Raw genomic sequence first — 144179 nt, forward strand, 5'->3', positions numbered from 1 at the left:
ACACTTAAACTCTCTTTGTGAGTCCCCAGAGGGTCCCTAAAAAATCTACAAGGAACTATATTTTACCTTATGAAGAGGAATGTTTAAAAATGTGTTTGGTAGGCTCCATATTTCGCTATTAGCTTAACACTGTTGTGAGAAGTGTGTGGGAAGAATTGTCAAATCAAAAGACATGCTTAATTTTTCCTGGTTAAGTTTGAAAATGTAAATTATCATTAATACTAATATTTCAGGAGCTACATATTTTATAGGAAAGCCCTTGAGACCAGTTAGTGCTCTCGTTAATTTCACCAGCAAAGAAAACACTGATCACACATTTTAAAACAGTCATGTGGTGTACCCCAACAGTAGATACTGTTTCTTTTATTCTGATACCCTTGGCCACTGTAGTGAATTTACTATACTCATTGTTTCATTATTAAACAACATTTAGCTTACCTTTAATGCTTGTCTGAAGGTTCTTTTATATGTCATAGACAGGGCATATTTTCTTTTTTAAATTTTAAAAAATTTTTCATATTTGTTCCTCTCTCCAACATTATATCCCGACTGAAGTGTCCCCTCTCTCTACTCTTCCCATTTCCCCCTCCATTTCCATCTCCCCAGTATTCACTCCTCTGTTTCTCTTCAGAAAAGAGCACACCTCCTGGGGGATATCAACCAAACATGGCATAACAAGTTGCAATAAGACCAGGCACATACCCTCATATCAAGGTTGGATGAGGCAATCCACTAGGAGGAAAACAGTCCTAAGAGCAGGGAACAGAGTCAGTAATTTCTCTCCACTCCCACTGTTTGAAGTCCCACAAGAAAGAACACCAAGCTACACAACCATAACACATATGCAGAGGACCTAGCTCAGACCCATGCAGGCTCTGTGATTATCGCTTCCGCCCCTGTGAGCCCCTATGAGCCCTGTGTAGTTGATTCTGTGGGGTGTGTTTCTTGTGGTATCTCGGACCCTCTCGCTCCTGTCATCATTCCTCTCCCTCTTCTGTGGGATTCCCTGAGCTCCACCTAATGTTTAGCTGTTGGGTCTATACATCTGCTCTCATCAGTTACTCAAGGATGCCTCTCTGATGACAACTGAGCTAGGCACTGATCCATCTGTGAGTATAGCAGAATATCATTAGCACTCATTTGATTGACTTTTTTTCCCTTGCCAGTCGTGTTTGGTTCAACTCTAGATCTCTGGGCTATCAAGCCTCTGGTTCCTGGCTGTTCAGGCAGTGTCAGGCATGGGCTTCAAGTGGTTCCAGTCTTTGGTTGGCCACTCCCACAAGTTCTGCACCATCATTTCCCCAGCAAGCAGAACACACTTGTAGGCTGAAGAATTTGTGGCTGGGTTGATATTCTGTCCCACCACTTGCACAGGCCAAAGTTACAGAAGATGGCCAGTTCAGTCCCCCATAACTCCAAGTCTTTGTAGAACATATTTTAAACAAAGGCTAGCTCCAGAGCCTCATGGGGTGTATATTTTAAACTATTGATATGCCAAAATATAGACACTTGAAGTCAGGGGAGATGGCTCAGTGAATAAAGTGTTTACTGTGCAAGTATGAGGACCTGAGTTTGGATTCATATTATCCACTTGAAAATTCAGGTATGACACATACCTCTGTGCCCTCACACTAGGGAGATTAAGAACAGTAGAATGCCTGGTGCTTGCTGGTAGGTCAGTCTCACTCAATTAGTGAGTTCTAGGTTCCGTGAGAAACCTTGTCTCAAACAAAAATCCATCAATCAATCAATCAAACAAACAAACAAACAAACAAACAAGATGGAGAGTGATTAAGGAAGACATTGACATCTGGCCTCTACATACAAGTATATCTACACACACATGTATGTGTGTACACACATGTCATGTACATATACTCAGACACATGTACACTATTATCCCCATACACAAACCAAAAAGAAACAGAAACTTGAATACACTTGAATATGCATTTCTGACTTCTCCGTTTTAATTTTATCAGTGGGCAGAGCTGGAAATTCTAGGGTTCCTTTCATCCTTGTCTTACTTAGGGTCACTGTTGCTATGTTGAATAATACCATGACTACAATCAAGTTGGGGAGGAAAGGGTTTATTTGGCTTACATGTCAATATCAGTGTTCATCATTGAAGAAAGTCAGGACTGGAACTCAGGCAGGGCTTGAACCTAGAGGCAGAAGCTAATGCTGAGGTCAGGGAAGGGTGCTGCTTACTGGTTTGTTCAGTGTGCTTTTTATAGATCCCAGGACTACCAGCCCAGGGATGGTGCCACCTATAATGGATTGGGCCCTCCCTGATCATTCACTAATTAAGAAAATGCTTTACAGCCAGATCTTATGGAAACATTTTCTCAATTGAGGTTCCCTCATTTCAGAGGACTCTAGCTTGTGTCAAGTTTACATGGGGCTAGTCAGCCCAATCCTGGAAACAGGTACACTTGGTGAAGACAGAAAACAGATGCTATAGCTCAAGATGTAATGGGATAGGAATGAATGATAGCTATGTGCCACTTAATAATGGGGGTACATTCTGAGAGATACATTGTTAGGCAATTTCATCACTGAGTGAGTACCAGAATGTACTTATACAAACTAAGATCATCATGAAGCCAGTAGGCAATCAAATCTTATGGGATCACTACCTTGCATGCAGTCTATCATTGACCAAAATATTATGTGGAGGATTATTATACACAACACTGAATGAACTGATAGAAGATATTAAATAATAGCTATTAATTTGAAATATAGTTGATATTAGTTTTAGCATTCCATTTCAGTGGTTGTATCAGGAAGTGTAATCTATCACTAGCACTGAATTTAAAAGACTTAGAAAAACTTGTTGAGGATATTTTAATGGTATCTGATTCTCATTGACACTTTGGAATTCAGAAATAATTCTATAGAGTGTTCTTCCTTATACAGCAGTGAAACATCTGCATACATTCAATAAAAACCTGTACTTTTCACTAGAATGCAATTGGACAACTTGCTTGTGCAGCTGAATCTATACCTGGAGTGTCATATGTGAGAATATAACTCATTTAGTCAAGCTATGACAAGCCCACTGCAGAAATCAAGGTTTGTCCTGTGATGAGGTTTTTGTTATTTGCTATTTTTTCCTTCTCTGAAAATCACTTCCTAAAAGACTAATCAAACAAACAAACAAACAAACAAACAAAAAGGAACCACATGAGAAACTGAAATAATATGTAAAGTAAGAAAACAAAGCAAAACAAAAATCAGTTAGATGTAGCATTTAAAATGTTTATAAATTTAGACTTTCTGGACAGTGAGACATGTCTGCTCCTGACAGCACCAATTTACTTCAGAAAGGAGGATAGGCATCAAAGACACTCTATATGGAGTTCATCTTTTTCTTGGCAAAAATAGCCATTTGGGAAAGAAACTGTTCTTGCCTGGATTCCTTTATCAACTGGACATGCAGGACCCATAGGAAGGTGACCACTGAACTTTGCTTGGCAAAATGGTCCTTCAGGTTTCTGCTTCACAGAGGAAACTGCCAGACATTCTACAGGATACAGAGAGAAGTGGCTGAGAGACTCTAGGCCTGTGGGCTGCAGAAAGATGCCTCAGCTTTACAGAGGAACTTTGGATGACTATCCAGGCTGCTAGCTGTCTCCGTCTACTCTTGCAAGACTCCCAAAAGTTGCTTGCATCCTTCTCCTGTTTCTCAGGTAATAGTATATCCTTCTGAAGTCTTTGATGTAGTTTAAGACTAGATAGTTATAATTTCCTTAGTTATGATAAAAGATAAGCTAGATATAAAACCTAAGACTCACAAATATAGGATAGATAGGATATCTTCTTTAATTTTGCCAAATACAAACAGACTAGATATTATAACTATAATTCTTGCTTGATAATTGTTTTGTTATATGTAATTTCACTATGTTAAAGTTAAAACTTCCCTTTTTGAAAAAAAAAAAAAAACAAGGGGAAGTGCTGGGGATGTCTTTCAATATGTTGTGAATATGTTGCTCTGATTGATTGATAAATAAAATGCTGATTGGCTAGTAGCCAGGCAGGAAGTATAGTATAGGCATGATAAGCAGAGAGGAAAATGCTGGGAAGTGGAAGGCTGAGTCAGGAGATGCTGCCAGCCACCAGTGCCATGAGAAGCAAGATGTAAAGTACCTGTAAGCTACAAGTCATGTGGCAAATTATAGATGAATAGAAATGGGTTAATTTAAGATATAAGAAATAGATAGCAAGAAGCCTACCATGGCCATACAGTTTATAAGCTATATAAGTCTCTGTGTGTTTACTTGGGTCTGAATGGCTGCGGGACCCTGCAGGACTGGAGAAATCTCCAGCTACACTAGTCCAATTTAAACACAACTGTAATTAATCAAGGCAACCCAAGACCATTCTACTCTGCTTACCTTAGCACCAACATGGTAAAGTATTTGTGGAAATTAGCTTCCCTGTGTGCACACAAAAGTCTCATTATCCCCTTCATGTGAAGATGTAAGTAGGCATTCGACATAGGGCTTGTCCAGACTCACATTAAATTCTTGAAGTGAACATGTTTCTCTAATCCTGATGGCACATTCACTGACACCCAGATTGACACTGATACTGCAGTATCACAGCACTGTCTTAGTAACATTTCCTTCTCTTAATGTGGGTGACTAAGATTTAAATATATTGTATACATGTATGAAATTTTTAAACAATAAATAAAATGAAAACTTGTTGAGACTGGATTCTTTCCAAATCTCCTGAATGATGTGCCTTTGCTGTCCCCTATCTGAGACACTGCTACCTCTTTCAAAGCCATTACTCCCCTTACTGTCGTGAGCAAAACACTCAGCTTTGCCTTTTTGAGAGGCTGTTTTGGTAGCATTTTGATGGAGTCAGCATGTGGCACTGGAGACAAATGAGATATGGATTCTGTGACTAGACCAAAAGTTTCTTAAATGAAGAAGTTTACTTTCTGAAAGAAACCTTAGGCTGCTTAATCCCGTGAAGCTGAAATGCTGCAGTCTACTTGTGGGGACTCACACTGGCTTACAGCCAACTGCTAAATTATTAGGTATTTTGCAAGCTAGCTGTCATACCACTGGTAGCTTGAAATTAACCACAGTAGGAGCACTTATAGCATAGACATGGGGAAATGTTTCAAATGAGGGATTTTCATTTGGAGAGCTGGTATTCAGCATTCCACTAGGGTTGTACTGGATTAATTCCATGGGAGATCTTCAAGGGATTCTTAGTTCACATTGGGAAATATGATTGAAAAATATCACTTCTATTAAAATAAGTGAGGTGGACATATTCCATTAATATTCTGGATGAATTCATATCTTTCTAGTACAAATAAAAATTGTCCTGAGTGGCCTGGAAGTCTAGTTCAGTGGTAGCATATGTTACCAGTATGCACGAGGCTCTAAATTCCATCCTCAGTATCTCATTGAAAAAAATAGGTGTGGAAACCAGCAGTTATCAGCATGAGAACTTACTAAATAGTGTATCTTCCTCTGATGACATTTCCACAATTTCTTTATCACTAATGCTAGTACTAATGATAGAATTTTAAATGTCATGTCCTGAATTCTACACTTAAGGGCTTCAAATTACTTAATATGCTTCTGAAAGTTAACTTCAAAGGAGCAAATATATAAGTCAATTTCCAAATGGGAAGTAGGTATTCATATTGCCCAGTCCCACCACAGCAGGCATCTTCCTTCATCAGCCAAGATCCACAGGTCATTTGTGTAGTTTCCTGACATGTTTCCTGGGTATCTGACTTCTAGGATACATTGCTCTTCTCAGTTCTTATTGGCAGGGAGAAGATGAGGGAGAAGGGAGATCTAAAGTATATAATATAAAAAGCAAACGTATAGTGAATAAAGAAAATGGAGGCTTGGTTACTCAGTGCATATAATTCCTAATATGAAAACAAAAGCCTACCATTCCTCCTCTTCCTCTTACATCCTCTTTTTCTGGAAGTGCAGGAGGGCTGGAATGGGAGTGGGTAGATTATTCTTCCTTGATGAATGCTGGCTGGTAAGTACATGGATGGATATTCCTGAACTATTTTTGCCCTTTCTCTGGGGCATGCACATTGAAGGTGCCACCAATGGCCGAGCAACATGTAACTTGGTCTGCTTGTCTTATTTTCCCTTTGCTGTAAGATAGTGAATTATTACTATGAGATCAACATTCAACCCTAGGGAGATTTGATTAATAAAGGCCTTAAAATCCAAACATAGTTATTGTGCCCATAAGTCTTCTTGAATTTGGCAGCGGAATAAAGCAGCTTTTCTCTCACAGTGTAAGTCTAAATAGGAATACCTCCGAGATCCCAGAGGAGACGTGTATCTGTTGCCCGACCCTCCTGGCATGGCATTTAGCATTCTAATTGAGAAGGAAGAAGAAATATAACAAAACAAGAAACATTAATAGAATTTTATAATCTTGAAAAAAATGTGAAAAGATCTTGAATATTTACCCTGGGATGAATAACACCAGAATCTTAGGCAGGGGATGGGGGTTGAGACAGGGTTTCTCTGTGTAACCTTGGCTGTCCTTGAACTCACTTTGTAGACCAAACTGGCCTTGAACTCAGAGGTCCACTGGCCTTTGCCTCTGGAGTGCAGGTATCAAAGGTGTGCTCCACTGTGCCTGGCTAGCACCTTGAACTTCAGAGGTGACAGAGGATTCAAGTCACATCCTCAACATCCTGGTGTTAGTAGCAGAATTAGAACCGCTAAGAAGGAGTTTCACATTAGAAGTTGCAGACTGGAAATTCCTTGGAGTTTTAGTAATAGTGACTGATGTGAAGTCGTGATTATGAAATGTTTCAATATTTTGTTCTTTTCTTCTTCCTGTCTTGTGTTGCTATCATTTTCTCATTTTCATGTTCATTCTGTTCTTTTTAAAGTTCATGCAAGCATCCCACACAAAAAGTGAGCTTAAAAAAATGAACAAAATGACTTCATTTCCCCTGGAATTGTTCAGAGATAGTTTGTAAGGAGTTTAACAACCTGTGTTAGACTCAGATATGAATTTCCATGCATAGAATTGCCATCTGTAGAAACCTATCCTGTGTCGTAAATAAAAGTAATGGCAGAGTAAAAGTTCTTTACAACAGTTTCAGCACTGGCTTCCAATAGGTCACACCCACTGTGCATCGATTGCTCAGTCTGGGAAGACAAGGTCCACTGACTTGAGTTACTGTTCCCTATCCTGCAGTCCTCCAAAACACTAAACTATATTTTTCCCATGAGTAAGCCCAGCCTGGAAATTGCTTTTGGAATTAAGCACATTACCTCTTTCTGGTCACCGAGTGTCATTCAGTACACTCCCTCTTAAGTGTTCCTTAGCAGCCGGAAAGAATGAAGCTGGACACCAGTGATTTATTACAAAGAAGACAATTCCACATTGCAAACATTTTGAGAGGGCCTTTCTAATTTTAGGTTTGTTCATTTATTCTTCAAGCATCTGCTGAACATTTATTACAGGAAAGGCATTTTATTTTGGGGTACTAGTAGGTGTCTGTGGGTTGTGGTGGTCACAGCAATGGTGTTTAGGATGTGCTGAGTGGGTAGAGGTGCAGTCTTAGTGGTGGTGTGGAGTATGTTGGGCACAGTGATGACAGTTAGGAATGAGACCATAGAAGCTTCCTGCAGACCCTGATGACTGAGAATCCACCAAAGAGAAAAGAGTGTGCTCTTTCATTCTTTCTCTCAACATCCAAGCATACACACGCTGTCTTCAGTTTACAATTCCAGGTTAGATAATGTGAGAACAGTTCAACAAGGTCCTTCCAGTTCTTAAGTTTGCCTGGCTTGGCTTTCTTTATGTTTAGTGTCCATTTCATACATGCAGGGCCACATCTGCCTGCACATCTGTAACCCATAGCACAGAAGAATGATTTTTGGCCTCCTGTCAGTGTTTGATTCAAAGTAACACTTTCCCTACCGCCTTTGCTCTAGCAAGAAGCATGCCATGCATCATCAGACCGCCTGGTAACATTGACACTTTTATATATCCCTGAGAAATAATTTCTGTAGCTGAAAGGCCCGAAAGTTTGTACAGCAGGATTTTGGAGAAATAAGCAAAATAAAGACAACCTGTTAAAAATTCTCCAGTGTTGATGCTCGTAACAAAAAAATAGCATTCTGGGGACTAAGGTCACCGGGGTGAGAAAAATGATGCACGAGGCTGTCACATAAATCTCATCTGTGCCCTATAACTTTTAATCTGCTTCAGATCTGCAGGGATTTAAAATGCCTGGCCAACAGGAATGGACATTCAGGATAATCCTCAAGAGAGTTTCACAAGAAATGTAAACCTTTTTATATCTTTATTGCCATGGAAACCAAGAAACTATGAAATCATTCTTTTTAAAAATATCTTAATTTAAATTTATTATTTAATTTTTCAAATACTTAGCTGATTCACTAAAACCTAAAAATCATAGGTACGAATGGGGTGCCATGAACTGTTCTGACACATGTATGTGATGTATGATGTTTAAACTTTTAAAATAATTATATATATTTTTATAAATATGTTTTTATAAATAAAAACATTTTCACTGTGTGTTTTGTGTATCTGTACATGTGCATATATCATCATAGTATGTATGTGTATAGGTCAGAGGACATCTTGTAGACATCAGTTCTCTCCACCATTTGGGTACTGAGGATAGAATTAAAGTCATTAAACTTGGTGTCAAGACATTAGACTCTGAGCCATCTCAATGACCGCTGTATGATGCTTAAGTCACATTAAACATAGTTATCTTCTCAAACACCCATATTTTCTTTTGAGGTTACAAACTTTTAAAATCCTTCTAACTTTTAGAAATGTACAATATGATACTATCTATGGTACATGAGATCATTCTTGTTTTTGAATAATACTTTAATTTATTCTTTAAAAATTCCATGTACATGCAACATATTCTGATTACACTCAGTCCCAACTCCCCCTCCAATTTACACAATATCTTCCCTTCACATCCACCTGCCAGATTCATATCCTTTTGTTTTTAGGAACAGACCACCAAGTTCAATTCGTGCTGCCTATATGCCCAGGGGTGTGGACATCCAGTAGAGCATGGGTAACCTACTAGTGGCCACACCCCTAAAGAAAAATAATTATTTAATAACTCTTCAGCTAGGGGTGGAGCCTTGTTAGCCTCCTCCCTTCACCCATGTTGATACCTAAGCATGCTAGATTCTGCTTAACCCCCTAGCCCCGTCCACTATGGTCTCCTGAGTAGTTGTTTCCTTCTTACTTCTCTCTAGTGTTTCAATATAATATGAATCGTCCACAAAGCTGATAGTGGAAGACACAGCCAGTTGTAGTACTACCCTTGATTGATGTGACGTTGGTATAGTTGCTATGGGAAATAGTAAAACCGTTTATAATCTTCATAACTTTTACAGGGCTCTAATAGACTTGCCACTTTAAACTTCCTTTGGAAGTTTGCCTTTACCATCTAGAATGAAGAATGAACAAAGATGATCTGATGCAGTGTGGCATTTTGGAGATGGTGGGTGGAAGTGATGGGAGCACTGTTCTTGCAGCTGTGAACCCATCAGTGTAACAGAGAGCAGCAGCATCAGTGCTCAGCTTAGCATGTGGCACCAGTTCTGGGCCAGCTACGTTATTTGTGGGTCAATGCAGAATGAAAATATGAAGCCCTTTGTTCAAACAGAAGGAACCTAAATATGAAGCTATTTTTCTTCTTTCTTTTTCTTCTCCATTTTGACTTGACATAGTATTTTTTGTTTACTGCTTAATGCCTCATTACACTTATATCCATTAAAAATTACATAAGGATGAATATTATGGGTTTCAAAATAGTGGCAGCAGCCTTAGGGGGATGCCCATATGAGCCTGGGTCCTGCACACAGGTTGCAATGATACACGATGCTGGCCTTGTTTGTGGAACACTAAAGTCACAGATGTCAAGAACATCAAGATGAGTATGTATGTTCTCTTCGGGAAAGGGAGAAAGTAAAGAGACTAGAGACATCACTTGTCCTATAAAAGAAGATTGTCAAAAGCAGCAGACTCCCAAACTATGGAAGTGGGAAATTCAACAGATGGATTTGTGTGTGCCATCAAAGCTTACATATGCCTTCTGGAGTCACAGAGGCACAGAATCAAATGCTTGGTCAGTCCCATTGATCCTGCTTACTGGTTGCCAGTTTGTGGACTGATGTCAACCCAGAAACAAGTTTACAGGATCAGTGAAGAACATATAATTCGATTGTCTTTTCTGTTTGGCTAGTGTTTTGCTCAATGACTTGGGATAAAAAGGAATTGTGAAGGAGAAGAACCTATTAACATAAATCAGTAAAGATCAGCCTTTCCAGTCTAAGAGGCACAGCTTAATGTGGAACAAGTCACAGAAATAAGGAGCAGGAACAGCATGTTGAACATGTATGTAACTTCATCATAGCACACTTTAAAAAGATCTAGCTGCCTCATTGTTATCACAGAAAATACTGTGTGAGTCAGCAGCATGAAGGAGTGGGGATAACGTCGCAGATCTGCTACTGATCTATACAAATGAAGGCATCATATCTGGGACAAAAATAGAGATAATGAGATTCAACTAAGAACTCCTTTAGACCACACCTGTAGTCTTGTTTTTGGTTCTTTTACAAATGATACAAACAAATGAGCCTTTGGTTATGGGAACTGAGTAGAAAGAGGCTGAGGATTCATAACAACGTAATTCAGACAACAGTGGAAAAACAAGATTATTTTGTTTACAGAAAGGAAACTTGGTGAATAGGAAAAGAGGGAGAAATAAAGGAGCCTGAATATTTGAAGAGCCCTTATACAGAAGAGAACTAGATTAACTAATTTAACCAAAGCATGAAACTGGAGCAGCAGTGATTACCAGAGAGGGCAGATTTCAGCTCAATATAAGAGGAGCTCTGAGTGTATTTGCTGTGAAAAGACTGAAATGAGATGCATTAGAAAGTCACAAAAGCCCCTGTTGCATGGATTGAGTCTGGTCAAATTACTGACTGGACAAGAAATTTGTTTTACATTGAAGTCAAGACATGTATCTTCAGAACTTTAAAAGGAGGAAATTGCTAAACACAGCTCTCTCTACACTTTTTCCTTCACTTCTAAATTCACAGGATTCACCCAACATTGTAAGTCACAAGAATCTGCCTAGATAAATATTCTTCTAACTTGTCTAGGGAGTTACCTTTTTTTTTTTTATATGGAGGCATCATATACAAATTTGAATTTTGACAGCTAACCTACAAACAACTGAAATGTAACTGGATTATGCCAATCTGAAGGACTCTATCTGAAACTCATCTTGTCTCCTCATATCCAGTTCTCTGAAGATTCTTTTAAGAATCAGTGTATTTTCCTGGTGAGATTGGGTCTCTAGTAATATCAGAAGCTATGAACAAGAAGTCTCATCAACACAACCGCCCAAATGTGAGCTGAACAAGGAGGACATCAACGAACATGCCAGAATAGCCGGAGAAAAGCCCATGAAGCTTCAACCCTACACAAAGAACTAAAAGCAACTGAGGAAAACTGGGAGTGGGAGGTGCTCCTCCCCAAGGAAGAGCACACCAATTGGTTGTCCAATGCAAATGGTTATCCCTGAAAACATACATACAAATACCATTATGTGGACTCAATGTGTTTTATTTTGGAGTGTATTTGTATATACAAATAGTATATGCATGCAATGGTAATAAAAAGACACCATGAATTTGAAGGAGACTGGCTGGGGAGTTGATAGGAGGGTTTCAAGGGAAGAAAGGGAAAGAAGTATTGTAATTAAATTACAATTAATTAAATAAGTTTAAAAATATCAGTGTATTTTCCGGACTGTAGTCAACGAATCATTAAAGGTTATAGAGGTTAACATTCACACCTGTTCAAATAAGGTAAGATAAACTCCATTTTATACCAATGGTTAAAGGTAGTAAACACTGTCTGTGTGGTAAGTGCAATGTCAGGTGGCTTACCCTGTTCCACAAAGTTTCTTCAATAGCCTACTGAACTCCTCAGTCACAGGGGAGACAATGAGCTCTGTGAGGACTGAGACTGTGCCTGTTCTGTTTACTACACTTACCTGCCAGGCCTAACACAATGCCTGATATATTAAGTACAAATGAAGTATTTGTTGAATTAATGGATAGAAGAATGAACAAATGAAAACGTGGGTTCTCAAAAGGACCAAGTTCCCTCATGAGGCCCTCAGAGTGGATGTAGACCCTGCCTCATTCCTGGGGTGGCCCTACCTCCATGAACTGCAGAGCCGACCCACTCTCCAGGCACTCTGTATCTTGATAAAAATGTTATGCAGGTGAACTGCATTTTTATATTGAAAAGATATTGGACAGCTTGTGCTGAGAAAATCCAAGATAAAATGTTTTATAGACTTTTATTGTCTCTGAATATCTTGATTAATTTTATTTGTTGTTATTTAACAGTTGCTTCTACTGTTCTTACTATATCTCACATGCTAACGTTAGTATGGCTTCTTCTCTGATTATAAAATTAATACATGGGAAAGATAATGTAATGATGCAGACTTGGGTCTGACTTCTGACTAGTAGATGTCAAATAAGCAATCAAATAAATCAACTAATGGAGATAACACCTTCCATATAAATTATTTTTTCTTTTCAGAATTAATTGATACTTTGTACTGTTTCACTTCCCATTGTATTGTGTTCACCCTAAGTATACAGCACTTAGTAAGCTGGTAATGAGGCATTACTGCTCATTGTAGAAAACTTAAAAACACAAAAGTAGGTAAAATAGTAGTGCATTTACAATTCTGAAAAATTACTACCTTTGTAATTTTAGTGTATGTAGATGAATTGCTAAATGGTGTTATTAAATAAAAAAAAAACATAGAGCTAGGTATAGGAATGAAAAGCTGAGAGATTAGGGAACTAGGGAAAGCCACAGCTAATCTTACCTCACCAACTCTGCAGCTCCCAAATGCAAGATACTTCCTGTCTATCCACACCTAGATGCCTTGTTGTTCTGCCATCTGATTTGCTCTCTCTGTCCAGCGACACCACTTCCTCTTCCTGCCCAGCTCTGTCACTTCCTGTCTGTCTGTACAGATCTCCAGACCCCCATGGTTAACTAGTGTTGGAATTTAAGGCATGTGCCACCACTCCTGGCTCTGTTTCCAGTGTGGCCTTGAATTCACAGATATTTAGATCCCTGCCTGCCAAGTGATAGGATTAAGGGCATGTGCTACTGTTGCCTGACTTCTTTGTTTATTTAACGTGGCTTGCTTTTTCCTCTGATCTCCAGGCAAGCTTTATTTATTAAAGCACAAATAAAATATCACCACAAGTGTGCATCCTTTCCTTCCTTGTGTATATTTTTAAGGGGGTTGAGACAATTCTGCATATGTAATCTTGTGTATTCTCTTTTGTTTTGATCTCAGCAAGCACTCCCTAATTTGGTTAAGACATAAAAGCTGAAAAATGTCAGGAGTACTGTGTCCTCAGAGCATTTTGGTGCTGTTCTTAGACCCAAAGTGGGCCCTGCTTTGTCTTTTAAATCAGGCTTATGTTTGAGGATCACTGAAGTTAAAATGTTTCTCCTTATACATCTGGGAGGCAGCAGTCCTCTGCTCTCTAATTGAGGAATAAATGCCCTGTCTCACTCTGTGCTTCTGCCAGGCCTGTGCTAATCAGGATGCTGAATCTTTGAGTTCTCAGATAATTAGTGATGGGCATTTTGCTCTCCTCTTAGTTCAATAGCCTTTCCTTCTCCTTCCCCCTGCCTCCTGATCAGTAAACAAAGAGACAATGCAACCAAGAAGCTGGAAATGTGCTCAAGGACAATGTTATACTTGGGAATAACTCAAGAACTTGGGATATTTTCTTTTAAAAATGTGTATGGTTGAAGCTCCAGACCTGGGGAGTACCTTTCTTGGATGCCATGTGTGCTTGTAGACATGAGACAGGGATTCCATTTAGCAGTGGCACTCTGAGATTCAATAGAGTGAAAATGCCAGGTAGTTATTTTCTTCCTGGATGGCTATATTTCTTAGTGATAAAAGAGTAAGATTCTTCTACTGGCATGGACTGTGTGTCTAGATGCAATGCTGCTTTGTGCAGCTGGAAGTTTTCCTTTGTCCCACCTGGTCCACAGCCACTCAGACCCAAATAAAACATACACAGGCTTATATTAATTAAAACTGCTCAGCCATTAGCTCAGACTTATTACTGACTAGCTCTTACACTTAAATTAATGCATAATTCTTATCGATGTTTAGCCACATGGCTTGGTACCTTTTCTCAGTTCTGCCTTGTCATCTTGCTTCCTCTGTGTCTGGCTGGAGACTCCTGACTCTGCCTTCCTCTTCCCAGAATTCTCCTTGTCTGCTTATCCCACCTATACTTCCTGCCTGGCTACTGGCTAATCAGCATTTTATTTATCAACCAATCAGAGCAACACACATTCACAACATACAGAAGGACATTCCACAGCCCTTCTTCTTTTCTATCTAATCAAAAAGGAAAGTTTTAACTTTAACACAGTAAAATTACACATAATAGAACAGTTACCAATCAAGAATTACAGTTACAATATCTAGTCTATTTGTATTTGGCAAAATTAAAGAAAATATTCTATCTGTTCTGTATTTGTGAGTCTAAAGTTTCATATCAAATTCTAAGAAAACTTTTTCCCAAAGGTTTCATGTTTCTGAGGGTTATAGATAATGGATATAGGGTTGGGGGTGGAAGAAAACATTGGACTTGGTATTCCCCTTAACAAAAGAAAAAAGGGGGAATGGATAGGTATAGGATATTAAAGTAGATTATTGTATATACCAGTAAAGTAATTTAGTAAAATATCAGCCTTAGATAAATTGCACTGTTATGGATTCTTGTATATTGATACAAATGTAAACTATTTTTATATTCTTATTCCAGATAATTTGTATATTGATACAAATTTAGATTCAGCTACAGCTTTGGGCCCTCATTGTGTCTAAAGAAGGCTTTTTTCTATCACTCCTGCTGCTTCCAGAAAAGAGAACAATAGGGTTCCAAGGCAGTCACTCAATGTATTCTCCACAGGAATCTATTTAAAAATTCTCATCATCACTCTCAGGATCTCTGTGGTAGTTATTGTCCTAGTTGTTGTCTTCCTTGTAGTTGGGGTTCATGAATGAGCAGGGAGAGAGAGCTACTGTCTTGTTTTGTCTGTAAGGTCAGTTTGTGTAGCAAGATACAGGTTGAGTTGTGTCCCCCACAAATGCTCAGCTCCTCTTTCCTGGACCCTATGAATGTGATTTTATTTGGAAATAGTCTTGATTACATTGAAGACATAATGAAGTTAAGATGAGGTCATACTTGATAGCGGGGTGTCTCTGAATCTGGTAATAGTGTCCTGATAAGAGATCATGGAAAGACACAGAGATGAAAAAAGAGTATGTGAAGATGCAGGACCCATAAGCCAAGGAATGCCAAGGATTGCAGACAAACTTCTAAAGATAAGAAGAGGCAAGGAAATTCCATTCCTTAGAGCCTTTAGAGGAAATACTCTGATAGCATCCAGATTCCAATTACTTAGCTTCTAGAATTGTGGGGAAATAGAGTTCTGTTCATTTGTAAAAAAAAGGTTGTGGCTGCTTTCCATTGCCCTAAGAAAATAATGCTTAATGCACATGGGGTTTACCTCCCTCTTCCCCAAGTGTCCCCGTCTGGAAGTCTAGAGTTCATTCAGCCCTTAGACAGAGTTTGAAACTGCTTTGCATTACTAATTGCTTCCCATCAAGGAAAACTTGGAAATTGGTATTCTTATGCTTCTGAGAAACTCATGAGCATTCAAGATATTGGTCTTAGGTTGGGTTCCTGAAGAAATAAACACTGGGATAAGGACTTGTCTGTGTGGCTCCTTGGGGATGTTCCCACAAAGCCCTGACAACAGAGGAGGGATCTGAGATATGAAAGCAAACACAGGGCCAAATATTGATGAGTTCAGCAGTGCAGTCAACTGTTGCTCGATTCCACTGCAAGACATTGTGTTACCCACCCCCAGGAAGCTCTTCAGAGACAGGAACAGAGCTTGTCTTTTTGCCGTAGATGCTCCTTTCCATATCTCAAAATTCTTTGTTTATACGAAAGAGCAGGTGAGTGGTTTGCATTCTGAGAGAGAGAGGGGGGGGCAGAGGGACAGAGAGACACAGAGAGAGAGACAGAGAGAGAGAGACAGAGAGAGAGAGAGAGAGAGAGAGAGAGAGAGAGAGAGAGAGAGAGAGAGAGAGAGAGACAGAGAGAGAGGGAGGGAGGGAGGGAGGGAGGGAGGGAGGGAGGGAGAGAGAGAGTTCTCTGCAGATCTATGACTTAATCTTCACATTTGAATTCTAGAATCATAGAATGAAACTGAGTTGTGACATGCACCTTCTTAGGTCCTCATCTTGTCATGCTGGTTCCTTTGCTCTCTTTCACTGTCAAGGCATCATTCTGGAGGATACCTGCCTTCTGGATTTGCTTTTTTGGGCTACATATTTCTTAGATTAGAACCCTTAGTTCACCTCTTTCCCATTTTGTGTGCCATCCAGGCTACCTGAAGAAGGTCAAGAAAAAAGAACCTTTAAGACCAAATTTCTACATATCCAAACATGTGTAAAGCAAAGCAGCATAACTGCTTTGAGGAACTGACTTTGCCAATAGCTTTCCAGGCTGGAAATCATGTTTCATTGTGTCTTTATGGCAAGATTTCATGGAGCCCAGGCTGGTCGCAAACTCACTATATAGTCCAGGTTAGTCTTGAATTTCCAATATTCCTATCTCTACCTTCCACATGCTGGGACTAGAGTCATCCATGGACCCAGCATCAGTCTGCCTGGCTTTAATTGATTTTTTTTTTTCATTTGCAAACAAAATTTTCTAGTCTTATTCTAAGTTAATGAGTTAAAATGTCTACTTTGGAAATATATCTTTAAGGTGTGAATTTGATCTAGCAAAGAACATAAATGAAAAAGTTATCATAAATTGTTCAATAATTTCTGTGATACAAGGAATATGTATGCATGTATGTGTGTGCATATGTATGTATGTATGTATGTATGTATGTATGTATGTATGTATAAACCTACCCTATAAGAACATGCTGTCTTCCAGTCATTGAGTCTTTGGAGAACTGCAAATTTGGTTAAAAAAAGAAAAAAAAATGTAAGCAGATAAGAGAGAAAAGTTTTATATCACCTCAGACAATGGCAAATAGCACTTGAACAGCTGTCCAATGCACCTGGTTTTCATTCCAGCAACAACAACACTGAAACTTCCAAGGTGTGATGAATTATTACCCACCATCTGCTTTACAAAGTGCTAGTTCTTCTTGAACCAAAAATTACCATCTAGCAAATGGACTTTTAGCAAAAAGCAATACGCCGTCGCTCACACAAGACCATAGAGAAATCCTGAGCCGGAAATTATTAGCACAAATGATTTGCCAGAAACAGAATGGAATCTTACTAAAGACCAGGAAAAAAAAATGGTGAATTTGGATAATGAGAAGCAAAACAAGCAGTCAGCTATAGGAAGAAGGAAGAGTGTGACTCCAGGTCATAGACCAGGGTGTGTTTCCCTCACTGCTGCATCCTTTTGAACAATGGCCACCTATCTCTATAAAGCTTTTCGTGTAGTATTTGCCTAGGATTGCCTGGTTCCTGGAGTTCTAAAAGAGACTTGTCCTGGCCAATTCCCTCTGGTTGCAGCTAGAGCTCTGCATAGAAGGCTTGCACTTGTCCTTTTCAAAACCTTCCTGAACTCTGATATTACTGTTCTATTATTAATATACAACAAATACAAGAAGAAATGAAATAGAAAGTTGCATGGGGGCTGCACTATAATAATTCTCCCCTGGAAACCAGACTAGGTTTCTACAAACCTTTTGGTTTGGAAAAGGTTCAGTGGAATAAATGAATACTATATACAGGCAAACAATGGTCCTCAGGTAAGACTCCCAAAGCCCTGACAAACAGACCTCTACCCCTGAGCCTGTGCCTGCCTCTGTGTCTATTCCAAGTGTGTGACTATAAATCATGCAGATCACCAAATGACCTTTAAGTTGTATTTTACACATTTAAAATAAAAAGCTGTGGGTTCAGTGTATCTTAATTTCTTTAATTTTTGTGACAATTCTCAGATGATGTCTGCTGCTGTTGACAAACCGAGGAATAAGTTTCATGGGACAATGACGCTTCCAATTCTTTTTTTACTTTTTATTGATCCTTTGTGGATTTCACATAATGCATCCTAATCCCACTCATCTGCCTGTCCCCTGCTTCCACACTCTGCCCTTGTAACCTCCCCACAAAACAAAATTTAAAAGTAAAAAAAGGAAAACCAAAAATCCAAACAAAAGCTATCTCACCTACCCCAGGTGGCAAGCAGGGAGGGGAGGGAAGACATTTTTTCCCTCACCCATGCTACCCCATGGCAGACTTGGTGGTGGTGGTGTGTAGGGGTAGGGTCAGTCTTCCTGCTCTATGCCTCCCTGATCAGCTCATCTGCACCCCAGCCAACAGGGTCATCTCTATTTTGCTGCCTAGGTGAGGTACAGAGCCTGCTCTCCTGAGTGCGGCTCCCAGTGCAGGAAATACCAATTCTCCCACTCTCAGGACCTCAGGGCCAGCTCTCCCACCCACCACAGGTGGCAAGTGGCAGGGAAGGGTGTAGGTCATTTCTCTCTCCCACTCCACACAGATCTGGGCAATCCGAAATGTCAACTATGGCCACAATGACCATGTTGTCAAGGACAGTTTTTGGGTCTGGTCCTACCATAGCTTGAGTCTGTTGTGGAATATTTGTACACTGTGTGAAGACATATTGCTGATTGGTGTAATAAAAAGCTGGATGGCCAATAGCTAGGTAGGAGAGGTAGGTGGGACTTCTGGGCAGAGAGAAAGGACAATGAAGAGGAATCTAGGAGCACAAGAGATGCCTGGAGTCAAGGAAACAGGAGGTACAAGATGGAAGAGAGGTAAAACCACATGATAAAACATCGATTAAAAATATGGGTTAATTAAATTATAAGACCTACTTGGGGAAAAGCCCAAGGTAAGGCCAAGATTTCATAATTAATAGTAAGTCTCTGTGTCATTATTTGTGAGTTGATAGCCCAAAGAAAAGTCTGACCAAGTATGGCATCCAATGTGGTTCAAATATCAAAACATATGCCAGAGAAAGCTAAGAAAAGTTCTGAACAAGCAGCCAGATGTGGATTCCTAGTCCTGCAGTCTCTCAGGGCTGGAGCCAGCTGCCAGCGCCATGTTCGAGGGTTGAGCCTCTGTGGGGGCCACACAGATCTGAATAGCCTGTGCTGCCATCTGGTGTCGTGGCATTGTCTGGGCCTGGGCTGCTGCCAGGAGCAGTGTGTGGGTCTGTGATCCTGGCCCAGTCATGGTCTGTGTTGATGTCCATGGCTCCTTGTTACCACCGAAAGCATTGAGAATAAGGCTGCACAGAGTCAACCTGGCTACAGAACTAGGGCGACCTGGTTCTGCCCCTCACCCAATTGCGACATTAAGGGAGAGTGGGCCCTGCCCTTCTTCAGGGCAGCAGAGTGGAGCTGGCCCTGCTGGCCAGGGTATGGTGAGCCAGCCCTGAAGACTTGAGAGTGGGAGAGCTAGGCTATCACGCAGTGGTGTGGGCGAGGGAGAGATAACCCCTTGCCCATTGTTCCTTGCCTCTAGCCACCTATTGCATGCAGGAAAAGCTGGTGCTGGGGTCACAAGAATAAGGGAGCTGATCTTGCTGCTCACTAGCTGTAGCACCGGGGAGGTGGGCCCTGCACCTAGTCAGGGCAGCATAGTAGGTCTGACCCTTTTGATTGGGGTGCAGGTGATTCCGGCTATGAAAGTATGTGGGAGATCTGACCCCACCCTTCCTCTGCTTCCAATTCTTGAATCCTTAGGTGCCTTTTCCCCCTCACTCTAGTCTGAACTTAGAGTTGTGAGATTGTGTCTTGAGGCTTGGCAATACATGATTACATTGGAATGGTACATCTCACTGGCCTGTGTTTAGCATGGGCCAGGCATGTTGACTCATGCCCTTAATCTCAGCTCCTTGGAGGCAGAGACAGATGGATCTCTGTGAATTTGAGGACAGCCTGATCTACACTCTGAATTCTAGGGCAGCAAAGGCTACATAGTGAGACCTTGTCTCAAAAATAAAAGCAAAACCAAAATCTCTAAAAAGAAAAAAAGCACAAAAACAAAAATCAAAACCAAACCAACCCCCCCCCCCAAAAAAAAAAAAAAACAAACAAGAAAACATTTAAATGGTACTACCTTGAAGTCTAGAATTTACATATATATAAATTTAAGAAGAGGGTGTTGTTTTAGATAGGTATGAGCCACCATACCTATGTGCTGGAAATTGGACCCTGGACCTCTGGAAAAACAGCTAGTGCTCTTAATCACTGAGCTATCTCTCCAGCCGCTAACACACAATTTAAAATTTCATGGTGAAGGCAGGGTTTGGGGCTGCCTGGTTTCTCTTACATTTCAGTGAGGAGCATCTCGTTTAAAACTTTATCATGGTCATTTCTCAAAGTGATTGAATATATTCTTTTGACATATTTTCAATATGTCTATGGCATTGCTTTGTGTATGGTCTGCTTTTTCATTATGTGCCTGCAACTATAGAAATTCTTGTATTTTTCTAACTCTAATCTTCATCTTTCAGTGGTGTGGATTTGCCTTGGATCAGTGTTACCCAACAAGAAGAAAATATGTAATGAACATTGAGCAATTTGTTACTGGCATTTCCTAGTAAAACTGTGTCAGTTCATTCAAACTTCATCGAAAGAGTAAAGACTGCATTAATTTACACAGTTCAGGCACTGGTTTCCTTAGGTCTCTATTCCTATGATATAAAATCAGGTGGATCATCACACTCAGTCCGTGATGCTATTAACACAAATAAGCACACATTAGTGTTGGGCACTCACTAGGTATTTAATAAATGTCAGCAACAAAATCATTTTATTATTGCCTCATTGGATCCATTAAACCCTTGAGGTATAATCTGCAAGATATTAATTATAAATTCATGCTTCTTGTATTAACAGTGATCTTATATTTAATTTTTATTTATTTTAATGTATTTTGAAAAATACTAGGTGTCTATGATATTGAGCTCCTCTGCTTTGTAAGTGTACAGTGTTGGTGTTCCTTTATAGGGACCCCCCCCCCTTACTCTCTCTTAGTCCTACCTGATTTTTATTTTTCCTAGTCGAAGGAAGGCAGACTTTTAAGTCCTCACCACCAAGCTTCACAGGGAACAGATTCCATACTGTGGTGTCATAAAGTTTCCCGTGTAGACTGCTGAACTTGAGTGTGGAAGTCCTCCTGAACTTTTTACTCAATATCTTTTGGCCTTCTTCAGCACTGCATAACAAGTGTGAGAGCCTGTCTCTTTCTGCACAGTTGGCAGGAGGCAGAAAACCTGGAAGTCAGTGATCCAGACTTCAATCCACTTCATGAACTACTCACAAAATAAAGCAACGGTCACTCAGAGAGACTGCTGGCACACAGCTGTGGGAAATACATGGTGACAGTTGCGTATGCCTTTCTGAGGAGCTTGGACTTGTGGAAGAAATTCTGCAGGGCCTCTTCTTCTAGAGGGAATCCCTTCATGTCCAGGGTAGTGTCTGATATGCCCTATGTGCCTATTTGACTATAAGTGTAAACAGTTTTTTCCTTCTTACCCTACAGCCTGGAGATGGTAAAGGCTCATCTCATTGAGCAAGTATCTTAACAGGTCTTATTAATAAAATCAAACCTGAAGCCAGGTATTGAGGTGAGTGCTGGAAGATCAGAGAAACAGAACGAGCCACAGCTTCCTCACCTCGCCAATTCCTTAGCTGATTCTGTTCCTCAGACAGTAAGCTTCTGAGTCCTCATCCAGAATGAATCTCAGCTGAACTGCTGCTAAAAGCCTAAAAGCTTAACTGACTCTAGTTCCTGTTCCACACACCTTATCTACCTTTCTGCTTCCTGCCATCACTTCCTGGGATTAAAGTCTCTTGTTACCAGGCCTGGCAGTTTCTAGTGTGGCTTTGAACTCACAGAGATCCAGATGGATCTCTGCCTCTGGAATGCTAGGATTAAAGGCACAAGTGCCACTGCCTAACCTCTATGTTTAATATTATGGCTGTTCTGTTCTCTGACCCCCAGATAAGTTTATTGAGGTGCACAATATATCAACCACAAGTATCTGAGGACCGAATTCTTGACAGAGAATGTGCCTGAGATCATAGATTCTTCCATCAAACTAAAGGGGTAAACAGTGGTGAATTATATAAAATCCAGAGGGAGAAAAGTTCTACATGTTTAAGAAGAATATTTGAAAGAGAAACGAGACTTAGGTCTGTTTGATGCCCAAGTTTGGAAGCCATAAGTTAGGGAATCAGGGTGAAGGATCCAGATCCAGAAGAGCAGAGCTGTAGGCCTGACACTGTTGGCCATTGGCTGTGTGACCTTGGCTCAGCTGCTTTATCTTCTTGCCTTCCCTAAGATATAAATAAACATGATGGTACTTTGGCTCATAAGGCAGTTTCTAGCTGAAATGAGTTTTTGATATTGCCTTGCATGAATTGTTTAATAAAGTATCAGCTGAGAGGCTGGAGAGATGGCTCAGTGATTAAGATTACTGTTTGCTCTTGCACAGGTTCTGGGTTGAATGACCAGCACCCACATAAGTGACTCATAACTGTGTATAATTTAAGTCCCAGAGGATCCAATGTCCTCTTCTGGCCTCTGACAGCACAGAGCACACATATATGTGGTTCACAGACACATATGCAGGGAACTCCCCCAACATATTATATAGATAAATATAAAATTAGTGGAAATAATATTAGTAATGTTTGCCAGCCTTTCTTTAGGTGGCAGATCTACAGTGTAGCATTAGAGCCCTGGGCCCAGCAAATGGAAGGACTGAAGACAGAATCTGCAGGTATGTGGGAAGAGTGGCTGTCCAGCATCCTTGATGCTTCTTGGTAACCTTCTGTTATGTTTGGATCTCACTGGGTTCAGTGGGGGGCATTATCTAAGAAGAGACAGAATGTACTGAAATTCTGCTTGGGCAATAGTCACTCTAAACAGTGTGTCTGTCCATAGGAAGTCATAAAAATTCATGGAAAATTTCATCTTAAGAGAATAACTGATTCAGTGAAGGAAAAAATCACAGCAGTAAAATACATTTGCCAACTTTTAGGAGATTCCTATTTCACAAGACAAATATATAATGCTGAATATATTAATCCATCATGATTTCCATTTTATAGTATGCTTAATAAATTATGTATTTTTGCATAGTGAAGATCATGAAATGTAACATGCCTAAATTAGTATTTTCCCTTAAATGATGGTTGGATAAATGTTAAATGAGAATTAATTTTTTCTTTTTACCAAAAGGATATTCTCTTAAGAATTTTTTTAATTGGTTCTATGTGGGATTCATATTGTTTAAAATGTTACCATTAGTTCCTAATGTGACAAAGTCCCTGTAACAATAGCCAACGTTTTTCCCCAATAAAGAACTTGACCTTATTAAATAACAAATTATGATTGCTTGGGAGATAGCTTGGCAGTTAAAAGCACTTGTTACTCTTGCAGAGGACCTGAGTTCAGTTCACAACACCTACATGATGGCTCACAAATATTTGTAAGTCCAGTTTCAGGGGATTGGTCACTCTCTTCTGACCTCCACGGGCACCAGGCAAGCAAGTGGCACACAGACATACATACAGGCCCCAAACCCCCAAAAAACAAAAAGCAAAACCACGTACATAAAACAAAAAAAGACAAACCCCACAAAATACACAGTAAATTGTGTTATCTTGACCCCTTGCAGAACCATTCTGAAAACCTACCTCTGGAAGATGCCCAAGTCCATTTTGTGGAAGTCAGGAGCTGGGAAAACAAGCCAGCTGGAGGGGTGGACTGTCTTCAGTAAGGTAGATCTATAGCTTGTCTATACTTTTTGCCTGAACAAATGAATTGTGGAGAAAATGATAGTTTAATGCTCAGGGCAAATGAAAAACATGTGTTATCATCATTTGGTTTTGGTGTTTCTTGCTGTATCTGTTGTAGATATTTTATTTCTTGCATTAGAAAAATATTTTAGGATATTTGTAGATAATTTCTACTTCCCAAAGAATGAAATATAATCTTTATAATCAGAAAAAGAATGTTGAGAAACACCATAGCCAGTTATTACTTATTTAAAATGCGTTTATGAAATTCCTTAGGGTCTGAGAATTAATATATTGTGAATGACCTTGTACTCAGCAAACTTCCCACTGTTGATAGTGACCTTGATCATCTCACTCCCTTTTTCCTCATGTACTATTTAGAAGGAAAGCACTATGTCCAATCACGTTTGAGGAGTGGAGAATTAGGATCCCTTCCCTCGGGAGCAGAACATTTCCAAAATTCTTGTGAAGAGGGTATTTGTAGATTTGTCTTAACTTACTTATTCAATATCATTACGTTGTTGAATCTGCAAAGTCATGAGCATAAAATATTACTCCATTTGCTTAGATTTTCATACTGTTTTAGTTCCTGCATATAGGTACTATAGTTATTTGGTTAGAATTGTAACTACATACTTAATTTTTGGGGGAGCTATTGTAAATAGTATTGAACTTCAAATTATAATTACTCATCGAGTTTGTGGTACTGCCACATTAGTTACATAAGTTATTTTGTCAAATCTTTGAAATTTCCTATACAGAAACCATGCCAACCTATGAACAGAGATAGTTGTTTTTCTAATTTGTATATTTTAAAATGTCTTGTTTTTGTGTTTTAGCTAACACTCTGGCACACCTTTGAAATAGAATGATAAGAAAGTAAAGCTCAGATTATTTTCAGGCATGGGGGGAGGTGATAAATGATTAACTTTGAAATATGTTAAGGTAGGGTTTTTAAAAATAAGTGCTCTTCAATAAGCTAAGGAAGAAATAACTTTAAAATTTTTGTCTGTGGGTTCCTCCTCTTTTTCTTTCCTGTTTTCTTTGGCTTCCACCTTCTTGTATTTGCACATCTAGAGCTCTGGACAGCATTTGTTGAAAGGATTGCTCTTTCTCCATTTTTTTCTATATTATGGATCTGCCAGAAGTTTCTAGTTTAATTTATTTTTTAGTATGAACAAGAGTTGGGATTTTGTTAAATGGTTTTTCAAAGTCAGCTGGCATCATCACATAATTCTCCTTTGCAGTTTATTGATGTGGTGCATTGAAATGATTGATTGTCAAAGTGTTAATCTAGCCTTGCCTACTTGGAATAAACCCCAGTTGGTCATAGTGTATAATTCCTTTCATGAACTGCCAGATTTGATAACACTTTGTTAAAGATTTTCACATCTATATTCATGAGAGATATTGGCATGAAGTCTGCATTCTTGAGATATCTTTATCTGCCTTTGATATTAGGGTCATGCTTGATTCACAGAATGAGTTTTTATATTTTGTTTTCATTTTCCTGAGGCCATGAATGTCATGGATGAGTCTTGTTCTGATGTTCTGTCCCTCGTGACTTGTTTTCCCTCTTAGATGAGCATCATAGTTCCTCTGAAAACTGTTCATAATGCATTGGATAGCAGGGCCTAGCGTAAAAGGTTTCTATAGTGTATATCTTGACGTGACATCAAGTTGGACTGTTTGCTCTAGACATGTGTACTAGGTCCTTCTACCTCCTCTGGGTCTTTACTATTATCTTCTCTTTGGTGCTTTCCCAGGCTCTACTCCTGAGAGGCCTCTGTGTCTTGAAGCTCTTCTTATCTATAATTATTTTTCTTTCACTGAAAATAGAATTTTTTCATATGATGTATTCTGATGACAATCCACCCCTTCTATCTCTCATTAGAGAACAAACATGCATCTAAAAGATAATAATAAAATAAGTACATTATTTAAATAATTCATTTAAATACAATGTTTAAGACAAAACAAAAGTAAACACATAAGAATAGGACAAAACAAACAGAAGGAAAAAAGCCCAAGAAAAGATCCAAGAGACATGTACAGATGAGACCCATTCATTCTGACACTCAGAAATCTCATTAAAACAAATAAACAAACAAATCCCACAAGCCATAATATACATGCAAAGGATCTGTAGAGTATAAGGAAAGAAAAAATAAAATTGAAAAAGGAAAATGAAAAAGAAAGAAAAAGTCCTGACATGACATTATGAGGAAAGGAACCTCCAAAGATGCCATTAGGTTAGTTTCCTTTTGGCTACCTACTGCTGGGCATGCAGCCTGCTCATTAGAGTAAACTTATTTCCCCAGTAAGGCTCCCTTGGAGAAAATATATTTTCATTTCCCAATGGTTATCAATTGAAGATAACTTTTGGGCTAAGGATGGGACATGTGTCCACTTTCCTTTCAGCTCCAGGACCCCATCTGCTGCAGGCCCATGCAGGCCTGTGCATGCTGCCTCAGTCTATGTGAGTTCACATGAGCATCATCAAAGTCAGATCAGATGTTGCTTGTTGACTCCCACAAGCTTTATGTCACCATCGCACTAGCATATCTTGCAGGCAGTATACCCTTATGGATCTAAGGGCTTGTAGTGGGGCTGGTGCTAATGTTTCTAATTTGGCAGCATGCAGTACCTTCTAGTACCTCTAGCTCGTAGAGGTGAAGAAGACTCTGTGCAGGCACCAGCTGCACTTCTCTGTGTTCGATGAGTTATGTGGGTGTTGTCTTTGGCAATGGGGCCTTTGTTGCCAGTTTGTAGAGAGCAACTTATAGTCTTGGCAACAGTCTGTGTTGTTTGAAGGTTCCTCTCAGATCCCTTTGGCCAACAACATAATTAGATGTGACTCATTCCCAGTACTGGAAGCTTCATTTGGTGACAAGAGATGTCAGTTAGAGATTTGTCTCCCCCATTATTTGGCAATTTCCTTTAGATTGTCTTCAGATATCTCTATATAGGAAGTCTTTATTGTATGAGGTTTCCATATCACCACTCATATGACCCTTAATTTTAGTTATTTTTTTCCAGTGTTCTCCTCTTTTCCTTCCTCTCCTTTCTACCTCTTGCTTGATCTTCCCATTTCAACCCCCATCCGCATCCATCCATAGCTATCTATTTTATTTCCCCTTCCTAGGGAGAACTATCTGTCCTCCTTAGTCTTGTAGAATACATCTAACCTCTGTGGTTTTATGGCCTGTAGATTTGTATCAGTGGCTTAATAGCTAATATTCACATATAAGTGAGTATATAGAGTAAATACCATTTTTTTTCTGAGTATTGGTTACTTCATTCAGAATGTTTTTTTTTTTTTTTTCCCTAGTTCCATCCACTTACTGCTGGGGGATGTCTTTCTGTATGCTGTGAATATATGTTGTTCCCATTAGTTAATAAATAAGCTGCTTTGGCTTATTGCAAGGCAGCTTAGAGGCAGGTGGGAAATCCAAGTAGAGAGACAGAGAGAAGGGCAGAGTGAGAAGATGCCAGTGGCTGCCCAAGGTGAAGTAAGATGCCAGCAGACTAGTAATGCCAGAGCCACATGGTTAATAGATTAATTTAAGATGAAAGGGCTAGCTAACAAGAAGCCTGCCATAGGCTATACAGCTTGTAAATAATATTAAGTCTCTGAATGATTATTCTATAAGTGGCTGTGGGACTGTGGAGCTGGGCTGGACCAGAGAAAACTTATGGCTACAACTCACTTGCAATTTTCATTTTTTAATGGCTGAATAATATTCCACTGCATAAATGAACCACATTCTCTTTTTAATCCATTCATCCATTGAGGGACATAGAGGTTGTTCCCAAATTCTGGCTATTATGAATAGAGCACCAATGAATATGGCTGAGAAAATGTCTCTATGGTGGGATGAAGCATCCTTTAGATATATGCCCAATGATGGGATCTTGAGGTAGATTGATTCCCATCTTTCTGAAGAAGCACTACACTGATTTCCATTGTAGCTATGCAATTTCCAGTCCCACCAGCAATGAATGAGTTATTTCCTTACTCTATATCCTTGCCAATATCATCTATCATTTGTTTTGTTCTGAAGGTTATATCATAAAACCTCAAAGTAGTTTCGATTTCTATTTCCCCAATGGCTAGGGAGATTGAATACTTCTTTAAGTGTTTCTCAGCCGTTTGGGTTTCTAATTTGGAGAATTCTGTTCATATCTATACCCCATTTTTAAAGTGCCTTCTTTAATTTTAAAATTAGCCCTCTATTGAATGCATAGCTGATAAAAAATCTTTTCCCATTCTGTAGATTGTCACTTCATTCAAATAACGGTGTCCATTGCCATAGAGAAGCTTCTCACTTTCATGAGGTCACATTTATTGAATTTTTATTTTGGTGCCTGTGCTAAAAAAGTCTTCTTCTGTGCCAATGAATTCAAGGCTGTTCCCCACTTTCTCTTTTATCAGGTTCAGTGTGTCTCATTTTATGGTTTGGTCTTTGATCCATTTGGGGCTGAGTTTTGTGCAGGGTGATAACTATGGATCTATTTGGTTTTTTTTTTTTTTTTTTTTTTCGTGCAGCCATCCAGTTTGACCAGTAGCATTTGTGGAAGATGCTGTAGCTTTTCCAGTTTTCATTTCCTGACTTCATTATAAAAAATTAGGTGTCCACAAGTATCTGGATTTATGACTGGGTCTTCAGTGGAATTTCACTGATCAACATGTCTATTTTTCTGCCAGTACCTTGTTGTTTTTATTTCTATAGCTCTTTAGAACAAAATGAGGTTAGGACAGTGATAACTCCAACAGCTCTTTGATATTTAGGGATTGGTTTAGCAATCATATTGTGGTGTGTGTGTGTGTGTGTGTGTGTGTGTGTGTTTGTGTGTGTTTCCATATGAAGCTGACAATTATCCTTTCCTTATCTGTGAAAAATTATGTTGTGATTTTGATGGGGATTGCATTGAATCTACAGATTGCTTTTGGAAGTATGACCATTTTTGCTGTGTAACTAATCCTTCTGATCCATTATCGTGGGAGATCTTCCCATCTTTTGATATCTTCTTCATTTTCTTTCTTCAATGTCTTCCTGTTTTTGTCATACAAGTCTTTCACTGGCTTGGTTAGTGTTATCCCAGGATGCTTTATATATTTCATATATTTTGAGGCTATTGTGAAAGCTGTTGCTTCCCTAATTTTTTCTCAGTAAGTGGATATACACAATGGATTTTTGTATAGAAAGACTACTGATTTTTGAGAATTATTTTTGTATCCTAACAACTATACACCAAATACAAGGCCACCTAAGTTCATAATAGAAACACTACTACAGCTTAAATCTCATACTGATTCTTACAAATTGAAGGTCTGAATACAAAATTTTATCATGAAAGTCCCAAGATATATATATATATATATATATATATATATATATATATTTTTTTTTTTTTTTTTTTTTTGAGGATACTGTGAAAGATATTGTTTCCCAGATTTCTTTTTCAGTCAATGGATATATATAATATACAGTGGGTCATTTGTATATAGGAAGCATATTGATTTTTATGAATTAGTTTTATATTCAGCTACTTCTGAAAGTGTTTATCAGCTGTGGGAGTTTCCTGGTGGATTTTTTAGGGTCACTTTGATATACTATCATATTATTTATAAATAAAGATACTCTGACTTTTCCCATTCCAATATGTGTCCCTTTGGTCTCCTTCAGTTGTCTTATTGCTCTAGCTAAAACTTCAAGTACTGTATTTAGTAGGTATGGAGAGTAGATAATCTTGTCTTGTCCTGATTTTAGTAGAATTATCTTTGTGTTTCTTTCCAATGAAGTTTATATTGTCTAAGAGCTTGCTGTAAACTGCCATTATTATGTTGAGGTATGACCTTTGCATCTCTAATCTCTCAGGACTTTTATCATGAAGTGGTATTGGGTTTTGTCAGAGGATTTTTCTGCATCTAAGGAGATAATTATTTAATTTTTGTCTTAGATACAGTTTATAGGTGGTTTACATTAATTGATTTTCATATATTGGATCATCCATGCATCTCTGAGATGAAGCCTACTTGATCACAGTGGATCATCTTTTTAATGTGTTCTTGTACTTGGTTTGCAAGTATTTTAATGAGACTTTTAGTCTATAATTGTCATTTGTTGTTGAGCCTTTATATTGTTTGGGTATCAGGGTAACTGTGGCCTTGTAAAATGAATTGGGTAATGACCCTTCTTTTTCTATCTTGTGGAATAATTTGAGGAGTGTAGGTACTAACACTTCTTTGAAACACTGACAGAATTTTGTGCTAAAACCGTCTGGGAGACTTTTAAAAAAACTTTTATTCTTTAAATCCCTACCACAGTTTCCCCTCCCTCCACTCCTTCTAGTCTCCCCCTACCTTCCTTCTCCCCCAGATCAACAGATCCACTCCTCTGTTTCCCTTAAAGAAAATCACCATGGCTGATATGTGAAATTAAGTTAATTATAAAATAAAAACATTTAAAAAAGGCCTTTCATGAATTAATTACTGCTTCTGTTCCATTAGGTGTTAGAGTTCTGTTGAAACTGCTTATCTGATCTTGACTTAACTTTGGTAAGTGGCATGTATTGAGAAAATTATCCATTTATTTTAGATGTTCTAATTTGGTGGCATACAGGTTTTTTAAGTATGTCCTTTTGGGTATCTGGATTTCATTGGAGTCTGTTATGTTCTCCTTTTTCTTTTCTAATATTGTTACTTTGGATCTTTTCTAATCACATTTTAGTTAATTTTGATATGGCTTTCTCAATCTTGTTGAATTTCTCAAAGCACCAAATCTTTGTTTCATTGATTCTTTGTATTTTGTTGCTGTTTTTCTTTTATTGGTTTCAGCCCTGAGTTTGATCATTGCTGTCTACTCCTTCTGAGGTATGTCTTCTTTTCTTTTTTTCCCTTTTAGAGCTTTTAGGTGTGCTGTTAAGTTACTCATGTGAGATCACTCCAACTTTTTTTGTGTAGGCACTTGGAGGTATAGACTTTGCTCTTCCTTGTGCCCTATAGGTTTGTGTATGTTATGTTTTTGTTTTCATTCAGTTCTATAAAGGTTTTAATTTATTTCTGATTTCTATCTTGACTCATTTTTCATTCAGTAGTGACTTGTTCAGCTTCCATGAGTTTGTGAGCTTTCTCTTATTTCTATTGTTGATATCCAGCTTTAATCTGTGGTGGTCAGATAAGATGCAGGGAGTTATTTCAGTTCTTTTTATCTATTGAGACTTGCTTTGCATCCAATTAAGTCATTAATTTTGGAGAAAATTCCAGGAGCTGCTGAGAAGGAGGTATTTTTGGGGGTTTGGGTGAAATGTTCTGTAAATATCTGTTATGTCCATGGTTTATGATGTAAGTTAGCTCTAGCATTTCTCTATTTTTTTTCTGGGTGATCTGTCTACTGGTGAAACCGTGGTATTGAAGTATTCCAAGATCAGGGTATATCATAATCCCTGGTCTCAATTTCTACTACAGAGCTATATAATACAATTAGCATGGTCCTGGCCTAAAACCAGACACTTTGATCAATGGAATGGAATTGAAGACCCAGACATAGGTTGACATATATATGGATACCTGGTTTTTGATAAAGAAGCCATAAATACAGTCTGGAGAGAAGACAGCATCTGCAACAAATGGTGCTGGTCAAACTGAATGGATGCAGGAAGAAGAAGGCAAATAGGTCCATACTTACCCCCTGAACAAAACTTAACTCCACATGGATCAGGGACATCAGTGTAAGGCCCAATATACTTAGTCTGGTAGAAGAGAAAGTGGGGAATAGTCTTGAACCTACTGGCATAGGAAAAGACTTTGGAATAGAATGTCATTAGCATAGGTACTATGATCAACCATTAATAAATGGGACTTCATGAAACTGAAAAGTTTCTGTATGGCAAAGGACACCATCATTACACAAAACAGCAGCCTACAGAATAGAAAAAGACTTCCCAACACATCTGATAGAGGATTAATATCCAAAAATATATAAAAGTCCCATTAAAAAAACCGAGGTTTCTGCTTTTAGCTTCTTTTCCTGATACTCTGACAAAAGCAACTGAGGAAGGGCTTCTTTTGGCTTCCAGTTTCAAAAACACACTGTCCTCCACAGCAGAGAAGATAGCTGTAGGCAGGGAAGGTGTAGTGTCAAAGTAGAAGACTGGTCACCCTGCACCCACAGTCAGAAAACAGGAAACAGAAAATGAAACAGCCTATAAACGACTCAAGACATGTCCCCAGTCACTCATCTGTAACAGTGAGTCCCCATTCCTAAAGGTTTTACAATCTTCACAGACAGAGGGCCACCAGCTGAGGGCCTAATGTTCAAACAGTTGGGCTTATGGGGGATTTTACATTCAAACTTGACCACTCATTTGTGACAATTCAGATCAAAAGGCAGAGCGTTAAGCTAACCCAGGTACAGAAAAGCACACAAAGACAAGTGTTGCATGATTGTGCTGACATATGGAATCTAAGACGTTTGATCTTACAGAAATCGTGAGGGTTTGCCAGAGTGGAGAGAGTTGTGAGATTGGAAACCTTAGTCAATGGGTATTAAGCTGCAGTTAAACAGAAGAATGCCTGGTGTGATACAGCATAGTAGTGTGACGGTGGGTGTTAATTGCATATTAACTCAGAAAGTCAGAAGAAATTATTTTGAATATTTTCAATAGATATCGTGAAAAAATATTCTTTAGTGATAAATGTTAGAGGAGGCAAATTTGTTTATTTTACAACACATGTATGGGTTAAAGCATCACACGCTACTCCGTTGCTGTGTACAATTTTATATATTATTTTAAATAAATTTAATATAGGAATAAAGATGTTTTAATCAGAAGAAAAAGAGCAGAGGAGAAATGGAAGTGATTTGTAGACTATACACAGTATTCCTGCTGCACAATCTCAGGACGTCTTGAGTGGGGCAATGGCTCCTTCCCTGGGTCCTAGATGGAATTCTAACTGTGACCAGGTGTCAGGAATAGGGAGAGATGGCACCAGGCTGGCTTTCCTGTGTGAAATAAGCATAAAGGGCCATTGATGAATATGACAAGGCGAATGCACATCCGAGGCAACTCTGAGAGCCTCATCAGTGAATCCTGCTGGAATGTGGCTGGGTTGCAGAGGGTTGGCACTAGATAGGATGCAGAAGACAGCTGCTGATCGGAACAGGGCCAGAAAGAGTACAGTCACAGTAGTAAATATGTCATAGACACCTGTATTCTTGGGTTCTGAGCAGGGGCCAGGACAGTCATGGTTTAACAGGCTCTGACAAATTTGAGCAGTCTGGAGTCTGAAAGGCCCCGGCTCATGGCCAGATGGACAAGTGTTGTCTCCGGTTTGGTATTAGTTCCTGCATCCAAACTACGGTAGAACATTCCAGTAAGTCCTCCATGCGTCTTTATTTTAGAGAAGATTGTTTCTAACTTTTCCATTAGAAAAATGAGTATTATGATGGATTACTCTTTCCCATTGAAGTTAATTGGCCATGGGCAATAATAATAAGCACTATATCTAGTAGAAAGAAAAGCAGAGAGATATTCACAAATTGCCGTGGGCGGGCAGAGCCTATGGCTCATTTGAGGGCGGGAGCCTTCTGATTAGCTATGCTGCTTGAGGCCGTGTTGAGGACAGCACTATTCCCAGACTCAGTCTGCATATTGGCTTTTCCATTCATCACTCCACTCTCTTCTTCTGGAAGCACTTTTTAAGTGTATGTGATATTTCACATACACCATGTGGACAGGACTGTAAATTTAAAGATAACCAGTCCCATTTTCCAGTCAATGTGGATAATGTATCACTTTCTTTCTCCCAAACCCAAAGATAATTTTAATCATTAGCTTCTATGGAAACTGCGAGAAAGGAGCAAACTGTCTCCCTAGGACCATGCACTTGATCTTACATAAAGTTTCATGAGGAAATTTAGCCATGTGGGGAGTGTTTGTGGAGCCCCTCAAGTTGAGACTGTACCAGGAGAGCATCATCCCGAGAGAGACTCATAGCTGTGGAAGTAAGTTCCATGTACTCATGATAGTGACCACCAAAACTCTAGCCAAGACTTCCTGGATATCTTCCTCAGTTTACAATATTGTTTTTCTTCTCATTTGAACTCTTGTGGAGAGCTGAGGAAATCCTCAGCTAATATGTATTATATTACCATGTCAAAGACACCAGTGCCTCTGAAACTTGAGAAGAGGCAAAACCTTCCTCCTGGTAAGGCTCAGAGACAATGGCAAAACCTTCCTTTGGTTAACATACCAGTATTTATCAACTATTTGACCAGTGTGTGCAAAAACTAGTAACTATAGTTGCTCCTGGGTGTTTAGAGCATGAGACTGCTCATCTTTGGACATCTCCTACTGAGACAGGTTAGTACTTCCCCTGTGCTCTACATCATCACGGTGCTGAGGGTCTAGGCTTCCCTGGTTGGTACCACTTTCTCAGAATTTTCATGGCTCATCCGATCCCAGCTTCTCTGTCCACATGTATGTTCTTTCCTCACTCCCTTGCTGCCCTAGTCAGGTTACCAGGACTAAACTGTGCAGGATGTGGTAAACCCTCAAATTGTTTCATCTTTAGAAGATTACAAATAGTACTGAAGAGTGGGGAGGAATCGAGAATGGAGAGAAGCTTATGGAAAGTTATTTTTGTTGTTACTGTGTGTTTCCACAGCAGCATTCTATCTCCAGAGAGCCGGGAGACATGTTGGTTGAACTGGCCCACCGTCTTGCCTAGTATCACAAGATCAATTAACAGAAAACATCAGAGCACAGAGTTCCTCTTCTGAGCAACTGCCTCTCCTGCTGGCCTAGCCCCCATTTCAGACTTTGCCTCTTGATTTAGACTGAAAACGCTATGTGGGCCCAGTTGAAGTTTTATTTTTTATTTATTTTTTAAGATAATTAAAGTTTGATTTGACCAAGTTATAAAGGCAAACAGAGGATTATTGATTTTTTTAAAAAAATTAAAATGAATATATTGAATATGCACTTTTATCGCACATACAATTTTAAAAAGCAAAAAAATTGAAAAGAAACATTTTTTTATCATACTAAATATACTCAATAGGCATTTTTTGGTGACTCTCAGATGTTAGAACTGTTTTTAAAAGAATCTCTATATAGGCAAAGCTTTGCTTTCCCATGATGTCTGACAATAGCGTTGCCCAGATAGAATTAAAAGCCATGGAGGTTAGGTAATGAAATGGTGACAGACTCATAACTTTAGGGGCCAAATGGCACCACAGTGAATTCTCACATTTTTGGCTTCCAAAAACCCTGGAGACTGCTTTTATTGCATATTTTATGGAGCCATCTGTCTTTTTACCAGATCTAGTATACATTCAAAACTTTAAATAAAAATTTCTATGTGCCAAAGAACCAATGCTTTGCTTACAGTAGTGGCCAGTGGAAACTCACAGGATTCACAGCAGGAAGAAGGGTCTGGTGTGGTGCTGAGGGCCAAGACAACTGTGGTACAATTGTACTAGGTAGGCATCCATGTTATATGTGTTTTCTTATTGTAGCCAAGAACAGCTAAAACTGTAAATCATCTTGATTTTTTAGAGATCTTCTTCTGGGTTTGCTAAGATAATCTTACTTAAAGTTCTTTTATTTAGAATGAGACTCTAAATAAAGCAAAATGCTCGCTGCTAATCCATATTTGCTGCCTGGAAATGAATGAAATGTAAGGTAGTGCTTTGGGGGAAGCACTACAGTAAGTATACGAAAGAACAAGTTTAAGTTGTAAGGGACCTGAGTATAATTGCCAATCCAGAAGTTTACAGTACAGGTGCAAGGATATTTTAATATGAATTATACAGGATTTCATCAAAGAAAAACACTCAATATAGTCCATCATTATTGACCAGTCTGCCTCCTCTTCTTTAAATCTGATTTACAAAAATAATCAGTTGTAACTCAGATGTATTTGGAGGGAAATGACTCTGAAGTCACTTTCATACTCTTGTGGAAGATGCAATGACCTCCAGAAGAATATAGATAGGTCACCCTGGTACAAAAGTACAAGAGTAGAGGAACGTGAAGCTTTAAAAACTCTCAACAATAACTTTCCAGGTTTTGGAAACTCAAGTTTTTGAGAAGGGGGCTAATGTTGAGGGCTAAGTGTGAGTGTGTGTTTCTCAGGAAGTGTTTAGGAGAGATAGCAGTGTTGACATTTCTGGTGAGAAAAACAGAAGCTGGCAGCAGAGACAACATCTGGGCATAAGGGACAAGATCCTCTCAGAAGTTTAGCCTGGTGCTTCTGAAGTCTGTGTATTTGAGAATCAGCGGTACATTGGTATTAAGGATGCCGGGCCTCTGAGATCTTGGCTGAGAATGAGGACCATGGGAACTGAGAGCCTACACCATTGAGGATGGCCCCATCTGCTGCTAGTCAGTGGTTCTACATCCCATCCTGTGAATTAAAGTCTGGACTCCCCAGCCAGACATGCTAGTTCATCTTGATCCATTCTACATAATAATAGCTTAGAAAACACACTCACTTTTTGTCCTTGTTTAATAATGGTATTCTTTTCAAATCACACTATACAAACACATTTAGCTGTTATTTTTTTAAGTTACTTTCTATTTTTATTTTATGTGTATTTTGTTTGCATGTATTTTTTAAACACCACAATTGCATCTGGTGCCCTTGGAGATCAGAAGAGAGGTCGGATCCCCTGGAGCTGGAATTGCGGATGATGATATGTGCTGGGAACCAAACCTGGGTCATCTGCACGGGCAACAAGTGATTTTAAGCACTGAGCCATCTCTCTGGCCCCACATTTGGTTTAATAGTAAGAGCCAGAGGATCCGGAACTTTGCTGTGTCACCTCATAACATCAGAAGCTACACACATAAAGGCTCACCAACATGACTACCCAAACGTGAGCTGAACAGGGATGACACCATAGACCTGTCAAACTGAGTGTGGAAAAGCTCACAAGAATTCAACCCTACACAAGAACTCCAGGCAGCTGAGTGGAGCTGGGAACAGGAGAGGTGTCGTCCCCAGGGAAGAGCACACCAATCAGTTAGTTGCTCAGTGCCCAAGGGTCATCCCTGAAAGCATAGATCAAAGAAACATCATGTGGACTCAACAGGTTATATTTAGGAATGTAGATGTATATACAAATACATACATGCATGTAATAAAAATTGATTAAAAAAGAGACTGTGAATTTGAAGGAGAATGGAGAAGGGTATATTGAAGGGTTTGGAGAGAGGAAATGGAAGGGAGAAATGTTGTAATAAAAATACAATCTCAAAAACAAACAAATAAAAGGAAGCAGAGCAATAGGTGGATTACTTTAAATTTTTTTGAATAGAATTTGTATTATATTAAGAATTTTATTTTACAGCTAATACAGACAATAAATTTTCACTAAAATTTAATATTTTATGGATATCTTTCCTTTCATAAAAATCATCAATTCTCCAAACAGCTCATTAGTTTTCAAATACTCTTGTTCCTTGGGCTATTTATGAGCTACAATCAAAGGCCAACTTTGGACCACTAAATTCTCAGATACCTTAGTTTGTATTACAAGTCACCCTTACAATTAACATATTTTCAATAAAACATAGCGCATGCTTTTGATCAATAAAGGACTGACAGAGAGCTAAATGCAGCTTGTACATGGAAGTTGTAAACTTTATCGACACAAAAGGTACTAGATTGATGCAGCATTGCTCTCCTGCTACCACAGTTCCAAAGATGGCTGATGCACCTCTTTCCCCACTGAGGCAGATGCCCAGTCCATTGCTCATGCCTCTCTCCCCAGAGAATCTGGTCCTCAACAAAGAAGGAACTGCTGAGCTACAGGCAGCAAGGCAATCAAAAAGATTACCCTCCTCCACCTCACCTAGCCTCTCCCTTTTTCCCTCCCTCTATCAAAGCTTCAGAAACGATGGTCTGTAGGACCTTATAACTCAGACCAAAGTAATGTCTTGGTAAATTAAGAATCTATCATAAATGAAATCAAATAAGGATACAGGTCTCTGCTTTCAAAATGAAGAATAAGACTGTGTTTCTTATACTCCTGACAGGAACACATTTGTTCATAATCATTCAACAGATAGTTTATAAGTGTTCATTGTTAAAACCACACTGATTTAAACTCATATATTTAAATTAATAAAAATACTGGAGAAACAGGAGTTTTCATTTCTCTTTGATATAAATGAACAAATACAACACAGTAGATTATTTTATGAAAACATTGTGTCCCAATCCTGTCACATTTGATGCTCAGCCAAACCGTGTGTTGTCTTCTATTCTATAATTTTATTTTATTTTTCAGGTTGTGATGTTTAATAAAATATCTCATTTTAGGAAATTTCTAATGCCTAGAAACATAAACAAGTTAAAATCAGGTATAAAAATCTACTCCAAAGCAAACACCTTTAAAATCCTTTGATATAGTTTTGTTTATTCAATGGATTTATGTATCTTCATGAGGATATAGGTTTTTTTCTTTTATTTTGCCATAATATAGAGTTCGTTTTGGACATTCAGTCTCTATTTTGACTTTTTAAAATACTTGCAATATTTCACAAGCGTTTAATTTCAAATTAGAAAGTGGAATTAAATTATGCTTTCAGACTGTATTCCTATTTGTCTTAGTCTGGGTCGTCTGAGGAGCAGAAGGCAAGGAAGGATTAAACCTGCAGGCTTTTATTAGAAGTACCTATGGAAGAGGAATCGGAAGGAAGCCAGACCTGGCTTCCACGGCAGCCAGTGCCATTGTAGTACAGCCGAGACTGTATCAGGCTTAGAATCTCATCTTTGGAGTCCTTTGCTGGGAGCAGGTCTCGAGAGCTGTTGTTTCCAGTGGAGATGAAATAAAGCATTTTAGAACACAGAAACCAGCAAGACTTGGGTGTTTTCTCCATAATTCTCTGCTGTCGGGCTGAACGATAGCTCACCTGACAGAGAGTGTTTTCAGCAACTATTGTGCAGTCATGATTATTTTCTTAAGTGTCAGGGGTTAAAATGTTTGGATCATGGATGAAATATATTTCTGGAAACATTATGTAATATCTAATGCTTCCAAACAGTTATGCCAAAAGTTAGACTAACACCTATGATTTACTTACTTTAATATGTCCAGTTATAAGAAGGATATCAATCACACCTGTGGCCAACTTTAGGTGTTTCAAAATTTACATTCAGTTTTTATTTGACAACAGTCTATAGAATAATTATGTAATGCATTCTTTAACTTTCATCCTCTCCATTTACTTTGTATTCAGAAGTATTATATCGTGTTTGAAGGTAAGATTATTATTAAGTTAATATTAAAAATTCCTTCTTTCAAATATGTATTTTCATGTTAGTAGCTAGTATAAATTTAGAAACAATAAAGAGTGTTCCCATCATAAATAAAATAACCTCAAGAGCAAGTCTCTTTTTGCAAAAGAATCAATAAAATTCTGTTTTTCATGGTACGGATCCTTTAGGATCTCTTTTGGTCTTTGAAATTAAGTTGTCATAGATTTGAACAAAGCTAACGTGGAAGTGGCCATGTTTGACCTACCTTTCAGCAACATAATGAAACAGTTTAGTATGACAGATAAAACTTGCACAAATACACACTTTAACTTTACTTAGTTGAGAATTGAGACTTTTTAAAATATAAAAATACACAACTCCTGAGTTGGAGCCGGGTTGTCTATGGTAAAGATCACAATGTGGCTATAGGCTTTGGACAATCTGTTTCATCTGTTTGAACTTTCTCACCCCCCCCCCCCCCTTTAAAAAATAAAACAAAACAAAACTCAGGGACTGTTTTATTAGACTTTAAAAGAAAAACTTCCAGGACAGGCAAGTTGTAAATCTCAGCAGCTTTCTTGAGGAGACTGGAGGAGAGAGAGAAGGAAAATAAGGTATACTGTTTAAGCTGGCATGCAGATCAGACATGTGGTGGACAAATCCCCACATGGTGAGAGGGAGCTGTAGCATGAGGGAGCCCCACGTCTTAAAAAAGCATGCTTACATTCTTGCCAGTGTCTGGAAGAAAGAAAGAGAAAAGAGATAGTGACTTCCATGCTGTTGTGACTCAGGCCTCTGGAAGGCAGACAGACAGATGCATTGACTCTCTTGACAGCTCACTGGAACTGCACTTTCCTGAGAACCCTAGGAAAGAAAACATACTTTGTCTGTTGCTTTAGCGGGGCTCAGGATGAGCCGGCTGTCCTTCGGCCAGTTGACAGACCCACCCAACTGCAATGTGAAGTCTCCACCCAGGCTGGAGATTCTGTTCTCTTGACCAGGAGGACTTTTTAAAATCTTAATGGGACTTTTTCCTACTCTATGATTCCCCACTCTGAAGAAGTAATCCTAAAACAATTTAAGAACCTGGTCAGGCATCAGAGCCTCTCAAACATTCCTGGCATTTTTGGCCTCTGTCAAGGATGAGGCTGTGAAGAGCCCCAAGAACACTCCTGGCTTTTAGCTAAGAAAGATACTGGTTACTTTGGGGTTGCGTAGAGTCGGTTTTTTTTTTTTGTTTGTTTTTTGTTTTTGTTTTTTTTCATCCTAAACTGCCTAGACAATTTCTCCTTGTGTTACCATTCCTTTCTCTGAAGAGCTAAGCCTCACTGACATAGAACTGAGATGATGACTAATCTGTCCTTTTAAAATTGAATGGGTGTGTCAGGCATGTTTTTAGGGTACCTCTCTGTAGTGGGTAGCCATTCCAGCTTTGACCTGGAAGTTCCAAACCCCATTGAGGCTTCAGTAATGGCCATGCCTACAAGGCACGGCTGAGAGAGGACGCTGAAGACCCTGGATCCAGATGCGGGGGCTTGCTGGACTGTGACACACCTTTTCCGGGCCCTGCAACCTACCTATCCCTTAATTTGTTAGTTACGCCACTAAATAAACCTCCCTTTTGACTACATGGAGTGGCCTTAATAATTTCACCAATACCTTCTCCAGTGGGCTTATCTAAAAGACCCCCAAAAGGCACCAATGCTTTTATTTGTATAACCACTAAACAGAGAAAAGAAAGTCTGTGACTGGTACGTGGAAAGGCATTTGAGGAAGAAGTAAAGGCAAGAATCATTAACATCATTTGTCCTAGGGCACCAGGAGAAGTCAACAACAAAGAATAATATTTAAATGTCCAAATCAAAGTCCATCAGGTAATTTTTTATGGGACCACAAGAGTACCATCCATTGAGTTCTTGCTAGGTCTTCTTTTGGCTTCCGAGTTTGCACTTGAGAGGAACTAACAAAGTCTCTCCTTTCAGGTACATTGATAGCTGTTGAAGTGGCTAGAATCACAGAATGAGAGCCCTCTCAGCCTGCTTCTTGAGAGGGAGAGAGAATTAATTTAACCACAGTTTGATTTTTGGGTTGTAACTATACTGGTACCATCTCTGTGGCAGTGGGAAAGAGCTGTAACGTTGAAGTGAGGCAAGGCCATGATGTCCTATGTGTAGGTTACATTTTTGTTATCAAGAAGAAACCACAAAGAAGTAGTTATCTAAATAACATCTTAAGTCTAATATCTGGGAATGTGATCCCTTGAACTGCTAAGGAACACCAATCATTTTAATGTTGGCTATACTTTCCCATTCAGTGTCTGAGACAAAAATTATTTTCCCCCCACCATTGAGGCAAGTTAAGGATATGTTCCTCAGAAGTCACTTGAGTCCAGCAGGGACTTGTAGTCTTCTCCTCTTCTTTTAACAATTGTTTCATGTGTATTAGGACAAATCAAAGTCTTTGCTTGGAAGTGTGGAGGAAATCTTTCCTGTGTGGTGATCTTCTTCTTTGTAGACTGGAGAAGGATTAGAGTCCACCCAATGCTCTCTTCAAGGCCTGCCTGAACAAGAGAACAGGTAACTCCCATTGTCACAGGACATTTGAAGAGATTCCTGTAGTTCTCTGGGACCAAGTTAAACTTGGAGGGCAAGGACAACATATTGTCTCACTTAACCTCTTTAGTTCACATTAGTATAGGAATACCTAGGTCAGTTGCTGTAGTCTGCTACTTTTAGCTGCAATGTAAGAGTATCAGGCTCTGCTGACTCCCCATGGGAGACCTTGCCTTGGAGGAGGTGGGAATGGGGAGTGGGTTGGGGGAAAGGTTGGTGGCTGGGAGGAGGGAGGGCAGGGGACTCTGTGGTTGATATATAAAATGAATAGAAATCTCTTAATAAAAAATAAAAAATAAATATAATTTAAAAAAGTTAGATAAAGCTTGGGCAAAAACCAAACACATTTAAACAAACTTTGATTAGTCATATGTTTTGTTCTTTAAGCTGGTCCTTGTAATTATGAAGAGCACATTAATAGTTTCCTTGACTTAAGTAGACATTTGATTTAATTTTGACCATAGACATTTTAAGGCTATGTATGTCATTTCTGAGTCATATATATATATTTACATATCAGAACTTTATAACTTACATAAGATTTTCATCTTCTTTTCTCATCTGGAAATATTTAGTCACCTTATTTTTCATACTCAAATTCTTCTTTACTGAAAGATTTTTCAATTTTACATTGTCACATTTTCTTCTTACTGTTTTTTCTATTATTAATACCATGAGAAATAGTTACATTAACAAATAAATTGACCATCTGTTGTGAGAATTTTCTCTTGGTGTGGGGAGAGAGACAAAAGCAATCTGTACTCTGTACTTCCTTTTCCTAATCTATATGAAGGGACAAACACTTTTCTAGTGAGACATGGAGTTTCTATGATAATCAAAACCATGCAATGTGAGTATCATCATATAACATGCCAAGATATAGAGAACAGTCTCCTTGCACACTCCTAATTTGAAAGAGAGACACCAGAAAAGGTAGCTGAGTATGCCTTTTAGTGTTTGATTTTACATTAGCAGCAGCATCATAAGGGAAAAGAGCCATCTTCACTGAAATAGAATTTTCTCAAAAATTGATTTTAAGCCAAGGAAATATGGAGTGGATTTAGTTATGCTGCAGTGTTTGTGAGTTGCCCACCAAGACCTCTGTCTCCCACCCATCAATGACACTCCCTATTGGATGGGAAAGTGGCTTTTCCAGTTTCAATTGCTGGTTGACACCATCATTCAAATGAGGGGCAATTTCTGGGTCTCCCACCTTTATGCAGCATATTTCACAGCCATATATATGCTTTCTATTATACTGCAATTCTTTGTCCCATGTTGATGATAAAATATTGACTCTAGGTTGAAAATACCTTTTTATATCCATCTATCTGTCTTCTACAGATAGAAAGTTTTACCTCACAATGTGAAGATGTTAACAGTGAATAGATGTCAAATATACATAATTTCATATACTCTGGGAAATGAATTCTTTCATAAAGAATATTTTTAAAATTTATCCATCAGTGAGCTTTATGTGTTTGAGGGAAACAGCTATTACTCTGTGTACCTACATCCAAAGCACTAGCCTATAACACAGTAAAGAAGGGTAAGGCTGGGGAGTAGGTGGGTGTGTGCAGATGGTTAGAATCCTATGAAAGGATCATGGGATTTTTCCATCAAATATTAACCACCTACAATACCATTTAGGATGATAAAGGCCAACTCTGTGAATATTTAACTTTCACTCTATTTACTTTCCTGATAGTGGATCATTTTCATATATGAAGTACAGCCTATCGCTTATTATTAGTTAGACCACAGTTGATCTTTAACATTTAATAGTTTTCAACAATGACACATGTAATTTACATGGTAATGTACATTCAAAATGTGAGAACACTAGGATTAAAGCACAGGCTTAGAAAGAATCTTGTTAGGTCATCTAGCTTAGCTGTTCAATTATCTATTGCAGATCTTTTTCACGCTAGGTGCTGGTGGGCTTTCAGTGAAATGTATGAGGCCTTTTTTCCTCTTCTGTACCCAGGCTCCACTTTGGGGGGAAGATGAAATGACACCATAAGAGAAGAAGGCAGAGCCAGTTGACAGACCCTGGACCTCTTTCAAGTTCACAGCAGAGGGAGAGCAGTGTGTTCAGTGACCAAGCAGAGGAAACACGGCTGGAATGGCTAGGGAAGAAGTGCAGGAGTAGACAGAGAGGCTGAATAACCCAGGAAACCAGACAACACCTGCCGGTAAGAACAAGGACTCAGTCAGTAGGTTTGTAGACCAGCCTGCTTCCAGCTGCCTCCGGTGCCATTCCTGACTGAGGCAAAGTTAGATTACCTTTTCACAAATGCTGATGGCTGAGGCAGGTGGCTATCTCTTGGGGGAGATATATGGCATCTTTGAACTAGTGCCTTGTAAAAGGCCTGTGTGATAAAAACACAGACTTATCTTCTGTGACTCTCCTTGAAGCTCCCAGTGTTTTAATCAAACATACTGCTCTCTGTTCCTACTTGCTCATGAGCAAGGTGGAGAAAGGTAAACCAGAAAGGGGATCTGGAGCTAATATATGACATGCTATCTTAGCACACTTCAAAGTTAAGACTTTATTCATGAAATTGTTAGGCAAACACAGACAGACTTGGCCTATGAATCAAGGAAATGACATTATTGGAGCTATATGAACACGAGTGCAATGGAGATATAGTGAAATATGCTTTTTAATCATGAAGATTCTGGAGTCAGACTGTGTCTGCATGGATTCCTTCCCTAAAATTCTTAGCTCTGACCTTCTTAACTTTGAACTTCAGTAGTCTCATCTAAATAGTGAGGATAAAAACTATAACCTAGTTGGTAAATTTGTTGGGAGCAATGCATGAGATGATGCCTGTCATGTGCTTGACCAAGTGCATGACACAGAAAGATGCTGTTTAGTACACTTGTGTGTTATTTTCTCATGAGTTGACCTACAGCTTAAAATATGGAGGCCAAAACTCCAGAAAGGAGTCCGTGTATGCAATATTTTTAAGAGGAATATTAATGATAAATAAGGCCTATGGTCAAAGAATTATGAAGTACAACCAAAGTTAATACCCTGGTGGGCATAAAACTAACAGGATTTGCTGTGAATGTAGGGGGTGAAGATGGAGACATGATTTTCACACACACCCATGGCAATTGCTTGCTCTGTTGGCAAGCAGATCTTACTGGTGTCTCATTCATAGAGTGTGTGACACCTCCCACCTGAACCACACTTCATACGTGAAGTCTTCCTTCCATGATGGGGCACAAGGGCAATAGCCCTTATCCATCATCTGATAAGAGGATGTGCATCCACACCCCTGCACCTTTGTGCCATAGATTGGATCACTGAGGCTTCTCCGCTACTTCCAGAGTTCCCAGTGGTTTGGCTGGAGTTTTTCATGGTGGTAAGCTATTGGGTAGTTAAGCCTTCAGACTGCTTTCCCTTCCTGATCTCACTGTTCCAATATCCTTTATACTTTCTTCTGGACCAATACCTAAAAATGGCTATTTCCATTGGGATGCTCATCTTATATCTTGGCCTTGAAAGAAATGAAAGTAAGAGTAGAGAAGGAGAAAGGTACAGGAGGATTCAGAAGATAATTTGCTTTAGATATTTTAAGGGACTGTTGCCTTTGAAACGTTCCTGCTTAGATGACCTGGAACAGAAATAAAATGGCATTAAACAGGAATTTAATAAATAACTGTGCTCTAGTGGTCCAGATTGGCCAGTAAATTATACAAATGAGATGCCTGAAATCTCAGAAAAAGATGTTCCCTCAAAGATAGCTCATAATGTAAGATGTTTGGAAACACTAATGAAATGCATTTAAAAGGCACATTTAGAAAATTGTGACCAGAAAAAGAGGGTGATGTCAGTGGAAGCTGGAAGACAAGATTTTTGCTTTGAAAGAAGGCCTGTTTTTTCTTACTAACATGTAAATCCTTTCAGGAAGAATGAGTTTCACATAATAATAAGAAATAAGTGTTTAATGAATTACTATCACTTCTTACCTTCTACTGTGAGGATATAGAACAAGAGGTTTTGAAATTAAGAGATGAAGAGTAACATAGCAATTACTCCACGACATAAAGTCTTCTATGTTCCCTGATTCATTCCATGTCTATGTTTGCTATAAAGCAGACTCATATTGCAAAGGTATCGGTCATGCTATGTTCCTCTCTTGAAATGTGCATACAACTAACACTGGTTAATTTGTGCATGTGGCAAAAAGAAAATGAGTGAGATGGAGGGGGAGAGACAAAAAAAACCCCACATACATAGCACATATGTTGTCTGTTTCTCTTTGCCAACATTGAGTCACTAAAATTCTCCTTTTCTACCTCATCAGTGCCTCGGTTGGAGAAGCTATCACTTTAGCCATCATGAATTATCATGAATAATTGCTTTTAGTGTCACTTCAGTTTTCCTTCTCTGTAGTCTGAGATAGCACAGAGAAGCTAGACTTCTAGTTCATCCACATTGTGACAGTCTCAGCCTACAGGCAGTCAATTCTTTATACGGTCCTTTGGAATTGTAATGGGATGTAACATGCAGGACCAAATGATGTTCAGGTTAAGATTCCGCAGAGAGATAGGCCAAACCCTTGCTTTCAGTTTGGAGTCTTTTCCTTTAACACACTGCATCTAGTCCTGCAAGACAGTTCAGACAAACTTGCTCTACACTCTTCTAGAATTAAGAAAAAGTGGCTTTGTTGTTAGAAATAGGAGAGACGGATTTCCTTATTTCCAACAATGTCAGCCCATTAAAAAAGTCAGGAAGATTGTTGTTTGGGATATATTTATCATTTAAAGAATACTTCCCAATCAAGACCATACATTTTCTTCTAATATTCGGTGCCCGTTGGATGGTACTCAATGCCCTGCTGCATCCAGCAGCATCCAGCAGCATCTTTTATTATTTTATTTTATTTATTTATTTTTACATTCTCTGCTGTTGTATTAAGTCAATTACCAAGTTGTCTTTTCTCATTTATACAAAGCCATTAAACCAGTGTCCTGCCCTGTGCAGAGACAATAAGCAATCTCTGACAGTTTTCTACTTAATTACATGCTTCGTTGGATGCTTCTTGATTGAAAATATTTTCTCATAATCTCTTTTGTTTTATGCTCATGATTTTACCCATGTAACACAGGGATGATAAAGAAAGATGTGATTGAACATGATGGCTTTAGTGGGGAGTATCTCTACCTGCCACTTCGTGGAAACACAAGAGTACACTTGCCCTTTACTGTCAGGCCAGGATGTTGGATCCAGGTAGGCCCTCATAGGTCACTGAATGTTTAATGTTCCAGGAGACATTGCTTAGTGCTTGGGTTAGGTTTTCTCTGGAAACCGTTCTAAAGAGGCCAAACACCTGTTTTCACTGGCCTTTTCTGATGCTTGGGGAATGCAAAGTGACTGTGACATTTCTGTTTAGGATTTTTTTTTCAATTTCCTGACCTCTTGGTCTTTGCATCACTAATTAGCGAGTTCTTACTGTGTGCTGGCATGCCAGGAAGCTCTTAAACAGCCTTTGAAAAGGAACAACAGAAAATCTCTGCCTAACCATTAAGTCTGTTTATTGGATCCAGAAAAATATCAAGCTATAGTTGAACCAAGAGATGCTTAAGATGGAATGTCTTTTTGAACTTTTGTTCTTATATGCCTGAACTCTTGACTTTTTATTTATTTATTTGTTTGTTTGTTTATTTATTTATTTATTTATTTATTTATAACCTGGTAGCCATTTTACAACCGTGGAGTGATAAACTCGCAGGTAGGAGGTTGATCTCATGAAGAAGATTCTATCTGCTGGGTTCCACCTTTCCTCCTTTTCCTATAAATAAGAACTTCTAAGTGTATTTCAAACCATTATTTTGCTTAACATGTTAATTCTGCTAAAACAAAATCCCTCAAAGAAGCAATAACAATCGAGCACTTATTTATTGCCTATCAATTTATCAGGCTCTACATACACAGTGCTGCCTTTGCGAAAGCCTCAGGACAGGGAAGAACTGCAGAGCACTATTCATTCAAACATCTTATTTCACAGATGTGAAAAATGAGGTACAGCAGTGAAATGACTTCCCTCAATGACTCTTCTTGTTAGAACTGGCATTAGAACACAGCCTTAGTTCAGAGTTCCTAGTACCCTGCGCTTGGGTCCTTTCAGGTAATTTTTGAAAGAAAGAAAAGGTTGGTCCAAGGAGACAAAGGCTGTAGACAATGCTGAGATTAATACTACAATAAGTATTCTGGGAATTGGGTTGGCAGAACATAGTGTTCTTGATTCCATTTGTACCTTCTAGGTACCTGATACTGTTTCAAGTACTTTGAGCTCAAAATTATGTGGTTGTCTTTTTAATACTGAACTATTTATTTTCCTTTACTTTTTAATTTCTCCACTCACTGGGATATACAAAGTTTACTAAAAGTACTTATGCAACAAAAAAGATAAGAACAGGTGCTCCGCTTCTGTACCTGTACACATACATGGCTGTACTATGCTTAACTGATCTGGGCAATATGAAGAAGTGATGGATGAAACCAGAGGAGGAAGAATTAGGCTTAACAACACTAGTCAGTGGATGAAGAAGAACCTGAGATTATCCTTAACACCCAAGAAGGATCTGAGTTTGCTAATAAGAGCTTTCAGGACAAGGGTAGTAATTGAAGGTAAATGTTTGGGAGCATGTAAAGATTTGGAGGATAGGGGAAGCTAGAATTTTTGAGACAGAATGGACCTTGCTGGGAGATGTCTGAAGGAGCACCATCGTGAATAGTACTGATTCTACAGAAGGTTCCCAAGTATAGAAATGATTTGGGGGGAGGGAATGAAAAGAAAGAGTTCTGGGAGAGATGACTGGAATTTGAGGGGCATTTTGGGATGATGTGGAAACCTACAGTAATGGAAATTCCCTGGCATCTACAAGGGTGACCCTAGCTAGGACTCCTAGTAATGGGGGATATGGAGTATGAACCGGCCATCTTTCGCAACCAGATAAGGCTTCCAGTGGAGGGATTGGACACAACCCAGACACAAAACCTTCTACCTATAATTTGTCCTGCCTGCAAGATATGTTGGGGTAATGGTAGCACAGAATTTGTGGGAGTGATCAATCAATGACTGGTCTAACTTGAGGCCTAGGCTACCATAGGGCGCTCATACCCAGCACTGCCTAGATGGCCAGGATCAAGAAGCTGGGTGGCTTAGAGACCTAGGGTAGAACCAAACAATACTGACAAAAGAAAAAAAGAAAGGAAGGAAGGAAGGAAGAAAGGAATTCAATGAAATGCTTCCTAATGATACTATATTATATTCATGGTTAGGTGCCTAGCTCAATAGGCACCAGAGAGGCTTTATACAGCAGCTGATGAGAACGGATAAAGAGGCCCATAGCCAAACATTAGGCCAGAGCTCAGGCAACTCTGAGGAAGATGGGAAGAAAGGATTGTAGGAGTCAGAGGTTTCAAGGACACCAGGAGAACACAGCCCACAGAGTCAACTAAGCAGGAATCATAGGGGCTCACAAGGACTGAACTGAAAATCACAGAGCTTTCATGGTTTTGTGCTATGTCTCTGAATGTTCATTATGGTTATGTCAATTGGTAATCTTGTGGGACTCAACAGTGGGAGTGGGGGTGTCTCTGACTCTTTCCTGACTCTTTCACCTGCTCTTGGGAGCCTTTTCCTCCCAGTGGGTTGTCTCATCCAGCCTTGATATGAGGGTCTGTGCCTAGTCTGATTGCATCTTGTTATACCATGTTTGGTTGATATCCCTGGCAGGCCTGCTGTTTTCTGAAGGGAAAAGAAGAAGGAGTGGATCTGGGGGAGAAGGGAGGTATGTATTGGGGAGAGCTGGGAGGAATTGAGGGAGGAGAAACTGAGGTCAGGATACATTGTATGAAGGAAGAATATTTTTTTTAATGAGAAAGAAAAAATGGCCATGAGAGTGGAAAACTCTAGGAAATTCATTCTGATGTCTTAGATGAACAGGAACAAGTGGAAACTACAAGAAGAGATTCTAGAATACCTGAGATAGGAAATAATATCCTGGTATCCCTTTGAAGAGGAGAATAAATCTGTGAAAGACAAAAGAAAGACACAGGGATTATAATCTGAGACTGAATTCTTGAAGGACAGGGGAAACACAGCTTTAAGAACTTCAGAACTCAAGCTAAGGAGAAGACTAGCATAAGTGATGAGACTTATAGACACAAGATTAGAATACAGTGGTACTTAGTGAAATGTTGACTATCAAGGATGAAAGGCAGAGGAAAGTAATTTGTAGTCACAGACTTCAGATTACCCTCAGCTTCTTTGTCATTATTCCTGGCTGAATTGGAAATGGATTTGGAGTGAAGATGGTTTTATTCCCACTTTTCTGTCGATAGAATTTATGCAAATATCAGGTGCTTCATAAGGTAACCCAAAGAATGTTACTATAGGGAAAGTTCATGGAGTGGTTACTTGGAAGAAAAATTAAGACTTAGAAATGCTGTGTTTAAAGAAATGACAGGACTCTCACATGGAAGTATCTTAATTTTTGATGGAAATAGTCGATCTTGAATCATGTTAGGCTCAGTTAGAAAAAAATTATGACCAGATGGAAGTGGGAATTGAGGTTGGGTGAAGTCTATGTGAATGGAGAATTATGGAAGGAAGGGTGGCTTATTTGACTCTACACTGTCAGCACTCACAACAGTGTTCTTTAAAATAAGATCAAATACATGTAAGTGCATGGCTCACTATGGAGTTTAGGAACTTGTATTAGCCCAGAACTTCAAGTAACTTCCTAATTTATATGACATGTTTTCTTTCTCTTGTCATAAAACAGCAATAGTATCTCCATGAAGTAAAGAGGAGAAAAAAAAAATGGCAAGATGTAGAAGTCCCTTGCTGTCCCCCACTAGACACATTGACCTTGAAGCATTAGTACTCAGGGGAGGATTCTGACTAATGGGAAAAAAATGTAAATCCCAAGAAAGTTAGACAAAGTTACATCAAAACAAAACAAAACAAAAAACTCTAAGCTGAAGCAAATGTGGATTTGAGTATAAGAGACAGAATTTTTATTACTGTTTTTTATTAATAATATATGAGAGCAAGGCCAACAGAGAATATAAGAGAGTAGATTATGAGAAAATGTGATTGGAATGTCTGGGAGATCAAATTATCTTTTCATTACTGCATTTAAAAAAGATGGACATTTCGGAGGCTAAAATATGTTCTGTTTTTCTGGGGACTCATATTGTTAAAAGCCCATTATAGCTTCTTTCTTGATATTAATGTACTTGCTAGGGCTGGTGAATCATGGCTGAGGACTTTGCAGAACAAATCAGAGAGTATTTAATGAAGATTAGAGCTGAATTGTGCATGAGGGCAAAAGAGCAAGGGCCTTGTGCTCTAATAGCATCTTTCAAAACCATGAGCACTTTATTGACCTGGAGCCCAGCCCCAGACCCTGTGGCTGCAGGGTGAGTTGATCATAAGTAAGGGTTGACAGGATGGGGAGAAATGTGGCTGGATTATGTAGCGCTTGTTTGTAAGACCGATTTCAGAAGTTTGGACCTTCCTAAGGAAATAATGAGATCTATTCTCTGTTTATCTGGCTGTAGTGTGGTGAATGAATTAGCACATATGTTGATGGAAAGCAGACAGGCAATGTAGGGAAGAAAGCCAAGACTTAGGCCATGGAGAGGAAGAAAACTGCAGATTTTGGACTTATGTAGAAACTAAGACTGTGTGTGAATTAGGACAGCCAACAATCGCTCACAGACCGGGGCATGGTAGCCTATACTTTTAATCCCAGTACTAGGGAACTGGACACAGGAGGGCTAGGAATTCGAGGTCATCCTCAGCTATATAGGTAGTTCTATGCCAGCCTCAATTACATGGGTCTGTATCTCAAAACCAAAACCAAAACAAAAAAGCAAAAAAACAAAAAACAACCCAGTGGTTTGAACTACTAGATGTGTGATGGCGCTGTTCACTGAGAGAGCACAGTGGGGGAACAGCAGCTCTGGTGCATGTTTTAAAACTTCACAAAATTACATTGATGCTAAGCACATAACCATCTTAACCATTCTGTGCACAAAATGAGCAGTGTTTAAATCCACTCATACTGCCCTGCAACCAAATACCAGAACTCTTTATCTTGCAAATCTGAAATTCTCTCAGTTAATTAAGACTCAAATCTCCACTCTCTATCAACCACCATTCTGCTCTCTGTCTCTCTCTAACTTCTTTTAGTACTTCTCATAGGTGGAATCAAACATTGGATTGGTGTGTTTCAGTTAACATAGTATCCACAGGGCTCATCCAGGTAGAGCACGTCAGAACTAAGAATGTCCTTCCTTTCAAAGGCTTGACAGTCTGTGTACATGTCACATTTCTTTATACATCGATGAACAGTTAGCTTATGTTCACCTTTTGGCTATTATGAATAGTGCTATAATCATGGGTCTACAAATGTATCTTTAGCATTTTGCTTTTAATTCTCAGAAGTGGAATTGCTGTATCACATGGTAACTGTGTCTGTTGCTCTTAGAGAAATCAGTATACTATTTTCTATCCTGGGTACACCACTTTCCTTCACCACCAACAGTGAACAATGGTTCCAATTGTTCACACCTTCATTACTATCACTTGTTATTTTCTGACTTTCATTTTCTTTTGTTTTAAATAGTACCCATCTGAAGTGGATGTGAGATAGCATATCTCATTGTAGCTTTGGAATATGTTTTGATGAAGTTTCAGGTACTAGAAGTGAAACAAATAAGAATTGAGGAACTTTTTATTTTTAAATTTTTAATTAGCACACAAAGTACTAGGTTTCATTATGGCATCTTTAAACATAGTACCCAGGAGAGGATGAATAATTCCTTTTTGAGGGCGTGGCTACTCCAGTGGATGGCCCCACACCCACACATATATTGAAGGCACTATTGGACTTAATGGATTATTAAAACAAACAAACAAAAAAAAAACAGCAAAAAATTGTGAGGGAGGTATGATGTGGGATAAGGAAGGAATTGAATGAGGGAGCTGAGGACAGATATAATCATATTTCATTGTATATGCATATAAAATTCTCAAAAGTAATGAGAAAAAATTAGAATAAATGTAAGTTTCTTTATTGCATTTATTTATTTAGCAAAAGTACCATAACCAACAGAAACTGAACATTTCTACAAATAAGAGATGAATTGCCCAATGAAACACAAAATCCAAACAGCAAATGAATAAAGCCATAGAAACCATGCTGCTTAGCAACCTTGAGAGAGAGTGGATCAGACAAAGAGACACAAAGGAAACCAGCATGCTCTGTGCAGGGAAGCTCCAGTCTTTTTTGAGAATCCTGGAGGTGGATTTTGCAGGGAGCCCCAGGAAGCCTGGGAGGCTGTGAGGAGCAGGAATTCACAGACCAAAGTGTCATTGGTAGTAAAGACCATCAGTGAGGACCAATTTCTTGGAGTAAAATATAGAATGAATAGAACAGGAATTCTAGGATCATGGGAAAGAGAATGTCTAGCTGGAAATGGAGAAATGGTGATTCTAGACCCAAGAAATGGACAGCCTTTAAGTGGTGATGGTGGCAGCGGCGGTGGCAGCGGCAGCACACGTCTTCAATTCCAGCACTCAGGAGACAGAGGCAGGTGGATCTATGTGAGTTCAAGGCCAGCCTGGTCTACAGAGTGAGTTCTAGTACAGCCAGAGCTATACAGAGAAACCTTGTTTTGAAAAACCAAACCAAATAAAATAAAATAAAAACAAAACAAAACAAAAAACTGAAGAGGCAGAGAAGTCTCTAGACGGGAGTGCAGATGTGACAGCATTTTGATTGTAGCTCAAGGAGATTCATGTTTAGATTTCTTGACTAGAGGAACTGTAGCTTAAATTTATGTTGCTTTAATGCACTAACCTTGAGGGTTCACCATGGCAACCACAGAAAACACAGTGTTAATTTAGATGTAATTTTATCTTTACAGGATTCACTTTGGATATTGATGTTCAGAATTTATTCTACCTCCATTTAGTGAAGTGAATATCAAAATATTGACCCAATACATGTGGTCTACAAACCTACTTTGCATAATAAAAGACTTTACCAAATCATCTTCATTATCTGCACTAAATCTAGTGATACATGGTCCATTTTTATTCTGTTGTATTTTATTAAAAATCAATTGAGTTCATGGCCCATTACATAAATTGACTTTATAACCCATAAGTAATTTGCTATATGGAATTTGAAAAACTATTTTAATATGTTTCTTGACTGGCAAACTATATCATAATGCTAAAATTTTCGTTTCATATACTCACTTGAGTTCAGAGTACTGATGTGATTAAATCTAACAATCAAATGTCCTTGTATTAAAAAATAATGTTTCAATATTTTTTCTATAGTTATTTATGGAAACAAGGCCCCCCACTCCCAATAGGATTCTTCTATCTAATTGATAATTTTGTAGCAATTGAGAGGCAGAGTTTAGAGCACAGCTAAGATTGAGCTCTTGAAGACAAATATGAGAAACATCAAAATTGCCCCACTTCTTACGGGAAGCAGGTGCCCAGGCAGAGAAGCTTGGAAAAGGTTCTATTCTGGTCATTTCTTAAAGCCCAGCATACAGCCAGCTTGTCTGGAGCAACCTGGGTCTCCTTTTCAGTTCTCCTTTCCTCTGAAAGTAGTGTCTGTCTTCTGCAAGCCAGTCCTAAATCAACAATACTATAATCCATAAAATAAACCAAAGGAAGCCAAGGGAAGAAATGGAATTATGCGGCTTATATGATGAGCTCTTAGGGCACAGAAGGAAAAGCAAACGCCTCCTTTCATAGTCCGCCAGAAGGCACTGAACTTGAGACAGTTGTTCTGTCTGGGGTATCTTAGGTCACTTGCATTTGCTGTTATCCAATTTGATCATCTCTATGTTTACCCTATGTTGGCTGAATACATATCTCCCATCCTTAAGAAAATTCAGAGCATTGAAAAACACAATGTTTTTTCCCTTTTCTCTTTCCTTTTTCAGAGAGCAGAGGGAATAGAGTGAGAAATGGCTCCTACGAGTCCAGCCTTTTTATTGCAGGTTGGATCCAGTTCACAGTGACTACTTCAGGAATCATGCAATGGAGTGATAAAATGGAGATCTGCTTTTCAGCTCTAGTCCCTTCTTTAACTATAAATGATCTCTAATAATCTCAAAGCTGACTGATTTGTGTGTTTGTTGTATGAGCCTTCTATACAGATTTTCTGGGCGGAGTTGTAGTTATCCTCTATATTCTTTAAAATCTTACCCAAGGGAGACAAATTCTACCAAAAGATGAATTAGTCTTGGTGGCTTGACATTAATGTCTTTAAGTAGATAGCTTTGAAGAGTGTTTGAAGTGTTAATATGTTAATAATGTCTAACACTCAGTAAATGAAATAAAAAATAATTGCTACTGGACTGACAGAAGTAATGAAATTTTCCTATCCCTCTCACATTCAATAGCCAAATGGAAAAATAGAAGGGAACACCTACCAACCCAGAAAAATCCTCAAATCTGTTTTTGCTCTTAAAAGAAATGTCAGAAGAAACCCAGCAAGATTCATCTGTTCACTGCTAATCTCCCACGTAGTTAAAACAAGAGAATCTGCAGAGCCTTAGGGTTTAAGCCTGAGGCCACAGACTCCTGCCAACTGCTTTGGTTAATCCATCTATTTTCCTTCAGGCCAAATCATCAGCCTTGAGGCTACTAAAAAGCTATAGCAACTGAAATGTAGAAACCGATATTTATGAGTTTCTCCAATAGAATACTGCAGGGTAAACTCTGACCTGTACTTCCCTGACATTCCTTGAGAACATCTGAGTGAAATGGCATCCACCTTTTTCTACCTCACTAAGAACAATTGTAACAGTAATAACAGAATACAGTATTTATCTTGTATTGGAGACTATGCAGAGTGATTTAAATATGGTGTATTAAGAAAATTATGAGATAGGTACAGTCTTTATAGTTGGCAAAACGAAATATACAGAGAAAAAGCAATTGACTACAAGTCTCACCTATGCATAGCAGATTTGCCACCTGGTTCCAGAGTTCCTAGTAATTTCAGTATGTTCTGTTTTCTTATGTCTATGCTGCTCAACACACATAAATCAAGTGACCTTTCACTTTGCATCTTGGCTGACTAAACGACCCAAGAATAGATAGTGTATAAAAATTACTTATTGAACCAGGTGGTGGTAGTGCATGCCTTTTATCGCAACATTGGGAGGCAGAAGCAGGTAAATCTCTGTGAATTTGAGACCACCCTGGTCTGCAAAGTGAGTTCCAGGACAGCAAGAGCTGTTACACAGAGAAACCCTGTCTTTAAAAAAAATTACTGTAATTGCAATTGGTAGATGGTAGATTAAAACAAGAAGTCCTTGTATGCAAATTAATCCTGAAAAATGGTAAACATATTTAGACTCTTCTGGTGTCCTTCAAGATAACTTTTATGTATTATATGGGCTATCAAACTTTAAAATTAAACTTTGATATAATAAAATAATCAGTAATATAACTTTTCCTAATGCTTCAGTTGAAATTAGGGTGATACAATAATAATTATTATTTGGAAATGAGGTTTTACAACTTTTTTTACAACTCACCTATTAAAATTATCCTAAGGACAACTTTTAAAAGTGGATAATAAAATCAGATCAATGTGGGCTGCATAGCAAAGACAATGTTCTCCCCTTCCTCCAAAAACTCTAGAGCTCTATCCTATTTAATAGTGAAAGAACAAAAGTATATGTAAGTAAGTACATGAGGGTTTCTCTAAGATGTTGAAGAATTGGTCTAAGGTATAATCTTATATGTACAAAAGTCTAACAAAACCCAAAGAAAACATAAACTTAGTAAGTTTATAAAAATTGCAGGATAAAAGATTAACACACAACATTTTATCTAAATAAATCTAAAATAATATTGGGAAAACAGTTTCATTCAAAAAGGGCAAACATGAAGGGCACAAGGTATAAGTGTCACATCCTAGAAAGTGTAAATCTTCACTGAGAGAAACTAAGGATCTCATCAGGAGTATCTGCTGTTCCTGTGTTAGGAGTCATAGTTGTTATAATTGAAATACTTTTCAAATTGATCTATGTATTCAATATGGTTCTAACCAAACTTCCAAAAACGTTTTCAAAGAATAATAAACTAGCTTTTTAATATTCTGAAATGCAAAGGATTTAGAATAGCTGAAGCAACTCCATAAAAGAACAAAGGTGGAGGACTTACATAATGCAATAATGGAACTTTTTATATATAAACCTGCACGTGCCAAGATCATTTTACATTGGTATAAAGATAGAGATATAGATCAATGATATAAAACTGAAAGTCTGGAAATAAACATTTATAATTTCATTGTTGTTGTTGTTGTTGTTGTTTTTAATATTCCAAAGCACAGAGAAAGAGTAATCTTTCAACATTTGGTCCTGGATCAAATTTACATGAAGATTAGAAATCCAGAACTCAACCAGAATCTCATGCTCATGGCAGTCAACAGCCAAGAGACTCCCAGTTTACATGGCAACATCCGATTTGGAGATAGAACCCTGAGCCTGTGTGAGGCACACAGTGCCAACCTAATGAAAATGATTCTTCTGAAATTCCTAATTGTACTCATGGAGGAGACATGCTTTTTATATTCTGGCCAAATCTCTCCAAGTCCAATTTTCATCTGAAAATGAAGATAAGTAATATTTGACATTTATCAATGCTCCATCTTCCTTGCTAGAATATCCTGTACACAAGGACAAGAAGTTTAGCCCTCCTCTTTACCAAAATATGGAAGGGAGGCATTAGGTAATTGTTTGTTGAATGTACGAAGTGAATCATTATGCGTCTGTATTTTCATCCTTGTGAATTCCATGCTGTTGGTGTTTTACAGTTTATGGGGTTAGACCAATGCACAAGGACAAGTAACCAGCATTATCCACCATAGAGCACTTTAATCGCCCCCTCACCAGCTTCAACTGTTGTGCATTTGTTCTCTTGTCTTCTCTAATTCCAGTAAACCACTGATGTTTTGATTATCTTCTGTGTTCTAAATTTTCCAGAATATCCAATAGTTGGAAATTATTTACGTAATCTTTCTAGGTCAGCTTCTTTCACTTAGAAAAATGCATTTGTATTTTCTTCATGGTTTTCAACATTTGATAGCTCATTCCTTTTTAATACTGACTAATATTCCACTGTTGGGATATACCACAGTTTAATTATTCATTTATTATTGAAGACATTTAAGTGTTTCCAAGATTTGGAAATTTTGAATAAAGGTGCAATAAACAGCCATGTGCAGGTTTTGTGTTGATACATTTTAAAACTCCTCTGGGTACATATCAAAAAACTAGATTGCTGGTACATGTTCATCTTTGCAATGTAACACCAAGTTTTCTTCCAAAGCATACGCTTCATTTCCATTCCCACCAGTGATGATTGAAAGTTACTGTTGTTCCCATCTTTGCCAGGGTATGGTGCTACCTGTGTCCTGAAGTTTGGCTGTTCTAATAGACGTGTTTTTATTGTCGTTTCACTTACGTGATGACATATGATTTACCATACCCTTTCATATGCTTAGTTGCTATCCACCTATGTTTTTTGGTGAGGTGTCTGTCAAGGATCATGGCCCATTTTAAAACCAGGTTTTGGTGAAATTATTAAGGCCACTCCACGTAGTTAAAAGGGAGGTTTATTTTGGGGGGTAACTTACAAGTGAATGGATAGTTTACAGAGTCTGGGAAAGGTGTGGGGCAGTCCGGCTGTGTTCTCTTGAGAACTCTGCTCAGTCTACTTCCAGCGTCCAGGGTCAAGGAAGTAAGAGAGCCCACACATCTGGAACCCCCGGGTCTTCAGCATCCTCTCTAAGCCCCGCCTTGTAGATGTGACCATTACCAAAGCCTCAATGGGGGTTGGAGCTCCCAGGTCAAAGCTGGCATGGCTACCTACTACAACCAGGATTCTTTTTGTATTGTAGAACTTCAAGAGTTCTTTGTGTATTTTTCATAAAAGTGTTGTTAACAGACTAATGCTTTGAAAATATTTTCTCCGAACCTGTAGATTTTCTTTAAGTAACTTTACAAAGAATTTTCTTAGCTTTAGAAAACTGTCAAGGCCTTAAAATGCAAACCTATATTGTATAGCGCCTGTCTTTGTCTATCCAAAGCACTACAACAGAATATCATATGCAGAGTAACTTATGAACAATAGACATTTATTGCTCATAGATCTGGATCATGTACAGCTCAAGTTCAAGACACCAGCAAAGAGCTGTTCTCTGCTTCCAGGACAGGCACTTCTTGCTATGTATTCAAATGATAGAAAATTCAAATTCCCTAGACCTCTTTCATGATGTCATGAGTCAATTTATGAGTAAGAAGACTTCACAACTTAATTACTGCCTGAAAAAAACCTTACCTAAAAACTGCTGGTATTATCTGGGGGCCCTTGATCAGGTTTGTTTTCTCTGACAGTTGAAGAATTAAAAGGCAGAAAAAAAACTCAAGCTTGACAGATAGCATTGGAAAAATTGGAACACAGTAGACTGGAGCAGACAGAATCAGCAGCTGAAGAAAGGCTTTCATTGGGAGTGAGGGCAGCAGGGACAGAGAGCAAGGCCCTCCACATAGCAGAGTGGGGGACTTGGAAAGCCAAAATCCAGTCTCTCCTCTTGGGATGGGGTTTTATAAGTTTCTGATAGCCCTTCCTCCCTAATTTAGGGTTGGTCAGTTTGAAGAAAGACAGGACAGCTGACTGGCCCACAGCTGTTGTGTAAACATGCCCTCATTTGGCCTTGAACTTGGTGAGCCATCTAGTAGCAGGAGGCTCTGGGGGCTGGAGAAAAAGCCCACAAGGCCTTTGTTTTTAGCTTCCAGGCTTTTGTTTCAGGTCAGGAGGGTGAGGAAGAAGCTAGGCATCTTGGAAGTTGACCGTCTTTATTACCTAGTCACGGCTCCTCTCCTTAACTGTCATATTAGAGAGCCTGTATAACTCCTGGTCCCTCATGACCACATTGGGTAACTGCCTCTAACATGCTGATTTCAAGAGGACACTGTCATTAAGATCAAAGCAATACTGTTTTCAGATCAGTTGTTTGTGTTTGATAGAATCCACTTGGAAAATGCTGGCAGACTAAAATACCCTTGCAAAGAATTAGGAAGCTCATTTTAGAGGAATATTTGACATCAGCCCCCCCATTTTCTGTATTTATGGTATAAACTAATAGTCTAATAAACTTCTATTGAATGCTATTACAAAGACCAAACAAATGAGATCAAGTTTGTTAAAGTGTTAAAAATCAGTAATAGATTCTAACTGTTGCACTTAAACCAATGAGCAATGTACTTGAATCAGATAGCTAAAGATAGATCCTTAAATGTATAGGTTTAGTGTAAGCTCCTTAAGGTGTGATTGGCCGGGCCCCACCACCAGACTTCTCTGATGGGCCACCCAAGAAACCTTATGTAAAGCCTACCTCCTGCTCAATTTTTTTGCTGTTTTCTCTCAAGCAATCAATCACTCTCTTGTGTTTCTCCCAATAAATATCTCCTGTGGGGTTTGTTGTGTGGTATGACTTTGTGGTGTTCCCTGGCTCCTGGCTGCCAGAATCCCTTTCAGCCTCAAAACTGTAACATTTAGTAACTGGCCTAGCAAGTAATTTTTTTTAAAGGCGTTTATTAACTCAGTTGGAGTAAAAATACAATTCCTAAGCTCTTCATGTATCTGTTATTGTTGTGTGACAAAATTTTTTGGAGAGACTCAACACACGTGTCTACTCACTCCAAATAGGGAGCCCACTACAGACCAAAGTACAAATACCACCAGAGTCCAATTTCATGAACTAAGGAGTTTTATTGGGACTGCTTATTAAAATATGGGTGAAAGGTTACTTAGAGGGGCAGAAAGTACACAAAGATTAAACAATCAATAAAGTCCACCCTAGCATGGATGACAACTCACAAAACCTGGGGACCTCAATTACATTCTACAGCCCATAGGCAGCTAGCTCAACAGGTTGAAAAATGTCCCTCCCAAGTGACGGTTGGCCTAACCCTCTCCCAGTCATCTCAGCTGGTTTCTTCTTCTGGAAAGCTCATCTGGTCTCAGAGCCTTCTTGGAAGCTTTTCTTGTCTGGGTCTTCTTTGCCCCTCAACTCCACTCCTCTGAGAGGGACTCTGGGCTTTCATTGCTTACCCTAGCAAGGAGGGACCTAATGAATCTGGTCAGTTTCAGGGACTTCCTGAAATTATTTTAAATTGTTTACCTCCCTGCTTAAAGGCTTGCCTGCAGCATGAAATGTTTCAATATCAGTGGAAACTGTTACACAACAGCTGTATTTTTGCTTCCTCATGTTGTTGCAGCCCGTACTGATGTTTGTATCATTTAACAACCGTGAAGCAGCTCTGAAGTTATTCTAACAACCAGATTGTGACCCCCCCCCCCACCAGACTTTAGCAGTGAGGGGGACAGAAGGTAAAAACCATTTGCTGCCTTGATTTGGGGTGGAAATCTATCTAACTCAACCAAGAATTCTAATCTGCCACAATTTCCAGTTATTTCACTGGAAGTAGTAGTGCACTGGTGATGATTAGCCAGATGCTTAGACACCAGGAGAAAGCTGTACCAAGTCTTACTGACCATGATGAGTGCTATAATTCTCTCTCAGTTAGAAGGGTTAGTTTGTTTTAGGCTTAAAAGGAGACACGAAAGTGGTAGGCTGCAGGATGAAAAGTATATACATGCTATTTGAGAATAGGCTTTGTCAGGTTAAAAATGAAATGTGCAGCCAGGTGGCGGTGGTATACGCCTGTAATCCCAGCACTCAGGAGGCAGAGCCAGGTGGATCTCTGTGAGTTTGAGGCCAGCCTGGTCTACAAAGCGAGTTCCAGGAAAGACACAAAACTACACAGAGAAACTCTGTCTCAAGAAAACAAAAAACAAAACAAAACAACAACAACAAAAGAAATGTGCACATGGAATGAATGCTTTCCCATCCCTTTTCTTTAACAAAGGGGAAATAACAGCTAATCTGAGTTGATGTAATTTTAAAAATAAACCTGGTTACTAAAATAGATGTACTTTGTGCTCATCAAGAGGGAGTTTTATGGCAACCCTTGCTGTTTTCTCAATAGCTGGCCTCTTCATGGACACTCAAAATGGGGAGAGTCACACTGTGTTTGTAAAGCAAGAAATTTCAGCCTAGGACTATCTGTTTTAGTGAAGCTACATGAGGATATAGAGGCCTGGTAGTTGAACAAACATTTACTTTAATGAGAAAAATATGAGGACTGCATGGAATAAATGATCCAGAGAAGTGAACCGATTTCTTGTTAGTTCATTCCTAAAATATAAATTGGATCTAAATAATAGAGCATAAGCACAAATTCCAATTGAAAAGACAGAGAATGAAACCCAAGATTCTGTTCACTAAAGCTGAGTCTATAATTTCCACCATGCTTTAACTTTGGAATATCCACAATACATAAATATGTTTGATGAGGGAGAAGTGATGTTTAGACTCATTACACATTCGAGGAATGTAGAAGACAGAGCACATTACTGCTCTGCTTTGAGAAGAAGGAGAAGCACTTTCCTCTAAATATCCATCATAACATAAACTACTTGGGTTTGAGAACTCCAAGTGATATGTCTAGTTATCAGAAATAGAACTCCTAGGTTTTAGGTGCTCAGCTCAGGAACATGTCTTATTCAAAAATTCATAAAATATCTGTCCATTTTCCAATATACATCACAGTTTGCTTACAAAATCAGAATGGTAATAAATAATGCGTAATAGTAACTGTAGCTAAAATGCAAGTGATTTATGTATGGGTCATAATTCCTTTCAGTGAGATGAAAACACAAAATACTGCTTGATTTTTTTGTTTTCAGTCAGTAACTTCTATGTAATATTTATTGATTGCTCATTATTGACCTGGCACTTTGGGAGTCATTTACTTACTTAATTTTAGGCTGCTCACCCACCAAGTTCTAAGCAATGCAATGCACATATCAAAGATTAAGTATATTTAGTCACTTTGTTCTTCTGAAGATTCACTTATATAACTTTTGACATATAACTTGACTTAGACAACTAAAGATGAACAGGATTTTGCATTGGTGGCTGTGGCCTTAGTCTGTATCATTGTCATTCTTCAAATCTATTTTTTCATGTTTATATAGAATATGGCTTAGTACAAGAGAATGTGCAAGAGAATCTCTGTGGATTGTTATAGTAACACATCTACACACTCTCAGTCTGTTTGTCTGTTTCATGTGTCTCCTCACCTCCTTTGATGTGAAGAGTTCCAAATGCATGTCCTTATGCTGTTAGAGATACAAAAGGGCCTAGGGATGGAACTGACAGTGTTTCTCCTGCTTATCTGTTCCTTTGGCAGAAACAGACAGGAATACAGAATGGAGGTTAAGGTTGGGGTCAATAATGCAATCTACATAATGTCTTAATGCTTCATGAAAGTTTGGTTCATATGTCATTGTGGGTTGCAGGGAAAGCATTCTTATGGGGATAAGACATCACCATGCTGCCCATTGCCCCAGGAATAAACACACACCATGCCTTTTATGTTCCTCTACGATTGTGTAAGGTTTATGTTAAGGTTCAAAGATATTGGTGGAAATGCTAAGTGCTTTCCAGGAACTCAAGACTCTGAATGAGTGTCAAGTTGAACACTGTAGCCAAGACTCACGGGTTGGGGCATCAGGCTTCCTGTCTGTGCACTGGAAACCTCTTAACTCAGAAGAGGAAAACCTACCTGTAAGTGTATGGCTATACCAGGAATCTCTGCTGGTTACTCCTCAGCTCAGCAGCCTGGTCTGTCAAAGCACTGTTCCCCAACACGTGTCTCCCTCAAGTTGGAAGGAGGATTGTTGTTCTTTCTTTTTCTTTCCTTTCTTGTGCTTAGAGCACACTGGTAGAATTTGACCTAAGCATCCTGGCAGAAGAATTTATGTGCTCTTTACATCTATTAAGTAAATAAGCTAACTAATCTAAACCACAGTACTCCACAGTTTGCTCTCTGAAACATCCTCAATTTCCTTTTTGGATGTAGGAGGGTCTTAGCCTAAAAGAGCAGGAGCCTGAGCCAGGGAAGAATTAAAAGGAAAGAAAGTCCCTAAACCATTTGTTTTTACTTAGAGGCTGGGAAAGACAATAAAAGCTAATCTTGTCCAAAATAGGGAATTATTCTAAGTGTCTATTAAGTAAAAACGCAAGGTTTCCAAGGAATATGTTACAGCACATGCGTTTGCATAGTTTTGATGACACTGCACTTTGAGTGCTTTCAGGAGTTAAAAAGTTCTTAATTTTAAGTTTTAGAGATGCTACCTCATCTCTTTTACCAAATTACTTCCCTCCTACTATTCCCACAAAAGCATCTTTGTATATTCTAAGTGTAGCTTTCTACCACATTATTTTTATTTTTAGGCAGTTAAGGATTAAGATATGTTCAGGAGCTGGAAAAACCCATTCTAATTTGTTCATTAGCAGGCAAGCTGCCCAGCATGCACTGCTCTTGCCAGGTGCTGAGCTGACTGCTAGAACTACTGAGTAAACAACACTGAGAGATCTTTGTTTCCTGACAGCATTTTTTGGCTTCCCTTGGAAATCTGACCTTGACATTCCAACGTGTGTGACAGGCTGTGCCAAGAAAGGAATGCTGTGAGGTTGGAGAACAGTGTCCAAGCACTGTTCTTTTCAGACTTTCCCCAAACAACGCAGCTATGCTATTCACAAGAAATATTTAGGAGAACACATGCTTGTGTTGTACTTGGATGGAGTACTTCCTGCCGGATATTTTTCATAACTGGACTTTAAATGCAATCATATTAATTGAATTACATTCTAGTGTTTCACAAGAGAGTAGAGTGTCCACTCATTTGTCAGTGACCCCCAGCCTAAGCTGAGGGTCTGGAACATAAAAGGAGCAGCCAGAAGCTAAAAGGCTGGGCGCAGCCTTACTTTCCTTTCTTCTCTGATTTGCTTTGGAAGAGCTTTCATTAATTTTAATTAAAACTATCTATTGACCTCCTGTCATAAGCTGTGTACTGTGCTGGGCATTCACGATAAAATGGAACACACTTCGATTTCTGACTGCCTGGTGCTTTTGCAGGCAAGTCGGGAGGCAGTGAGAGATGGTTCACAATGAACAAACAGACATGCAGGTAAAATGACTTCAGACTGTGGTCTGTGTTAAAGAGAAAGTGAGGAGCAGACACAGCCACTGGCAAGAGAGAATTAGGGGCAGGGAGAGAGAGTTAGGGGGTCTTCCTGCTCCAGGTGCTTCCTTTTCAGGGTGAGGAAGGGAATCATCAGAAAGGGTTGTCTTAAAACCTGGTGGATGAAGCAAGGGTGTGCAGCTGGGAGGTTCCTGGGGACCTCCACGTTCTGCTCTCTAGTTCCTGACAGAACCTTGGCTTTCCTGCAAGGGTGGAATGCATTCGGAGTAACTGTTGAGCTGACAAAAAGCTCTTCTTCAATTTCAATGGCTTATGGGGCAGAGACAACCCCTGCTGTGGAAATTTTCCTGAAGGTTCAATTATTGAATGAAAAATTATTCTCAGAACATGTTCTGATTGTAGTTTTAAACACTATTTGTACGTGTTCCATCATGAATAAGCCTTGCAGATACTTCTGTACAGATTACATAATGACAGGGTTAACATGGCTAATTGATTTTCTCTCTAGGATTTTTAGTATGACAGGTTTAGGTTAATTAGCATGATGCTGGGCACAGAGAAATATCTAAAAATATTTTAATGTTGTATGCTGTGACATCTGAAGACCTCTAAGAAGGATAGCATTGGGCTGTAGTAGCCCAGACATCATGACTAAGTCATGATGCTGCATTTCAAATAAATAATAATTCTTCCTCATCTCCTTCATCCTTCTCCTTCTTGAGGTAGGGTCTTACAATATAGCCTTGGCTGGCTTGTAACTCACTGTATAAACCTGGCTGGCCTAGAATTCAATGAGATCCCTCTGCCTCAGCCTTTTGAGTGCTAGGATTAATGGCATGAGCCACTATGCTTGGCCAAATAAATTACTTAAGACATTCCTTCAAACAAGCAGTGTGTGTGTGTGTGTGTGTGTGTGTGTGTGTGTGTGTGTGTGTGTGTGTTGCACATGTGCTATTTTCAGAAACATATTACTTGGTAAAGAGAAAATGTAGAGCCAAATTTAAGTCTTTTTGAGGAAACAGATACATTAATTTTGTAAACTTATTTCTTCTAGATGGACTTTAATACATTCCTAATAGGAAGAGCCCTCTGCTGGCCTAGTTGCTGGGCATGGCCACTGGCATACAGCTATGCCAACAGCATAGGGGAGGCTGGGCCAGGGAAGTGGGAACCATACAATGGACCATCTTCTGCCTTCTTGTCTGACGACAGGTTGGAAGAGGATATTTGCAGCAAGTGTATAGAATTTGCCTATGTAGGTCAAAAAAAGCTAGAGGAATATTTGCAACAGAATTTACACACTTGGGCAGGGGCTCCCACTTGTCAAGTGTTATGCCTCTTCTCACCTCCTTCAAGGAGACTCATTATCAGGTTACCTTGCTCCTACTTTGCACAATAAATCCAGGGTGGTTCAGCACGGAGAATCTTTTCAATAACTGGGCTGGGGGGGGCATGCAGAATGTAAGTGGGAGCCATAAAAAACATCCTGATCATGATTTCCTACCCTCCCTCTCTCCCTCCCTCCCTTCATTCTCCACCTCCCTCCCTCCCTTCTTCCCTGCCTTGCTCCCTCCCTCTGTCCTTCACCTTTTCTCTCCTATCTTCTTGCCCTGTTATTGCCTTCTCTTATTTCTTTTTCTCAAAAGCATGTCTTACCTGTCTGCTTCTACTGTCCCTGGGGATGAGAAAGGCTGCCAGTGATAAGATATTTTCTGGTCAATTGGACTTAGCACCTTGCTCAGACTTTGTTGCTATACCAACATAGTGATGTTCTCACTGGCTCTGCATGGAGGAGTCAGCAGTGAGTCCCAGGAGCTGAGCTGTTTGACATCAATGCATCAGCCAGAAGCCAGAGTCTCAGCTTAAAGCAGCTCCCAGCAAGCTGGGCCTAGATTCAGGAAAACTTCAATTTTTTTCATTGACATTTTTGGTATTTTTAAGTATGCCTAAGGCTGGCTTCTGACATTTTAAAAATCCTTTTTATTTTTAGTCATTGAATGAGTTATCAAATAGCAAGAGCCTTTTCTCTAATATCTCTAGTGAAGTCTTCTTGGTCCTTTCCTGACCACACATCCAGTCCAGGAAATTACAAGAATACATTTGCTATTAGAGTCTCAAACTTCGGTGAACACATAGTCTGGTGGCAAAGATTCCAAATCAGTGTGTGTGGGGTGAGGTCCAAGGTTCTGCATTTCTGACAAGCTAATGTCAATGCTAACATTCTGAGGAGACACTTTGACAAACAAGGGGCTGTTACATTTACATACCATGCTTTGGAAGGACTCTGGGGTGTAGACTCCTATTTTTCCATGATGTTTACTTTGCCAGATCCAATCTGAAAATGTGTCCTTAGAAGAGGCTTTGGAGAATGCCCAGTGAAGCTCTGTGAATTAGCTTCAAAGATACACACTGAATACAAATGGACAGGATGACAGTCTGTCTACAACTCAAACCTTCCTCCAAGCTGAAGTTGATCACCTCATCTTTTGGATACTGTGAAAGCATGGAGGATCTTGAGCTGAACACAGTGAGGCAGTGGTAGAGACAATTCTGATTAATGAGATCCCTGGAGCTAAGACAAGTAGACACTTCCTACACTTGTCAATGGCACTGTGCAAACCCTAACAGCCCATTGATTCCCTTTATCCTCACTTTCTACCATCATGAATTGCAGTAGGCAATGATGGCTCCTTTCCAACACCACTTGAAGGATGTACAAGGCTTTTCATTGAAATTGGATGGTATCAAACATGGAAAGGCTTACACACCGAATATTTCATTAGAATCATTTTGCATTCAGATGGATCTGCACACATGTGTGAAAATATGGCTTTGAATAACAGTACTTACTACATGACAAATACTTCAATTTCCTACCATGTAGCAATACAAATTCTCTCTTAAATTGTCTTGAGAATACTGTGTCATAATTTCATTTTATGGATAGAAAAATAGAGATGACAGGCAATGCCATTTTACACCTAACCAAGTTCTTGGATCTTGGGTGGTCAGATCATATTTGCAGATATATTTTGTTTTAAATCCTTTTTTCCCCTCAAAAGTTGCTTGTTGACAGTAGGAAGAAGAAAAGGAGTGCCTAGTGAATTAGTCTTGCATTTCTGAACACTGAGCACCAGCCTGTATTGAGAAACATCTGTGTCCTTGGAAGGGCTGTAAGCTCTCAGTGTTTTGTAGTTCTGATCCCTTTCATTTATATTTATTACTTCGGCTCCCGCAACATTTATGTTTGAAACTCCTATGTATAGTGTCATCATCAAGAGTCTTTCTATCACTGGAGGTCATCACCTTTGCTGGGATTTTATTGAGCTTTCACAAGATTAGAAGTTGATGAGCAGGGTACTACAGGGCCTGGGTACTAAAGACAAATGGCCCAGCACTTAAGATTTATTTTCTCTGCCATTACAAACAGAACTGTTTCTGGAGTTTTTGAAGTAAAGTATTTACTATATGCACCATGAAGGAACATGGATAAATGCTTCATGGTTAATGGACAGACTCCAACATTGCTGGAGTACTCAGCCAGCTGAGCTCTAACAATATTGCGATTCTTAATGCATCTTGGTTTTTGCAAAAAAATATGTAATAAAATGTTGGATGAATTTTGAGGATTTATACTTTAGAATCCTGTGATCGATCTATCTATCTATCTATCTATCTATCTATCTCTATCTATCTATCTATCTCTCTCTCTCTCTCTCTCTCTATATATATATATATATATATAGAGAGAGAGAGAGAGAGAGAGATACAGACAGACAGACAGACAGACAGACAGACAGACAGACATGGAGTTTCATTGCTTTTCAGGTTTTTAAATCTTAAAATAGTTAAAATAGGTCATTTTCTTAAGGAGATATTTTGAATGATTATTTTTGATGATCTGTATCATCAAGGACATGGGAATTCTAGAAAGAACATCAAGACCTCTGTGTAAGTGTGTGTGTGTGTGTGTGTGTGTGTGTGTGTGTGTGTGTGTGTAAGATTCATTCTAAGAAGACAGGGGTTTATCTGGTCTGGGTAAGCAGGAAGGGATGAAATGTATATAAGGCAAGTAGACATGGTTTTAATTAGTCTGAAACACTAGTTGGCATAGATGCTGTCAGCATCTGAGCAATTGTGTGCGGATGGGAGCTCAGGAGAGAGCTCATTACTATGCCAGAAGCATTTCAGGGTCCTTGGCCACTAAGGAAGTGGCATCTGCTGCAAATCCCCATGTCCTCTCACTTTTCTGTTTCCTCTGCAAAGTGTCCCCTGTTCTCCACTCAGCATCTGTTTCAGAGAATGATTTCTTGAGCTATCTATTCCCATGAAGTGTCAAGACTCTGACCTGCCCACCCAGCTTCAGGGGCAGTAGCACAGGCAGGAGGATTTGGATACCAGCCACTGAGGCAATGGGAGCAGCTCCAGTTAGCAGACAGCGTGAAAGGAACTGAAAATGAGAAATAAGAGAATTGCCTGATTTAGAGGACAAGGTGGATAGGGAGAAGGGACAGAGTGGTTAAGGAAGAAGAAACAAGCAAGAAAGGAGGAGCAGGCAGAGTGGGAGAGCCAGTCAATATGGATGGTGAAGCATGACTGTGAAAGGGAGAGAATCAAAATAGCAGATCTCACTGCATTTCTTTATGGGGCAGGCTCCGTGTTAAGTACTATCATATTTTATTTTTCTTGTCATTTTCACAGAGAAAAAGAAGATGCCCATCAAGATTGAGTAGAGAGTCAGGATTAAGCATAAGCAGACTGATTCTACTGCCCACACTCAGAACACCCAGAGATACTTTGAACATGAGTGAATTCTTCTGATGTAGGGGATACTAGTTGATGAGGCTTGCTTTCTGCTTATAAGTAGGAGTCTGAATTGTACCCTTGCCCACACGTGCACACCAAGCTCTTTTCCTTCTGTGATATATTTTTCTCTGTGTCCTTATGTCCTCGATATTGGCTAGAGCTGTCATCTTTATCCGGCCCTGGCTGCCCTGTTGACTTTTCCGAGTATTTAAAAAGATCAGTACATTTTCTCTCTGGCCTCCTGTGCTTATATAGTTGACCATCCTGTTAGTTACTGCCATTGCTAACAGTGACAAAGTCATTGTCATGAACTCAACAGCTACTTGCACTCTTAATGACCACATTTTTCATATGTTGTCATAGTAGGGTCCTTTGGTCAGAGCCCAAACAAATTCATTTATCTCTTTTCTGTCCAGTGAATGACAGGATCAGAGTTTACCAATCCTGGTTTTCGTATCTGTTGGTACTACTTAGAGGATGCTTTCTAATTAGATGAAGTGGTAGAGGCTGTACCCAGTACTGAAAGGGGAGGTAGTGATTACCTCCTCCTTCCCCATCTTGCTTTGCTAGAGGCTAACTGTACTACTCTAGGACCAGTTGGGAAGTAACATGATGGTTGAGTGCCTCATGTTCTTCATTACTTGAGACCTGCTCTGAAATCTCTCTACTCCTACTCATGTTTCCTTTTCTGAAGATTCTTAATGGATGGATCCTTACTTGGAACATCACTGCTCCTAACAATGTTTAATTATATTTTTATATGTAGCAAAGGACTGCCTCTGGATAGAGGGGAAACAGACATGGCCCACAGATAAATGGCAGTTTATAAAGTGAAAAATGGAGACCCCATGTTAGGACGAGGTGTTTAATTCTAATTGGGTATGTTAATTAGGGTAGCAAAAAAAGGAGCTTTTGATCGGTAGACTTCAATACTTGATATCTGGACCTTGGTGGTCAGCCTCAGGGGGAGAAAATGGACAAATAAGGGAGTAGACCTTGGTGACTAGCTTTAGGAATGTAATGTAACAGATTTTAGCATGGAAGAGGGAATGGAAGGGCAAGGCCTGCCAGAGCCAGGTTTGCCATGCTTGAGCCTGCTACAGCCCCTTCACCCTTTGAAAGTGTTTGATTTTTTTTTTTAATAACAAAAGAAAAAGAAAAAAAAAAGGAAGACTTGGGGTTTTGTAAACTCAGAGTTTATCTTTTTGGGAGCTGAGTTTTACATGCTTCTGACAAAAATTCCCTCTAATTTTCCCATTCGAGAACTTCCCTCTTATCTATTTATTTATTTTTCTCTCATACAATACATTCCAACCACAGCCTCTCCTCCCTCCACTACCACCTCCCAGTCTCCCCCCCCACCTCTCTCCCCCACCATTCACCCCTCTTTTGTTTCCCTTCAGAAAAGATCAGGTCTCACAGGGATGTGAACAGAACAAGGGATAACAAGTTACAATGAGACTAAGCACAAATCCTCATATCAGGTCTGGACAAGGCAACCAGGTAAGAGGAAAAGGGTCCTAGGAGAAGGTGAAAAGTCAGAGACACCCCAAGCTAACAACTATAACATATATGCAGAGGACCTAGTGCAGACCTGTGCAGGCTCCATGATTGCCACTTCGATCTCTGTGAATCCCAGTGATCCCTGCCTAGTTGGTTCTGTGTGCTGTGTTCTCCTGGTGTCCTCAACTGGCTCTTACAATTCTTTTTCTCCCTCTTCCTGGCTGATGACTATTGGGCTAGGCACTGATCTGTGAGTACAGCAGAATATCATTAGAAATCATTTCATTGACTTTTTTTCAAATCGTGTTTGGTTCTGTACTAGGTTACTGGGCTATTTAGCCTCTGGTTCCTTCCTGGTCATCCAGGTAGTGTCAGGCGTGGGGTTCCTCTCATGGAGTGGGCCTCAACTTAGACCAGTCATTGGTTGGCGGTTCCCACCCCTCCACTGCCCCAGCACTTCTTGTAGGCAAGATATATTTTAGGTCAAAAGTTTTCAGGTTCGGTTGGTGCCCTAGTCCCACCCACTACCGGAAGTTGCAGACTTCCCTCTTTTGATTCTCTTGGCTCTAATTGTTCTTCCTCCTAGCCATCCACTAGCTAGCTAGCTAGCTCTTCATTTCAATCTTTACTCAAATGCTGTCTCCTTTGAAGGCCTTTCATTTGCCTCCTATCATTCTATATTTGTTTGCCTACTCAAAGTACTCACCTCTCTGGTTGAAATAAATGAGACTTCCAATCATATTCTAAATAAGCAAACACTATGACTATTCTCCAGGGACCTATCATCCTGGTTTAATAATGACTGGTGTCCTGTCAACCTCATTTTGTCCCTACCTCTTCCCACATCACTGTTTCCCTGCTTTAGGTATCACTGCTACATTTCCACAGCCCTTTGGAAGATCTGATTTATGTGCACTGAAAGGCACCAACGTTGGATGCATTGACTCATGATTGCGCCTCTGATTGAGAGTTAAATGGTAGTCATCTGAGTGCAATAATGGACTGGGTAGCCATCTAGAAGAGGAAACTGGGCATTGAGGGGAAAGCAAATAGTGGAGGATGGAGGCTCTGGTAAGCAAACCACATGTGTTCGGATGTTTTCTGTTCAAATTTCAAAGATTTTAGACCTCAGGGCTCTTTTATGCCAACTTCAAGTTACATAGGAAGGATGAAGCTTATTCATATCTGAAGGGTGCTGTATCTTCCTAAGCTAGATACTCTTATTTTAAAAGTCAGTTGTGGGGTATAATTTAGATAGACCCTCTTGAAGTGAACAGCCCTGTCAGTTCTAGGACCCCCTTCTGGTGCAGACCTGTGTAGGCTGTGCGCATCGTGTTGCAGTTTTTCTTAGCAAATATATAGAATACTGTTAGGTACAAGGACAAAAGTGTGTTTAACTTTTAAAGATACTTTCAATCAATTATCCAAGTTGACTATGCTTCTTTTATATTCTTTTTGCAAGAGTTTCGCCATGTAGCCTAGGTTGGTCTTGAACTCGTGACTCCCTAGCCTTAGCCTCTTGAGTTCTGAAGTTGCAGTTGCGTGTTATCATTTCCAGAAACTGTTTTCTGCTTATACCTCAGCAACTTTAGCTGATTTGGCTCGTCTTACATTTTAGTCCCTTCCGTGCGTGTGTTGTGCCATCTAACAGCATTTGACTTTGCCTCCATATAACCAATTAGAACAACTATCTTTTTTTTTTTATGATCAGAAGTACTTATTTTTGATGAAGTTCAATATTTCAGATTTTAAACAATTACTTATTCATGTATCCTGGCATAAAGATTCTGGGAATACAAGTTAGATTTAACAGTCAACTTGACGCAGACTAGTACCTGAAAAGTGAGTGTTGAGGGATTTCCCAGATCAGATTGGCCAGTGGACATGTCTTTGGGGGATTTTTTTTATTATTAATTAATAATTATAATTATTATAATGAGCAGCACCATTCCCTGGGCAGGTGATCCTAGGCTATGTAAGAAAGCTAGTTAAACGTGAGCCAACAAGTGAGCTTGCTAGCATGTACCATTCCTCTGTGGATTTCACTTCATGTTCCTGCTTGAGTTCCTGCCTTGTGTGCTTTCTCTGATGGACTGTAACCTGGAAGTATAAACTAAATAGATCTTTAGTTTCCCTAAATTGTTTCTGGCCAGAGTGTTTTATTTCAGGAACTTAAACCAATATACTGAATATACTATTATATTTTATTTTCTGTTTTTTTTTTTCTTTTCTTTCAATCTTATGGTTTTAGGTTTTATGCTTAGGGCTAGATTTCATTTTGAATTAATTTTTGTGTGGTGCAAAGCAAGACACACTTTTTGAGGTCATTCTGAACATTTGACTTCAGGGGTCTGTGAGAACTGTGGAAAGAAGAATTAAGATTATAAATGTTAATGTAGGGACAGTTAGCATTTAAATTCTTAGCAATTGTTGACTCTGTACAAACAAGATACAGAGCTGAGGCATGGGCATGAGTAGACTTGAGGTCTACAGCAGAGGCTTTGGAGTCACTACCATGTAGAGGGCCAGTTAAAAAACAAACAAACAAACAAACAAAAAACAGCTAGGAATGTGGAAATAGTACAAGAGAGAATTTCACAAAAGAAGGGACATGTTCAATAATGTCAAATGCTTAATGCAGGTGAAGGAATAAAAGATCATTAGGAAACAGGACTACTTTTGTTACAGTGACAAATACATCTCAAACCACCCTTACCTAAGAAGGAAAATTAGATTAAACAGCAGGGTACTCTTCTTATCATTAATATTAATATGGTCACTATACGGAACATGCTAGAAGCATTGTTCCTGCAACTAAGGGTCTTCACCATTATATTATCCTGAAGTGTTCCTGGGAATGAGTAAGGAGAGCGATGAGGTTCCTCAAAACAGAATCATAATATGCTTACTGAAACAATCAAAGATTGCTCACCTGGAAAATGCAAGCTTTGTAAAGAACCTGGTCTGATAATACTCAAATTCTGTTACCTGAAAATGAGACCACAAGGCTAGCTTCGTCTGTAACAAAGATCCAGACAAGGCTTCAAAGCAAGGAGAGATTTTTGAACATGACTGCTTATAAGGACTCCAGTTCTCACTAGATAGTTGCTCCTCAGAGACAGTCTCTCTGAAAGTCTGCTTGAGGATGAAAGGGGATTATAAATCAGGCAACCTCTTTCAGAAATCTGTTGGATCAGTTTTTAGTAGAGATCAGATGGTTCATATTCATTATGTCTCTATCTCTGAAGAAACAGATAAGAGTTGTCCGTGTAAGACTGAGTCAATGGGATAATGAATCTACTCTTAGTGGCACAAATGCTGATTTCAGCTCTGCCACTTTCAATCATCTATTGTAACATACAGACACAGGTGTAGAAAGTTAAATATCTACCTAACTCCATCGTGCATTGGAATGCCTTGGGATATGAGACATCAAAAAATATTACATGGGTTTGAAGTAGATGAAGGGTCCCAGGTATCAGGGCTCAGCACACTCTTTGTTTGGGAAATCTACTAGTTCTGTGCTTTTGGTAATAGATGTAAACAAGCAGAGCTAGACCTATGAATATTCTAAGTTTTTAAATTCATTTTTAAGTTGCTGGAGTGCCATTAAAACAGCAGGGCAAAGGAGAAAAAGCCTTTGAGCTGATCATGATGCTGTCTGTCGCTCCTGATCATTTCCTGATAAATTTTTAAATTTGAAAGTTATTAAATTTGATCTGATGTGCTAGGGTTAGTCATGCCTGATCTCCAGCCCCGAGGTGAAGTTCAATGGAAGGAAAGCCATACTCTGAGTCAGTCTCTCTGTCTCTGTCTCTGTCTCTGTCTCTGTCTCTCTCTCTCTCTCTGTGTGTGTGTGTGTGTGTGTGTGTGTGTGTGTAAGGAGAAGGCAAAAATAGTGTTTTGGAAGTATCTTAATTATACAGTTTGCATCTGTCAAGCCCCAGCAATGCCCTTACCCAGGCAACCCTGAGGGTGACATGTTGTTATTGCCTCTTTGATGACAAGCTTCTCTGGCTGGTGGAGGTGGGCAGCTGGGCAGCATGCTTTTATTCCTTGCAGTTTCAGCTAATATCAAGGTCAGTATGGCTTGTATATAATAGGCGGGGATGTCTTTGTGTGCATGTGTGAGAGCAGGAGAGCCATTGTCAAAGTGGATGTTTCTAGTCCCTACCCACAACCGATTTCTTGAGTCAACACAGGGACTCAGCAGAAGTCTTTTTATGATTTTTCTGAGCAATCGCCTGCCTGTCCCCAGCTGAAGGTAGCGAGAGTGGGACTCCTGAGGTGCAAGAGCAGCGGGGTGTTCTGCTTCAGGCTGGACAAATTGGCCCGCTCTCTTTTCCTTTGTTGTCCTAATTTGACAGACAAGCTTTACTTCCTTCCCTCAATCTGTTTCAAGGCTGTAGTTCCGTCTCTCAGGGAGACTTCTAATCCACAGGGGCAGTGCTAAGGAAGACCTTTTCTTTTAAAATTCTGTTTATTGATTATCTTTCTGTCTGTCTGTCTGTTTACTCCCTCCTGAGGAATCACCTAGTTTCTCTTGTAGCTCGTGCCTAGATCACTGCAAGATTCTGATTTTGGTGGCAACTGCATCACCAGGGGATTGATGGAGCTTTCTGATATTTTCTCCTTCCTTCCTTCCTTCCTTCCTTCCTTCCTTCCTTCCTTCCTTCCTTCCTCCCTCCCTCCCTCTCTCTCTCTCTCTCTTGTCAAGCCTGATCCTGTCCATTTAAATATATACCCTTGGCCTTTACAGCCATTATGAAAAGGAAGTAAGACATAAGTAAGTAAAGGAAGACTTCCTCCCCGTACATAAGAGTGCCTCAAAGTGGTTTAATTAAAAATGTTAGTTTGACTATAACTTTATTTTATGGAGTGAGATACGGCTGGTACTATTGCTTAGATTAAGTAAGCCATGAAAAAAAGCTCTAACCATGCACCATGACAGCCAGAATCCAGGAAGTCTGATTAGATTTCAGTCAAGCTGAATCTTAAACCTAGACTGATATTAACTGCCAGATCAGTAATTCTTCATGGGTTTATGGCTCCTTTGTTAGTTTGGGACCCTCATCCAGGTGATAAGTGCTCACTTCTAAAGACAAGGCATTCAGTCATAAAATCAATAAATCTCAAGCTCAAAGATATTTGCTCCAAGAACTTGGCCTGAAAACCTCCTGGGATAACAGTGAGTCAAGGACAAGGGACTTAAAATTTTTAAGTACTAGTAAAATGAGAAACCAAAGTCCCAATATAGAAATATAGAATCAGATCCTAATGAACACTTTAGGTAGAAAGGAAGCAAAAATGAGTTGTGTGCCTGCAGTGCCTGACCTTATGGCCATTTGTAGAGTGTGGGGATCTCTTAGATCTGAATCCTGCTGAATATTGCTTAGAGCTACACCTTCTTGTCTTGCCAGACATTATATGAAAAACTAACACACAAGGCCAGGAAAGCTGTGCCTAATCCTCTGAAAACTCACAGGGGGATGATCTTTTGTGTCAACTTTTGCTGTATTGCAAGTGGCTGACAGCTAAAAGCTGATTCAGAAACTTCCCATTGTTTCTCTATTCTGAACTCAAGCTCAGTGTACAACATGGAGTATTGGGGAAAGCAGAAGAGAACAGCCACCATGAGTGTTGCCAGGGGCCTAGATGCCCAGCACTCTGAAGGTAGAGCCAGGAATGTGAGCTTGAACCAGCCTGGGCTGCATATTGAGTAAGATCCTGTCTCAAAACAAACAAAAAGACAACAACAAAACTAAGAGAGAGAGAGGGGTGGGGTGGGGTGGGCAGTTCATAGAAAGGTCCAACATTTTCTTCAACTTTCCAACTTTTCTTGAGTTTGAAAATGAGTCTAAAAGGGCTACATGGGAATATGAAAGAGCTGATACAGAAAATAACCATGAGTCAATGTAGAAAAAAATAAGGACTTGATGTGAGAGGCCATGGTGCATGCCTGTTTCCTCCCTGTCAACGAAATATTTCAAACACCCTGTGGCAGATGTGTTCTACCTTGTTCCAGCAAATGAACACAATGACAGAACTCCATAGTGCTGTGGATATCGCTCTGTATAAATAAAATGCTGATTGGCCAATAGCCAGGTAGGAAGTATAGGTGAGACAAGGAGAGAGGAGAATTCTGTGAACTGGAAGGCTGAGACAGAGAGATGCTGCCAGCCGCCGCCATGGTAAGGTACCAGTGAGCCACGAGCCATGTGGCAACTTACAGACTAATAGAAATGGGTTAATTTAAGATATAAGAACAGTTAGCAAGAAGCCTGTCATGGCCATACAGTTTGTAAAAAATATAAGTCTGTGTGTTTGCTCAGTTGGGTCTGAGTGGCTGTGGTACTGGCAGGTGAGAGAGATTTGTCCTGACTGTGGGCCAAGCAGAAAAACTCTAGCTACACCATAGTGTCACTGTTCTAACAATAACAAACAGGAATAACCTGTTATACATAGATGATTTGATTATATAGGTCAGGGGTCAGTAGATCCATAGGTCTGTGGACCAAACCCAGCCTGAAGCCTATCTCTCTCATGTTTTATTGGAATATAGTCACACTGATCAGTTACATATTGTCTACATCTGAGAAAAGTGGTTGTGACAGAGACTATATAATTCACAAAGCTTGAGACATTAACCATATGAGCTTTTAGAGGGAAAACAAATTGCCAACCCCTGACATAAATAGCCATATCTACATTCAATGGAGCACCACTGTCATTAAGAGTGTAGAAGAGGGTGTATAGGATGATATGGAAAGATGTCTAATATCAAGAAAAGTCATTCAAAATAGTGGAAGTGTAAATATTTGGTGATTCTATCTGCCTAAAGACAACACACACACACACACACACACACACACACACACACACACACCAGACTTTCTCTGATGAGTATACATACATGGAAAATTTTCTAATAATTGTCCTCTGATAAAATGAGATGAGACTGAAGAGTGTAATGATGAAGGGAAAGGAAGAGAAATATTTATTCCTTCTCTGTCATGGAAAAATGCTCATATAGTAATTTTAGAATTGCAAAAAAACAATACAAATATTCATAGAGACAAGAGGAATTTAAGAATAACATTATTGTCAGCTTAAACTAGTGTAATGTTTGATACATACTAACAATTATGACATCTTATGTTTTATAGCAATCTCCAATGTAAACCCCAGCATTTGATTTAAATGATAACAATTCCATCAGTGAAAAATTATTATGTTGTTTTATCCTATGTTTTATCCTAATTAAATGTTTATATATTTTGGTGTACTTCCACCCTGGGGAATTCCATATAATTGTGCAGTTTACAATGTGATTTATAAAATACCATCTCAGTTTCTTGGGAGTCTTGAAAAGGTATAATTTGTGACAAGTTATTTAAATATATCTTTACAGATTGTCAGGATGGCCAAATGATTTAAGGTGACAGACTTACATACATCTTTATTACAATAGTAGAGAGAAAAATCCACCTGCCTCATCCAATAAAAATTTGATGTTCTGTGAGTTTCAGCTCCTCCTCAAGGCCATTGTGCAAGAGGGAGAAAGAAACATTGTAAGACCTAGAAGTCAGGGAGTATGGAGTCTTCTAGATATGACTGGACGACTGTACTCATGAATTCACAGCAGCTACGTACAAGACCCACACAAGATCAAGCCATTATGAAAGGGGGAGGTCCCAAGCTCCTATGCCCAACTGAAGACCTATATAGACAGTTGATAGCTCCTAGGGAAAAGAGAGTCCGTTTTACTTAAGGGTATGGCTCCTGATATGTCAACCATATTCCAGTGGATGATCCTATACCCTGAAGTGTGTGGAGAGCACAAACTGGAGTGGATGGATTATTAATATTTTTTTAAAAAGAGAGGATATGAAGTTGAGAGGTTAAGAAGCTGGGGTGAATATGATCAAAATTCATTGTACAACATTTTTGAGAAATCAGTAAAACTACATATTGAAAATTAAAATATCCGGGATTCAGTAATTACCAGTCATTCAAACTATATTCATCTGTGGACAGTTATAGAGGAATGAAAATTCAGGAATTACAGGAATAACCCTTGGTGGTGAGGTAGTATGGTCTCAACTGTGAGAAGAGATGTAATGGGAAGCCTTGGGTGTTTTAGACTGCTAGACCACAAGGACTATGGAGAAGTCACATAACCTGTGGAAAAACCAGAAAATCCAAGGTGGCGGCTCACTTAGCAGTTAGACCTTGTAAATGAATGATTGGAAAAAAAGATGGGGAACCCCTAGAGCAAGCTAGCACGTGACTCCACATGTACACACTCACATGCTTTTATACACATATACACACACACACAAAACCCCACATACATGCACGCATGAAAAGGATTAAATAGAAAAATAAAATATAAAATATGGTTCTCAAAGGAAATGATTAACATTAGGGTCTCTTTCAACACAAGGATTCTATTTCTTAATGCCAGGGAGAGGCTTTTTCCTCATTTTCAAAATGGAATTCTACTTTCTTGGAGTCAGTAGGTTTTCTTTTTCACATTTTAAAAACGAGTACAGTTATAGCAACTTGACAGTTTTGTATAACTTTGTGAAATAAATGGCTACATGCTTCAGATATATCTAAAGGATAAATGTCGATAAAAGAATTTGTTAAAATGTAGGATCTACATTTGGTTTGCAAGATGATCTTCAGAGGCAGTGAAACTTTTTTTTTGCCAGAGCTGAGGACCGAACCCAGGGCCTTGTGCCTGCTAGGCAAGTGCTCTACCACTGAGCTAAATCCCCAACCCCTGAAACCTTTTATATTTTAGTGATTTTATATTTTATTCATTTTTTTGTCCGTGATGATTGGCTACATTGATATTACTTCCTTTGATATTAATTAATGGCAATACAGTTATGAATCAACTTAAGTAAAGTGCTGAATACCGCATGAAATGTAGCCATGGAAAGGCTTGTGATGGTTGTGCATGAGCAACTGAAGTTCAGGAAACACCACATTTGGGAGAAAGAAACCTGACTAGGATTTTCCTATTTCACCATCTGGATCTCAACTGGCATTGTTTAACCTATGGTGGCTGCGAACATACTGTGATAAAATAAGACATATGGGGCCCTTTAGCAACAAAGGAGGAGGAAAAAGAGGAAGAAGCAGATGCTTGATGTATTTAGCAAAGAAACCCCGCTGTAGCTGAAATGCTGGCCAATATAGTGTCCACTGCTCTGAATTATGTAGGCTGTAAGTTGGGTTGGATTCATGGAAAGGACAAAGAGCCAAGGGCTGAAATGCACACTAGGTTTTGAGTTGGTTCCAGGGCTCCTACAGATATCAAAATGGTTAGATGCCCAAGTTCATCATACACAAGGCTGTGATATTTGCATATAACCTAGGCACATCCCCTGTATTGTATAAGTAATTTCTACATTATTTGTAATGTCTAGTATAAGGTAAACTTATATAAACAGTTGTATTTAGGGAGTAGTGTGACACACACAAAAATATTTGAACATGTTCAATATAGGCAAGTTACAAATATTTAAAGATAAGTGTCTTTGAGAAATGATTCAGTCAGTAAAGTGTTTACCACATCAATATGAGGACCTGAATCCAGTTCCCAGTCCCCTTTTACAAGTCTAGAGAGACAATGCATGTCTATGATCCCAGGACTGGGAAAGCAGAGACAGGAGAGTTCCTGGGGCTCTCTGCCAAGCCCTTCTACCTGAATCCATGAGCTCCAGTAAGATACCCTGCCTCAAAACATAAGGTGGAGAGTGATCAGGAAGATACCCAATACTGACCTCTGGCCTCTGGATTCCATACATACCTACTTGCATGCATACATCCCCCACAGGTGCACAGCCAAATATGTACACACCCAGGATATTAAAATATATTATTTCCAGTTGGTTCAGTCCACACATGTGAATATATATGTACACCTCTAGGAGGGACTTGTGGCGTTTCTGAGAAGTTAAAGTTGCGTTAAAGTCATTTGCTTTGGGGAAATATAATTCCTGCGCTGAGCAAACCTAACTGCCTACCTGATCTGACTCCCACAGCCCTGACATCCCAGTGGATCACCATTACTAAATGTGTTTGAGTTAGTAAAGCATCAAAGGGAGATAGGGCCCTAAACAAACAAACAAACAAAAAAACAAACAAACAAAAAAACAAAAAAACAAAACAAAACAAAACAAAACCCTTTCATCCACACTCTATTGCTACTGGTGTTCTGCCTGAAAATGCATCCATGACCTCAGGTGACAGGGAGGTACCATGCTTAGGCAGAGATGAAGTAAGAGATGCCCCTCAGTGGGTGCCTGGATTCCTCTGTGACCCGGGAAGCAGCAATATTGCAGCCATAGGCGAGCTCACTTCCGCTTGCTATACAGCTGCTTCCTTGATAATGCCATGCAGACTGCTTGTCTTCTCCTCAATCTTGGGTTCTTCCTGAGATGTGAGATGTGTTCAGATTCCTCCTGTGAGTTTGGAGGCGTTTGTTTGTTTGTTTGTTTGTTCCTCTCATTAGGAAGGCACCACCCAGCCAGCTACTGCATTGAAAGCAGGGAAGTCCCAGTCTTAAGCTGTCTGTGTGGCAATTCGCGTCTCTACTCTCCAGTTAGAATGGCTCGGTGTCTGGCACCTGCCCGTGTTGAGTGCTGATTCTTCATGTCTGTGCTGCTCCGACAGCCAAGGTACTGCTTCGGCCGCAGTTCAGAGGCAAGATGGAGTATCACTTTCGAATATTTATTTAAAAAAAAAATTCCTTGAAGCCTGAAGTTTAACCTCAGCAGGGGAACTGGGGTTGTTCAGGCACACAGTGATCTTACTCCTCTCCAGCATTGTATGAATTATTACGCTTTTAAGAAAAGAGCAAATAGAATTCTGCAAGGTAATCAAAAGCAAATCTGCTAATTTGGGCCTAAGGATAGTATTTTTTCATCAGAAAGAACATTAAGTTTAGACTAGTTATTCATCTAAATTAAGTAAACTGAGAAAAATAGCAAGACCAGATAATCACCTCTGCTGATGGGGGAAGCCAGCCTGTCTTGGCCTCTTTCTTAATCATGCTTCTCGGCATAAAACCTCGTTACCAGGATACGGCCATGTGGCAGCATCCTTACTAGAAATTGTGTGGGAGAAAAAAAGGTCAGAGGCTCATTTCCAATAACGGTTTGACAAGTGACATGGAGGAAAGGGCAGGAAAGAATTGAGGTGTGTGGTGCTTCCCTATATCAAGTTTTTGAGATAACGGAACGTATGTGAATAGGAAACCTCTAAGAATACATTTTATTAATCTCGTGTCTCAAATAAACAGAGACTCTAAAGAAAATGAGGCAGAAAAGCAGACAGACTCGATCTCCACAGGCTGAGGCTGCTTTATTGCAACAGCAAGGGACCCTAACCTTTCCACAAGGATGAAAGCTGAACTCATCTAGAGGGGGCTGAAGACGTATGCATACATACACAGTTAGCCACCAGGAACTTATTCTTGTGGTTAACTGGGAGCAGGGTGGGTTGTTTCCGATACCAGGGCATACTGTTTCTGCAGATGGAGCGGAACTGCCAGGCTGGAGGCGAAGCCATTCTTTAAGGCTCAGCTCTGGGATACAGCCTACAGCCTGATTCAATTCCCCATGACCAGAGGTTATTACCCAACATATCACAACTCTGGAAGGGTAAAAAGAAAAAGGGGGAGGGGCCATTTCAGGGAGGCTGCTTTCTGCTGCCAGGTGGAGGTCAGCAGTCTCAATGGTGGAAGGGGTATATTAAGACCTCTTTGAGGTTGGGATAGGGACTGGTAGCTATTGGCCATGAAGAATTCAGTGACCCTCTGGGTACTTAAAGCTTGTAGTCTTTGTTGGCGGAACTTGTTGAAACAGTTGAGAAGGCAGGGACCAAACAGTAAAGTTAGTACAAAGGAAGTGACTGGGACTGCCAAGGGGCCAATGCACAGTCCCCAAGCAGTCAGGCTCCTTCCAGAAAGCATTATTTGGCCTTCCTGTTTTAATTATCTTTAAGAATTGCTTAGTGTTTTCCCATCCTAGACCAGACTGGTTTGCATACAAACTGTTCTTTCCCCAAGGAAGGCACAGATACACTCCCTCCCAAGTAGTCACTGAGTCTTGCTGGGGCTCAGGAGGACCACTGCAGCCAGAGAATCTATCTGATTTTGCAGGGTGACGATTCTTCATTGTCCCATGGTCAGATCTTTCCTAATCTGACTGAGTTGGCTGTGTTGTACTTGCTGGAACCCAAATGCTGTCCACCAGTGCTGTTGTAGGGCCAGAGTCATGCAGAGGGCTAATGTGAAACCTTTTGCTTGACTATAGGGGGAAGGTTAGTAATTAAAAAAATAAATTTAAAAGACAGGGCAGCCAGGCAGTGGTGGCACATGCCTTTAATCCCAGCACTTGGGAGGCAGAGGCAGGTGGATCTCTGTGAGTTCAAGGCCAGATCTCATGTGAGTTCCAGTAAAGGTGCAAAACTACACAGAGAAACCCTGTCTTGAAAAAACCAAAAAAAAAAAAAAAACCAAAAAAAAAAAGGACATGGCAACATGTGAGCATGAGGATAGTAAGGAGGAAAGGAGTGAGCCAGGGGTGAAACCAGAGCAGGAGGGGATTAAAAGCCCACTCAGAAGAGAAGAGAAGAGTTGTGGTTGAATTTTTTGTCTGGGCCATGTGTCTTTGGGCCTCTTCTAACCAGTTAGGATTTGTTAGTATGCAAGAAGGATCTTTCTCAGAGGAAGGTCCAAAAATATGTTGGTATGGAAGCAGCATCCTTCATGGCACAAATCTCGTCCTTAGTAGTAGTCAGATTTAGTCACAGAGTACTATAGCACCAAGAATCGAGTTTGTCCTGAAGTATGTTAAGCTGATCTTTACTTTAAAACTTCCAGGTTTTTGAGAGTTGGTGAGACAGAGGTGAATTACTACTGTCTAGCTGTTTTACTTCTGAGTCCTGGAAACAATGCCCAGAGCAACACAAAGAGGGATGCATGGGATGGAGTTGGATGGCCCCTTTAGAGGTCACCCGGAACTGATTTTAGAGGCTTGGGGTGCAGATTACTCTTTGAGCTGACAAAGTATCAATGTAGATAGGGCCACCGCTAGAGTGCCTCAGAGGAAGGTTCATCCAAGGGGCCACAATAAAACTCAACAGATGGCGAAGACCTAGGACAAAAGTTAGGAGGTAATAACTGTGCAATTCTGTGGGAACACTAAGAGACAAAGTTAGTATACATTTTGTTTAGTCAAGTTGACTATAACTGTACAACTGGCTGGACCATGTACCAGAGTTCTGTAGAAGGGAAAGGTAACTGTAATCATCTGTTTCTTACGTCAGACTCCTGAATAAAGAAAAAGCACCTGGAAGCCTTGTAAAAGAAGTCAGGTAAAGTCAGCATCTAATTGATAATTTAAAAGAGAGAAGTAGGATCCCACTGAATCATTTTTATAGGACTGTCTAGTGAAGTTTCTAAGGATGCTACTTGGATATTCTGAATAAATTACTCAAAGCTGTGTATATGGTTACAGAGTATTTGCCAATCTCTTATAATCAGGGAACATGGGTAGTTATGGTATTGACCACCCTGGTGTTGAAAGGAAAGCCAGGGTAAAGGACATGACCAATTGAACTAGCAGGCAGGTCCCACACCAGTCTCAGGCATAGGTGCATGGTTTCCCTCTTCACAGCATCCTCATAGGTCAGTTCGGGAGACACTGAGGGCAGAGTAATTGCTACTTGCCTCTCTGTTATTTGAGGCATTTAGGGTGTGAATATGACTCTTATCCTCCACAGGCAAGATAATCCATCCTGCTGTCATGTGAGGCAGGAGGAATAATTCATCTTTCCTATCAACAAGGAGGGGATATTTTGTTTGGCCTACACAGACAGAGAAAGGAGTGGTGACTTGTGGGAGGTCTTGTTTTCCCATATAATGAGGCTAGCATGCAGTTTATTCCGGCGGGACTGAATCCCATCCAAAGAAAAGGGTAATATTTGGGCCTGGGGATGTCTTGCCATGCAAATGTATTGTAATTTTAACTTAATTTGCTCAAGCATTCATTTTTTTTAATCAACAGGGTTTTTAAGTACATCTGATTTTGAATATTATTTTACTTTAAATAAACTTTAAATTTGTTTTGAGTGACCTACTTTATGCTTAACTTTGATAATATATACACAAGACTATATAATTGAAGATATTAATTAGTCACTTTCAAGACTGTCTCTGTAAACCAATTACATTTATACCTAGCATGACTATAAACAGTTCTGAGCACATTAACAAATTTGATCATTTATAAAGTGACTGATCATTAACTTGTATGTCTTAATTATCTTTAACAGTTTATAGTAAGTTAGTAACTCTCATAAGATTCGGATTTTATAATGTTATCACTGTTGGGATACTGAGTCTTAAAAATTATAATTTTGAATTGAAGCTTTTTTTCAGTTTTTGAAACAGCTAAAGCTTAACAAAGTTAGTAAAGACATTAATAATTAGACATAGATCTTTAAGTTAAATATCATTAGCATGAATAGAGTATTATAACCTTGGGTTTTTTTCTTTTGTTTGTTTTGCTTTTCAGGACAGGGTTTCTCTGTGTGGCCTTGGCTGTTCTGGAACTTGCTCTATAGACCAGGCTGGCATAGAATTCACAGAGATCTACCTGCCTTTGCCTCCTGAGGTCTGGGATTAAAGGCATGTTCCATCACTGCCCAGCCAACCTTGGGAATTTATACATGGCATGTTGTAGCAAATTAAGATTACATGTCTTATGTTAACTTTGGTGGGGGGAGGGATGAAATTTTATAGCTTTTTAAAAATCACCTTCCCCAAATGGTCGGTCTTAATATCCTGAGGGAAACAAAGTTTACATTTTAATAAGAGCTTTAAAGATATCCGTGACTTGGAATGAGAGAACATTTTTGTAAACAAGAACCAGGAAGAAGGGGGAAGAATTCCTAGAGCTAGACATTTATAATTACATTTAGCCATTTTTAATTTATATATATAAATCTCTCTTGAATAAAAGTTTTAAAATACCATGAGCCATAACATTAAGAAACTCATTGTTTGTTGTAAGAAATTCTTCTAAGTGGAGATGTTAGGTAATATTTAGAGCCTTTAATCTGTATTCATAACACATTTTTCATTGCTGTACATGTGGACATCCTCCTCATTTTAGTTTTTAGCCTTTATACCCAGAAAACCTTGAGGTCTCTTATTTACATACAGCTGGGAGGAGAGACTGACCACTCAGGTGCAGGTCCAATGACCTTGTGTATCTCCTCCTTTCATGAAGGGGTATTAACATTTAACCAGCCTAGCTGTAATTATTTTAAGCAGGCACAGTTGGAGTCTTGAAGATGGCAAATGTTTAGCTTAGAAGATCTTGTGCAATATCATCTTGAATCCAAATTATACCCACAGAATGATGCAGTAAGTTAATGTCATCTGTGTAGATATTGTTAAAGCATCAGGCCTTTTAAATTTCCAGGTAAACTTTATAGACAGCACAAGACAGACTTTATAAACTTACATAGCATGTAGAGTTTGCTTTTATCACAATCATCATTAAATTTATGTTTACATAGTCTGAAAGAGTTTAGCTGAGTAAGACTTTTTAACACTGATGCTATAGTTATTATCAAGAGATTTTAGACAAAGGGTTCCTTTTATCCTTTTAATGCATGAGCACCCTGTCAGATGGTTTTATAATAGACACCTTATGCTATAAGATAAACAGCAGTCACCTCTATTGGAAATTATTTGCCTCTTAGCAATTCCCAAGCACGCAGAGTCTTTTTCCCTGGGATGCTCTGTTGTTCTCCTTGTCCCTGTCACAGAGTCAGATGGCCAGCCTGACCCAGGACAGAGGTTGTGGGGAAACTTTGAAAGAAACATGTTTGGATCTGAAATAGGCAAGCCAAATCCCATCTCCAGAACCAGCTTTTCATTTACGTATAACAGCCAGTGAAAAATTTCCAATACTACCCATACCCTAAACACACTTTAATCTCTGCAAGACTGAACCCAACGATCTACATTTCCATAACCAGTGTGTGTGTGTGTGTGTGTGTGTGTGTGTGTGTGTGTGTGTGTGTACGGATGAGGGTAGAAAACCTGAAAAGCTTAACAAGTAACTGAAAAGCAGAAATAAAAGCAAGAGTATGCTTGGTGGGGAAGGCTTGGTGGGGAAGAAACAAAGGGAGATAGACCAAAGGCATAAGGTAAAGAAGTCCCAAGAACAAAAAGACTATCCTAGCTCAGTTAAGGGAACCAGACTTGGAGACACAGTGGAAGCAGCCAACACTAGGAGCCAGTGTAGATTTATTTTCAGTTATTTCCTCCCTGTATTAAGTTTGAACTCTGGGCCTGGTTCTCAGTTTGAACTGGTAGCTGTTTAGCCTATATAGTTTAGGGGCTCAAGAAAACACTGAAGGAAGACCCCAGACTCAAATAGCATGCAAGAAAAAAAGAGCATTTATTGCTATACCAGCACGCAGGGGTCGAACACCTGCACAAAACGGTGATGGCCCTGAGAGAAGTGGCAGGCTCCTTTTAAGCACAGCTAGGGGAGTTTCAGAGACAGTTATGCCAGTCATCTAGGGGAGTTTCAGAGACAGTTATGTCAGTCATCTCAAACAGAATTGGTCAAGCAAGCAATAGTTACACGAGCATACTTTTAACTGGCTGAGGTTTAGTTTTACCATTTTGGACATACTTGAGCAAGTTTTGGCAAGTCCGGACATGACTCAGAAGTGGGTAGGCTACAGGATTTTTCCTGAGGCATCATAGGGCTGACTCTGATCTTATATGTGCTCTCTCCCTCGTCCCCGAATAAGGGTGTTGTTGATAAACGACCCTTTGTTGGGAGATACACCTGTTCTGCTCCTCTCAGAGAACTGAAACCTAACTTCAATTGTAAAGTGGGAAAATTTAAACCCTTCAGTAATAAGCTAACAGGGTTTACATACTCCCAAAAGAATGACCCTGGGAGGGGATGGGAGGGCTTTCTGCCAGGAGGACCCTAAAAGGGTCCTGGATTTTGACATAAGATGGAAGAAAAATGAGGCAAAGAAGCAGACAGACTCAATCTCAACAGGCTGACACTGCTTTATGGGAATAGTGAGGGGGCCCAACCTTTCCACAGGATGAAGGTTGAGAGCATTTAGAGGGTCTGTTTCTGTACTGGGACATATTGTTTCTGCAGGTGGAGCTGAACTATCAGGCTGGGACTAAACCATTCTTTACAGCTACAGGCTAGTGCCCAGTACAGCTTGACTCAGTTCTCAGGACCTGAGGCTGTTATCCAACAGTCACAGAGTATCATATTATCATTGGAATTAGAAGGAAGCCCCAAATACATAGGTAGCAAAGAATAAAATCTCATCATTGGGATCTCTACTTAGTCCTATAAGTCTACTAGTAATGTTACACTTCCAACTTGAAAATGAGTAGCTGGAGGGCTTAAGCACTGCAGAGAAACTCATAATGTCCATGTGGCTGACCTTGAACTAATACCCACAGATGGTCATTACCCTTCTCTACTATCAGGCCTTGTCTCTGCTTAACTGAGTCCTTAACTCAGAAGATATATATTCTTACTCCTGCTGAGTAGGAACTGGGCTGTCCCCAGGATTTAAGGGGATATAGGTCAGATTGACTTCATTGTAGCAGGAAGAGAGTTCTGATTTGATTGGCTGTAATATGCAATATATATATATATATATATATATATATATATATATATATATATATATATATATTTAAAGTTTACATTAAGGAAAAATTCTTTTCCTTCAACCCCCTCTCACCACTCTATTTGAGCAAAATCATAACACACTAATGCATTGATATATTTTACTAGAGATATACTAAGTCAGAAGTATGAGTTGCCTTAGTTACTGAAATTCAGAGGCATTCTAGTAAGATAATGAGACTTCACAAAAGATGAAGGAAAAGTCTAAGTTGTTAGCATCACAATGTGCTGAGAGAGAAAGTAGACAATGTTATCTGACATCCCAGAGGCTCTGGGGTATCTCTCTATACACCTTCCTGCCTTCAGTACCACCACCTTGCCCCTCGGCAAGCACATTTATATGTGATGTGAGCTATATGTCAGCAGAAATGTTGAATTGCCTTGTGTGATTTCTCTCCATCTTTTCTGAACAGGGCTCTGCACAATGGGAGACACCATGCTCCAGGCAAGAGACAATCCCAGTATGAGTAGATGCACTGAGCTGGCCTAAGGAGACTTGCATAGCCTTACAAAGCCCCTATGTGGTCATTAACGTGGCCATCATACCTGTAGCTAATCTGCATTTCTCATGCACAAGAAGAGATGCTGAAAGTGAATACGCTTGTTTGTATAACAGCAGTGTTGACTAGACAGTTCATTGTTCTTACTGGAGTCCTAACCTAGTGTCTTGCTGGGCTGCTGTCTCAGGTGAGAGGCAAGCTAAGCTCAGTACTGATCTGTGTAAAAGCTATGGGCTTTTGCAGAGTCAGCTGAACTTGTTCATCTGTTATTGCTGTACAGATTTGCTACAAAGTTTTTGAGTTTGACAGGACAAAGCCAGGTTGCTGGTCAGGTGCTGAAGTGTCACAAGTATTACCAGAGCTAGTTAGCTAGCATGATCTGTATAGAGGAATCCTAGATCCATTAATGTCTATATTCAGAAGGCACCTTTTCTTAAAGCAAATATTCTTATGTTAAGTTCTAGTGAGTGCATGTGAGTCAAGGGTGTACTAAATTGCTGTAGAGTTCTTACATAATTCAGTTTAATAGTTGTTTCAAATGTGTCATTTGAACTCTGAAAGAGGATGTGGCCAGTAGGTTAAATCTTATTACAGTAAACTAATAAAAACACATTTTTTTCTTGTGGTGCTGAGGATCAAACAGAGGGCCTTGCTAAAAAGTACTATTATCAGCCCTCAAAAGATTTTAGTAATAATAATTATATATTTGAGACAGGGTTTCTCTGTGTAGGTTTGTGCCTGTCCTGGATCTTGCTTGTAGACCAGGCTGGCCTTGAACTCACAAAGATCCGCCTGCCTCTGCCTCCCAAGTACTGGGATTAAAGGCGTGTGCCACCAACTCCCGACGTAATAAAATATTTTATAATGCAATGTTTATAATTCAGAAGATTTTTAAACTCTAGTAAAGACAATTTATCCCTAGAAACACTTGAGTGAACTCCGGTGTGTCTCTGCTTTGTTCAATGGAATTATTTAGTACTTTTCCCCTCTCTTTTAGGGGGTGGGGGTGCACAAGTCACTGAAAAGTGACCATAGGTGAAGGCTTCTAATGAGCTGACAAAACTCATTTCAAAGGCTAGCTAACCTATGTGCTGTTAGGTCAGGATTGATAGAGGACAATGTGAAAATGAAAGAAAAAGGAGAGTGATGCTACAGAATTCCCTTTAATTAGAACAATAAAGGGCGGAAGTCTCTGGGAGTAGAGACATGCACAAGGTGCAGGGCAGAGAAGGGGACTTTCGGGGTTGAAAGGTCCAGCTGCAGATCTGTTCTCCTGCAGTATCTAAATTGTAAAGACCAACAGACGTTCCCACGTGGATCCTATTAGAAGCTTCCCGGGTCCTAACTACCTACAGAAGATGTGAGCAGTGTGTTAACCTTATAGCCCAGAGTTTCTCAGTTCATCAGAGGCTTTAGTTTTTCTATCCCTTTATTCCAGACCCTGAGAGCATAAAAAGGCAAAGGAGGAGCTGTGTCACCTGGCTATTTCCTGTTGAGTAGGGACAGGGCTGTCCCCAGGACTTAAGAGGGTATAGGTCAGGTTGACATCATGTAGCAGGAAGGGAGTTTTGACTTAATTGTAGTAGATCTTGTAATTGTCTTCAAACTATCCTGGAGAACCCTTTGAAAACAGTGGGACTCTAGTGAGTAAGATGACACTTAAGATTAAGGGACACAATAGGGGGCCTAGGCAAGGTAGCTATTTTCCTCCTGTAGACTAGTCTCCTATGGTTTCCAAGCACTTGAGTAATTCTCATGTCCAATCTTGGAGTTTTTCTGCAGCAACTTGTATGAGTCCTGATGGGTTGATGGAGAAGTAGCATAAAGTGACATAGTACTCCATTTCTGCCCCGCAGAGATCAATGGCTCCCCTATTTTGGAGGGAATCTATTTGGTTTTGGAGAGTGTTGATGGTGGCTGTCACCTCAGCTAGGAAGTCAGAAAGCACCTTAGGCAGTGTAAATAGTAAGTGGATGCAGATACTAGTGCTGTGCCTGTTGCTGAGGCAGATGAGGTGGGCAGGAGTTGGAGGAAGCTCTTCAATTGTGAAAGTGTACATTGAGTAGAGGGGAACTGAAACTGTCTGGTTACTCATGAGAATTTGTGTGTCAGGGTATTGGAAGACGAGAGTGCAGGTTTCTGACCATCTGACTGAGAGACACATAAGTAGCTGAGTCTCAAAGGAAAAAAGACTGCTGCACAAGGAACAAGCATCTGGAAGAGGAATCAGCATCTAAGTGACAGTCTAAAAGAGAAATGGAATCCACTGGGTCACTTCTATAGGAATGTCTAGCAATATCCCAAGACTCACTTGGATATCCTTGTCAGGTCCCAAAGACACTTGGTGGAAAAATGAATAACTGTGGTAATTATTAGCATACCAAAAGACACACCGGCCAACAGGTTCACTCAGTCCCTGTGGCTCCTCTCTGCTCTTTTTCACCTCTGACCCTTCCCTAAACCTGTCCAGCCCAAGAGCATCCCTTCCTTTCCCCCAGCTTCTCTTTCCTGTATGACTCTGCCATTTCTGTCACATACTCTGTTGGTTCTTCTCTTTCTTTTGGTCCACTTACCTCTCTCTCTTGTTTCTCTCTCTTCTCTTTCTTGTTTTCCCCTTCTCTTTTCTCTCATGGCCTGGTACTTACCCTCATATCTTCAATAAAATCCTTCTTGGAGCAGACATGTCCTCATTTTATTCAATCCTGATTTTCTGAAACCTGTGAGTCTGGTGACAGAGCATCTGCAGCCTCCTTTCATCAGGGCACATGGGCACTTAAGGGGCAGAAAGACACACTGCAGCTTTGAGAAGCACGTTTCCACAGTGTCCTACAGTTGGTAAACACAGCTTTTAGATTTGGCCCCAGTATTTAAGAAAATAGGCTTATTTCTCAGTTGTGGATAGATGCTATAGTGCTGAAAAAGCCAAGGTCTTGTCATATATATATATATATATATATATATACACACATACATACATACATACTATATATATATATATATATATATATATATATATATATATATATATATACCAGTGATATATGATATAGATCATATACATATATGATATACATGTATGTATGCAAGAGAATCATTGGCGAGAAATAGTTGTCCAAACAACATTTCATATGGTTAAGTATAATGTCTGAGGACTGAAGTCTCCTGAACTATTAAAGGAATATATTGATCATTTAAATCTTGGTTATATTTTTCTCCTAGGTACTTAAGGCCACAGAGGTACTCCAAATTAATTTTTGGTTTTGTACTGTTAAGACCACTTGTGAATCTAATCTTCAGGGGTCACTGGATTGAGAGAAATCCTCTGTCCTTTATTTATTTGTTTGTTTGCTTTTACCGGTTGTCTATCTATGTAAGGATAAGCCAAGGGCCTTGCTTGCCCTGGCTGTGGCTCCTCCTGGAAACACTAAGGAAATCTTTCCTGAGTTGGTCTTCTTTGTAGACTACATACACACTCTTCAGATTACATGGAGTGAAGTCTCCATGGCTTCCCTAAAGAAAAGAACATATGACTTTTCACAGTTACAGATCACTGAGAGATAGCCAACAGTCCCCTGGGACCTCACGACCTTGGAGGGACAGGTGGAAAATATTCTTCTTCTTAGTTATGATGATCACATTAGAATAACCTCCAGGCATGGCTATTAAATACCCAGAAGATCAGCTCCGCCAGCCTGGTAGGCTACTGTATGATATTTCAATAACCAGATATTTCTAAATAAAATTGTTTTAGGTGCACATTTTAGCCATTTCCTGTAATTGTTGATCTTTGACTGTAGAACCTTCAATACCATATACATCATCTAAGTCTCATTATGTTCCTTAAATAACTTACTCAGACCTTTATATATATACAACTTGCAAGAACTTCCCACTCAGCCATCTTAATCTTCACACATACATACACACACACACACACACACACACACACACACACACACACACACACACACACACATACACACACACATACACACACACACACACACACACACACACACACACATACACACACACACTCACATACACACACATACATACACACACACATACACACACACTCACATACACACACATACATACACACACATATACACACATACACACACACATACATACACACACACACACACACACACACACTCCCATACACACACATACATACACACACACTCCCATACACACACATACATACACATACACACACATACACACACACACACACACATACACACATACATACACACACATGCACACACACACATACACACATACATACACACACATACACACATACACACATATATACACACACATACACACATACACACACACATGCATACACACACACACACACACACACACACACACACACACTTTCCTAAAACAATTTTTATCTTCAAATCCTTTTAGCATTTTTTCCTTTATATCATGATCCATAATAGTATTAACAAATGAACTTACTCTCTGTTGTGAGAATTTTCTCCCTGGGAAAGTGGGTAACTCAGCAATGTCTATCCCTTCTTCATTAGACCTTAGTGACAAAATATGAAATTGGCTGGGATGGCCTGTTGATGTCCTATTTTGTGAAGGAGTATTACGATTTAACTGATCCTGCTGTGATCATTTTAGACTGTCACAGCCAAAAGTATGAAGATGGCAAGGGCTTCACTTAGAAAATAGGACAGAGCCCTGGATCCTAGGAGATACATGTTAATTGTTTTTTTCTTACAGCTTTGTCTAAAATAAGGACCTTGAAATAACCCATTTATTCATTTGTTTGCTTTTAAAGAGGCAAAGGTGGTAAAATATCATTTAAGTCTTTCAATTGTTTATGAATTTGTATATACAAAATACATTTTAGAGTACATTGTTAGTTATTGTTACCTAAAGGGAGACAATTGTCCAACAGGAACAAACAACCTATCCTGGGGTAGGAACAATCATTTCTGAAAGTTAATTTATTTTCTCAAGCAACAGGGACAATGCTGTAAAACTAGAAATAAAGAAGGGTCAAAGGGATACCATCATGACCAGAGTTGTATGATTATGTTTGTTTTGTCTTTAAAAGCAGATTTAAAGATTTTAAATATTAACTTAAAAAACAAAAAACAAAACAAAAAAACCTTGGGGTTGGGAATTTAGCTCAGTGGTAGAGTGCTTGCCTAGCAAGGGCAAGGCCCTGGGTTCAGTCCTCAGCTCTGGCAAAAAAACAAAACAAAAACCTCATGTTAATTGTCCCAAAGAAAGATTCAGGACCATTAACCATCTCTCTCTCTTTTTTGAACCTATGTGGTCACATTTATTAAATATATATTTTGTCTTTTATTATTATTTTGTTTCTTAAATTTTTAGTTCTCCTATGAAAAATAAGTTTGGTTAAGTTAACAACTTTAGTTTATACAAGCACTTACTTATAAGTAAATCTGGTACTAAATACATGGAAAAATCAAACCATAATCACATGTAGACAGTCTATATATACATAATCACAACTAAGATACATTTTAATAAGCCAAGATTTTGAATATTATTTTTTCTTGGGATTTTTTTATAATCCTCATTTGACAGGGAAACTTAGCATAGAGAGTTTAGGAAACATGCTGTTTTTAAAAAGACACATTAGTTAGGTTAGTAGGCCTATATAGGCAATGATGGTACCAATGGCCTGAACAGATATGCCAAGAGTATTAAAATAAAGAAATAAGGGAAAGAATTTCCTGGTCTCAGATGTTTTAGTTAGTGTTTTTATTGCTGTGATGAAGTTCCATGACTGTGAACAACTTGGGGAGGAAAGAGTTATTTCACCTCACAACTTTCAGGTCACACTCCCTGGCTGGGGATGTCAGGGCAGGAACTCAAACATGGCAGGAACCTGGATGCAGGAGCTGACATAGACTGTGGAAGAGTGTTGCTTACTGGCTTGCTCCTCATGACTAGCTCAGCCTGATTTCTTATAGCACCCAGGACCAGCAGCATAGGGGTGGTGCTGGCCACAATGGGCTGGGTATCCCATGTCAAACACTAGTTAAGAAAATGTGTTTTCCAATTTTTTTTCCTCCAGGCTTCCCTACAGCCTGATGTTTTTTTTTTTTTTTTTATCAAGAAATATTTTATTCATTTTACACATCAATCACAGATCCCCTTTTCTTCCCTCCTCCTGACCCCCCCACCCCAGATTTTGCCCTCCTAACCTACCTACCATTCCCTCCTCAGGTGTCTTGTTAGTTATACTAACTATTTGAGGTTTGTTTTAAGGCAAGCCAAAGGTGTATAGGGATAGAGAGATCTTGGACCTCATTTGGGCAAGGTAAGGGTGAGACTTGTTTTTGGTAATAAGTCATCACCAAACTAGAAAGTGGCCAGAAATGAGTGACCAGGAGGCTGGAGATTCCAATTCCAGCCAAAGGCCCACCAGGGTCTGGATGGAGGTTGTCAATCTCAGGTTCATGTAGATTGAACCCAGATCTTACCTTGGTGCTATGGATATCACTCTGTATGCTGTGAATGTGTTGCTCTAATTGGTTAATAAATAAAGTGCTGATTGGCCAGTAGCCAGGCAGGAAGTATAGGGGACAAAGAGAGAGGAGAATTCTGGGAACAGGAAGGCTGAGTCAGGAGTCACCCAGCCAGACACAGAGGAAGCAAGATGTGAAGGCAGAACTGGAAAAAGGTACCAAGCTATGTGGATAAACATAAATAAGAATTATGGGTTAATTTAAGTGTAATATCTAGCTAGCAAGAAGCCTGAGCCATTAGGCCATACAGTTTTAATTAATATGAGCGTCTGTGTGTTTATTTGGGTCTGAGCGGCTGCAGGACTGGGCAGGACTGAAGAAAACTCCAGCTACACCTTTGTGTGTGAATGTTGGATGTACTGGTGTGCCGAATGACAAAAGGTTCTTCTTTGGATGTCTGTAGAGAGAGAAGAGACAGATAAGAAAAAGGATCCAAATTGAGTTTATGTGGCATACCAATAAATACCCCAAAAAACACTTGAACTGCTTGAGGACACAAAGGTAAAAAAACCAGGGGTTTTGGCATGGGACTAATGGCTGTTTAGACCTTTAGTATGTTGAGAATGTGGTCTCCTCTCAGTGGGACGAGTGTCAGAAAAAGTGAGGGAGATGAGTAAGGGAAGAGAGGAAAGGTTGCTTAAAACTGGAGGCCAGGCTGTAGTGGCACACACCTTTAATCCCAGCACTTGCAGAAGCAGGCAGATCTCTAGGCCAGCCTAGTCTACAGAATGAGTTCCACAGCAACCATGGCTGTTACACAATGAAACCCTGTCTGGGGAGAAGGGAGGGCTGGGACCCCACACTCCTTCTGGGTTTCAGCACCAAATCTTAGGTTGGGTTTGATCAAGATGATATGAAAATAAAAGAGGAGACTGACTTCTATGAAGCAAATTTTCCTTAGAACAATGAAGGGCAGCAATGTCTCGGAGTTAGTGGAGACAGCATGCACAGGAGTCTCAGAGCCTTATAGGGTAGAAAAAGGAACTGGAATTGAAGGTTCTATCTACGGATCTGTTCTCCTGTAGTCTTGAAGTTGTAAATACCAACAGAGGTTAGTATGTCGACCTTCTTTCTTATTAGGAATTTCCCAGGTCCTGATTTCCTACAGATACTATCAGCTTGTCAACTTTTCCATCCAGAGTCTCTCATCTCATCTGAGACTTTCAGGTTGTTAGCCCTTTACTTGTTTTTCAGGGATAGGTATTAAACCCAGGAGCTGACATGTATGAGGAATATACCTAACTACCATCGAGTCAACTCTCAGCCCTCATGTGATTCACCTGAAGTGAGTTGTGTTTTGCTTCTCCTTTATCACACCAGCATTGTAATAAGGATTATAACAGTACAGGGTTTTTCAAGACAGGGTTTCTCTGTGTAGCTTTGGAGCCTGTCCTGGAACTCACTCTGTAGACCAGGCTGGCCTCAAACTCACAGAGATCTGCCTGCTTCTGTCTCCTGAGTGCTGGGATTAAAGGCATGTGCCGCCACCACCCAGCCTACTATATTATTCTTAGTGTTAATAATTAAGAATAAATAATATAACCATAAATATAAGAATAAATAATATAAACATAAGTAACATTCAATGTCTTAATATTTTTCAGCTTTCAATAGTTGAAAGTGAAATTCCTCAGTAGCTGCAATCGTGACATTGTGGGGAAAAAGGAAAGAAAAACTGGGGAGTTCTATTTTGAGAGAAAGAAAGGCATGTTTCCATATATGCTCAGCAGGTGATATCATGCAATGAACATTTCAAAATGTCACTGCACTTTTGTCATTACTCTACCATTTTATTTTGTAGGGTGACTATTCTTTTTGGGGGAATTTCCCAGCTGTTTTCTTTAATATGCACAGTTCCTCTCCACTGAAGCTAATGGCATTTCTGTAAACACTGGATGCTAGCAATTTACACCTTAAATATGCCAGAAGTTTTACCTCTGTGTTTTTTGCCAACTTCAGTCCATTCCTTTCAGAGTAAGTCAGGTTCATACACTGTATTATTATCTATGTCCTCTGTTTTTAGACAAGATCTCATGCTGCACTCTGAATTGCATGTAGCCCAGTCTGGCCTTGAACTCTGGCAATCCTTCTGCTTCACTTTTTTGAGTGTTGGGGTTACAAGTGTGAACCAGTTCCAATTGGCTTTTTTCAAACCCAAACTAATAGTCATGAAGCCCAACGACTGTGTATGATTCTGCTTTGTTTTCTTCTCTTTTCTTTGCATGGACCCGCCATTCTTGAAGTTGCTAGTTCTGCATATTTAAAATTACATGCAAGGGTTCCTGTCTTCTTGCCTCCCTTACTTGCACCCTTCTACACCCATTATTGCTCTTTCTACTTTCAGATCACATGTATTCTGTTATCCGACACAGGCAAATGATAGTCCTTCCAGAATCCATAGGTTATCAAAGAAAAAGCCCAGTTCCCGGAGTGGGCTACCTCTCATTGAGTTGCTGGCCCATGGGTATCTCAGAAATTGCCACAACAGTACAAGCTATTGCTGTTACATTTGGTTGCCCACTAGAACTTGATATTAAGTCCCTATTGACGAAGATATCATATACTCTGGTCACAGGATATGATAAAATCAAGCTGTTCCTATAAACTTCCCCCTTGTTGGCTAGTTTTCAAAGAAACAAGTTCTGTGTTTCTGGGGTAAAAAAAAAAAAAAAAATCACGGCCTTACCTATCTGTGAGCTCTATGAGTAGACTAATAACTGGCTTGGCCAGATATGTCTGTCCATGGGTGCTACAGTGATATAAATGTTATGAGGCTAACATTTGCTTTTTTGTTGAATTTAAGGACTACTCCACAGGATGGAACTTATGTCTGGTACTATGAACTTGGCCAAGAACCCATGGCCGGGGAGATCATAAACAATGAGGGGAGAATCTATTACCATTATTTTGTTAAATGGACACAGTATCAAACTCTATTCTGAACACCTATAGGCTAGTGTTGCTGTCAGTGCTCATTTCAAAATCTTCTAGATCGAGGTAGCCAAAATCCCAGCATGGATTGAGAAGACACTCAGGAGGCCTCTCTCTATACTAAAAAGATATTGGCTGTTGATGGCTGCTGGGATGAGTATAGTCAATTGTCTTTAAGGGTGTGACTCCTGGCAGGTTTTCCATGACTTTCTGATCTGTGTGCACACAGACAGCAGTAGCTGGACTTAGTGGGCCATTAAAAGTATCAAAGAAGAAAGCATGAAGTTGTGGGTGTCAAGGTTTGGAGTTCTGGGAAGAGTAAGAGTGGAGAAATAGAGAAGACAGGATAAGATACATTGTATGCATGTATAAAATTCTTAGAGTAAGCTAAAAATATTATTTTTAAAATACCTGGGTGAAAGCCTCTTTTTAACTCCTTTCACGGGTCCATCTCTACTTGCCTGACTATTATTCCCATTCACTCCAGTGTAAGTACTCATAGAAAAGTTAGAAAGTAAGTTTTCCACCTGAGCGAGAACATGCTGTCTTTGTTTTCCTGAGACCGGTTTACCTATCCCAATTATAATGTTTTCCAGTTCCATTCCATGCTCCTGCAAACTTCATAATTCCATTTTTCTTTGTGGCTGAAAACATTCCATCATGTACCTCTATCATGGCTGATGAACATTTAGGCTAATTCCATTTCCTAGCTAATGTGGATAGCCTAATAAACAGAGCTACTCAAATCTTCCTGTGGTTAGACAGTCCCTCTTGTAATCTTACATATCATCTTCCAGTAAATATCTGTATTGATTAAGAATGTCTGTATAGTTTACTGTCCATCAATGCTAGCCTGACTATGAATTATGGACACACACGTGCTCATTTGGCATCAACTTCAAGAGCTATCATTGTGACTGTTTTCTAAGCATGTGTTAACCCCCTTTAAAGCATGGTTGACTTTACTTTCTCCACAATACTAAAGCTATGTGCCCTTAACACAGAGTATAAGGCTCTGTAAAGTGCACCTCCACATACCTCTTCTGGTTTGTCTCCTTTCTGCTTTAGCCAAACTGATCCCAAACCCTGTGACATGCACTGTCCTGCATCTAGGTATCTGCCCATCCATTGTATTTAGGTGTTCTCCTTCATCCTCTCATTCTTTAGACCTCATTTCCGTCATGTATTTTCCAAGAAAACCCCTCCTTGTCCCCAAGTCTTGTCAGATTTCCTTCTTCTAGGCACTGACTGGGTAGTGCCTAGATTTTCCATTGGCAGCATTTATCACAGTGACAATAATGCAACTATTCATATAATTTTGTCATTGATGTCATCCTTACTTATTAATCTTTGAATTTCCTAAAAGACTTGGGATTATGCATTTGACCCTGACATTGTGTTTTAAGCATTTAGTAAAATTGCGGAACATTGTAAATGCTTAGTGAGTGTTTACTGCTGATTGGCTGATTGAATAAAGTATTACTCTCTCCCCTGAAAAATCAAATCAAACACATTGTCCTTTTATCCACTATCCCACAGTCAGCAAGGACACAGGAGCAAGGGCATAAACGGTGCTTTATCTCTACTCAAGGACTCTGGGAAGACATCCCTGGTGTCAGGACACCACCCGGAACCTCCAGCAATGAGTGGCATCCTGAGGCAATTCTTAGCAGTTCTTAGGGGCCTGCTATCGCTGACCTCCTGGTCTTTAAAAGTTCTGTCTTCTTCAGACAAATGCCAGAGAACTCTCTAGGGTGCTGTACTCAGCTGAAGACCACGCTAAACATTGCCACGTTCCTTTTTGCTTTAAATTTATCTCTAAGAATAGTCAAGTTGTTGAACCACAAAGGAATGATATGCACCTTATATTAAGATGCCAAGTGGCACTTTTATGTTAAAGAACAAGCAGCCTTGCATTTGGTTTCTGACCCGCCATGCTGGGAGGCATGAATTACAGGCGATACTTTAATACCACATGTCAAATCTGACAGTGAGGGCAGTGCCTCTACATAAACATAGTAAGTAATTATTATTCTAACTCTTGCTTTTAAAAGCTTCTTTTGTGGTGAACAGTGCCACACATTGTCACTGTTTATTAGTTTGAATACTATGGTGATAGGTTATGACAAAAAGGATATTTTTAAAGTGTTTATCTTTTTAACCACTTCAATAAATCAAGTGTCTCTAACTCCACCCCTTTCTTTTTTATTATGACTTCAAAATGATCCAAAAGATTGTTGTTTGAGTGAAGGGAGGATGTGACTCCGGGTTTATTTTAAATGTCCAGCTTTGGCAAGGCAGCAAGGGGAACAGATGTCAGCACTTGAAAGGACATGTGAAGCACCATTTCTCATGTTACGATGGGGCTAAGACATCTTTCACACCCATGTCCCATTCCTCTACAGCTCAACTGATTTACACATGCGGTACACAACACAACCATAGGTCTTTCCTAGATTTCAGCATGACTGAGCATGACTCGATTTGATCTAAGCTCTTCTATTTAGCTTTTAGAGCCCAAGAGCGAAAGGACAAATGCTCTCTTTAATCCAGGGTTTCCTCTGAGGAAAATAAATGACCTAAATAATACGTATGACCTTGGGCACTTGTTTACTCCTTGGCTTAATTAGGGAGAGAAATAATTGCAGAAAGTGCTCATCTTTAGCCCTGGATGTTCTGCATCAGCGAAGACTCAGTTTTATTTCTACAAGGCTGTTGGCTATCCTTCCTGTTCAGTGTTGTGTTGGTCCGGGTGTCATGCATCGCCACTAAATAGGATAGAGGGAAGGTACCAGTCAATACCAGAGCGTACAAGAGAGAACGCATGGCCACAGAACATCTGGGTTGGAGATACAGCTGCTCTCATGGAGGCTGTTATATTTGCAGATTGTGTGATAAAATTCAGCCAATCAGAACTTATACTGTCATGTATTCCATAGTAACTACCCAACATGGTGTTAGAGTGGGCGAGTCAGGGTTGCCCACAGGGGAAGCATTTGGGTTTTATCCGATTTAGTTTGATTTTTCTTTCTTTTTTATTGCATTGTGGTAAAACTTCTACAAAAGTTTTTTTTTTTTAATTTCTTTTAGTTTCAGCCACAGCATCACAAATTTTATAGTGGTATTTAGTCGCAACATTGTATAACCACCACATTCCAGAGAACTTTCATTACATCCCAAAGAAATCTCAAACCCATTAAAATCTTATCCATCCTTCTCAACCCATAGCCTTGGATAGGATAAACCTACTTTCTGTCTTTAAGAAACTTAGAACTGTTTTTATCTTTATTTTCAGCTATATTTATATATCACTGACAAAATGATGTATATTTAAGCTATACAATGAGTGATGATTTAATATATGTATAGATTGTAATTACTACAATAAAGTAAATTAACACATCCATCACCTCACATTGAGTTTTCTAATGTGTGCTGATAATATTTAAAATACATTCTCTTGGCAAATTGGGCACAGAATACAGTAATATTAATTGTAACCCCTATAGGTTAGATCTATAGCACTTATATTTCTATTTTAAAATATATTGGTATTTTATGTGTATGAATCTTTTACTGCATATATGTATGTCTCCGTGTGTTTGCAGGTGTTCCAGAGGCCATGAGACGGCATCAGAATCCCTGGGAGTTCAGTTAGTCTGTGAGCCACCATGTGGGTGCTGGGAATTGAACCTGAGTCCATTGGAAGAGCAGCCAGTGCTCTTAACCACTGAGATCTCTCTCTAGCCTTCAACTGATGCATCACAAAATATAGATTGTGCCCTCTTATCAACTCTCCACTTCCCTCAGCTTACCCCCGGCAACCACTCTTTGACTTCCTTCTTCATTGACACAATATTTGGATTTCAGTTAGGTGAGGTCGCACAATATTTGTCTTTCTCTGTCTGGCTTACTGTATTAGCACAATGTCCTCCACATCCGCCATGTAGCAAGTGGCAAAATCAGTTTGAAAGAAAAGAAGAACAGCTGATAAATAGTTAAAATCCATCTGGGTTAGGATTTTGTGTAGTAGGTGACATTTTAGTTAATAACGACAGCTACACTAGGTACTGTAGTTAGAGTTTTTCTGCCTGGCCCAGTTAGGACAAATCTCTCTTACCTGTCAGTCCCATAGTCGCTCAGACCCAACCAAGAAAGCACATAGAAACTTACATTGTTTAGAAACTGTATGGCCGTGGCAGGCTTGTTATCTGCTTCTTCTATCTTAAATTAACCCATTTCTGTTAGTCTATACTTTGCCACATGGCTTGTGGCTTACCAGTGTCTTTACATGTTGCTTTTCATGGCGGTGGCTGGCGGTGTCTCTCCCCAGCCATCTACTTCCCAGAATTCTCTTTTCTCTTGTCCCGCCTTTACTTCCTGGCCACTGGCCAATCAGAACTTTATTTACACAGAGCGATATCCATAGCACTTCCCCTTTTCTTTTTTTTTAAGGAAGGTTTTAACTTTTACATAGTACAATTACATATAACAAAACAATTATCAAGCAAGAATTACAGTTATAATATTAAAGAAGATATCCTATCTATCTTATATTTGTGAGTCTAAGGTTTTATATCTAACTTATCTTTTATCATAATTGAGGAAATTATAACTATCTAGTCTTCAACCACATCAAAGACCTCAGAAGGATATAATATTACCTGAGAACCAGGAGAAGGATGCAAGCATTTTTTGGGAGTCTTGCAAGGGTAGACTGAGACAGCTGGCAGCCTGGACAGTCATCTCATGTTCCTTTGTAAAATTGGGGCATTTGTCTTCAGCCCACAGGGCTAGAGTCTTTTGGTCATTTCTCTCAGTGTCCTGTAGAATGTCTGGCAGTTTCCTCTGTGAAGCAGGAACCTGAAGGACCATTTTGTCAAGCAAAGTTCAGTGGTCACCTTTTTATGGGTCCTGCATGTCGATTTGATCAAGCAGTCCAGGCAAGAACAGTTTCTTGCCCAAATGGCTATTTTTGCCAAGGTGGAGATAAACTCCATATGAAGTGTCTTCAATGCCCATCTCTGAAGTAAATCTGGTGCTGCCAGGAGCAGACATGTCTCATTGTCCAGAAAGTCTAAATTTTAAAAGTATTTTAAACGCCATATTCTGGAGGTCTTTGAAGTATTTGAAGATTACCTATCTATCTGAAATATGTCTATGAATATCTAGAAGACTTAACTAACATGGCCACGAGTATGATTATCATAGATGACTAATTATTAATCTATTTTTAATTATCCATTTCAATTTAAAATGAGCTATACAAACATAATACCTTAAACACGACTAGAAATATACACACAGTATAACAAAATTAACTTTAAGTTTGTATCAATAGACTAAAATCTATACCAATGTAAAACATTTTAAACAAGTTGTTGCTCTTTAGAAGTAAGTTCCTTAATCTACCCTTTTGTCCTATTATATCTATATCCTATCCCCTTTTCTTCTTTAGAAAGAGATCGCATTCATAATCAACCTGATTTAAATAAAAATATTGGTTTTTCTCTGCCCCACACCAGAGGGCTCTTTTGATTTGGGACATAAGAATCTCTTAACCTTTAATTTTAACAATATGTCTGGGTTTAGAGAAGGAGTGAGCCAATTTCATCTCTAAAGCCAGCTTGATAATTTTGGGAATGTGGGCGTAGTATTTTTATTACTTTCTGTTGGAGGGGGGCGCTGTATCTTATGGGGACATAAAGAAAATTTTAGGATTATGGAGTAGTTCATTAGGGTGAACCTCTGAGCCAGTTGCCTTGAAACCATTTTGGATGTCGGATCATCTGGGCCATGGTGTCATTGGAGACCTTTTAGGTGGTCTTGGCTGATCAAACCTGATGTATCTTAATCTGGAACAAATCCATAGCCTCTGGCTTTCTGTGGAAACAAAAGCAGAGACTCCTTTCCAAAGCAACATATCCTTATATCCAAATTTTGAAGTCAAGGTATCTTTAAAATTTACATATTTGTTTAACTCAACAGTTTTTATGATCAAATCTTTTTTTGTAGTTAAAAATCCCAAAGACAACATAAACCAGATTCTCTGTGTAATATCCATCTTTGTAAGACTGAAACACTGCTGTGGCTGCTGGCTCCACCCACCTCTGCTTCCCAACATGGCGGTGGTACAGTTTACTGCCAGCTCTGGGTCTGGAGCCATGTGTACCATCAACTATCAGAAGCAGTTCTATCAAAGTAGTGCATAGCCCAGAAACCCTTTTTTGTTTTTGTTTTTGTTTTTGTTTTTTTTTTTAAATAGCAAAGGCTAAATCCACCATACAGCAGAGTAAAGTGTCGCTTGTAGACTCCTCATTCCCGCCACATTGCAGGTCAGACGTACACGCCAGGAACCTGCCATAGTAGCTCAAACCGGCAGGCTGCCACTAACTTGAGGGAGACAACTAGGAAGCTGTTTTTAGCTCTGTCTTAGAATCTTTTTTCTCAGGTTTTAGATGGAAACTCTTGCCCCACGTTGGGCGCCATTTGTAGTTAGAGTTTTCCTGCCTGGCCCAGTTAGGACAAATCTCTCTTACCTGCCAGTCCCACTGTCGCTCAGACCCAACCAAGAAAGCACACAGAAACTTACATTGTTTAGAAACTGTATGGCCGTGGCAGGCTTCTTGTTATCTGCTTCTTCTATCTTAAATTAACCCATTTCTGTTAGTCTATACTTTGCCACATGGCTTGTGGCTTACCAGTGTCTTTACACGTTGCTTTTCATGGCGGTGGCTGGCGGTGTCTCTCCCCAGCCATCTACTTCCCAGAATTCTCTTTTCTCTTGTCCCGCCTTTACTTCCTGGCCACTGGCCAATCAGAACTTTATTTACACAGAGCGATATCCACAACAAGGTACTAAGCGACTACTGTCATTCCATCACACGGTACTTCTGTTTCTACCTTTCTTCAGGAGCTAATTTCCACAGTGACCTCATTTACACTCCCGTTGACAGTGTCCTAGGTGTCCCGCCATTGTCGTCTTCATGGACACTTGTTTATTTTCATCATCTCAGCCGTTCGTTCTCACGGAGGTGAGACTGAGTCTCCATGTGATTTCTTTTGCATTTCCTGGACTCCTGGACACCTAAGGATGTTGAACATTTGCCAGGTGTTTATGGAGCAGATGTTCTCTTTTTCAACACTGCCTTTTCAGTTCATTTACCCATTTATTGGTTGAATTTTATCTATCTATCTATCTATCTATCTATCTATCTATCTATCTTCCAGATATTAATCATTTAGTGTCTGAGTAGCTGCCAATGATTTTCTCCTGCTTTTTGGACTCTTTTCACTGTGAAATTGTTCTCTTTGCTGTGTGCAAGTGTTTCAATTTGATGCAGTTCCATCTGTACGGTCTTGGAAGTATTTTCTAAGCTACTTAAGTGTTGATCAAAAAGTTATTGATTATACTTATACTTGGAAGTATTTTCTCTGTTTTTCTGTAGAAATTTTGAATCTTACATTAAAGCCTGGACAATTTTGGACCAATTTTTCTTCCTGAGGGGCATTTGCAGGAATCTAGACAGGAATCTAGTTTCCATCTTTCACAATTGCTGTTGTTTTCCCATGTCCCATTTTTTAAAGAGACCATCTTTTCTCCAAGGTATATTTTTGGTACAGTTTCTAGAATGGAATGGTTAGAGCCAGCGGGGTGTCTTCTTCTATTCCTCTGTTCTGTGTGATTTTATGCCAGCTTTGATGAGCTCGTGTTATGGTGAGTTTGAAGTCAGGCACTGTTTGTTTTACATTAACTATTGGTCTTTTTGCTCAGGATTGTTTTGGTTCTTTAGGGTCTTTGGCACTTCCATATGAATTTCAGGATTGATTTTTCTATGTCCTTTAAGAATGTCATTAGAATTTGTATAGGGTTTGCAATGGATTGTTTTGAAATGAGATGGAATATTAATGTGGTTTTGTTTTGCATTTACTGAATGGCTAAGGATTTTGACCATATTTTCTGTGTTTCCAACCATTGTGGTGGTTTGGATGAGAATGGTCCCCATAGGCTCATATATTTGAGTGCTTAGTTCCCAATTGGTGGAACTGTTCTGGAAGGATTATGAGGTATGGCCTTATTGGAGAGGGTACGTCATATAAGGTCACACCATTCCCAGTTATCTCTCCTTCCCTCCCTCCCTCCCTCCCTCCCTCCCTCCCTCCCTCTCTTTCTTACCCTTTCCCCTCCTCTCTCTTCCCTGAGCTTGTGGATCAGGATGTAAGTGTTGTTCCAGGACCATGCTTGCCTACTGCCATTCTCTGACAAAATGGTCATGCATTTGCCCTTTGAAACTGTAAAGCCCTTTTAAATGTTTTATTTTTTTCTATAATTGTTCAAGGTGTTTGTCATGGTAATCAAAAGTAACTAAGACAGCCACTTTCACAATATTAACTCTGTAGTCCATGTACATAGGAGACACTTCTACTTTCTAATGCCCTTTCAGTTTCTTTCCTGATTAGTTTACAGCTTCTTTTTTAAATAAAAAACTATAAAGCTTTTTTTCTTATTAAAAAAAGATTTCTGTTACTTCAGTTAAATTTATTCCTTATCCCTTAGGGTTTTGTTTTGTTTTGTTTTTGTTTTTGTTTCAAGACAGTGTTTCTCTGTATAGAGTTGGCTGTCTTGGAACTTACTCTGTAGACTAGGCTGTCCTCAAACTCTGAGATCCACCTGCCTCTGTCTCCCAAGTGCTTTACAGGTGAATATGAGCTGCCTGGTATGAGTTCTCAGAACTAAATCTGAGTCTCCTTCAAGGACATTAAGTATTGACTGCTGAGCCATCTTTCCAGTCCCATAAAAATGAGTTTTGAATGGCAAAAATGATGTAATTTTCTGTCAACAGTGATTGTCTCTGGATGGAAAATTATGAATTCTTTAAAATTCTTCCTTTTATCTTAATTTTTAAATTTCTTTATTTGTAATATAAAAATACATGCACATATGTATATATGAAAATATACTTACATAATACACATATTTTTTAACTGAGTATTTCAGTAGGCAGACCTGTTATTTCAAAGGAACATTTTATTTTTTATGTTCTAAATTTCAGTATGAGAAGTGTGAGCCCATTAGGTAGGATGGATAAAGATGTAGATGAGAACAAATGAAATAGAGAACAGAGGGGAATTTCATCTCTTAACAGTAGCTAGTACCTGAAAACAGATTTTATGCCCCAGTCCCTCAATCTACCCTGGTTACATATGACTTGTTTGTATTTCTTTCACAAACCTTTGCCCTTATAAGTTCACAGCAGGATAAAGGAGCTCCTAGGCATTCTAATGACTCTCTGAAACCCTGTGCTGGAGACTGACGTGAAGGCCTTCCACTCTGTGCATCATGGAGGTTCCCTGAAGTGTGGGCATTGCTGACTGCCTGGAGAAGCCTCTTCACCATTTCTCCTGTTCCTTTCCAATGAGACTAAAATGTTTTTGGGTTTAAGATGACCATGTTTCACAAGCTCTTCTCTAGCTCTGTAAGGTAAGATGGACATGTTTTCTAGTCCATATCAGGTGGTCATCCTTTCCTTCTTACATTACAAACTCACTAGGTATAAGTGAGAGCTCATTGAGTGAGGGTTTTTTGTTGTTGTTTTGATACACACACACACACACACACACACACACACACACACACACACACTGTGTGAGGAAGAAAGGCTTGAAACTACTAGAACCATCTTGCTACCACGAGAGAACAGAGGACAAAATCATCATCCTGGGGAAAATAAGAGCATGGTTGAAAAACCTGCATTGCTGTTGATACTGTTCTGTTCCTAAAATTTCTACCACTTAATTTTGTGTGAGGTTGCTGTGGAATGGTCTTTCTGATCGTTCTGAATATGTGTTGCTCCCACTGGTTAAAAAATAGGCTGCTATGGCCTATGGCAAGGCAGAATGGAACCAGGTGGGGAATTCAAGCAGAGAGACAAGGAAAAGGAGGCCGAGTCAGAAGAGATGCTGAGCGCTGCTAGGGGAGCAAGATGTAATGGAACACAGGTAAAGCCATGAAGCCGCGAGACAAAACAGATTAATAGAAATGGGTTAATTTAAGATGAAAGAGCTAGCTAGCAAAAGGCCTGCGTTAGGCCGTACAGTTTGTAATTAATATTAAGCCTCTGAATGATTATTTTATGAGCTGCTGCAGGCCTGGTGGGATACAGGGAAACTTTTGTCTACATTAGGTGCTGATTTTTATTGTATATAGTCATTGTTTTGTTGGATTCTTACACAGCTGAAATTACCTTAAATAGCTTATTGCTGCTGTGAGGGCCAGCCTTCAACAGCTCAGGAATTGAGGAGGATCCATGGAGATGGTGAACTAATCATCACTTACCTTGACTTTTATATCTGAGGGAGTAAAACTTTTATATCTGGGACCTGTATAAAAGGGAAAACACACACACACACACACACACACACACACACACACACACTCAAGCTGCATTTTGTAGTTACAAAGAAAGGATCAATCACTTTATGATTTATCACAAAAGGTAATCTTATAAGAAATCTTAAAAGAATCACAAATCTAAACTTTTATATATGAAAAATAGTCAGTCAGCTCTACTTCCAATCATCAGGGTGCATACCCATTCATCAACAGATTTTTTGTATCAGGAAGCTGAGGGCAGAAGTGGGTACAAGGAATTAATCATCACCCCTTGATCACCAACGCATCCTATCAAGGAAAGTATGTCAGCCAGAAATAGACGGGCTGTCTTGTTTTTTGCCCCCTGACCTCAATGAGTTCTTCGCTTAACTATTAAAAGTTTGTCTTTCTAAACGTCAATCATTTCCCAAGATTTTCTACCTCAAGGCCATTAATGAAAACACTTTAACCTAACCTTACTAACAACCTACTTGATTAAATTCTCTCTAAGGGTGGTGGTTGAACCAGTAATCTGCTCCAGCAGAAATGTTTGCAAAAAGTCAATCACTATTATTGTAAGTACCAGTAACACTGCCCAGTGAGGGGCTAGAAACCCCCTGAGACTTTTCATACCACCCATAGATTATAAGGAACTTGGTGACCATGAAGGTAACAATCAGAGCTCTGCTCAATAACAGCATGAGGTCCTCAGGGCAGGTAGTGTTCAGGGCTTTGCCTCTCCAAAGCTCAGTCAAGTATGGTTCTGTCAACGGTCTAGCTGTGTTTCATGAGTTCCAATGCTGTCTGTTGGTCCATTCACATGGTCTGCTAGCTCATATGATAATCAGACTTCAAGGTGATGACCGCACCACTGGGGTAGCTACATTGCTGATGCTACCTCACAATGTACACTGCTGCATTTTGAGGTGGACACACTTTCCATACAGTCACTGAAAGTGCCTCAAATAACAACTTAGTGTTTTTCTCAGAGTTTAATAGGAGTTTGGAACCAATTTAATTATCTATCTTTATAGAAATAGTCAAAGGTGATTTTCTAAATCACATTTATTAGTATGTGTGCCGTGTGTGTGTGTGTGTGTGTGTGTGTGTGTATGTGTGTGTGTGTGTGTGTGTGTGGTGTGTGTGTGAGTGTGTGTGTGTGTGTGTGTGTGTGTGTGTATGTGTGTTGGCAGATAATGGATTTCAATACAACTAAAGACAATGAAATTGAACTATATGATGTTACCTTGAAAATAACTTTTAATATGTATTTTCCCAAGAAAAAACCAAGTAGGATAACTATTACATAAACAATACATAAGTTCACAGTTCTGTGTATAAATGTATGAACACACACACACATTCTTTCATTTATATAGCTTTATGAATGGAACAAATTGATGTTGCTTTTGAGAACAGGATCAAGATTGGGAATGCAAAAGAGTATTTTAAGATTTTATTATGATTTTTAAATAATATATGAAGTTTTACTGAATGAATTTACTTATGTACTACCTACATAATTTAAAAAAGCAGAATTCAAGGTCATGTTGAAATATTTATCATTGCTTTGAGCCCTGTGATGATCACTTCCCACCTAATGCATTAAACAAAAATATTGACATACAGTTTGCTTTCTTATATTAATATTTTGGACAGAAAATTATCTCCTCTTTCTCTTCCCTCCTCCCTTCTGGTCCCTTTCTTCTTCACACCATTTCCTTTTTCCCTCCAGGCTTACGTCTCTGCTGTGTGGAACTTTTCCAGTGAGTACAATCTAGAAATCATATACGCTCTTTGACTTTAGACTTCTACTTCTCCTGTAGTCTAAGTTCTTGACTCAGATAGAAATGAGTAGCACTTTCTTTTTTCTGGGACTCTTACATAAGTATTCTTTTTGGAAAGGACATTTTGATGTCATACTGAACACAGAGCAGTTCAATGATCAGGCTTGTCCTACGGCAGAGCAGAAGTCCTGCTTCTGATGGGCAACCTCCAAACTTCTTGGTGTTTTTACCTGCTCTTCACAGCCAGTTCTGAGGGACTCATGTCCTCCTAAGATGGTCCCTTTTTGCTTTGGATAGCTGAGTTTCCTAGTGCTGCCTGCAGCCAAGAAGTGATTAATGCAATTCTGAGATGAGCAATAGTCACTAGGGACATCCCAGGAGAGCAACTATGGATTGACTATCCACAACTACATCCAATTTGTGCCTTTTCCAGCAGTGGGGCAGTTGTGGCTCTCCTCTGTGTAACCACAGTAGTGATGCTAACTCATTCTTTTGCATGTCCCCAGCTGCTTTCACTCCTGATTGCATGGAGATGGAACAGAGCTCCTATAGACATAATGAACTGAGATTTTTTCAACCGGACTTTGAATCTTTTAAAAAAGAACTCTGTATTTGTAGCTTATTCACAGTGGTGAGTTGTGTCTCTGTAAAATGATTATTCCTGATTTTCATCCCTGAAGGAACTCAGTTATTGTGGACAATATACTTTCATTTCATACTGTAGAAACTGAAGCTACACGTAATTAATTTTTTTTAACCTCAGATCACATAACTATTTAAAGGAAGAATTGGCTTTAAAATTAAGACCTATGGCTCCTTGTCCAAAGATTTTATAGTTGCAGAATATAACAAAGACATTGAAAGGCCACTTTGCCATGAAAATGATGGTAAATAATGACTTTTAGAATGTGGCTCAACAATATCTAACCAAGATGTGTCTTACTTCCTACCTACATCGCTGAATTTTATGAAGTTTTGTTTTTATCTTAATTAACAAAAATAAATATATATGTATATATGGCATATACTGTAATATTTTGATCTACATGTACACTTTATAATGATTAATCAACCTAATTAACATATGTATAACATTTATGGTGGAGAACTTGAGAAACTCCTCCTGTGACTCTTCAGAAATAAGTAACTTATTATTATTATTAAAATAGTAACCTTGCACATGATTGAACGCTAGAATTTATACCTCCTATTGGACTGTGAATTTGTACCCATTCACCACCACCACTCTTTTATACAAGTATTCCCTTATGTTAGTCTGTGCTAACTACCATTCTATTATCTATCTTCAAGAGTTCAATTTTCATAAATTCAACAAATATGTGTGGTCATGTGGTATCTGACTCTCTATGCTCAGCTTATGTCATTTGATATAATGCTCTCTGGGTTCACCCATGTTGTTGCAAATGACAAGATTCCATCTTGTGTATGTGGCATATTCTAAAAATCCATTTAATTATTCATGGAGACTTCAGTTGTTTTCATATCTTGGCTGATTTGCGTAATGTTTCAATAAATGTGAAGATGTAACTATATCAGCACAGAGATTTCAATGTACCTTGTAGTGGAAATCTTGGACCATATGTTAATTAAACTTCATACAGTTTTCCAAATTGGACATAATGCACAGCTCTCAACTAAGAGTGTGTAAGAGTCATGTTCATCCCACACCCTCCCACAACTCATCTTTTTAACATTTTTGATGACGGTCATTCTAACAGTTGTTATACTTCATTGTGGTTTTAAAATGTATTTATTTTATTAGTGATATGAAGTGCTTTATTCATGTTTCTGCTGACTGTTTACATGCTGTCTTTTGCCTGATTTAAAATAGTTGTTTTCTAATAGTATGAGCTCCTTGTATATTTTGGATATTAGCCCCTTATCTAATATGTAGTTTGTAACCATTATGCCTCAGTTCATGTGTTGCCTCTATTAATTATTTTCTTTGCTTTTCCAAAGGCTTTCAGGTAGATGAAAATAATACCAATTTTCATAATTAATTGCTTTCATGGTCTGTGTTTTTGAATTAGTATTAAAAAAAAAATCTCTTCTAAGACCAATGTCAGGGAATTTTCCACGGATGTTTGCTTTTAGTAATTTTGTAGTTTAGGGTCTATGTCTAAGGCTTTTTATCAATTCTAATTCTATTCTTTCTATCAATTTTATTGTGGTGATAGATTGTGTACCCTAATAAAATTTGCCTGAAGATCAGAGAACAGAAAAAGCTACTAGATTAAACAAGGAGGCCAGGCAGTGGTAGCACACACCTTTAATCCCAGTATTTGGGAAGCACAGAAGCCATTAATCCCAGCACTAGGAAGGAAGAGAAAGGCATATAAGGTGTGAGGAGATAGGAACTAAAGGTTTTTCAGTTAGAGAGCTTCTTCAGGCTGAGGAGTCCTAGAGGTGAGACATGGCAGTGGCTTGTTCCTGTCTCTCTCCGATCTTCCAGCATTTACCCCAATATCTAGCTGTTTTTTTTTTTTTATTAAAAACCATTTTAACAATTCATGTTTCATGAATCAATTCTTGTATAAAGTCGAGATAAAGGCCCATTTCTCCCTGTCTGTCTTGTAGATTTCCAGTTTTCTTAGCATCATTATTAAAGAGGCTTTCTCCACTGTGTTTTCTTGGTATGCTTGTCAACTGATTAGATATGTGTGGTTTTATTTCTTGTTTCTGTTTTGGATTGGCAAGGGCATCTGTCTTCATGCCAGTCCTAGGATGCTTTGGTAACCATAGATTTGTAATATATAGTCTTGCAATCCTATAGCATTGTCATTTTGCTCTGGTCATTTGAGACCATCTGTGACCATCACCAAAATTCTGCTTTTTCTATTTTTATACCAATGCAGCTAGAATTCTGGTAGAAACTGCATTAAATGTACATAGATTGTGTCCCAAAGTATATTTCATTTTTCCAATTCATGAACTCAGGTTTACGTTTCGATTTATTTCTGTCATCTTTAATTTCTTCCCTCAATAGTTTTTGGGTTTTAGAATATACATCTTTGACTTTCCTGGTTATATTTATACCTAACAATTTATTTTGTTTTATTCCTATTATAAATAGAGTTTAAAAAAATTTCTTCTTCAGAGAGTGTGTTATTAGTATCTAGAAAGGTACTTACCAAAGAGCAAATTTATCAAATGTATTTACTATTATAATTTTAGTAGTCTATTTTCTTTGTATAAGATCATGTAACCAGGAAACAATTTTATTTTATTTTTTATGATTAGAATTCTTTTTGTTTCTTTGTCTAATATCATTTCTCTGGCTGAGCCTTCCAGTGCTCTGTCAAATAGATGTGGTAAGAGCTGACATTTTTGTCTTATTCCTGATCAAATAAGAAAAGCTTTGACCTTCTTACCACTGACTTTAACACAGGTGTAGACTTGTTGGATGTGCCCTGTATTTAGTTGGTTAAATTTAATCTATACTTTCTTTCAGAGCTTTTAAACATGTATGTGCTTTATGTATGTGTATGCATAAGCCAGAGGTCCAGTTTGGATGCCTTCTTCTGTCACTTTCCACCTAAATTTAAAAACAAGGGTATCCCTGGACCTGAAGCTCACCAATTTGGCTAGACTAGATGATCATAGTGCCAACACCGGGTCATCCTTGTTGCCCTCCACAGCACTGGGATTACCCCAGCACTGGGAGTTTAAGCATGGGCAATGTGCCCAGCTTTTTTATTTGGGCCCTGGGGATCTGATCTCAGGTCCTCATATTTTCATGGCTGATACATTACCACTGAACAGCCTTGCTAGCCCCAATGACATTCATTACTTGAGGAACTTTGTGTTTTATCAAGTACTTCTTTTTACTTATTGATATGACCATGCATTTTTGTCTTTCATTCAGCAAATAACATTTATTGATTTGCATATCATTGAACCAAACTTGCATCCAGTGATAAATACTATGTGATCATGTTGAATGGTCCTTTTTATAAACTGTTCAACAGAGTTTGTCAATTCTTTGTTAAGGACTTTTATATCTATGATCAGTAGTGATATTGGCCTATATTTCTCTTACATGGCCTTATATTGGCTTTAGTGTAGGTAAGTGCTGCTTTACAGTATGAGCTTTGAAGTTTTGATTCCTCTTCTGTTTTCCAAAGCCATCTAAGAAATGTTGATGTTACTTCCTTTTTAAATGTTTATTTGAATCCAACTCTAAAGCTATCCGACGTAGACTTTTCTTTGCTAGTACACTTTTACTTACTTATTCTATCTCCCTGTGTATTACTGGTCTGTTCTTATTTCAAGTATCTTCACTTTCAGTTTAGCTATATAGCTTTTGATAAATTTATCAGTTTTCCTACATTCTATTTTTGTTAGCCTATGGTTGTTCATAGTAGTTGTTTGTCTTGTATATTTAGAATATTTTATTTGTTAGTTATTAGTGCATGTGCGTGAGTGTGTGTTTGTGTGTGTGTGTGTGTGTGTGTGTGTGTGTGTGTGTGTGCATGTGCTCACATGCCATTGTTTTTCCTGGGTCTTTGGAGCATGTAGCTCTCTGGGAGCATTGCCCTTCTCTAGGAAGAGTTTCTACATCTCCTGTCTTCCTACTTCATACTATGTTTCCATTATGTGTGTGTATGTTGCCCCCTAAAAGGGATTATGTTCTCAGAGAGTCTTTAGCAAATGAAATTTGATAACTTGATTTTCATTCAACAAACACAGATTGAGCATATACAGCCAGTCCTGGCTATTATGAGAGGAATTAGTGACATTGATATGAGAAAAAATATTCCCCGACTTTCAGGAAAATCAGATTATGTTTAAAGTAATGTTACATTTTTAAAGTGGAAGATGATAAGAAAAATATACACAATAAGGTACTTAAAATATATTATATTATGATACATTTAAAGTGTATTGTATCCTTAGGACCCTAAATTAAGAAGCTCTGGTAAGAACTTCTGCTAAGATGGTACAGTAGCCCAAGAAATGATTATACTGATAAATAAGGCAAAACACAACAGTAATAAAACTATCCCAACATTATAAATTGCTCATTTATTTTGTGTTTTTCCTAAGGCAGATACCTGTTGTGGGGAAATCACATCCTGGAGCCTTTGGACACCCAAATGAATATACGTACAAGTCTTTTATATAAAATGACATATTATTGGAATATAACCTATATATAACTTCTTTCATTATGAGATTTTATGTATAGTAACAAGCCTAATGTGTCAAGTATAGAAATACTTACTATATTTTGTTATTTAGTCAATAACAATAAAAGTACAATACAGAACTTTTTGACAATTTTATGTTTTCAATTTTTGGTTAGTTGAATTTATAGGTATGGAACTCCTAGATATAGTCAGTTGAGTATATGTTTTCAACACATATGGTTAAGAAAAATGCCTGGAAATAAGGAGGAGGAGATAGATGCTAGTAAATGAGTCAAAATCCTTGGAAAGATTAGATGGAAATGGACAACATGAAATCTGGAAAGCAATAATAAGGCTGCTATGCTATGCTTCATCTTAGCAGTGATTTTGGAAGGTTATATTAATAGTTTTGTCATATATTCATTTAACAGATTTGTTTTGAGCCTGTCTATTTATTTATTTACTTGTGAGCTACTGCTCTACTTAAGATATGTCAGCACCAAGAATAATATATATATATGTTTTATATATATATATATATATATATATATATATATATATATATTCATTATGTAAGTTCTGTTCCTCCAGAAAACCCTGACTAATAAAGCCTTACAGCCCTCTTGCTGAAGACAATATTTGTGTATGTCATTAAAAACTGAGAAATTGAGCTGGCATATAACTAGAAGCTTCACTCCTACTGCCTAGTGTTCATGGTATTGGAAGGTACTCTGCATGCTGTTAGAGGAGAAAGGTAGTCATTAACATCTCCCAGCCACAATCTCTGTGATCTATAATAGTGATCTGCCTGTAAGATATATGGGTGCAATACTGGTACAAATGTTATGGGAGTAATCAACCACTTTCTGATTGGAATTTTGGCCTCCTCCATGAGATGGAGCCCACACCTGACACTGCTAAAATGTACAAGAACCTGAAACTAGATAGGCTGTAGGCTTAAGGAAAAATGTAATATTATCACTTTTCTAAGGAACATAGCAATGAAGTGATTCCTAATGACATACTACTATACCCGTATATCAGTGTCTTTCTCAACCCTCAGAGAAACTTCTTCTTGAAGTAGATGAAAACTAATACAGATACTCACAACTGAACAATGTCCAGAGAGACTTTGGAATACTCAGTTCTAAATGAGATGTCATCATCAAAGCCCCCCACCATGGTTTTTTTTTTTTGTTTTTTTTTTTTTTTTTTTTTTTTTTGGTTTTTCAAGACAGGGTTTCTCTGTGTAGCTTTTTCCTGGAACTCACTTGGTAGTCCAGGCTGGCCTCGAACTCACAGAGATCCGCCTGGCTCTGTCTCCCCAGTGCTGGGGTTAGAGGCCTGCAACACCACCGCCTGCCCTTCACCATGATGTTTTAAAGAGAGAAGGAGAAAGAAAATAAACTTGGATGGGTAGGGTAGTGGAGAGAATCTGGGAGGAATTGGAGAGGGAAACATGATCAAAATATATCACAGGAAAATTTTTTTCAGTATTTTTTAAAGAAATCAACATTTGAGTAAGGGCAGTCCCTCCATACAAAAGGGAGTTGGAGAGAATTACCTACAATTTAAATAAAGTAAAAATATTTTTGCTTTGTTTATTTGGCAGGGGGTTGTACTTGTGAGTGTGTCCCTGCCATGCTACACATGTGGATATCAGCAGTCAACATTCAGGAGTTGGTTTTATCTTTCCACCATGAGTTCCAGAAACTGAACTCATGTCAGCAAGCTTGCATGGAAAAGTGATTTTTATCTGCTGAGCCATTTTGATGGGCTTAAATAAGCTTTAAAATTTCATTCACTTTCTTTTATATTTACTTTTCTGAGAAAAAAAGAAAAAGAAAAGGAATATATTATCTAGGATTTAAAAAAGAAGTAAGATATCTATGAAGTTTTGAGTGTATCTCCCTGCACAGGATCAATATCCTATTTGCAACAGTGCAGAATATTGACACAGTAGTTAATGAGTCATTCAACTAGCTGACAGAGTTTAGCAATCTCAGAGTTTGTCTGCTACTACCAGGGCTGCAGAAAACACCAGAGGGTCCATATTCAGAAATAATACTTGGAGAGACTCGTGTATGAATCTGGGGGTCAGAGGTGGGAATTATTAGAAGAGGTGCATATATGCTTACACACTAACTGGAGTTCAGATGGAGTTGAGGTCTATCTTAACACTGTGTTCTTTATCTTTTTTTTTTTTTTTTTTTGGTTTTTTGAGACAGGGTTTTTCTGTGTAGCTTTGCACCTTTCCTAGAACTCGCTTTGTAGACCAGGCTGGTCTCAAATTCACAGAGGTCCACTTGCCTCTGCCTCCCGAGTGCTGGGATTAAAGGCATGCACCAGCACCACCCAGCATGTCCTTTATCTTTTGCACGCAGGATTTAATAACTGAACTGAAGGGCAGAATTAAGTAATAGCAGTGGTCTGCCAAGTCAGCTCAGTGTTTTCTACTTTAGCTTATGATTTGTGAGTCAGGTAGAAATAACTAGTAAAGCAATTTCTGGAGACTATTTTCCCAGAGCGTTCAGTTTATTAGACGACTAAGGAGTGCTTGAGGTTGTATTTTAAAACTGTTCTCAATGGCAGAAGGAACTGGAAGGAGTAAAGGGGGTTAAAGATGCTGCTATTGAATTTGGTGTTCCTAGCCTGTGCCCTGAGTCAGGCTTACCTACCTATCCTCAACTAACCAATGAAAGGAGAAAAATTTAACAGTGGGTAACAGGAAAAGGAGTTTGATTCAATGTTGCCACATTAGAAGAGGTTAGACAAGATCCAGGAAACTCCCCAAGTTTTTCTGCAGGAGTCAAAAGTGAACACAGGGCCAAAGATATGCATATCTATGCAGTCATAGTCAAGATGTGGTCCCATACATCACTGATCAACTATTGTATGGGTTTTGGTAAGATGGTGTGACAAGTTGTTAGAACTGTGAGAAATCTCTGAGAGAAGTTCCTCCTCTGGCTAGTGCCTTTTTTTTCTTCCAGCATAAATTCGTGGAGGGGAATCTCCTACCTCACCTGTGTCTTTGGAATATATTACTTCAACAATTTGGTAGACTGGCAGATGGAAGTGTCTCTCTTCAGAATATCTCCATTCCTGTCAGGGCAGTTACAATACAGCAATTTTCATAAGATAGAGCATTATAAAATATATTCAGTTTTTAAATAATCTTCATACTACATAATAATAAATACATAATGTATTAAGTGGCTTTGAAAGGGTAAACTGAACTTAGAAATGTATGGTTTTTTATAATCTCAGTGTGGAGTCTTGCTACTTACAAAAATTTTAATTACCATAAACAGAAATGCAATGCTTCGCTATCCATCTGATTATTTATCTCCTAAATAACTAGAAAACTGAAACAAATGCATGAAAATATTTTCAAACACTGAACAACAGACAGATAAAACTGTGACTCACAAGATGAAGGAAATAAATGAAATGAACCCTGAGCTTTCTTTCCAGAGGCATTTCTTGATCATATGCAGAAAAGGTCTTAGTGAGTTGATAAGAAATGTTGAGGAAGGTTGGGGTGCTAAAATTTGAAAGGTTAAATTTAAAAAAAAAAATTGTTACAAGTTTGCATAATGAGTCTCCTGGTCTTGTTGACACATATTAAGCCATAAAAGAAGAAGAAAGAAGAGAATGAGAAGGACCTTAAAATGAGGAGAAGAAGGAAGAAGCGAAGAAGGACTAGGAAGTAGAGGAAGATTTCAGCTGAGGCATTTCCCACAGCTCATCCCATCCTGAGAGATAGCCGCATCCAACCCACCACAGCAGAGTCCTCCCTGCACACTCAGAAATTCCAGAGAGACTCAAGAAGAATCCTATTGTAGTACTAAGTCTCACAAACTTCAGAATAACCCAAGGTGATTTGCAAGTAACTTAACCACCTGATAGAAAAATACTGAGCAAGTTTTAAAGGAAGCAACCAGGTAATCATCAACATAAAATTCAAAGTGTCTAACATATAATTTAAAAAAATTATAGGTGTAAAGAAGCAAGAAAATGTGCCTCAGCACCAGCAGAAAAGTCAGTCGCTGCATATAGACAGAATTATTAGGGATATTAAATTAGAAGAGTAAGATCTTCAAAGATAGACTCAAGGATTTGAGAGAAAGCAATAGCATAATGAGGTATATGGATTAGTAAAATTCCCAAGTGTAAAGAATGGAGTTGAGAAATAGTGTCAGAAATTAAAAATACCCCACATGGCATTCAGGTAGGCAAAAATGACAGGAAAACTAACTAGTGATGACATAGCAACATATTGTCAAAATGTTAAATATTTGAATCCACAAGCATTTTGAAATATGAAATTTTCTAGTGAACAAACACAATAAACTCATTGCACTCTGAGAATTAATCCAAAGATAACTGAACTGAGACCTATCAAAGTCCAATCACTGAGAGCCTGGGATGAAAAGAAAGAAAATAAAACAGATAAACAAATCACAAAATAAGTATAAATACATTGTTATAGATTTCTCATCAAAGAAGTAATTTAACCCACAGAATACTAAAATGGCATCTTTTCATTTTCAACATGAATTTTATTTAATCTAATATTTATATCTATTGGACAGAGATTTTATGGCTAAAAGAAAAGCAGCATCGTGTTCTGACAAAGAGAAGTTGACTTGTCACCAACAGACTTGTTTGGCATTAAAAAAGCAAAGGCAAGACAATTTCTCAGAGAGTGCATGCCAAAAACTGATCATAGTGATGGACCCTGGCATACAACATGCAGTCATGGGTTCAGGATAAAGGTGAAGGTTTTAGTAATACTGATCAGTAGATTACCTAGATGCTATTATGGGATTGAGGTTCTACATAGAGTGAGGCAGAAAAGTGATGTTTGAACTAAGGGTTGAAGGATTCAAAGTTGCTGATAATGAGCAGATTAATGATCTGGAACCACGAAAGTGGGATTTCTGTTAAAAATGGTGCTTGAAGAAATGACACACAACAGAGATTCTGTTCACCATTTTTTTGTTTGTTTGTTTTTCAAGACAAGGTTTCTCTGTAGCTTTTTGGAGCCTGTCCTGGACTAGCTCTTGTAGACCCAGGCTGGCTGCAAACTAACAGAGATCCACCTGCCTCTGCCTCCCTGAGTGCTGGGATTACAGGTGTGTGCCACCACTGCCTGGCCCATTCACCATTCACAAAAATGCAATTTTAGTTTTGAAAGAAAAGCGGCAATATCCTCCATTTTGCAATTATATGACCTGTGATATTCCCTGAAGGTTCTTCATACTGGCTATGTTTCCCCATGTCACTTCTGTTATGTTTTAGGTTCAAGGTCAATGGTTGGCCATCTTCCAACTTTGACTTCCACATGACTATTACCCAAGGAGTGGTAAGCTTGACAAAGTAAAATAAAAACAGAATTCCATGTCATTAATTTAATTCACTACTATTAAAACCATTTTCAGAAAAGCAGCAGGGGCAGCAGCCTTTAATAGATCTTGGGGGTAATTGCAGTTTCAATTAGTCCTAAAGGCTGTCACCCTAGCAAACCTGTGACTGACCACTCAGATGTTGCACCACCAGGGACATGCCTGTCATTTTGTTTAAGTGGTTCAGAGTGACTTCTCTTCAAGCACAGGTCACTGTGACTTGTCAGAGAAACTGATGAACTGCAAACATCAGCCCAAACAGGGAAACACTGGTGTCATGTCCATTTCTATTATGTTGCTGACATTTTCTACTTTCACAGAGATTATACGTACCTCTCACCTCTCAGGATTTCTGTATATACACTTTTCTTAAGCAGATGAACAACAGACTGCAGCAGGATCCAATGATAGGGTGAAATTAAAGGGCATATTGAGCCTAATTAGAGCTTAAGAATGGATTTCAGTGTATCCAGGTCAATCCATTTTTCAAAGCTTATGTTACAAATATGTTCAAAAGGTTTTTTTTTTTTTAATTTAAATCCCCAAAGATGGTGGAAGTTGGAAAAATGTCAGAGGTGACCATTTTTAGTGGCCTGTAGGTCCTTCCTTCTAAATGTGAATAGTATAAAATGTACTTAAGACATTGCTTGCATTTAACACCATCAACAATTCTTCTATTACTCCAACAGTTTCCAGTGTCCTCTCACGTGAACACCAATAATGGCCACATTTTGTCAAGTAGTTTGCTATTCTTAGATCCATTCCATATTGATTTTCAGCTAATTATCTGGTTTCAGGCTGCTTCCTGGAATATTAGTTTTGCATTCCAACTTGAAGCTGGTCTCCCTAAAAAACAGCAGTATCTAATTCTATTTGGGTATATGACTGCATTTTGAAATGTGTGTAATTCGCTGATGTGAAATCAATGATGATGATCTGGCATGAGAGGTAGCAGATAGCTAAGAAATTGTAAGGTTTGTTTTTTTTTTTTTTTAGGAAAATAATGCCATATTGGCATGGCTATGAAATTGTTTGACTTGTAAGCCTCCATTGTTTCTTGATGTGTTGTTAGTTTTAAACAAATATTTATCTGTCAGTCATGATAGGAGGCAATGGATATGCAGTGTATAAGAAATAATTCCTGATGTCAAGGACTTTTTGCCTGCAGGAGAGACAGCAGATAAAGAGGGAATTTTTACAGTGTGATGTGCTTTAAGGACAGGGTGCTATGGCAACACAGAAGAAACAGATAGGCCTGGTTTGGAGGTCAGGAGATTCTTCTACAAGAAATAACAATTTGAGCTAGCTGAGACCTGAAGGATGAGTTGGAGTTAGAAGAATCATTATAACAAGGAAAGAAAATGTGCAAAAACTTTAATTTAGACAGATCACTTTCCTTTCTTTAAAAATTTAGAAATAGCTTATTCAGGATTGGAGCCAATATTAAGATAAGGATGTGATGTCCTAGAGGCAGACACAGGTCTTTGTTGTGCTAATGTTCAATTTTTATTATGAATATAAGCGGAATAAATTGAAGTATTTTAAGAAAGACAGCATCATGATTATATTATATGAATAACATTCTAGGTGCAATGTGAACAGACTGGAGGAAGGTGTGAAAGGGTTGAGGAATCGTAGTTAGGGGATGAAAAGCTCTATTATGTTTGTGCCTAACATTTTAGTATTTCTGAAGTGGGAATTCATATAATCATTAGTGGCATACATGGGGTACCTGAAATTTTTTATTTTATTTCAAGTTCTTTAGAATCTAGTAGTAGAGTTTATAAAGAATCACAACTTGAATTCAATTTAAAAAAACACAAGAATTATTAGAGTTGTGACAAAAAGAATTGTACCTAATGAGGAGATGAGAAGTGGATGATACGAAGTCAGCAATGTTTTTGGAAGTCAGATCACTAGGGTATGAAAACATTGTATATGGAAAAATGAATTTAATAAAAAGATAATGGTGGTTTACATATTTTCCCATAAGAACTCAAAAGTGTGGAGGTGGGGAGCAGAAGACACATGGTGGGAGCATAGGAGCCCATAGAATTCAGTTTGGTACATATGAAGGTTCGGATGACCATCCAAGTTGGAAAACACTGATTTTTGTTTGTTTGTTTTTGAGGCTAGGTCTTGTAAATATAGGTCAGGCTGATCTTATATTTAATTCACTATATGGCACAGACTGCAGTTGGACCTAGAACTTGAGATCCTCCTGCTTCAGGCTGCCTGGTCCTGGGGTTCCAGGCACCCACCTCCACAGCCAGCTTACCACTACTGATTACATCACAGCTCTGTTTACGAATAAATGTCTGAATGAAGACATGTAGGCTCTTCTAAGATGCTCATGTCCTAGTAATTCATAAATCCCCGAGTTGCAAGGCCAACAGCTTCTGTTTGAAGGTCATGCTGTCTTTGGATCTTGTTCCTGTCAGGTTAGAGTATGACTCTAACATTGAAGCTTCCATGCCTGTAGACCTCCCCCAAGAAAAGTCCAGGTTTTTGTCTCCCTATGTCCCATACATGTTTCAGAGTTTCTTATGGAAGCCTCAAAGGTGCACTCATCCCAGCTGTGTTCTAGAACTTACATGTAAGGAAAATTATCCAGTGTAGTTAGAATTTTCCTGCCTGGCCCATAGTCAGGACAAATCTCTCTCACCTGCCAGTCCCACAGTCGCTCAGACCCAACCAAGAAAGCACACAAAAACTTATATTACTTACAAACTGTATGGCCGTGGCAGGCTGCTTGTTATCTACCTTTTTTATCTTAAATTAACCTATTTCTGTTAGTCTATACTTTGCCACATGGCTTGTGGCTTACCAGTGTCTTTACATGTTGCTTCTCATGGCGGCGGCTGGCGGTGTCTCCCTCCAGCTTTCTGTTTCCCAGAATTCTCTTCTCTCTTGTCCCACCTATACTTCCTGCCTAGCCACTGGCCAAACAGCATTTTATTTGTACAGAGCGATATCCACAGCAATCCAGTCTTATTTTTCATCACCTGAAAGATAAAGACTGATGTATTAGTTACTGTCTCATTGGAGTGACCAAATATTTCACAAAAAGCAACTTGGAGAAAAATAATTTATTTTGCCTCATAGTTTGAAGGCACAGTTAGTCATGTCAGGGGAAGCTTGGTGGTAAGGGGTGAGGTAGTTGTGGCAGCAGGAGCTGAGACAACTGGTTTCATTGTACCTGTCTTCGGGAAGCAGGAAAAGGGAAGAACACCAGTGTTTACATAATTTTTTCCTTTTGTTCCTCATTGGGTAAAGCCAACCTTCAGGGTGGGTCTTGTTTCCCAGGCTAAATCACTCTGGCACCACTTTGCCAGCTATACCCAGTGGTGGATCTCTTAAGCGATTCTAGATCACATCAAATTGACAGTGAAATTTAACTGTCATAACCAGTGCATATAATTAGCTGCAGGAACAGTGGAGAGATGAGAGTTAGAAAATATGACGATCCTGTCATCACTCTTTCTAATAAATTCCCCTAGACCATAGGCAGCATCAGACACTCACTAATTATCTACCTAAGTACTTAGTTACTGGTTCAACACTGCTATACCAATTACACCTCCACCCTCCTCCAGTTTTAGAAGAGGGAAAGGTCAGAGCCAGACAAGCATCTGGCAGCAGTAGAACGCAGGTCTCTTGACTACTCACTAGATCCCCTTCTCACAACACTGGGGAGGCTATTGAGATGGAAAAATATCAAGATGTTTTAACTGATGTATATTATAATGGAGGTTCCCCCAAAATACATCTAAAAATTCAGGAATATTCTAGCAGATAAAGGCCATTTTTTTTTTGAATGGCCCAACACCTCTTCAATCAGTAATGACTGAGAGCCCCTTTGCTGTTGCCACTGTCTAATCCAGACCAATTAGACAGATTGCGGGAGTTTGCTAGGTGAGCTGTTACTTTGCACCTAGTGGCCAACTGAGTCCTGTGATTTGTACCTTTGGTTTTCAGCTCAGCATGTGACTTACCCCCTCACTTTGTAGGCTCAGTCAAACACCCATCTGACACAAGTGAAGTATTGGTCATTAGCTTCAGCACTGCGTACACAATGGTCTGGCTCTTATGAACTGTGGCTCTAAGGTGTGAAGTGTTTGGAGTTCGCAGCTGAGACTGTGTTGAGCCCCTCATGACAGGCAGCCCTGGGAAGGGAGATCACAGAGTTCAACAACAGAATATGTGAGTAAGGGAAACATTTTCTGGTGTGTTGAAACATGCCCTTCAGCCAATCTGTTCAGTTCATTTTAACCTAGCCCTTTTCTTCTTGCATGTAATAAAGCCTCTGAAATGACTGCACTCGGAGCGAGGGTCTCTCCTGTTATTTACAGTGGTGTAAAATTTACAGAGTAAGTGAATTACTTTAGTTTTCAATAAAAATGTTAATTTTCCCCTTAGATGTGAACAAAGGACAGTGCCTTTCAATAATGAGATGATCAAATCCTCCCTGGGGAAGAAGAGAGAGGGAAGAGAGTATGCGAAAGTCAGAGAGCTAGAGTAAGGTGAGAGAGGGGGGGGGGAGAGAAGGAGAGTGAGTGGGCTAGAGTAATAATGAGAGAGAGCTAGAGTAGTAGAGAGGGGGGTGGGAGAGGCAGGGGGAGGGAAGGGGGGAGAGAGAAAGAGATACTCACTGCACTTGACAACAACTCAATGCAAAGTAGGATGAAGAAGACAGTACCTCAAGCAGTTCTCATTTGACAATAACAGTGTTATGCTAGAATTTTCTTCCAGGAGTGAGAAATGGCTACATGTGTTTTCTAATGTGATTCAGATAATGGTATTAGTGAAATTATTAAGGCCACTCCACGTAGTTAAAAGGGAGGTTTATTTTGTGGGGTAACTTACAAATGAAGGGGTAGTTTGCAGGGTCTGGCAAAGGTATAGCACAGTCCGGTGGTGTTCTCTGGAGAACTCTGCTCGGTCTACCTCCTGCGTCCAGGGTCCCCGAACCAAGAGAGCTTGATCCTCGGTCTTCTGCTCCCTCCTCTGCCCCTCCTTGTGGGCGTGATCATTACTGAAGCCTCAATGGGGGTTGGAACTTCCAGGCCAATGTTGGGATGGCTATCCACTACATCTCCCCCTTTTGTCTAAATAAGAAAGTTCTAACCTAATACAAGACTATATACAAAGAGATGGTTATCAAATATTGTCCAGGAGTAATGAGGGATAATGACTTAGATAAGTTGGAATTACAATAAGTGCAAACAATATCAAGCAAAAAACACATAGTAAAATCCAGGGAAGTCTAGGGCATGGGTAGGTGGCATGTTACAAGGATCATTCCAAAAGGTGTACTATCCTAAAGAACCTGAGTCTAATACTTAATATATTCTATCTAAGATATTATATATGTATATATACTAAGTTGTAACTATAACTGTTAATCTCCAACCTCATCAAAGACCTGAGAAGGAATATAATAATACCTGAGAAATGGGAGAAGGACGCAAGCAACTTTCGGGAGTCTTGCAAGAGTAGACAGAGACAGCTAGCAGCCTGGACAGTCACCTAATGTTTCTCAGTATCATTGGTGCATTCAAATTGGCTACAGGCCTAGAGTATCTGACAGACCATTTTCAGAAGCAGGAATTTTGAAAGACCATCTTACCCTGTCTTGGCAAAGTATGGTGGTCGCTTTCCTTGTGTCCCGCTTGTCCAGAAAGGGCAGCATTTGTACTGTCAGCAGTTGAGGCAAGGGCAGTTCTTTGGCCAGTAGGCCATTTTGTGCCAAGAAGACAAACTTCCAAATGGAAATGTCTTAGAAGCCCAACATTCTCTCGGGATCAAATTGGTGATGCCAGGAGCAATTGTGTCTCACGTCAACAGAATTCTAAATTATTTAAATGCCATATTCTCTAGGTCCATGAAGTGTTTGAAGATTACCTGTCCATCTGACCTATGTGTTTATAAATCTGTATAACCTAACTAACATAATTATAGAGATGACAAGCATAGGTGACAATAACTCTGTAAGTCTCATCTACCTAAACAACCTAAGGACTAAGGCTTCCTATAAATAAGGCAAACAGTCTGTAAGCAAATGTACAGTAAAAGGAAAATGACTTTAAATTGTGACAATACACAAAATATCTTTAACAGAGGTAGGAATGTATAGTGCAATATGCAATATGATAATAATCCTAAATATATATCAGTATACAGAATATCTTAAACAGAAGTAGAACATACATACAGTATGACAGACATAAATTCACATTTGTATCAATATACAAATATTTCAAATAAGAGTAAAAATATGTGTACAATATAACAAACATAGTTCTGTATTTGTATCAATATACAAATTATCTTAAATAGGAATATAAAAAGTTCATATTTGTATCAACATATAAGAATTCATAACAGTGCAAAGGCTGCTATATTACTAAATTTGTTTACTAATGTATGTGATAGTCTACCATAATATCTTATATGTATCCATTCCATTTCTTCTTTTCCCTTTTTTTTTGAGACATATTTTCTTTCCTTAAGGAGAGTACTGAGTTTTCTTGTCTCTTCTCTCAACCAGCTTTTTTACTGTAACTGTTGGTTATATTCTAGAACAGCTGAAATTAACTGATGCCAGTCATCTGGAATGATTCTTTGTGAGGTAGACCACGAATTTAACATCTGTTTTATGTATGTGGAGTGTATCCCATATGTAACTATTGTTTCCTTTATATTTTTAAAGTCCTTTGTTGAAATAGGTTGTAATGTATATGTCATATATGGCTTGGGGTATGTGTCATCTGTTGGCTTCTCATGGATGGTAACAGGATAAGCCATTGTATGAGAGCCATTTGGAGATGTTACAATCTGTATGGTCTTGTCCTTTTGTTTATTAGGTCCCTCTTCATGTTTATTTAGAGTTTCCTCCAGGGCTTGTAAACGAGTACCTAGGGTCTGTTCCAGGGAGTAAACCTCCTCTCTTGTAAGGGATTCCAGATTTTTCATGGAATCATGGAAGTTTTTATGTTCTTCTGAAATACATGATTCCATGGACATTATCTTATCAAGTAATGATAATTTTTCTTCCTTATATAGTGTCTGAGTAGCTACAACTTTCACTCTGGAGAGTTAGTGTTCTATCCATTAAATACTCATATTTATTATCAATAAAAGCAATTTGGGGTACAAGCTTGTTTTGTAAATTCCAGTTAGCAGATTCCAGAGAGAGAATATTTTTATGTAAGTCCTGCCCAGCAGATTCCAGAGAAAGAATCTTTTTTTGTAAGCCTTCATTGCTATCTCTTAAAACCTGTAAATCTTGGTTAGCAGATTCCAGAGAGAGAATCTTTTTATGTAAGTCCTGGTCAGCAGATTCCATAGACAGAATCTTTTTCTGTAAGCCTTCATTGCTAACTTTTAAAGCCTGTAAATCCTGGTTAGTAGATTCCAGAAAGAGAATCTTTTTTTGTAAGCCTTCATTGTTATCTTTTAAAACCTGTAATTCCTGGTTAGCAGATTGCAGAAAGAGAATCTTTTTCTGTAAGCCTTCATTGTTATCTTTTAAAACCTGTAATTTCTGGTTAGCAGATTCCAGAAAGAGAATCTTTTTCTGTAAGCCTTCATTGCTATCTCTTAAAACCTGTAAATCTTGGTTAGCAGATTCCAGAGAGAGAATCTTTTTATGTAAGTCCTGCTCAGCAGATTCCATAGACAGAATCTTTTTCTGTAAGCCTTCATTGCTAACTTTTAAAGCCTGTAAATCCTGGTTAGTAGATTCCAGAAAGAGAATCTTTTTTTGTAAGCCTTCATTGTTATCTTTTAAAACCTGTAATTCCTGGTTAGCAGATTGCAGAAAGAGAATCTTTTTCTGTAAGCCTTCATTGTTATCTTTTAAAACCTGTAATTTCTGGTTAGCAGATTCCAGAAAGAGAATCTTTTTCTGTAAGCCTTCATTGCTATCTCTTAAAACCTGTAAATCTTGGTTAGCAGATTCCAGAGAGAGAATCTTTTTATGTAAGTCCTGGTCAGCAGATTCCATAGACAGAATCTTTTTCTGTAAGCCTTCATTGCTAACTTTTAAAGCCTGTATCAGTCCCAATAATGACTCATCTTTGTTCTTACTATTAAACCAGTGTTTGAACACGGTGTGAATTATTACAATGAATGTCAAAATGGTACAGGCCAGATATGTCTTAGGGAGGTCGTATATTTCCAGGAAAATGTCATTCATCATACAGGCAAAAAGGTTTTTAAATTCTTGTGAGGTAATGTTGTCAGCCATATTACAAGAATTACTCAAAATTTGTTAGTCAGTTTTAAGGTGTAAAATTATCAAGTACTTTTACTTGAAAGAAGCTTACCTTTCTGTGGTTTTGGGTGGTGCACTTTTCAGCCAGCAGGAGGCGTTGGTATAGCTCCAAAGCAAGGCCTGCTAGCAACCTTGGCTGGCGGCAGCTGAAGGCAGGAGCCAAGGTGGCGGGGAGCAGGCAAGGGAGGAGTGGGAATGCCTTACACACAGCGGTTTTCTCTGGTCTAGGGGCTAAGCTAGGGAACTGAGACCGGACTAGCTGTTCCCTTTTTCGGGAATGGAACCGTGTAGGCGTCCCCTGGTTAAATGGAACTTTGTAGGCGGGTTTAGGTACCCGCCAGCCGGGGAGGAGGCTGAGGGAGGGAGCCGCCTAGGCCTTTGGAATTTGCCCCACGTTGGGCGCCAGATATTGGTGAAATTATTAAGGCCACTCCACGTAGTTAAAAGGGAGGTTTATTTTGTGGGGTAACTTACAAATGAAGTGGTAGTTTGCAGGGTCTGGCAAAGGTATAGCACAGTCCGGCGGTGTTCTCTGGAGAACTCTGCTCGGTCTACCTCCTGTGTCCAGGGTCCCCCGAACCAAGAGAGCGACCTCCTCTTGATCCTCGGTCTTCTGCTCCCTCCTCTGCCCCGCCTTGTGGGCGTGATCATTACTGAAGCCTCAATGGTGGTTGGAACTTCCAGGCCAATGTTGGGCTGGCTATCCACTACAGAATGGCATTTCATTTCATTTTATTTTTAAATTCTCTTTGGTTCCTCTCTCAATGATGATGAGTTAATCCTTAGGAAACCATTTCCCCGCCCCAAGTTGCGTGAAGTGCAGGTTGCCTTAGAGAAAAGCACCACAGCTTGAACACAAGGAGCCACTCACACCTGTCAGCAGTACGCTATTTTATACTACTAGACCCCCTTCTCACGACACTGGGGCGGCTATTGAGATGGAAAAATATTAAGATGTTTTAGCTGATGTATATTATAATGAAGGTTCCCCCAAAATATATTTAAAATTCAAGGGTATCCTAGCAGAGGATGGTTATTTCAGCAGAGTTCCACCTCACCACTAATTACATTTCTAAAGACTACAGTCATCCTTCTGTGGGATAGATCTGAATAACCAGGTGTCCTGGGGTCTTTTAATATCCCACTTCTTTTAGATTTTGTTCAGTTTCCTGAAAACAACTGTGTCTCTGTGTGTGTGCATGTGCATGTATCTATGTGTTCATGTGTGTGGGTATATGTGTGTGGATATTAAAGTACACACCTCGGATGTTAGTCCTCAGGAGCCATTTACATTTTGATTGACAAAGGGTCTCTCTCTGACCTAGAACCTCACCAGAGGCTACCTGGTTAATGAGTTTCCAGGAATATGAATGGATCCACCTCTGCTCTCTCACTTGGTCACTGGAATCATCACGTATTTACTATGCCAGGCTTTTTATGTGGGCTCTAGGGATCTCAAATCAGGCCTCACACTTACAAGGCAAGCATTCTATCCACAGAACCATCTCCCCAGCCAAGCAGACTTTTTTGTAAAGCAGATTATGAAACTGTTTTGTTCCCTGAAACCTCTGTTCCCTTCTTATCTCTATTTGAAATGCCTTGTCTACTTCAGTTCTTGTAGTTTTCAAGGGAATCTATGTAGACTTAAATCGTACTCATAAATTAATACAAGTTATTTACCATTCTCTAACAATTTTCTGCAGAAGGTCTGGCAATAAGTGAATTTAATTATCTCCCTCCTCCATATTCTAAGCAAAAACCTGAATTAGCGGTGTTCTAGGGTAGTAGCTAATCAGGCACTCCAGAGTTCAGTTGAACTTAAGAATTTTAACTGGAACCAAATAAACCCAGGGACTAAAGAGAGGGTGTCTCTGAAGTAACTGCAAAGGAAATGAGGGAGCGCTAAAGAGCCTTAGTCCCCTGTAACCATTTATACCCCTGACATCACCTCCCTGACTTACTATGAACAGGTGGATGCCTTAATTTTGACTGTCAGGTTTCAGGAAATATTAAAAACAACTTCCACACCATGAACTTCCCTGAGGGATTACATCCAAATGTCATTTTCCATCCAAAAGGTTTGGGGTTTTTTTATTTTAAATTTTTTGTAGATACCAGAAAATTTCTGGAAACCTGGACTTTTGGGTGCATCTGCCTTAAAAATGTCCCTACAGATAGATGACTAATTGAACTTAAGGCTCCTTCAACAGGAGGAACATCATGCTGGTACTGAAGAACAAGCTGGCTTCCCAGGTCTAGTTAGGTCCAGGGTTAGGAAAAAAAAAATCTGCTTTGCTAAATCAGCGAAGTTCCTTCAGACATTCTAAATCTTATCTTTATACCCACAGAAAAATGTAGCCTCTCTTTATAGCTCACACCCCCACCCCCCTCCAGAGAGAGAGAGAGAGAGAGAGAGAGAAAGGGGGGGGAGAGGGAGAGAGAGAGACAGAGAGACAGAGAGAGATGCATGTAACAATAATAATGAAAGAATAAGAGGCTCACAACTTGAGAATGGGGGGCATGAGAATGGTTAATTAAATGGGAGGAGTTCATTGAAATGTTTAATGGGTTACATCAATAATCTCTCCATCCTCAACCTTTTGTATCTTTTTGTATATATTCTAGACCCTGACCCTGCAGTCTGGACATCAACACCTATCTCTGCTCTGCAATCTTTGGCATTTCTGTTCTGCCATAGAGATTCTTCAAGAATGGAGTCTCATGCATTTTTTAAAATTAAACATAAAAAGCCATTATCTTTCTCCAAAGCGTAATGTATTTTGGATTAATACATAGGGTACCAATATATTACTACTGGATGGGAGTAACTAAGAAAATGGCATACATGTTTAGTACTTCACATTTTTGATGTGACTAAGAATAATATTTGAACTTGTGTTCCCAGAATTTCTTATGACTGGCGTGTGTGTGATCACAGACCTTGGTGCTGGGAAACAAGATCGTCTCTTGTGGTATTTTAAAATTCATCATGGTTTCAATATAGGAAACAATTAAAATTTTAGAATATTAATTTTGAAATTAATAGCTATTGAGTTATTTTGTGATTTGCCACTCCGTCTTACTCCATTCTCCTCTTTACTTTACATTTTTGTTGCTTGGCTTCCTGGCCTTGCCTTGTATCCAGTTGCACAGACACACAATCATATCATAAACTTCTTTTCTCTAAACACACAATTTTTCTAGTAGATAATGGAACTAATGGCACTTTTATAACATCGATGAGAAATTCTAGTTTTTTTTTTTTTAGTATATAATCTTGGTTTAGCCTTTAACAAATGTAAAATTGTGTTCACTAAAGAATTATTTTAAATTTCTTTGTGATTTAGTACTCTCAAAATCAAAGAATACGGTATACATTGTATTATTTTTCTCATTAAAATAACGTGGTTTATGTATGTAAAAAAATTAAACCTTATTTTGCAAATTGATGGATCAGCGATTGATTTTTGACTGAAAAGAGATTGTTTTGTGGACTTGCAGCAAGTACTATTCATCAAATGTACATCACCAGAGTGTGTTTTCCAGAGAGCCAGAGCTTGGAATCTTATTAAGTGATATTCTTTCCTTGTCGACAGATTTGATAAGGACCACTGTTGTTATGGCCTGTTGTATTGATTGTTTTCCTACTGTGGGTTCCCATAGATACTGCTTCCATTCCTGAGCAAGCCCCACTGTCCTGTCTCCCAGATCACTTCCTAGGTCTTTTTTCAGAAGGCGTACTTTAATTTATTTTTTCTAATAATGATGATGTAATTGCATTCTGTATATGTAATTAACAGCTTATTAGTTCTTGTATTGATACACTGCCTACTATTACTCACTTTAAACTGGCTTTTCCAGTTACTTTTGCTTTGTTGAATTAAAAACAATGCTACCTTTTGTTAAAATGAATCCCCAGGGGAGTCTTGGCCCTGGAGGAGATGGGAATAGAGGGGAGGGGGTGGGGGAAGGTGGGGGTGGGGATGGGAGGGGGAGGACAGGGGAACCCATGGCTGATGTGTAAAATTAAAACACAAATATAATAAATAACAAAACCCCCCCCCAAAAAACAAAAAAAGATGTATGGGTGCCTATTGCAATTAAAAGTCCCTTTTTTTTGTAACACTTTTATGTATATTGGATACTTTCCCTTGCAATGTGATCTACTGTCCTTTTATCTTTTTTGTGCCTTTGATGTTGATTGTTACTTTAATAATATTTTATCACAACAAAGCAATGCATATACTGTAGACTATTAGAAAATAGACAGTAGGCAAAACAAAATTAAAAGATCACAGTCTGACCTTCAAAAATAACAAATATAAAAAATAACAAATAGGATGGGTGCCTATACTTTAGATGTTTTCTATGGACTAAAAATATCCATTAAATAACTGTAAAATGTTTCTTGTCATCTAAAACCTGAAGGTCTCTATTAATATCCCAGGTCAGCCTGTGTATATCCCTCATTTAGTAGCTTTTTGTTTCATGTGGGTGGCAATGTGTTCTCAAATTTGAAGGCCAGAAGTTCACTAAATGTATTATAATTCATTTTGTGAACCCATCCCCCACCCACCCACCAGGATATGCATGCCCTTACAGATTTGACGATTTGGGTATTTTCTTCCCCACAGTCCTTAGACTTTAAAGCAGAAAGGAATTGATTTCTACGACTCAGATGTGTCTGAAATCAACCATGAAGTGACTTGGCCTGGGGGAAGAACAGCCTATGAACCTTCATAGTGCTGGTGACATTGTTACATCAGAACCTACGCTAAGACCATCTCTTAGACCTCTGCGTTCTTAGAAGTATCCTTGATGGGTAGAATTACAGCCGACTCCTTCATTAAAAAGCACTGTTGAGTCTCACTTGGTTTGGCTCATTTATTTTAAAGGAGATTATTCTATTTTCACCTCACAAATTCTACCATAAAGTTTGATGGCTGCATACTAATTTGTATAGGACTTGTTGTTGTCTCTCCTTGATCTCTCTTGTTTTTCTATTCCCCCTTCCTTCCTCCCCCTTTCACTGCCCATTTTCCTCTCCAGGCATGCATACACATAAAAGCATATCTACACATGCATAAGTCTTCCTACCTACATAAGTAATCAACTTATCCTTGTTTATGTCATGAGCACGGAGACGTTGTGAGAATTAAAATTATCATGCCAGCGCTGTGTGTAACTGCCCAAATTGATTGAAAACAGTTGTTTTTTTTTTTTCTTGAAAGGTTTGAGCTTCTCAGGCTTTTACTTATATTTCCTCACACTTAAGAAGTCCATTCGAGAAATTTTAACTCTACAGCCAAAAATTGTGTATGTGAGGTCAGTGGAAATCTAGGTCTGTTGAAATTTCCCAGGGGCAGAAAATGAAAGGTCAGATATAATCCATCATACGTAACAATATTCCCAAATGTATTTCAGTTTCATTTTTCTCTGTCCTTGTAAAGATTCCAAGTTGACATGGCACACTCATGACAACATGAGGATTCATGGCACAGAGGGACTGAAGGAAGGAAACTGGTTTTATAACCTAACTGCCCCTAGAAAATGAGGCTAATGAAATGCATTCCCCTCTAATGGCTTCCATTGCAGGATACTAGGCAGTTTTCCCCGAAAATGTGATCCATTCTTGCTTTACAAATCATCTTGATTTCCTCTTGTTGTCACTCTGTCTAATTCGGCTGAGTTACTGGCGGTACATTGCATCCTGTGACGGAGAGTTATTGCCACCGGTTTTACCAGATAACAGATTTTTCTGATTGTATGACCTTAAATCATATCTTCCACTAAGAACCGGTGACTTAATTTTCCTGCGGTGTAATTGATAAGGAAAAAAACCACCAAGAACTGATGTGCTGTTCTATGATCCCAGAGCCTTGGCTGTGAAATGATTAGTGGAGAATCTGCAGAGATGGTGCTCAGTAATTACTCGTTTATTAGTGGATGGGGCATATGATGAGACAGCAGAAGAAAGTGATTTGTAGGATAATCAAGAGGGTTTGGACAATTTATGACTACAACAACTCAGGAATTTCTTTTCTGGTTATTTAAAAAACAAAAACAAAAAACTACGTTGGCAATGCTACCGAGGGTGAGCAACAGCGTGCCTCTAGAGAGCGCCTATTTGGACAAAGAGTTATGTTACTCCCATGCATACACACGCTGATTTGCACATCACAGTCACACCCAGTGTCGGGGAGTCCTAGCTAAAATTCATGATTTTCTTTGCGTTATACTGTTGGGGAATGGGTCAGATTCCCATTTTAGTCCTCACAATTGTCTGGTTCTAAGCTTACAGCTGAAGGATTAGCTCTCAGGGAATCCCTTAAAGGTTTAGAAAGTTACTCAGGATTTATTCCGGATAAGCCTCTTGAAGATGGGAAACTCATCTCCACCACTCAGTTCCACCCAGCTCTAAATATGGCTAAAAATAGAACGAGATTATGACTTCCCTAGAGGAGGAGAAAGTTAAGCCTCCCTTATGTGAACAAAATAGATTTATTGGACTTTAAAAAATTAGGACAATTCACAGCATAGTTTTTGGTAATCTGGCTGTGTCCAGAAAGTGACAGATGCAAGCCAATGTAGCAATGTGGTTATTTGTTTATTTAATTTGTCTCAAGATTTCTATGGAACACCAGGACTGATGGAGATTTGCATATATATATATTCACAACAGATTTAAGTGTGACTTGATTGGTTGTACAGGAAGAAGGGATGAATATTATAAACAAGACCATCCTAAAACACTTTTTGCTGTATTGGTTGATATGACATCACAGATCCTTTCAGTAGAGGACAAGTCATTTTGTTTTGTATGTTGAGGCTATTCAGATAAGCAATTTGAGTGGTTTTCCCTAGAACAAACGGAGATAATGGAACTAGCTTGCTAAGAGAAAAGACCCAGATTGGCCTGAGACCTTCCCTGGCCATGTACACCAGCTGGTCTTGCTGGGAGGATTGTAGCTTTGTGTCATCTACAAAATTCACTCAAAAGGAATGGCTAGTGTGAGCTAACTTTAAAGGTGCAGGCTTTTATCAACCACTGGCCATGGTTGAGAGCTCCTGCCCCACTAAGTTTTAAAATAATACAAACTTTAGGATAATAGTGTACAGTGAAGTGGTGGTAAAAGCCAGGCGGCGGTGGTACGCTCCTTTAATCTCAGCTCTCAGGAGGCAGAGGCAGGTGGATCTCTGAGTTCGAGGCAGCACGGTCTATAGAGTGAGTTCCAGGACAGTCTGACCTACACAGAGAAACCCTGACTCAAAAGAAAAGTGTTTGAAGTTAAAATACAATTATATCCTTTTTACCCTCCCTCCAACTCTTCCCTTGTATTCCACCTTGCTTTCTTTCAAATTCATGGCCTCTGTTTCTTTCAATTTTTGTTCTCCTCTCTCTCTCTCTCTCTCTCTCTCTCTCTCTCTCTTTCTCTCTCTCTCTCTCTATGTATGTATGTATGTATGTATGTATGTATGTATGTATGTATGTGTATGTTCCTAAATATAAAAATACAACCTGTTCGGTCTGCATAATGTTACTTGCATGTGTTTGATTTCAGGGCTGACCACTTGGTACTGGATGACTAACGGGGGTACTCTTCCTGAGGGAGACTATGTGTCCCTCTCTCTGCACTCCTTAGTTGCTGTTCCTCTTTTCCCAGCACCATCATTGATTATTTACTTTATTTTGTATCTTTGTCAAATATTAGATGGCTGTAGTTACACATACTCATGTTTGGGTCTTCAGTTTTGTTGTGTTGGTCTACATGTCTGTTTCTGTGCCTGTACCTTATTGTTTCTATTACTATGGCTCTATAATTATTTTCTGATCAGATAGAATCCAGGATGTTATTTTAATTTTCCTATATTTGTTGAGATTATATCCTAGTATGTGGTGATTTTTTGAGGAAGTTCCAAAGTCACAGAGAAGAAAATGCATTTGGATTTTGTATATAGTATTTGGATGTAATGTTCTGTAAATGACTGTCCATTTGCATAATGTTATTTAACTCTTAAGTTTCTCTATTTAGTTTTTGTCTTGGTGACCTGTCTATTGGTGAGAGTGAGTATTTAAAGAAAGCTACTATCATTGTATTGGAGTCAACCTCAACTGTGATTTGTGATTTTAGATCTAATGGTGGGCTTTATTTTGTTTTATATTTTAATGGAATTGGGTACCTTTGTGTTTGGTGTGTGAATGTTTGGTATTACTGCTGGGAGTCATATGACTTCTTTGGGGGACAAGGCCTGGGAATAGCACAAATAGGTTCTCCTGGAGACAAGGCCTGGGAGAATTTAGTCCATTTTTGGCAAGGTTGATGGATAGTTTGCTGCATAATTCTGGGCATGACCCCAGGAGCCTATGTGCTACCGGCTCTCCTTGCTTTCCTTATACAAATCATATTTCTGGCTGCCTCTAGTTTCACTTTCTTAGAGCTGTGGATGAAATGGCTATTGCATTAGGAAAGCTTCCCCTGATGACTTTCCTCTGGGTGAGCCAGAGGGATGTTGTTAAAAATATAAAGTGGACCTAATTCAGTTTCTAAAGCTTTTGATGTTTCAAGTGTGACCATGAACTCAGGAATCTTAAGAACAGGATGTTGTCTTTCCATCGTACATTGTGATTAGTCTGAAAGAGTCACAGTAGTTCATGACATTACACATTAGCATAACTGTTCTGGAGAGAATGATTTTAATCACAAGAGTCTAGGAGAAATGCAAATAAATAGATGATATCAAGAGTTAATGGGAACAATCTAGGAACAAGGAATGAAGCAGAATTATAGAAATCCACAGTGCCCTCCTTTCTAATAGCTGTGCCAATACTGTAGGGAGTTGAGAGGAAGGGGACATGAGAACAAGAAACAAGCAGTGCCAGATATTAAGAGTAAGCTTTCAGCTGGGCTGTGGTGGCGCATGCCTTTAATCCCAGCACTCGGGAGGCAGAGGCAGGCGGATCTCTGTGAGTTCAAGGCCAGCCTGGTCTCCAGCTAGAGTTCCAGGAAAGATGCAAAGCTACACAGAGAAACCCTGTCTCGAAAAACAAACAAACAAACAAACAAACAAACAAACAAAAAAAGAGTAAGCTTTCAAGTTATGTAATTTACAGGATTATAGGAGGAAACCTGGTTTATCCCCCCTAGGAGATAGAGCAGTACAGAATGAAGAATGAATTGATCCAGCCTTGGCTGAGGAGTTCATTGTGAGAACTTAGATTTGACTAGAGGTAAACATTAACCACTAGAGGCAAAACTCTCACTTTGCATGACTCTGTAACCGCAAATGCTGCCGACTGGGCACACTGTTCCACCTGTAGGTGTGCCTGGTCAGAAACTTCCTTTGTCGCTTGCTATACTGCTCATGCTTCCAATACTAAAACTACAAATCAAGTTCATAATGATTACAGGTGGGGAAGTTGGGGGATGAAAGGGGGATGAGGTAAGGAAACAAACTAGCAATTATTGTAACCATTATTAGAAACTTAAAGAAACAAATGTGACTGTAAAACTGTTCATGCAAACTATTGAAATTGTATGAATAAACACAGCTCAGGCTATTCAGGGCTACTTGTGTGGAACAGGTGGTCATGGTCTCTTTGTGGAGCCAACTTCACACATCCGTCCCAGGACATCGGACAGTTAGGAGTAAGGCTCCCAGGAATCACAATAGCCTCTTCGTGGATTTTTTTGGTTCTAATGCATATGAGGTATGAAGTACCCTCTATCTCTTTAGACTAGTTTTGGTTTGTCTGATGTTAGAAGAGTTATACCTGGTTCTTTCTCAGAGCCATTTTCTTGGAATGCCTCATCCCATTCTTTGATTTCAGTCATGTCCACTATTGGTGATAAGACATGTTTCTTGGAGGCAGCCAAAAGATGGATTTTGTTTTCTAATCCAATCTGTTGGCTGGTGTCTTTTTATTGGGGGAAAGGAAGCAGTGGATATTAAGAATTATTACTGAACAATGTTTATTACTTTCTATTATAGTGTCTTGGTGTTGTTTGTTTAGCCCTCTTTACATTAACTCTTCTGGGATTATCTATTTCTTTTTTCATCTTGGTTGCATTTAAACTTCTCTTTAGACTAAAGTATTCCTTCTAACATCCTCTGTCGCAGTGGTTCTCAACTTTCATAACACTGCAGCCCTTTAATACAGTTCCTCATGTTGTGGTGACCCCAACCATAAAATTATTTTTGTTGCTACTTCATAACTGCAATTTTGCTACTGTTATGAATTGTAATGTAGATATCTGGTATGCCAATGTTTTTTAGGTAACCCCTGTGAAAGGGTCATTTGACCCCTATAAAGGTCATGACCCACAGGTTGATAACCACTGCTCTATGGAGTTGGATATATATATATATATATATATATATATATATATATATATATATACATATACACATATATGTATATATATACATTTGTTAAATCTATTTTTTCAAAAAACGTTTTTTATTATAACTGATAGTTTTGTTGAGTATGGTAGTCTAAGTTGTCACCTGTGATCTCTTAGAGTTTATAGAGAATTGATCCAGGCCCATTTGGATTTCAAAGTTTGAAATTCAGATTGAATTCCATTGAAAATTCAGATGTTTTGCTGAAAGGTTTGCTTTTATAGTGACATGGTCTTTAATATCAGTTTTTAATGTAAATTTCTTGTTTTACTATGTGTCATGGGAATGTCTTTTCTGGTTCTATTTGGTGCTGTGTATGCCCTGTGCCTTGATAGACTTCTCTTTTCTTCAATTTGGGACATTTTCTTGTACAGTTTTGTTGAAAATATGTCCTATACCTTTGAACTTAGTTTCATCTTCTCCTGTAACTATTATTTATAGGTTTTGTCTTTTTATAGTGTGCCATAGTCCCTGAATGTTCTTTCTTTAGATTTAAAGTTTTTTTTTTCCCTTTGACTTAGTAGTACATTTATGTTACTGTGTTTTTGAGCCCTGATACCTTCACTCGATCTAGTCTGTTGTTGAGGCTTTCCTCTGAGCTTTGCTCTTCTTTTTTTCTTTTTCTTCTGTCTTAGGCACATTTCTATTGCTTTGAAGAGACATCATGACCAGGGCAACCCTTATATAGGAAAACATTTATTAAGGGCTTGCTTACAGTTTCAGGGGCTGGGTCCGTTGTCACCATGGCAGGGAGCATGGTGACCCACAGGCGTGGTACTGGAGAAGAAGCTCAGAGCTACATACTGATCCAGAGGCTGAGACAGAGACTGGGCCTGGCTTAGGCTTTTGAAAATTCAAAGCCCACCCCCAGTGACACACTTCCTCCAACAAGACCACAGCTCCTAATCTTTTTAATGTTATCAAAGTATTTCACTCCCCGGTGACTAAGCATTCAGTTATGACCCTATGAGGGGGTATTCTTATTCAAACCATGACAAATTCCCCAGTTTTTCATTTTGAGTTTTATTTTGGTTTTGCCTTTTTTTCCCAGAAATTCTATCTCCTTATTAAATTTTAGTATAACATCTTGAATTATTTTTATTTCATTCAACTGTGTTTTCATTGTCTTCAATCAAGTGTTTATTCTTATAATCTTTGAATTCCTTGAACATATTTATAATTGCTGTTTTGAAGTCATTGTTTTGCACATTAATTAGCAAAGTTAATTTTCTTAGGGAATATTATAAAGAAAGTGCTAATTTCTGAAAGAGACATATTTTCTTGTTTATTCATGTGATTTGTGTTTTACAATATGATCTTAGATATCTGGAGTTAGGTGTCTTGGGTGGTGTTTCCTGGAAGGGATATTTAGTCTCACCTTTGTTGAAGGGATTTTTGAATCTTTGTTTGCTGTTACCCCAACTTGTCAGGTTGTGGACCAATTGAACGATTCTTCATTTCAATCTTGGAACTACTCCATGTTAATGCACAAATGAGGTGGTGTCATTTGAACTACAGATAAATTAACTTAAAGAGTATCTATAGTAATTACTCACAACAGATGTGGTGATTTTGTAATATGTTCACATATTATTCAGCACTCTCCCAAAAGTAGTTCAATCTCTCTTTTTGCATGCAAGGAGACTTGGTTCACAAGAGTGTTAATGCACAGCTTTCTGTATGAAGTCATAAAGAACACTTTAGATTCCTCTTTTCTTTCTTTTGTATCAGCCACTCTGGGGAAGACAGCTACCATGTCCTACAGATACTCTGTATCTGTGGAGCACAACACATGTGGTAAGGAACCAGGGTCTCTTTGCCAGATAACGTACTGACTTGATAGTTATGCCAACGAGCTACCTTGAAGCTGGGCCCTCCATGCCAGGGTTAATGATAAATTAGATTTTTGGTGCTGAAAACTGATAAAAAAATCCTGAGCTTTCCAAAGTTCTTGGCTCACTGAGTTCTTGTGAGATAATCAGTATCTATTGTTTTAAACCAACATGTTCTAGGATAATTTTTTTTTAAGTAACAGTGGAGAGATAATAAATTTAGGGTCACCAAATCTGAAGGCCATGTTTGGTTAAATATGATATAAAATACGATAAAACACAGCCCATATAGTACAGGCCATTTCAAACTTGATGGTCCCATGAAGACATGTCAAATAAACTGTTACCCACCAGAGAGATTTAATTGGCAGACAACTGGGGTGGCATCTATGATCCTTAAACCACCCTGAACAGGAAAACAATAATAAATATCAATCTGAAGTTTAACTATAAAGATATAATTATAGAGAGGCTGGAGAGATGGCTCAATAGTTTAGAGAATGTGCTGCTCCTACATGAAGGGCAATGGTTCAGTTTCCAGCACCCACATGGTGTTCACAACCATCTGCAACTTCAGTTTCAGAGGATCTGGTGCCCTCTTCTGACTCCTGTGAACAAAAGAGACACACATAATACACTTACATACACACAGGTAAAACATTCATATATGTAAAATTAAAAAGTTGTAAGTGTGAATGTCCCAGTCTACAGTGGACTTCTTGATGTTTATCTTTTGTATGCACAAATCTGTGGGATGACATGTAATATTTATGAGTATGTGAAATACTTTTCTCACTGCTATGATGAAATGAGGCAAACATTCCCTCCTCATATTCATGACCTTTTTTAGTTTTTCATATGTATATGAATATATATGTGCCATTTTATTTATATATGTAAATATATATGAATATATCTATCTACATCTATATCTTATATATGTCCTGCTGAGCTTATTCAATGTTGCTAAGGAATGAAGGGCTGATTTTGGCTCACAGTTTGAAGGACAGGCCCTTGTGGCAGGAAAACCATGGTGGCAGGAGTGTGGGTGACTGGTCACACTTCATCTGCAGCCAGGAGGCAGAAAGCAGTAAGTGCCAATGCCCACCTTGCTCTCCCATTTTTCATTTCAGGACCACAGTAAACGGACTGATGTTATCCACACTTAGGATGTAGCTTCTCACCTCACTAAAACCAATATAGAAATTCCTTCTCATACAGTCCTAGAGGGTTATCTGCAATAGCACATTTATCTCTTAGGTCATTCTAGATCTTGTCAAGTTGATAATCAAGATTAATCACACAATATATAAGATAAAATCCAATCTAGATTTTGCATAAAATATTCATAATTTTCGTGAAAGTATAGGTAAATAATGTAAAAAAATAGGAGCACACACAACATGCAAACACACACATGGGATTGCAAATGAATGACCAAGGTTGTGGGCCATCAGAACATGTGTTGCTACTGTAATGAAAACTCCAAAATCTTAAAGAGTCAGAAACTCTGAGGATATGTATGTATGTATGTATCATATTTATGTAATTTCCCCTTCTCTCATCCCTCCATCCCCTCCCATGTTCTCCCCTTCTCAAAGTCATGGCCTTTTTAGTTTTTCATATGTATATGAATATATATGTGGCTTTTTATTTAGATATATGTAAACATATATGAATAAATATGTCTATCTATAGCTTAGATATGTCCTGTTGAGTTCATGCAGTGTTGCTTATATGTATTTGTGCTTGGGGATGGCTGTTGGGGTTAGACAACTATGAGGACTGTCCTTGGAGATGACTGATTCTCCTCTCTGCAG

Source organism: Onychomys torridus, chromosome 14, assembly GCF_903995425.1.
Source record: "Onychomys torridus chromosome 14, mOncTor1.1, whole genome shotgun sequence".
In the NCBI taxonomy this organism is placed as follows: domain Eukaryota; kingdom Metazoa; phylum Chordata; class Mammalia; order Rodentia; family Cricetidae; genus Onychomys; species Onychomys torridus.